Source organism: Tenrec ecaudatus, chromosome 4 (genome assembly GCF_050624435.1).
Source record: "Tenrec ecaudatus isolate mTenEca1 chromosome 4, mTenEca1.hap1, whole genome shotgun sequence".
Taxonomy (NCBI): Eukaryota; Metazoa; Chordata; class Mammalia; order Afrosoricida; family Tenrecidae; genus Tenrec; species Tenrec ecaudatus.
In genome coordinates this window covers 56,908,272-57,052,450 of record NC_134533.1, presented here as the reverse complement: position 1 = coordinate 57,052,450, position 144,179 = coordinate 56,908,272, and the positions used below count along the sequence as shown (strand labels likewise).

The 144,179-nt window shown below is 41.2% G+C and overlaps 1 protein-coding gene, 1 non-coding gene and 3 pseudogenes across 3 annotated transcripts; 4 read left to right on the top strand and 1 right to left on the bottom strand.

Moving 5' to 3' along the window:
• The first annotated feature begins 541 nt into the window (after nucleotides 1-541).
• LOC142446683 (pre-mRNA-splicing factor 18 pseudogene) lies at nucleotides 542-1,558 on the top strand (annotated as a pseudogene).
• Nucleotides 1,559-13,867: 12,309 nt separating this feature from the next.
• On the top strand, nucleotides 13,868-14,878 carry LOC142445825 (mitochondrial fission regulator 1-like pseudogene; annotated as a pseudogene).
• An 18,615-nt stretch (nucleotides 14,879-33,493) lies between these two features.
• Nucleotides 33,494-116,759, top strand: FAR1 (fatty acyl-CoA reductase 1). Of its 2 annotated transcripts, none has more exons than XM_075546023.1 (13): nucleotides 33,494-33,803; nucleotides 39,185-39,287; nucleotides 79,843-80,038; nucleotides 92,050-92,225; nucleotides 97,773-97,952; nucleotides 99,585-99,762; nucleotides 100,770-100,814; nucleotides 100,923-101,041; nucleotides 102,919-102,986; nucleotides 104,315-104,486; nucleotides 111,241-111,370; nucleotides 113,995-114,122; nucleotides 115,822-116,759. In XM_075546023.1, exons 3-13 carry the CDS (start codon nucleotides 79,850-79,852, stop codon nucleotides 115,982-115,984), a joined length of 1,548 nt encoding a protein of 515 aa, XP_075402138.1. In that variant the 5' UTR covers nucleotides 33,494-33,803; nucleotides 39,185-39,287; nucleotides 79,843-79,849; the 3' UTR covers nucleotides 115,985-116,759. The 2 variants fall into 2 exon arrangements, with proteins under 2 accessions (XP_075402138.1, XP_075402139.1); XM_075546024.1 differs by lacking the exon at nucleotides 33,494-33,803 and adding an exon at nucleotides 33,985-34,134.
• LOC142447604 (small nucleolar RNA SNORA57) lies at nucleotides 68,813-68,961 on the bottom strand. Its single transcript, XR_012784275.1, has one exon. It is a non-coding gene; the product is annotated as a small nucleolar RNA SNORA57 (small nucleolar RNA).
• Nucleotides 94,329-94,752, top strand: LOC142446682 (large ribosomal subunit protein eL34-like; annotated as a pseudogene).
• Nucleotides 116,760-144,179: the final 27,420 nt, after the last annotated feature.

Here is a 144,179-nt window from a genome sequence, read left to right as displayed (position 1 = left end):
AAGAAAATTAAGAGAAGCAATAAGACCTTTAGTCTATCCCACCTGCATTTTGAAAGCAGCTCAAGAACAGATTTACTGGATTGAACACTAATGACAGAACCACTGATGAGCTGTGAGAGGACATTTTGCACTTATGAGGACAGAAGCAGGTCACTAAAGAGACAGAAAAGAAAGAAGACAAAGTGGGTGTCAGAAGAGACTCTAAACTTTCTCTTCATCATAGAGTAGCTAAGGCAAATGGAAGAAATGATGAAGTCAAAGAGCTAAACAGAAAATTTCTTTTTTTGTTGTTTGAGTTTAACTTGCTTGTCACTAAAGACTCCATGTCCATTTCAATTTTAATTTTTCTTCTCTTTTGCTTTATTTTAAAGCCACTCAGACCACTACTTAGAGTTGAGGGATAATGAATCTAGAAGGATTTGTTTATTTATTTGATTTTAAGAAGCATACAATATATAGTTACACAGCCCATCTTAAGAAGTAAAATCAGACCCTTGGTGAGCCTTGCCAGTTGCCAAGCATCAGCGGAGGGGAAACTAGGGCTGGGAGATGGACATTCTCAAGTCGGAAATCCTCCGGAAGCAGCAACTGGTGGAGGACAGGAACCTGTTGGCGGAAAAAAAAAAATATTTCAAGCGTAGTGAACTTGCAAAAAAAAGAAGAGGAAGCATATTTGGAAAGATGTGGCTACAAGATCCAGCCCAAAGAGGAGGATCCGAAACCCTAACTGCCTCAAGTCCAGTGTTACAGCTTAAACTGGCAGAGGAAAAATCACCCATGACACTTTCTAGGCAAGAGGTTATCAGGGATTGAGAGAAAGAGGAGAACCAATCAGATTATTTGGAGAAGCAGATGATGCTTTTCAGCGTTTACAAAAGATAGAGATCCTCTCACCAGAAGTGAACAAGGGACTGAGAAATTATCTGAAAGCAGCTTTGGATAAGATTGATCAGCAATACCTCAATGAAGTTGTGGGTGGTCAAGAAGCTGGGGAAGAAGACACACAGAATGATTTGAAGGTTCACGAAGAATACACCACTATTGGGGAGTTAGAGGCCTTGGGAGAATCTTTAGGCAAAGGTGACCATCATAAAGACATGGACATCCTTACCAAATTCCCCCAGTTTCTCCTTGGCGTGTGGGCTAGAGAACTGAATGGCAGAGAAGACTCCGTGAAACGCAGCGTGCAGGGCAAATTGAACAGACGGAGATGTATCTCCGACTGCTGTTCAGAAAGTTAAGGAAAAGGAATCTTCCTGCTGATATTAAGGAATCGATAACAGATATTATTACATTCATGCTGCAGAGAAAATATGTGAAGGCTAATGATGCATATCTGCAGATGGCCATTGGAAACGCCCCTTGGCCTATTGGCGTCACTATGGTTGGTATTCATGCCAGAACTGGTAGGGCAAAGATCTTCTCCAAGCACGTTGCACGTGTTTTAAATGATGAAACACAGTGGAAATATATTCAGGGATTGAAGTGGTTAATGACCATTTGCCAGAAGCACTCTTCTACAGACCCGTCCAAGTGTGTGGAGTACAATACACTGTGAGCCTGTGTGTGGCACAGACAGCCCACGACGGCATGGGACAGCCTGCGGACTTCTGGAATCACCGAAAGGAAGGGAGAAGCAGACAAGCGGACTTGTCAGGCTCTGCTTCCTACCTGATGCAGCCCCTGACCGGTGCCGGCTCTCTCTCACATCTGCCTGTGAACTGAGTTTTTGTGTCTCCCTTTTCATTTTTACCAGTCAAAAAATTAATTTCTGAAGACTGTTGCCCATGCTTCAAAATTGTATTACACTCAGAGGGAAATGTATTACACACAGACCTGGAAATGTGGTTAAATGATTTAAAAAACACATTTTTATAAACAAGTTTTTTATTATACTTTATTGTTTCTGTAAATATGATAATTTGCGCGTTGTACTTTATGTTATGTTTATAGAAAATGTTTTTATAGTTTCAATAAAGGGAATCATGTAATGAAACTTGACAATTAAAAAGAGAAGTAAAATCAACAACAATATCTTATTAAATTCTTGCTTTATGTACTTTGCCCCTCTATCATTTTTCCCTCCCATGCTGAACAATCCATCCCTGCCCTCTCTCTGTTTCTGCCCCCATCCCTGACTTCCTAATTGTCATCAAAGTCTTGTCTATTGGTGTGTAAATCACATTTATTCTTTGTTTTTCCTTGTAACATTATTGATATTAAATATTTATCTTTGTAGGATTGACTAAGCTCCTTCCTGACAGGATCGCTGAAGACAAAATAGGTGCATAAGCAAATGTGGTGATGGTGCCCGGCTATCAAAAGATATAGCATATGGGGTCTTAAAGGTTTGAAGATAAACAAGTGGCCATCTAGCTGAGAAGCAACAAAGCTCACATGGAAGAAGCACACCGGCCTATGTGATCACAAGGTTTTGATGGGATCAGGTATCAGGCATCAAAGACCCAGAACAGAAAAATCATATCAATGTGAACGAGAAGGAGGGCAGAGTGGAGACCCAAAGCTCATCTGTAGACAATTGGACACCCCCTCACAGATGGATCACAAGTAAGAGACGAGCCAGTTGGGGTGCAGTATAGCACTAATGAAACATACAACTTTCCTCTAGTTCTTTAATGCTTCCCCCCACCCCCATCATGACCCCAATTCTACCTTATAAATCCAGCTAGACCAGAGCATGTCCACTGGTACAAATCAGTGCTTGCAACACAGGGAATCCAAGACAGATTAACACCCCAGGACCAATAAATGTGAGTGGAGATGACAGGGGGTTGGGGGGAAGGTGGGGGGAGAAGGGAGGAACCGATCACTATGATAAACATATAACCCCCTCCCAGGGGAATGAACAACAGAAAGGTGGGTGAAGGGAGACAGCAGTCAGTATAAGACATGAAAAAAAATTTATAAATTATCAAGGGTTCATGAGGGAGGGAGGGGGTGGGGAATGAGCTGATGCTAGGGGCTCAAGTGGAAGTAAATTGTTCCGAAGGTGATGATGGCAACAAATGTACAAATGTGCTTGGCACAGTGGATGCATGTGTGGATTGTGATAAGAACTGTAAGAGCCCCCAATAAAATGATTATATTTTTTAAAAAGATAGATTGATCTTCTAAGTATCATGTTCTCTCATTTTGATCAATTCTGTGGTGCTAAGAGTTGTCATTTTTCTTACTGTCGCACAATATTTCATAGTAGGAACGTACCTGTGCTTGTTTTTCATTCCTCTATAATTGGGTTTTTGGGGGTTTCCTGGTTTCTGCTATTATGTTTTTAGAGTGTATAAAAGCAGAGATATTACTTTGAGGACTAAAATGTGCCTGACTCAAGCTCTGATTTTTCAATTGCTCCATATGCATGTGAACATTGGACATTGAATAAGGAAGACTGAGGGGACCAGTCCTGCTGCGACGTCGAAGACAGAGTCGAACGACGCCTGGTCCGGCTTCAAAGAAGCTGGAAGGTTTATGTCTATCACCCTAGTATGAAAATGTTTTAGTTTCAAGATGTACTAATTTTTAGCCAAGAATCATGATGTGATAGATGTAACTTGTTATGGTCTTGTGGCCTGAGAATTTCCCAATGTATGATCTCAGACCATAAGCTTTAAGCCAAGAAAAATAATATATAATTTGAAGCTTTGCATGAATAAAATGGGAACAGTCACTGCAACCTTTGAGTTGTGGGATTTCTGTCTCCCACACGTTGAAGCCTTACCCACCTAGCAGGGGACCTGGACCCGCTGCGGCTGGACTGCGGCAGAAGACTATAGAAAAATCAATGCATCTGAATAGTGTTGCTGGTGAAGACTTTTCAAAGCATGGACCGATAAAAGACCAAACCAATTTGTCTTGGAAGAAGTATCGCCAGAATGGAAACTTAGAGGCAAGGATGACAAGATTCCTTCTCATGGCCTTTGGGCATATTGTCAGGAAAGAGCATTCCCTGTAGAAGGCCACTGTGCTTGTAAAAGTGGAGGCAGCCAGAAAGAGGAAGGCCCTCAACAAGATGGGTTACACAGTGGCTGCAACAATGAGTCAAGGTTAGGAATCCTTGTGAGAATGGTGCAGGACCAGGCAGTGGTTCATTCATCATGCATAGGGTCACTATGAGTTGGAACCGACCTGAATGGCACCAAAGAACACAACAGGATGCTCTTGCTATGTTCGTACAGCTGTCTCTTGATTCATGTGTGAGTCCTGAATGAGACACCAGAATGCTCTGTGATTCCCAGTTTCTCAAGGCTAGCCACAGGAAGTTAGGGTCCACACAGTGGGATGCCCTAGCATAGTCCATGGGTTGGCAAACTTTTGAAACTAAAGAGCCAATCCTATCCCTCACAACAATTAAAAAATTACCTGTAAGCTATAAATATGAGTATATAATTTTTTACAAACAAATGATATCACCATTATCTGAAAATATCATTTAAATGAAATTATGAAAGTATTGTTTTCATTTCCTATTTTATTGCAGAACCGCATGCACATACCACAAGAGCTGCATATTGCTCACAAGTCACAGTTTGCTGAACTCTGGCATAAATGAGTAAAACACAAGCAAACATCTTTCTGGCATTCCTTGCTTTCAGGTAAGATCCATCTGGTATCAGCAATGAGATCGCTTGTCACGTGTTCCCTTCTGAATCCAGCCTGAACCTTTGGCAGCTGCCTGTCAGTGTACTGTTGCTACCGTTGTTGGATGATCCTCAGCAGCATTTTACTTGCATGTTAATGAAATTGTTCTAATACTTGAGCATTCTGTTGGGTCACCTTTCTTTGGAATGAGCACAAATATGGACATCTTCCCATCAGTTGGCCAAGTAGCTGTCTTCCAAGTTTCCTGGCATAGATGAGTAAGTGCTTCCGACGCTTCATCAGTTTACTGAAACATTTCAATTGATGTCCCACAAAATCTTGGAACCTTGTTTTTCGTTAATGCATCCAGTGCAGCTTGAATTTCTTCAGCACCATTGGTTCTTGCTCATAGTGAACCTCTTGAAATGGTTGAAAGTTACCTAAATCTTTTTGATATAATGATTCTGTGTATTCGTTCCATCTATATGTGTGTATGTGCGTGCACATGCATGTGTGCTTACAGAGAAAGTTTTGTTAAGGAGTTTAGTTGAATCAACTCTGACTCTTTGTAATCATATGTACAACAGGCAAAAATGTGTCCCCATCCAGTGTCATTTTCATGGGCATTAATAAATGTGAGCTGATTTTTGTGTTTATGAGTCCTCTGATTAGGATTTCCTTCATTTTCACTGTCTCTACCAAATATGGTGTCCTTTTCTAGCAATTAGTCCTTTATTGTGATAACATGTCTAAAGTACGCAAGTGGAAATCTTACTATTCTCACTTTTAAAATAATAGCTTTATTGACATAAATTCACACATACCCTTTCATAGTTCAATCATATTAAAAAGCATTGTATAATCATCACCACAATCTCTTCTAGAACATTTTTTCCTTCTTGTACTCATTATTAGCTCTGGATTTCTCTCCAACATCCCCTTGCAATAAGCCATTCATCCAGTTACTGTCTCTATGGATTTAATTATGCTGGATTTCATTTACTAAAACATATACCTCCCCAAAGCAAAAACTTTTTAAAGACCATCAACAATAACAAAAATAAATCAAACAAATAACCTCTATCAAGAAATAAAGAAGTATTAAAAACTATAACAAATTTAAAAGTGAGTCAATAGGGAGGTCAAATAATCAGGTATTACATTTTCACCTAGTAATCACATCTGTCATAATCAAGTTTACAATACTCTGATATCAGGGCTATTCACATTGTTTGACCTTGGTTAGAGGGCATTACCAAAGGCTTAATCTCTGTAGGGACCCTGTAAATGGATTTGGGGCCCTCACAGTCATCTATGGCCATCTACAAATCAGCGTTCACAATTTAAGCTCTGTTGCTATTGAGGGATATTGGTCTGTAGTTTTCCATATTTGTGGGTTCTTCACCTGATTTAGGGTAACAGAGTTATGCTGGCTTCATAGAGTGATATTGGGAGCGTGTTGTCCTTTTCCATATTCTGGAATAGTGTGCATAGACTGGTGATGGATCATCTCGGAATACTTGGTAGAATTCCCCTGTGAAGCCTTCTGATCCTGGACTTTTCTTGAGGGGGAGTTTCTTAATGCCGCGCTCTAGTTCTTCTTTTTATTTATTTTTTTTCCTAGTTCTTCTTTAGTTAAGGATCTGTTGAGTTTTTCAACATCTGTCTACATTAATTTAAGTGGCTGATATATTTCTAGGTATTTGTCCATTTCTTCTAGATGAGGGGCCAGCAAAAATTGGAGACAAAAGAGCCAATTTTATCCCTCACAACAATTTGTTATTTGAGAGCCGTAAATATATATTTATAAACAAATGAAATGAGCATTATTGGAATAATATTTTAAAATAAAATGAGTTTTATTTTATTTTCATGTTTAATTTGACTTCAAAGTAACATACATGTAACAAAAGAGCTGCATGAGGCTCAGGAGCTGCAGTTTGCAAACGCCTCTTCTACATCACCAAACTTGTTGGAATATCGTTTTTCAAAGTATGTGTTATGATTCTTTTCATTTTATTTGGATCCATTGTGTTTTTAAAAAACATTTTATTAGGGACTCGTACAACTCATACCACAATCCATACATACATCACTTGTGTAAAGTGCATCTGTACATTCTTTGCTCTCATCATTCTCAAAACATTTGCTTTCTACTTGAGCCCTTGGCATCAGCTTCTCATTTTTCCCCTCCTTCCCCATTCCCCCCTCCCTCATGAGCCCTTGATAATTTATAAATTATTATTTTCTCATATCTTGCCCTGTCCGACGTCTCCCTTCACCCCCTTTTCTGTTGTCCGTCCCCCAGGGAGGAGGTCACATGTAGATCCATGTAATCGGTTCCCTCTTTCTAACCCACTCACTCTCTACCCTCCCAGTATCGCCCCTCACACCCCTGGTCCTGGAGGTATCATCTGCCCTGGATTCCCTATGCCTCCAGCTCCAATCGGCACCAGTGTACATCCTCTGCTCTATCCAGACGTGCAAGGTAGAATTCGGATCATGATAATGGGGAGGAGTGGGGAGAAAGCATTTAGGAACTAGAGGAAAGCTGTATTCTTCATCAGTGCTACATTGCACCCTGACTGAATCATCTCCTCCCCTAGACCCCTCTGCAAGGGGCTCTCCAGGGGCTGACAAATGGGCTTTGGGTCTCCATTCTGCACTTCCCCCTTCATTCATTATGGTAAGGTTTTTTTTTTTCTGATGATGCCTTATACCTGCTCCCTTCGACACCTCGTGATCGCACAGGCTGGTGTGCTTCTTCCATGTGGGCTTTGTTGCTTCTGAGCTGGATGGCCGCTTGTTCACTTTCAAGTCTTTAAGACCCCAGACACTATCTTTTGATAGCCGGCACCATCAGCTTTCTTCACCACATTTGCTTGTTTACACGCTTTGGCTTCAGCGGTTGTATCAGGAGGGTGAGCATCATAGAATGTCAATTTAATAGAAGAAAGTATTCATGCATTGAGGGAGTACTTGAGTAGAGGCGCAAGGTCCTTCCGCCACCTTAATACTACACCTAAAAATATAGGGACATAGATATATTTCCCCATCCTCATATATTTGCATATGTACATGTCTTTGTCTAGACCTCTATAAATGCCCTTTGCCTCCTAGCTCTGTCCTCTATTTCCCTTGGCTTTCCTCCTGTCCCACTATCATGCTCCGTCCCCACCTGGGTTTCAGCTATACCTTGATCATTCCCTACCAAGCCTGTCACATCCACCTCACCACCAATTTGGTTCCCTTGTTGTTCCCTTGTCCCTGGGTTTGTTAACACCACTTCCTTACCCCCCACTTCCCCCTATCCTATGTCCCCCCAGAACTGTCGGTCCCATTGTTTTTCCTCCAGATAATTCATTCAGCCTATACTATTTAGACAGACCTGTGGAGATAACAACATGCACAAAAACAAGACAGAGCAAAACCAACCAACGGTATCCAACAAAACAACAACAACAACAACAACAAAACACTGATGAAGAACAAAACAAAACACATCAAGAAAGGAAAGCTTGTAGTTAGTTCAAGAATTGTTTGTTGGCCTTTAGGAGGGTTTTCCAGTCCAGTCTGTTGGGGCACCACGCCCTGGCCCCAAAGTCCACTTTCAGCATTCCCTGGGGACCTTGCTGCTCCATTCCCTTGCTGTTCCGCTGCACTCCCCCAGTGCTTTGCCTCGGTGTGGTGGGATCAGGTCAGGCACAATTCCTATACTGTGTCTCCGGTGCTGTCCCCTGCAGGGCCATGGGTCAGTGAGGGACGTCATATCTCATAGTGGGGCTGGCCATGTCGACCTCTCTGTGAACTGGCTGCTCTAATTGGGGTCATCATCCTCAGGGCCTATTGGGCCAGGATGTGCTTCACTCTCTCCAGCTCCCCCTTCATCTGCTCCCGTGTGCTCTGATCAGATATGTCTCTCTCCCAGAGCTGCAGATTCAATATTGTCCTTTGAAACAAATTCTTCTGGGGGGAGGGGCAGGTATTGGATCCATTGTGATGGCATCCTTTTCATCTCATATTCTAGGTATTTGAATCTTTCCTTTTGTTAAATTTTCCAGTGGTGTGTCAATTTTGTTAATCCTCTCAAAGAACGAACTTCTTACCGGGTTTTTCCTTTTTATAAATTTGGCTTTCAAGTACATTTATTTCTGCTGCTATCCTTATGATTTATTTTCTTGTGTTGTTGGGGGGTTTATATTGTTGCCCTTGTTCCAATTGTTGAGGTCTTTTGTTAGTGTGTTGATTTTAGATTTCTCCTGTTTTTCATATGTACATTGATTGCTCTAAAATAAATAAACCTCTGATGACTGCTATTAATGTGCCCCAAAAGTTTTGATATATTGTGCTAACGTTCTCATTTGTTTCAAGGAATTTTAAATTTTCATCCCTATTTTGAGTTATTGCCCAGTTGTTTTAAAGTAGTATATAATTCAATCTTCATGTTTTTGTCTCTATATTTCTGTTATATTGTTGATTTCAAGTTTTTAAAAATCATTTTATTGGGTTCTCATACAACTTTTATCACAATCCATACATACATCAATTGTGTCAAGGACATTTTTACATTCATTTCCCTCACCATTCTCAAAATATTTGCTCTCTACTTAAGCCCATGGTATCATCAACTCATTTTCCCCCCTCCCTCCCCGCTCCCTTCTCTCTCATGAACTCTTGATAATTTAGAAATTATTATTATTTTTTCATGTCTTATACTGTCTGACGTCTCCCTTCACCCACTACTCTGTTGTCTGTTCCCCCAGAGAGGATGTTATATGTAAATCCTTATAATCTGTTCCCCTTTTCTACTTCACCTTCACTCTACCCTGCCGGGATCGCTACTCTCACCACTGGTCCCGAGGGGTTCATCTGTCCTGGATTCCCTGTTTCCAGTTCATATCTGTACCAATGTACATCCTCTGGTCTAGCCGGATTTATAAGGTAGATTTGGGATCATGATAGTGGTGGGGAGGAAGCATTTAAGAATGAGAGGAAAGTTGTATGTTTCATTGTTGCTACACTGCACACTGACTGACTCGTCTCCTCCCCATGACCCTTCTGTAAGGGGATGTTCCGTTACCTACAGATGGGCGTTGGATCTCCACTCAGCACCACCCCTCACTCACAATGATATGATTTTTTGTTTTTTGATGCCTGATATCTGATCCCTTCAACATCTCTTGGTCGCACAGGCTGGTGTGCTTCTTCCATGTGGATTTTGTTGCTTCTGAGCTAGATGGCCGCTTGTTCACCTTCAAGTTTTATAGCATTGCTATATGAGAAATCAAGTTTTAGAGTCTGCCTTATTGAAGCTGTTACGGCATGTTTTGTGGCCCAGTGTGTGGTCTATTTTAAAATTTATTTTAAAGGTCACTTTATTTGGGTCTCTTACAGCTCTTACAACAATGCATACATCAATTGTAACAAGTGTCTTTGTACATATGTTGCCATCATTATTTTCTAACACTTATTTTCTATTTGAGTCCTTAATATCAACTCTCCTTTATTTCCACCCTTCCCCTCTCCTTCCCTAGTTACCCTTTGATAAATTATTATTTTCATATCTTACAGCACTGGCTGTCTCCCTTCCCCCCATGGTTCCCGTTGTTTGTCCCTTGGGGTAATGGTGGTGGTGGTCATGTGTCAATCATTGTGGTCAGTCTCCCTTCCTTCCCTCCTCGTCCCAACTTCCTCCTACTCTCCTGGTATCTCTACTCCAATTTCTGTTCCTGAGGGGTTATCTGACCTGGATTCTCTGTGTTGTGAGCACTTATCTATACCTGTGTATATGCTCTAGTTTAGCCAGAACTGAAAAGCAGGCCTGGGGTCATGATAGTAAGGGGTGAGGAAGCCTCAAGGAACCAGAGGAATATTGTGTGTTTCAACAGTGCTGTACTGAACCCTTGTTGACTCCTCCCTTCCTTGTGACCCTTCTGTAAAGGGATGTTCCACTGTCTACAGATGGGTTTTGGGTCTCTGCTCCAACCCCCCTCATTCTCAACAATATGTTTTTTGTTTGTATGTTTTGGCTTTTCTGATGCCTGTTATCTGGTCCCATCAAAACCTCATGATTGCACAGGCTGGTGTACTTCTTTCAGGTTATGCGGTCTATTTTTTTAGAATGTCCTGTGCATTAGAAAAGAACACATACTGTGTTCTTATTGGATAGAATGTTCTGTATATGTGTTGGAGGTCAAGTTAATTGTGTTGTTGAGCAACTTTGTGCATTTATTGCGCTTTTTCCACCTGATGATCTGTCTTTCCTTGAGACTGGGTAATTGAAGTCTCCCATTTTTATGGCCAAGCTGTCTATATCTCTCTTCAATACTGTGATAATTTGATTAATGTATTTAAAGGGTGTTTAATTGGGTGCATATATGTATTTTATGACTATCCTATTAGGCTATTGTTCCTTCATTCACTGTGCAGTGTCCATTCTTTCTCTCATTATTCTATTTGCCATGAAATCTAATTTTTCATAGATTAATTTTGTGATGCTTTCTTTCTTTCTTTCTTTGGCTGCCATTTTCTTGGCATACTTTTGTCCAACCTTCGATTTTTAGTCTTTCTTTTTTTTCTTTTTGGTCTTTGTTTTTATTTCTGAGGTGTGTTTCTTGTAGGCAGCACATTAATGAATTTTGTTTTCTTATCAATTCTGATACTCTCTGTCTTTTTATTGATGCATTTAGTCCATTAACATTCAATAATTCACATATATGGATTTTTTACTGTCATTTTGATTTGTATTTGTATGTGTTTGTATGAGTGTGTGTAGTGATTCATTTCTTTTCTTCTTTATATTTGTGCATTGTTTTGGATGTTACTTTGAGTGTATTTGCTTTTGTGAGGAATTTTCTTGTATGTTGGGGAAAAAAGTAATAGGTAGTCCTATATGGTGTGATATAAGAGAAAATGGGAACATTAAAACATTTTCAAGGATGGTATGAATTTTTCCTTTTAAGAAGAGTAGGAAAAATGATTAAAGAGAAGAAAAAATCAAATAAATAACATGAATTCATGAATAAAACAAGAAAAGGATACATAGATATTTTCAGTTTTCCACCCAAATGCAGAAAAATTCACATTCTTTTCAGGTCCACATGAAACATACTACAACATAGATCACATGCTGGGACAGAAGTCGAACCTGAGTAAATTCAAGCACATAGAGATTATACAGACATCTCTCTCCGACAACTATGCCATAAGGTTGGAAATCAACAATAGGATGATGAAGAAAACAAGGGCAAACAATTGAAGGATGAATAGCTTTCTATTGCAAAAGGTGTGGGTATTGGCCCAGATCGGAGATGAAATCAGGAAGTTTCTAGAAACCAATGAGAATGAAAGTATGACATACCAAAATCTTTGGGACACAGCAAAGGCATTTATCAGAGGAAGGCTGATAGCAATAAATACACACATGAAAAAGGAAGAGAGATTTATGTTTGATATGCCAGCACAAAACTTACACCAATTAGAGCAGAGTCAACAGAACAATCCCACGAATAGTAAAAGGAAAGAAATAAAAATCAGAGCTGAGATACAGGAGAGGGAAAACAAGAAAACTATGGAAAAAATTAATGCAGCTAAAAGTTGGCTCTTTGAAAGGATTAATAGGATTGATATATTGCTGGCAAATCTAACCATAGGAAGGAAGGAACAAATTTCATTCGCAACAATGAAGGATGAAACAGGGCACATTACATCAAGGGTAATGTAACCAAGAGGAATTGCTGAAACCCAGGTGGGAACTGAGCATGATAGTGGTACAGGACGAAAGCCAAGGGAAATAGAGAAAAGAGCTGGGAGGCAAAGGGCATCTATAGAGGTCTAGATAAAGACATGTGCATATGCAAATATATTTATATATGAGGATGGGGAAATATATCTATGCGCATATATTTATAGGTTTAGTATTAAGGTAGTAGAAGGACATTGGGCCTCCACTCAAGTACTCCCTCAATGCAAGAATACTTTCTTCTATTAAACTGGCATTCTATGATGTTCACCTTCCTGACACAACCGCTAAAGATAAAGCGGGTGAATAAGCAAATATGGTGAAGAAAGATTATGGTGCCTGGCTATCAAAAGATATAGTGTCTGGGGTCTTAAAAGCTTGAGGGTAAACAAGCAGTCATCTAGCTCAGAAGCAACAAAGCCCACATGGAAGGAGCACACCAGCCTGTGTGATCACGAGGTGTCGAAGGGATCAGGTATCAGGCATCATCAGAAAAAAAAAAAAGTCTTACCATAGTGAATGAGGGGGCGAGTGCAGAGTGGAGACTCAAAGCCCATTTGTCGGCCACTGGAGATCCTCTTGCAGAGGGGTCTCGGGGAGGAGACGAGCCAGACGGGGTGCAATGTAGCAATGATGAAACATACAACTTTCCTCTAGTTCCTAAATGCTTCCTCCCCACCCACTATCATGATCAGAATTCTACCTTGCAAGTCTGGCTAGATCAGAGGATGTACACTGGTACAGATAGGAACTGGAAACACAGGGAATCCAGGGCAGATGATCCCTTCAGGATCAGTGGTGTGAATGGTGATACTGGAAGGGTAGAGGTAGTGTGGTTTGGAAAGAGGGAACCGATTACAAGGATCTACATGTGACCTCCTCCCTGGGTGATGGACAACAGAAAAGTGGGTGAAGAGACTCATTGGACAGGGCAAGATATGACAAAATATTAATTTATAAATTATCAAGGGCTCATTTGGGAGGAGGAGCAGGGAGGTAGGGGGAAAATGAGGACCTGATGTCAGGGACTTCAGTGGAGAGCAAATGCTTTGAAAATGATGAGGGCAAAGAATGTACAGATGTGCTTTACACAATTGATGTATGTATGGATTGTGGTAAGAGTTGTATGAGCTCCTAATAAAATGATTTAAAAAAAAAAGAAACAGGACACATTACAATGGACCCTAATAAAATCAAAAGGATAATTACACAGTAATATGAAGGCCTATACTCTAATGAATTCAACAACTTCGAAGACATGGACAAATACTTGGGAAAGCAATCCCTCTCTAGCCTATCCCTCATGGACATCAAGAATCTCAACAGACCTGTAGCAATAGAGGAAATAGACAAGCTTATTAAGGGATTACCACTAAAAATTCTCCTGGGCTAGATGGCTTGAGGAGTATTCTACCAAGCATTCAGGTAAGAACTGCACCAATTCTACACATATTCTTCCAGAACATAGAAAAAGACAGGAAACACCCAAACTATTTCTATGAAGCTAGTATAACTCTAATACCGGGGAGCAGGATTGAGGTGAGAAAAGGAAGGAAAGTGTGTTCCTCAAGATGGCCTGATATGAAGGAGCCACGCCTCCTGCCTTGGAGACCCCGGAACTGCCCTTGGCTGCCTTGTCCTTCCAGCACAGGAGCCAGTCACAATGTCGGAGATGGAAGCCAATGTGACCATCCCAATGTGGCAAAACAAGCCTCATGGGGCTGCTTGCAGCGTCGTGCGAAGAATTGGAACTAACCTGCCCCTGAAGCCATGTCCCCAGGCCTCCTTTGAGGCCCTACCCAACATCTCTGGCCTGTGCCTGAGGGACGTGCCCTCAGTGCCAACCCTGGCTGACATCGCCTGGATTGCTGCAGATGAAGAGGAGACCTACGCCCGGGTCAGGAGTGATACGCGTCCCTTGAGGCACACCTGGAAGCCCAGCCCTCTGACTGTCATGCAGCGGAACGCCTCAGTGCCCAACCTGTGTGGGTCTGAGGAGAGGCTCCTGGCCCTGAAGAGGCCAGGCCTGCCAGCCTTAAGCCGCACCACAGAGCTGCAGGATGAGCTTAGCCACCTCCGCAGGCAGATTGCCAAGATTGTGCCGCTGATGCAGCTTCGGTTTCATTAACGCCAGATTTCTTATCTCCAGGAAATTCAAATGTCTCTTCTCCCTTACCTTGTCTTGGATCCTCATTCCACTCTACAGCTTCCTTTGTCCTTAGTGACATCACTGAGGAGACTGAGGTAGAGGTCTCTGAGCTTCCATCAGTCCCCCTGATTTGTTCTGCCAGCCCTGAATGTTGTAAATCAGAAAACAAAGCCACCTGCAGCTCATCTGAAGAGGATGACTGCATCTCTCTGTCCAAGGCCAGCAGCTTTGCAGACAGAATGGGGATCTTGAAAGACTTTCACCGGATAAAACAGAGCCAAGCTGTGAGCAGGAGCTTACTGAAAGAGGAAGACCCTGCTGTCCTCATCTCTGAGACCCTGAGGAGGAAGTTTGCCCTGAAGGAAGAAGACATCACAAGAAAAGGACAGTGACGCTCTGCAGGCTCGATCTGCTCCTGGATTCCCTTCAATAGCTGCCTTCCTCACTGCAGCTGTTTCTGCCTCCGTTAGAAATCTTCTGCAATCTGTCTTGCCATCCAGCAAGAGTGTGGACTTAAAGAAAGGAGCTGGGTGATGTTTCCCACGCTTCAAACCTTAGATGCTATGGCCTGTGTTTTGAGCTAAGACATTTAGTCCAGGTAACTGTATAGATTGGAGTGTCGCTGTTTAAAATGTGAGATAGAAAAAAACAAAACAAAAACAAATAAAAACCAATTCTAATACCTACAGTGGCCAAGGACCCACAAGAATTGAGAACTACAGACCAATATTCCTAGTGGGCATCAATGCAAAAATCCTTAACAATAGAATACAAAAGCATATAAAACAAATAATTCACCATGACCATGTGGGATTTGTGTCAGGGATGCAGGGATGGTTCAACATACGAAAGACTATTAGTATCATTTGCCACATTGGCATGAAAAATGATCAGAACCACATGATACTATCAATAGATGTGGAAAAAGCATTTGACAACATACAACACCAATTCCTGTTTAAGATACTCAGGAAGATAGGAATGGAAGGAACATTCCTCAGTATTTCACAAGCTATATATGAAAACCAACAGCCTACATGATAATCAATGGAGAAAAGACAAAACAATTCCACTAAAAAGGGGCAACAGCTAATGATGCCCCTTGTCCCTACTCCTAGTTAACATCGTTGAGATAGTTAAGGTTGATTGGGCCAACCTGGCCAATAATAAACACATGTGGATCAATTGAAGGGTGGAGAGATAAATGGCTCGGTGGGCCTCACCTTTTGAATTCTCGTGTCTCTTGATTTCTGAGGGTCGTACCAGGGTGCAGCTGCCTTAGCCAGTTCGCTGATTCAGCTGGAAAGGCTCACTTTCTTTGAGACATCCTTGAGGAGAAGTCACATGGGCCTACCCCGATACAGCCCTGGGTGCTGGAGCAGCCATATGGAGGCCCCTACCAGTGCTGAGATGCTTACATGTTCACTGATTCAGCTTTCCTCCTGGAGTCGGCACCATTGGGTGTGTTTTGTGAGACTGAGGAGGACTTTGTAGATCGGTGTTAGACATATGGGCTAATGTTGGACTTATGGGCTTGGACAGCACTGGTTTGGGAAACTTTCTTAATATATACTTACCCTTTGTACAAAACTCTCTCTTATAGATATGAGTTTCTGTGGATTTGTTTTTCTAATGTACCCAGACTAACACAATTGTACTGGAGGTCCTAGATAACAACATAAGACAAAGAAAAGACATCAAAGGTATTAGTTTGGGGAAGGAAGAGGCAAAACTATCATTAGCTGCAGACAATATGATTTTATATATCAAAAATCCCCAAAATTCCACAAGTGGAGTGTTGCAAGCAATAGAGGAACATGACAGAGTGGCAGGATACAAGCTCAACAAACAGAAGTCTATCAGTCTACTATACACATCAGACAAGATTACAGAAGAGGCAATTAAAAAGGTAATATACCCTTTAAAATAGTCAAGAAGAAATTGAAATATCTATGGATATACCTGACTAAAAAAACAAAAGATTTGAACAAGGAAAACTACAGAACACTATTACAAGAAACCATGAGTGACCTCAACAAATGGAAGAGTATTCCATGGGGAGATAGGAACTCTCGTCCACTGCTGGTGGACCTGTAGGTATGTAAAGCCATTATAGAAATTGATTTGGTGATATCTAAAGCAGATGGAAATTGAGTTACCATATGACCCAGCAATCTCCCTACTGGGCATGTACCCAGAAGAGGTAAGAAACAGATCACGGCTGGACATCTGTGCTCCAATGTTCATTGTGGCACAGTTCACAATTGCAAGGAGTTGGAAACAACCTAAATTTCCATCAACCAGGGGAATGGATAAAAAAAAATGGTACATACATACAGTGGAGTACTACGCATCCCTAAAAATCAGCGGTGACCGCATAAAGCACATTGATTGCCACATGGAAAGAACTGGAGGAAATCATATTAAGTGATGTAAGTCAAACATAAAAGGACAAGCACACATGAGTCCACTGTGGTAAGTTAAAAAAAAAAAACAGGGCATAGGGGAAAAGCTACTCTATACATATATCCCTGGGGTGAGGTCCAGCAACTATGGCAGGGGTCAAACCCAACCCAGGAATACATATGGCAGCCAACTAAATAGAGGGGGAAAGAAAGAGGGAAAAACAAGAGAGACACGAGTAATTGGGGAGCAGGGCACTAACCCACCCAGGGGGAGGGTATTGTTTATATCTTCACAGGAGAGGGTGAGAGAGATCAGCCTTCTACTTAATGCGCCAAGACATGAAAAACGTACCAGCATGTACCAGGGAACCAATAGAGAAGTCTGCTGGGCAGGCCCCAAGCCCAACCCCAACTATGTGGACACCCCCGCCTCAGAAGAATGCACTTCAGAGGACCGCACTGGGGCAACAACTTGGGGAGAGGGGCATGTCGGAATAGAGCACACAGGAGAAACGAAAAGGGATGGAGAGGGAGGAGAGGTCATCCTGGCCCAGCAAGCCCTGAGGATGATGTTCCTCCTCGGAGCAGAACACACACGGGAAGGACCTTAGGGCCGACCCCAGAATGGGACATGGTGTCCCTCTCTAAACCATGGCACTGAGGGGGACAGAACTGGAGACACAGTGCAGGAATATGGTCTGCCTCCATCACGCTGGGGCGTGGCACTGAGGGCATGTAGCAGAGCAGCAGAGGAAAGACCTTGAACTGGTTATAGGCTTTTCCATTTTTGTCATTGGCTTTCTTTTAGCTATTGTTATTTTGTTTTGGGTTGTTGTTATTGTTTTGTTGGTTTTGACATCCTTTGTTGTTTTGTTTAGCTTTGCCAGGTTTTTGCACTTATTAATGTATATGAATGTCTATCTAGATAATATAGGTGGGATAAATAATTCAGAGATGGAAAGAATGGGACCAATGATTCCAGGGGAATATGGAAGAAGGGGATGTGGGAGAAAGGAAGGTGGGTGGTAATCAACCCAGGGACAAGGGAACAACAAGTGAACTATAATCAACGGAAGCAAGGTCAAAGGATGCCTAGTGGGGCTTAATCAAGGGCAATGTAGCAGTGAGGAATTACTAAACCTGAATGAAGACTGAACATGATGGTGGGACAAGAGAAAAATAAAAGGAAATAGAGGAAAGAACCATGAGGCAAAGGACATTTATAGAGACCTAGCTACAGGCATGTACATATGTAAATACATATATAATGAGAGAGGAATAGAACTATGTACTCACCAATCTGGCACTCTGTGATGCTCACCTTCCCTATACTATTGCTGAAGACAAAATGGGTGCATAAGCAAAGGTGGTGAAGAAAGCTGATGTTGCCCGGCTATCCAGAGATATAGCATCTGGAGTCCTAAAGACTTGAAGATAAACAAGTGGCCATCTAGTTCAGAAGCAACAAAGCCCACATGGAAGGAGTACACCAGCCCGTGTGATCATGAGGTGTCGATGGGATCAGGTACCAGGTATATAAAACCCAAAACAAAATCATACCCAAGGTGAATTGGGAGGGCGGCGGCATGGAGGGGAGACCCAATGCCCATCTGTAGACAATTGGACATCCCCTCACAGAGGGGTCACAGGGAAGAGAGGAACCAGTCAGGGTGCAGTGTAGCACCGATGAAACACACAACTTTCCTGTAGTTCTTTGGTGCTTCCTTCCCCCACTATCATGACCTCAATTCTACCTTACAAATCGGATTAGACCAGAGCATGCATGCACACTGCTACAGATAAGAGCCTGCAACACAGTGAATCCAGGATAGATAAACTCCTCAGGGCCAACAAGGAGAGTAGAGATACCAGTAGGATTAGGGGAGGATGGGAGGAGAAAGGGGGAATTGATCACAAGGATCTTTCAAGACCACCCCCCCCAGGAAAACAAATCATGGAAAAGTGGGTGAGGGGCGACAGAGGACGATGTAAAATATGGAAACAATAATCTATAGCTTATCAAGGGTTTGGGAGGGAGGGCGGGCAGGGGAAGGAGGGGGAAAAATGGGGAGCTGATATCAGAGGCTAAAATGGGAAGAGAATGCTTTGAAAATGAGGATGGCAGCCTATGTGCAAAGGTGCTTGTCACCCTGGATGGATGTATGGACTGTGATAAAAAATGTAAGAGCCCCAATAAAAGTATTAAGAAAGATTAGATAGGAATCTTAGGGGACAGAGACTTGTGCTAGGGGTGTAAGAACACCTCAGGAAAGGAGAATGAGGCGGTTGCACATTCAAGGGATGTAGTTGAGGACACTCAATTGTACATATAGAAGCAGTTGAATAAGTGCATGTTTTACTATGTTTCGTCTCAACAAGAGCAAGAGCAATACATTTTTTTAGGCTAAAAATGTATGGAATTAAAAGTTTTCTTATTTTTCATTCCACACACACTCTACCTGGAGTGATAGGGACCCACTCTGTAGACTGAGTTCTCTGGAGCAGAAATACATTTCCATTTTACCACAAAGTGAAATTGCTCTTCAAAGAGCAAATTTTGCAAATGTTCTTGGATCAATTTTCTGTTCGTTTACACCGTTCCCTACACTTTGTGTTATTAGATGTTTACCTGTTGTTTTGTGAACTAACCTTTCCCTTGGGGGACTAGATTTCTATTATAATTGGACATTTCATTAGATAGAAACCCATCTCTCATCAGATGATTGCTAGGTGCTATGGAGTTGTTTCTAATGCATAGCTACCCTGTGCGCAACCAAACCAAACCAAACACTGCCTGGCCCTGCGTCTTCCTCACAAGTGTTCCTATGTTTGAGTCTATTATTGAAACCTCTGTATCAACCCATCTTGTTGAGAATCCTGCTTTTGTCTGTTTATTGACCATCTACTTTACCAAGCATGGTGTCCTTCTTCAGGAACTCACTCTTCTTGATAGCATGTCCAAAGTACATGAGATGAAACCTTGCTATCCTCCCTTCTGAGGAGCATTCTGGCTGTACTTTTCCCAAGATAGTTAGTTGTGCTTCTTCTCCTGGAAGTTCATGGCATATTTAATATTCATCACCACCAGAACTCAAATGCAAAAAAGTCTTCTTTAGTCTACCTTGATTGCTATCCAGCCTTTGCATCCTTGTGATGCAATTGAAACGACCATGACTTGAGTCAGGTGCACCTTGACTCACAGTGACATCTTTGCTCAACACTTTAAAGATGTCTTTGCAGCAGATTTGTCCAATACAATGCTTCCTTGGATTTATTGACTACTGCGTCCGTAGTCTATGATTCTGGTCTCAAGTACAGTGAAAAGTTTGACAATGTCAATCTTTTAAAAAATTTTTTCATGACATTGCTTATTTGTCCAGCCATGAGGAAATTTTTTTTAAAAGTCATGTTGTAGTCTAAGCCATGCCGAAGTCAGTGGTCACGGATCTTCATTAGTAAGTACGTAAAGTCCTCTTCATTTTCATCAAGCAAGACTGTATGGTTTACATGATCTCACGTTGTTTATGAGCCTTCCTCCGATCCTGATGCTTTGTTCTTCTCCATATATTCTAGCTTCCCACATTATTTGCTAAGTACCAAGATGAACCTTCAGAAACTCTCAAAAGAGACATGACAAAGCTGTGGAAACTTTATGCAGGGATATTTTGTGATCTCATCTGAGAGCTTTAAAACTATGATTGAGGACCCCAAAAATTAGCTCCTGAAATCAATTTCTATAACTCTTTATATCCAATGAAAGATTAAAGCACCTAATTCATCCTTCTTGGAATTTCAATTAAAAAACGAACCAAATAAACACTGTATTATAATTTGTTTCATGAGTGTGTAAATGACATGGAGACCAATCTGACCTTCTCAGCTTCTGTATGGCCATGAGGCAAATGTCAAACAGGCCTCCACTGTCCATCTTTCTATGCTTATTCTGACACCAACCATTCTGCCCATAACACCCTACTTTTCTGCTGGGTTAGATAATTCATTGTAATAGCCAAACAGACCTTGTAGACAAAACTCGCAATTAAGGGAGTTTATTAGGAAGTTAACAGGTCAGGGCCAGTTAACAGTAACTTGATACCCTGGGAGCTCTTTTTAAGGTGCTGCTGGAACGTCTCTGTGTGTTCCTGCTTCTGAGATACAGAGATACAGGTATTTGTTCTTATGTACAGAGCTTTGATGAATGTATGGTTTTTATCTTTCAGCAGACTGCACACAAAGAAAACAAAGGGTGGTTACATCCTCTACTATAGATCTAATTCTACCTAATCCAGTTGATTTGCATAGCAAAGAAATTCCCCCAAAATGGGATTATACCCACAGGCATAGGGGCTAGAATTATATCACATAAGGAATTTTGACTAAAAGGGCAATGTTAATTTTCTATATATATCATGAACTGTATTAATCTGTGTGAAAAAATTTTAGTTGAATCGATCAGTTCTTACTGATGTAAGTGATGCTTTGTACACATGGATATACTAATTTTTTCCTTGTTGTTAGGCTCTATAGAGTGGGTTCTGATCTATAGTTACCTGTGATAGGTTTATTGTGTCAACTAGGCTTCCATAGGAACACGTGGATGGAGTTTAATCAGGTTGCAGCTTGCTTAGAGGGTGACAAGATAAATGGCTTTCCAAAGCTACCCCTCTTCCCTCTTTCTCCCTGGTGATTGGACCAGCGCTCAGATGCCTCAGAGAGTCCTTTGCCTCAACCGTCTGCTGTGCTGCTGTGGGCTGAGTCAACTCGTGGATCATGTTGCCTTGCCATACATCGCCAGAGCTTGAGGTTCTAGCAAGACCTGCTCCGCCATGTTTCTGCAGAATCTACTGTGCTACTTTGCTATGCTCCCTCACTACTGGCCTCTGCTGTGCTTCAACTTCTCATCTTCCTGCTGTTGTTACCCCACCCTGTTCATCTTGCCTAAGAGCAGATTCCACTGTCTGTTCCTTGACCTTGGACCAGCAGCCTGAGTGAGTTGAAAGACCATCAGTATATTAACTGTTCCTTGAAAGTGAGTTGAACTCAGCCTTCTGTACTTCTGTGTGGACTAATTAGCTATTACATTCCTTCTTGCTATAATATGCGTACACATATACGTAAGTGTCCAGGTTTTGTTTCTCTAGAGAACCCTGCCTAACAACCCTATGAACAACAGAACAAAACACTGCCTGGTCCTGTGCCACCCTCACTATTATTCCTGCGCTTGAGCCCATTGTTGCAGCCACTGTGCCAATCCTTCTTCTTGAGGGCCTTCCTCCTCTTCGCTGTGGGTCTGCTTTACCAAGCATGTCCTTCTCCAGGGACGGGTCTCTCTGGACATCATGTCCAAAGTACACAAGATGAAGTCTCATCATTCTTGCCTTTAAGGAGCATTCTGGTTGTACTTCTTCCGGCTAATTTGTCTGTTCTTTTGGCAGTGCATGGTACTTTCAAGATTCTTTGTCAGTACTATAATTCAAATATATCAATTCTTCTTCAGTTTTCCTTATTTAAAGCCTAACTTTCACCTGCATATGAGACAACTCAAAATACCATGGCTTAGGTCAGGCTCACCTTAGTCCTCAAAGTAACTTCCCTGCTTTTCGTTACTCTAAAGAGGTCTTGAGCAGCCGGAATACCGCGTGAAATGTATCCTTTGATCTCTTGACATCTGCTTCCACGAGCGTTGATTGTGGATCCAAGCAAGATAAATCTTTTCAACTTCAATCTTGACAACTTGAATCTTTTCTCTATTTATCACAATGTTACTTGTTTGTACAGTCGTGAGGATTTTGGTCTTCACATTGAGTTGTAATCCATACTGAAGGCTACAGTCCTTTATCTTCATCAGCAAGTGCTTCAAATCCTCCTCACTGTCAGCAGGCAAGGTTGTATCATCTGCATATCTCAGGTTGTTAATTGCCTTCTTTGAATACTGCATTCTTGTTTATATAATCCATCTCTTATGATTTACTCAGCATACAGATTGAATAAGTATTGTGAAAGCATACATCCCTGAGACACACCTTTTCTGTTTACATAACTGCCCTTTGATCCATGTACAAATTCTGTCTCCCTGAGCACACTGAAGTGTCCTGCAATTTCTATTCTTCTCAAGGCTATCCATAGTTTGTTATGGTCCACATAGTCAAATGCCTTAGCACAGTCAATGAAACACAAGTAAAGATCTTTCTGATATTCTCTGCTCTGAGCCAAGATGCATCTGAAATCAACAATGACATACCTTGTTTCACATCTCTGAATCTGGCCTGAACCTCTAAGTCACCGTATTGATACACTGCTGCAACACTTGTTTTTTGATGCTCTTCAGCAAAATTTTACTTGCATGTGATATTAATGATGTTGTTCTAGGTAGGCATTCTGTTGGGTCACTTATTGTTTTGGAATGGATACAAATATGGGTATCTTCCAGTCAGTTGGCCAAGGAGCTGTCTTCCAAATTTCTTAGCATAGGCACTCATGCTTTCAGTGTTTCATTCATCAGCATGTTGCACCATGTCGATGGGTATTCCATCAATTCCTGGAGTTTTGTTTTTGGCTAATGTTTTTAGTGCAGCTTGAACTTCTTCCATCAGCACCACTGGTTCTTGCTCATGAGCTACCTCCTGAAATGGTGGAAAGTGGACTAGCTCTTTTTGGGACAGTGATACTGTGTACTCTTTCCATTTTCTTTCTTTTTTAAAACAGTTTTAGTGGCACTTCATCTACATTTCATGCAATTCATTAGTTCAATCATGTCTGGAATAATTGTATAATCATTACCACAATCAATCTTAGAACATTCTCTTCTTCCTTGTACTCATTGTTGTTGGTGTAATTATTTAGTTAGTTGTAATTGTGGCAAAGATATACACAACAAAACCTTCTCCACTTCAACAACTTCTACATGTATAATTCAGTGCCATTGATCATACTCTTGGCATTATGCAACCAATATTGATCTCCTTCCATTTTCCTTTGCTACCTCCTACTTCATTCAGTATTTTGCCCATAAAATCTTTCATCATTACAACTTCAGGTTTGAATTTTTAAAAATTCTTTCAGTGGAAGACATGCTGTGTGTGTTCATCCTTTCTGGATTTCTAACTCTAAATCTGAGCAAATTTTCTTATATTTTACTTAGCCTTCTCAAGGTACACTTTGATATTTTCTTTTCAGCTTTTTGATTCCATCATTTCTGACATCCATTTTGATCATTTCTTCCTTTCTTATCTTTTTAATGACCTTTTGCTTTCTTCATGAATGATGTTCTTGATGTTGTACCACGGTTCATCAGGTCTTCTGTCATTGTTCAGCACTTCAAATACGTTCGTGCAACGTTCTTGAAAATCAAGTGGGATATACTCCAGGTTGTAGTTTGGGTCCTAGTGGATTGCTTTTAATGTTCTTTAGCTTCAACCTGAGCAATAGATGGTCTGTCCCACAGTAGGTACCTGGCCTGATTTTAGCTGCGGATATTGAACTTCTACATTGGTTCATCCCACAGGTACGGTCCGTTTGGTTTGGTTATTCCATCTAGAGTGAGTATAGCGTGAGTATAGCGACCGTTTTTATTGTTGCAAGAAGGTACTTTGAATGAAGAAGTCATTAGTCTGGCAAAATTCTCGCACGAGAGCTCCAGCTTCCTTTCCAGCACCAAGATCACGTTTTCAAGTTCTATTACTTTGTTCAATTTTTGCATTCCAATCACCAATAATTATCAATTGGCCTTGACTACATAGTTAGTTGATCAATTTCAGGCTAAAGATATTGGTAGAATTATTCAATGTCATCATCACTAGCTGGTTTGTGCATAAACTTGAATAATAGGTGTATTGATTAGATTTCTTGGAATAAGGATTGCTATAATCCTGTCATGGAAAGCATTGTACTTCAAGATAGACCTTGAAGTTTCCTTCTGATGATGAATATAACACTACTCTTCTTGGTTCCGTCTTTCCCAGTGTATTAAACCATATTGTTTTCTGATTCAAAATGGTCAATACCAGTCCATTTTAGCTCACAGTGCCTAGGATATCATCATCCTTGATGACTTCCAACTCTCCTATAATCTATACATTCGAAGTTTTGATCTTTTACAGCTGTTTCTTTTCACCTTGAGTTTATGATTCCAAAGGCTTTACTTCCACATGCTCTATTCATGTCGACATGCTTGACTCTACTCTGAGAAGGCAGCATCTCCTCAGGCGACTTTTGAGTACTAATGCCAGGGCTCCATCCGCTGACACTGTCTCTGACAATGTTCTGCTTCCATTTACTAGGCATTCAGTATTTGGCAATGTTTCAATTCTCTGTTTAAGGTTTTTAGTGGCTACTTCCTCTGAAGAGGACAGTCAATTCCTTCTTCATAGTTCCTTCTTAGTCTGGAAGCTCAACTGAAATCTATTGGCTTTGGGTGATTCTCTTGGCATGGGAAATACCAATGAAATGACATGGCCTTCAGCATCACAACAACACACAAGCCACAACAGTATGGCAAACCGACAGTCAAGGCGTGGATTTTTTTCCTTATTCTGAATAAATTTTCTGAAATTTAATTTTTACAGACAATGGATTCTTCTACATAACATGTTGATTACTTACTGTGTGAAAGGCCCTGTGGTTAAGAGGTATATATATTTAAAAAGCCAAACCTAGAGTCATTGAGTTGTTTCAGAATCAAGGCAACCCAATGTATTTCTATTCTATGGAATAGAAATAATCCATAAGGTTTTCTTTGTGATAAAATTTACTGAAGTCTCAAGGGTTCATGAGGGAGGAGGGAAGGGGGGAAGAGGGGAAGGGGAAAATGAGAAGCTGATATCAAGGGCTGAAGTAGAAAGAAAATGTTTTGAGAATGAGGATGGAAACAAATGTACAAATGTGTTTGATGCAGTGGATGTATGTATGGATTGTGATAAGAGTTGTCCGAGCCCCAATAAAATGATTTTAAAAAGAAAAAAAATACAGAAGTCATTCTCTCTGCCTTGTTTCTGCAATGCCAGTGAATGGGTTCCAGTCACCAACCTTTAGGTTAGCAGCTGAGAACAAACCATTTATGGTCACAAATAGCCAATGCAGATAATGTTCTTTCTGATCAGCAAATGTGATGCCCTGCAATTGAGGCACTAGTGCTTACGTCATTAGTAAATAGGTCCTCTGGGGAAAGCAGGAAACCTGATGACATAGTGGATTACATATTTGACTGCTAGTCAGAAAGGCAACAGTTTGAATTCACCAGTCACACCAAGGGAGAAGGGTGCGTCTGTCTGGCCTCGTAAGGTTTCGTGAGTCAGAGAGTCACACAGGTCTCGACGAAGCTGAATTAGCTTGAGTACAGTGAGTTTGGTATAGGTTTTGATATACGTGAAACATGAGTAGATGAAATGGCTTTTGATTTAAGTTCTACAACAGTGTGGATGTAAGTCGAATTCCCAGCACTCAGAGGAAAAAAAACAAAAATTATACATACACTTATAGACATACATATTTTTATATAGACATACACATGAGGGGATACCCCCCGAAAAAATCTAGAAGAAAGCAGAGCTTTCGTAGTACAATTTTTTCTGCAACTTGCTCTCAGTTAGTGCATCCAGTGATGTTGCCTGGAAAGGTTTTCTCTGGCCACAGAGAATTTTTTCATAACAGCAGTTTCGCTCGAACCTTGTTTTTTTGTGATGGGCGATTTCAGAGAACAGCGTTCAGCTGTGAACTTTTGTTTCCTGCTCAGGAACCATGCCCCAGAAACGGCTGTGATGTTGAACATAGCTTACCAGGACAACACTGTGGGAAAAGCTCAAGTGTATGAGTGGTTTTCTCATTTCAAAAAAGATTCGAATGTCTATTGATGACAAACCTCATTCGGTTTTGTCCATTCCTGAGTGGACAAAAATGTTGACCAAATTTGTGCACTTGTGTTTGAAGACCGACAACAGACCATTGAAGAGATGGGGAAGTTATCTGGACTATCCTGGAGCTTGGTTCAGCACATTTTAAGAGAAGGTTTGGGAATGAGAAGGGTCGCTGTGAAATTGTGCCTCGGGTTCTGATTCACCCGCAAAAATAGCGTAGAGTGGAAGCATGCTTTGAAAGAACAGCTCCAAAGTGACCCAGACCGCCCCCCCGACCCCGCCCAGGTCATTACTAATGACAAGACATGGTGCTGTTCTCACAACTCCAAACGCAAACATCAATCAAGCCAAAATAAGCTCGTTAAGTGAAATCAAAGATCAGGACGATGCTCAGTTGTTTTTCTGATGTGAGGGGGAGATTTGGAGTTCGTTCACCAGATCAGACTGTTAATCAAGCTTTCTGTTTAGAGGTTCTGAAAAGATTGTGTGACAGTGTGTGACAAAAAAGGCCTGACTTGTGGCAGACGGGGACTGGTTTTGCCACAATGACAATGCCCCGCTCAAGCAGCCGTCTCAGTGCGCCAAAGCAGCATGCCTCCCGTGCACCTGGCTCACCTGACTCACCTGACCTTGTCCAACCTCTTTTTGTTTCTGTCCAAGGAACGTGAAAGGACTGCAATTTGGGTACATAGAAAAGGTGAAGAAAAAAACAAGGGAGGTACTTGTAGCCAGCCATCAAGGAGATGAGTTTGAAACAATTTTCCAAGAATGAAATCGCAGATTTGAGAAATGTATTACATGTAATGCAGAGAGTACTTTGAAGGTGATAAGGTTGTTTTCTAAAAAAAAAAATTAAATACATAGCTTTGAAAAAATATATCTGTTTTGGGGTGGGGTGGAGTGGATATATATTCCTAAGTAGCTATGTGATCTGGTGCAATTCATTTCCCCAATATCTAATCTTTTAATCTGTAACATTAAAAGATAGAAATACAATACCAACCTTGTTGTGAGGTTTAGAAATAATGTCCATAAAGTATCTGGCATAGTAGTAGATTTTCAAACAGAATAGGCTGTATTGTTGGTTCTAGAAAGTCAAATTTCCCCCATTTCTCCTCCTCTTGGGATATAAAAGAGGCTTTCTACTTCCATGAAGTTACTTACTGCCTCTGAAAGTCCCAGGGGGCAGTTCTACCCTGTCCCATAGATTGCTATGAGTCAGCTTTGACTTGATGACAGTGAGTTTGTTTTAGATTTAAGCAATGCTTTAATTCTTATCAGGTCACAGAAGTTTTTCTAACTCCTTTAAAATTTTAACCTGTTCCATCTGCATAGTAGCCCTATGAGGCTATGAGGGAACTACTATTGGCCTTTCCATTTTATTCTTGGGAAACTCAGAGCTGAGAGCTTAACCACCCCGCCACCAGGGCTCCTTGAGATTGCACAGGCAGTAAGTGCAGGGATCCCACACCCAGGAATTCAGCTAGAGTCAGGCCTCTTAACTGGCTTAGTTAAGAATTCCCATAACATAGTGATTGAATGACTTTTCTTATTGGGTAACTGTACTCTTTGCACAGTTCTCCGTTCTGGAAAACAGATTAGGGAGTGAGTAACATATAACCTTTATTTCCTTAAAGAGTCATACCTTTGTATACCCTGACAATCTTTCACACAAGGGTGTGGTTCACTGCCTGAGGTTCTCTCAGAACAGGGCCTTTGCTTGCAAACACATCTGCTGGTAAGCCTCACTCCAGAAGCAAACGGGTGTGCAGGAACTGGCCACAGAGACTTCAAGTCCGTGTCAGGTGACAGAAGCACCACCCAAGGAGCAGCAAGAAGAGCCCTGGTGGCATATTGGGATACACATGGGGGCTGCTGACCCCAAGGTCAGTAGTTCAAAGCTAATTGTTCCAAAGGAGAAAGATGAGACTTACTATTCCCATAAAGAGGTACCGTCTCAGGGCAGGTCTACCCTTTCCTTGACGATTGCTATGGGGTGGGATTGACTCGATAGCAGTGGGGAAGAGCAAGAAAAAGGCATATCAGGATCTGTGACTTACTCCTGGGCTATACTGTGACGTTAGAAGGCAGGGAGCTGACAAGCTAGTGGTTCCATTTCTGGGCATCAGCACAACTATGTTCCGACTCATGAGCAAAATGATAATATTCTATGAAAGGAAGAAGAAAGAAGGAGAGAAGACAAAGAGCAGAATTATTTCCTGGAGTTTAAGTTCTATGCAGTTAGCAATCCCCACAAACGAAGTCTAGAGTCAACACCAGGTTCAAAAGAAAGGCTTACAGTGACCACATAAGTAGAGGTAGAAATAAATCGGCCAGCAAGATAGGTTCTTCTGTATCGCAATAATTGGGGGGAAACAATACACTGATCTCATCTCAGGACGGTTAGAAATACGGTTCCTCTTCTTGCACAACACCGGTGAACTAAGCAACTCCAGGGAACTTTAACAGCATACTGGGCCCAGAGGAGGCAATTGGGACACAGAGTCAATGGTGGGGACACAGAGTGCTTGAGAGGAGCCAGGGAGATGGCACTTGATTGTTGCTCCACTTAGATTAAAACTGCTGAATTCTGAAAGGTTAGATCATTCACCTCCAGCTGAAAACCAAACTCACTTCACAGATCTCTGAAGCACTCAGAACTGGGTTTTAAGTTTCACCCTCTTTTGAGAGACAAGGAAAGAAAGCCACAGGGATTTGTGCATACTTGCCCAGACCGGCAGCTGATGTGTCAGTGGCAATGTCAGAAACCTGACAATATTTTACACTCTCCCGTTAAAGCGTTTTTCTTCAAAAATTTCCCCCTGAACTTGCTTTAAACAGAACAACCCCTCTTGTGTGGTCACCACTTGTCTGTCAGTAAATCTGGGTGTTGTGATGCTGCTGAACCAATTTCAGTTGGCCTTTCAGATCAAGAGGAAGACCTGAAGGTAAATTTCTGAAGATGGTCCAATCCGCAAGTGATATGGGGAAGGGCGCAGGCAGCATTTTGGTCTGCTGTGCATTGGTTGACAAGAGTTGGGGGCCAACTTGAAAGCAGCTCACAACCGGAGGACAAACTACAACGGCTTGATTGGTTTTGTAGGCGGGGCATGCAGCAGCAGGGTCAGCCTCAAGTGAACGTAGATTTCAATTTCCCTTCTGGCACCTAACAGCCGTGTCACTTTGGGCAAGCTGGCTCACTGAGCCTCGATTTCATTTTCTACAAAAGTCAGCTGAACAGGTCGATATTGCCACAGGTGATTGCGAGGATAGAGAGGAGACCCTTGCCAGACTGTGTTTAATAAAATGTCGACAGAAAAAAATATATCTTTTGAGTTAGGAAATGATATACGCACCAAGTAAAGTGTTTCCTCACAGCAAGAAGAGGTAACTGTGGTAACCTTTCTTAATATGGCTTTTCTACTTTCACCTCCACACTGTCTGCCGTCAAGGCAATTCTGACTTCCACCAAATGATCGGGTGGGGCTACACAAATAGGGAAACACTAGTGTAACACTAGTAAAGAGGAATGGTTAGTGTTTGTTGGTGTATTGGTTAAGAGTGGGGCTGTGATCCCTATGGTCAGCAGTTCAAAACACTTTTCCGTGGGGGGAAAAGATTGGGCTTTCAGTCTGACCCAGAGGGTCAGTATGGGTCAGCATTCAGTCGATGGCAGTGAATTTGTTTGTTTGTTGGCTATAAGGGGGCACCATTTTTGAAGCAGAGAAGAGAGAGAAATTCAGGGCCATCTGAAGAGCACGATCCAGATCTCTGAAGTGGCGGAGGCTGAGATTAGAGATTATGGCACAGAGCCCGTGGGACAGAGCAAGAGGAACAGCAGGCGATGGGGCTGTGGGAGACAGGCTTACTTCCTGGTCCAGGAAGGCAGCAGCCATGGAACCATGTGGACAAGAGACTGAGGATTGAAGAGACCTGACACCTGGCTAAGGAGGGGTGCTGTTGTGGACCAATGACAGTATATACCTTACTGTTCACTGATCCTGGCTTGTGGTCACTATTAATGTCCCTAATAACCCCCATACCCCTCACCCCCACCATTGTGAATCTTTTCTGTGAGTTGAGTGGGGCCATTGCAATGAATTATTGAACCCAGGAAAAAAGTCAAGTGTTGTGGGAGGAACAGTTGGTGTCCGAGTAGGTAAAAAAGGAGGAGGGTGGAGGCATGTCTGTCCTTTGCCTTGTGGCAATAAGGAAACCAGAGGGCAGATATGTCCTCTGTGCTGTTTATTGCAGTAGTATTTACACTAAAAGAATTCTTGCTTGACTTCATTTGTTTCATTTTTATGGTAATAAAATTCTGTGGGATTAATAAACAACTCTAAATAAAACATACACATATTTCGTGTTTATTCCTATGGATTTTTCTCAGGAACATGACACCTCCCTTTAGCCCAGGACCTTTTGGCCTGGTATGATTTACCTCCATTTTTTAGCACAGAGCTTCTATAGTATAGCATAGGTCAAAAGGCTTGTTTCTATAAACACCGAAAGAAACCAAACTCACTGCCATCGAGTCAATGCAAACTCACAGCATGTGTCCAAGTGTCAAACAGCGTGCACAGTGCTTAAGTATTAGCTGCTTGCCAGAAAGGGTGCCGAGTTACCAACAATCATTCTTCCAGACAAAGATGGCAACTCCTGTAAAGATTGAGAGCCTTGGGCACCTGTCAGGGCAATTCTACCTCACAGGGTCACCTGGAGTCGGAATCAACTCGGGTTCAAAGGGTTTGGCTTTGGGGTTAGAAGCAAATAAAGGTATCTAATGTTTGAAAAAAAATTCCAATGCAGTCAACCCTCACACATAGCAGCTCAACTTTCATTGTTTTTTGTTGAAGAAAAATGGGAAAAAGCAGTTGAAAAGAATAATTGGAACTGTTTTGGGTGTCTCTACACTTCCTGGATTAGATTTTGTTACAAACTTGATTGCATTCTATGAAGGCCATTACTTACTTTTTACAGGTGTATAAATCGGAATTTAAGAAGGATACTACATCATGGGGTATTCTCGCCATAGGACTTGCTCTAGCCACGAGCTTACATTGGGTTGGAGAGAACCAGTGTTTCATCTTTACTTTTTACATCTGTCTTCAGAAAGCACTCTGCCCATCTGCTAGGGTTCCTTGATGGAGGCACATTACACTCACAATGATAAATCAGGTATGTTTCTGCTCTCAGTTCTGCACCAGACTGTCTACTAGACAGGGTGCTAGGAGTACCCTTCTGGCTCCCTGCGCAGTCATCCCTGAGGGTGCAGCTGCGCTAGCTTTGTCCACTGTGCTCTCCTCCGGGAGTGATAGCACTTGGTGGTGGACTGTGGGTTCTCTGTGAAGAAACCCTGGTACTCACATTAAAGAGCAGAATTCAGGCCTGCTACGTCATAGGTAATTAATTTAGTAAACTTTTTCAGTTGGGTACATCTACGGGTGCTTTTGTGCCACTCAGACGTGTGGCTCAAACTGGCCGGAAATACCCATAGGAACACCACTCTGACCCATCCTGGCCCATCCCACAAGCACTCATCCAGGTGTGCTACATGCCTTGTCTGAGAAAATTACTTTCATCATGAATGCTCACAATCCGTCTTTTACTATACTTTCGGAGCACTGAGCTATACACACAGTGAAGAGAGTCCACACCTCTTCAATGTCCATCTCAATGAGTTTTTGCCGGTGTAGAAACCAAACCAAACTCATGGTAGGGTCCATTCTGACACTTAGGGGCACAACAGAATTCGTTTTTCGGTGCTGGAAAAGTTTATAGAAGCCACGTGCCTTACTTCTCTCTGCCACAGAATGGCTTCTGGATTTGAACGGCCAGCCTTTCGGTTATAAAGGGTTACTTCGTACATGTCTACTCATATACGTATCTATAACTACAACCTTAAAACGTTGATAACAAGAATGTTTCAAGCTCCTTCGAGTTCCTTCTTTTTTTGAGGCAAATCTGTACATTTTACATTGTACACATCACGACCATGTTGACGTGTGCTTTGGGGTCGGTTCGGATGCCGAAACCAAACTCCCTGCACACGGGTCGATTCTGACTCATAGCGACCCAGATACGAGTACCAATCAACGCAATCCTGTAACGATGGCAATCGAAGTGAAGTAGGCATGTGTTTGTGTGAACATATCCATCCATCTCCCCCCAACCAGTGTTTGCACTTCTCTCACAGTGGATTCGTTTGTTAAGAAATTACTTTGCAGGAAGAGGAAGTGGACGGTGGAAAGATTTTGCCACGAGTTGCTTAGGGTTGGGGAAGGCACAGGCTTGGGTTCCTCCCTCCTGGGCTCCAGGCGCTACCGGAGCGACCACTTGTACCGGAGCGAAGCCCATCTGGGAGGCAGTACCCCGGGCGGGTCCCTGACAACTGCGAGTAGCCCGAGGGGCCCCTGAAAAGAACCGCCAGGCCCCACGTAGGCAGTGTCTGAGCGCGACACAATGGCTACCCCCGGCGTCCCGCGCCGCCTCGCTGCAGCCACCCCACCTCGTAAGTGGGCGCCCTTTCCGCGCTACAGGAGTCGGGCGTGGCCGCGGGTGCGACCGGCCCGGCGCCGGGCGGCCAGAGGGGGCGCTGTCGAGCCCAGGATGTAGGGGCTTTCCAATTGGCTGAGCTTTCCCCCTGCGGGCCGGCCGGCCACAGAGCCCACCTCCCGGCGCTCTTCGCGCCCCCTCATTGGCCGTTCGCGACCCCACCGGCTCGAGCTCCCACCCCTCTCCGGCCCAGATGGAAACAGGCTCCGGGAGCGCGGGGAGGCCCGAGCCGGGAGGAGGGTGAGCGGTCCTCCCGGTAAAGGGGCGCGAGGAAGCCAATCGCAACGAGTCGTGGAAAAGAGGCGCCGCGCCAGCCAGTAACATCTCGAGGCTGGGCCGGGGCCGGCTGACGCGAGCGCGCCCCGCAGCCAATGGGCGTGCCGCTGCCCATCCGCTCCTCGGCTGCCGGTCGGGGGCGGTGAGGAGAGTGAGGAGAGCGCGACGGCGCAGGCAGGGCCATCGCTGGACGGCCGGGCGGAGGGCGAGGCCTGAGGCTCTGCGTCGAGGTGAGAGCCCCGGGCGCCGGGCTGCGGGCCGCCTCCGCGCGCCGCCGGGGCAGCGGCTGTGGCTGCGGGAGCCAGTGCGGCAGGCAGGGCCGAGGCGGGGGCGACGACCCAGCGCCCCGCCCCGCCCCCGCCTCCCCCCGCACCCGCACCCGCGTCCGCTCAGTGCGAGGGGCGCGAGCTTCAGCCCGGGGGGTGCTCTTCGCCACTCGGCCTGGCCGCCGCCCTGCGGAGAGCCGGGGCCGCCCGCGGGGCAGCAGGGAAGGGCCTGGTTAGCAGCTGCGGAGCCCGGGGGCGCCTCCCGGGGTGGGGAGGCCGCGGAGAGGTGGCGAAGGTGGGGCGCGGTGGTTAACGGGGAAGCCAGCGCGGGTGCAGGAGGTGGCTGGGAAAGGAGGCCTGCGGTGGAAGGATTCGGGTCTGGGGAGGAAGAAAGTGATGGGCAGAGGGTGATGGCCAGAAAAGGGTGTCTGGGGAGAAAGATGTGGAGCCTGCGAGCGTGGCTAGCCTCTTCCGAATAGAGCTTGATCGGGCTGAGGCGGGGAAATAGGCTGGGAGTAAAAGGAAGGACGGGCTTGGATTTTGAAGGTTACGGACTCTAGGCAAATTAAGACGTGTCTGCGAAGTAACGCACAAAACTCTCTCTCTCTCTCTCTCTCTCTCTCTCTCTCTCTCTCTCTCTCTCTCTCTCTCTCTCTCTCTCTCTCTCTCTCTCTCTCTCTCTCTCTCTGTCTGTCTGTCTGTCTCGCTCTCTCTGAAACCGGAAGATGACTGAGAGAAGGGCTTAGGTGCGTGTGGATGGACGCTGTTGGACGAGGAGGCGTTAGTTGACTAGTTAGAAAGTTTACAGAAGTAAAAGGTAGATTTGCGTGTGGGCAACCGAAGGATGTGGATCTTTTATGAGTAGATGAGCTGGAGCCACTAATTGGCTTTGATAGATGCAGAGACAGAAGAGCCTGATGCCTTCAAGACTAGCACTGAGCCTTGTGAACCCTGGCTGCTGAGTCGATCACCCTCCCCCATCACAGCCCATCTAATTGCTTCAGCAGCAAACAAATCCACCCTTTCAGGGTAATGACATACACATTGTTTGATTTTTGCAGGGCATTTTTAAAACCTAGAATTTATTAAAGATAGCATCAGAAGGTTCTTTGTGAGGAAAATTTGCTCTTAGGTGGTTTCTCAACGATCTTACTGGGTGTGCATAATATGTAATGCATATAAATGATACAGGGTCTCTTACAGCAACACAAGTCAGAATTACCATGTATGTACTGCCCCACTGCCATTGAGATTCTGACTCTTAGTGACCCTATGAGACAGAGTAGAGTGGTACCATGGGGTTTCCAAAGCTGTAAGCCGACAGCCATATTGTCCTCCCACGGAGTGGCACTCCTGGGTTCAACCCTTTCACTGACAGCTTTCACTGACAGCTTAGTGCCATCACACCAGGGCTCCTGCCAGCGTGTAGGATCAACTCTATGTAGTGGAATTTGAATATGGATCTTGGCATTGTTGGGAAGTTCGTCACAGTCCTAGAAATAGTTTTGTGGCTAAACCAGTTCAGAGTTCTGTGTGTGTGTGTGTGTGTGTATGTATGTATCACTATTATGTGGCTAAACCAGTTCAGAGTTCTGTGTGTGTGTGTGTGTGTGTGTGTGTGTATGTATGTATCAGTATTATGTGGCTAAACCAGTTCAGAGTTCTGTGTGTGTGTGTGTGTGTATGTATGTATCAGTATTATGTGGCTAAACCAGTTCAGAGTTCTGTGTGTGTGTGTGTGTGTGTATGTATGTATCACTATTATGTGGCTAAACCAGTTCAGAGTTCTGTGTGTGTGTATGTATCACTATTATGTGGCTAAACCAGTTCAGAGTTCTGTGTGTGTGTATATCACTATTATGTGGCTAAACCAGTCCAGAGTTCTGTGTGTGTGTATGTATCACTATTATGTGGCTAAACCAGTTCAGAGTTCTGTGTGTGTGTGTGTATCACTATTATGTGGCTAAACCAGTTCAGAGTTCTGTGTGTGTGTGTGTGTGTGTATCACTATTATGTGGCTAAACCAGTCCAGAGTTCTGTGTGTGTGTGTGTATCACTATTATGTGGCTAAACCAGTCCAGAGTTCTGTGTGTGTGTATGTATCACTATTATGTGGCTAAACCAGTTCAGAGTTCTGTGTGTGTGTGTGTGTGTGTATGTATGTATCACTATTATGTGGCTAAACCAGTTCAGAGTTCTCTGTGTGTGTGTGTGTGTATGTATGTATCACTATTATGTGGCTAAACCAGTTCAGAGTTCTGTGTGTGTGTGTGTGTATGTATGTATCACTATTATGTGGCTAAACCAGTTCAGAGTTCTGTGTGTGTGTGTGTGTATGTATGTATCACTATTATGTGGCTAAACCAGTTCAGAGTTCTGTGTGTGTGTGTGTATGTATGTATCACTATTATGTGGCTAAACCAGTTCAGAGTTCTGTGTGTGTGTGTGTGTGTGTGTGTATTTATGTATCACTATTATGTGGCTAAACCAGTTCAGAGTTCTGTGTGTGTGTGTGTGTATGTATCACTATTATGTGGCTAAACCAGTTCAGAGTTCTGTGTGTGTGTGTGTGTATGTATCACTATTATGTGGCTAAACCAGTTCAGAGATCTGTGTGTGTGTGTGTGTGTGTATGTATGTATCACTATTATGTGGCTAAACCAGTTCAGAGTTCTGTGTGTGTGTGTGTGTATGTATGTATCACTATTATGTGGCTAAACCAGTCCAGAGTTCTGTGTGTGTGTATGTATCACTATTATGTGGCTAAACCAGTTCAGAATTCTGTGTGTGTGTGTATGTATGTACCACTATTATGTGGCTAAACCAGTTCAGAGTTCTGTGTGTGTGTGTGTGTGTGTGTGTGTATGTATGTATGTATCACTATTGTGTGGCTAAACCAGTTCAGAGTTCTGTGTGTGTGTGTGTGTGTGTGTATGTATGTATCACTATTATGTGGCTAAACCAGTTCAGAGTTTTGTGTGTGTGTGTGTGTGTATGTATCACTATTATGTGGCTAAACCAGTTCAGAGTTTTGTGTGTGTGTGTGTGTATATGTATCACTATTATGTGGCTAAACCAGTTCAGAGTTCTGTGTGTGTGTGTGTATGTATGTATGTATCACTATTATGTGGCTAAACCAGTTCAGAGTTCTGTGTGTGTGTGTGTGTGTATGTATCACTATTATGTGGCTAAACCAGTTCAGAGTTCTGTGTGTGTGTGTGTGTATGTATGTATGTATCACTATTATGTGGCTAAACCAGTTCAGAGTTCTGTGTGTGTGTGTGTGTGTATGTATCACTATTATGTGGCTAAACCAGTTCAGAGTTCTGTGTGTGTGTGTGTATGTGTGTATGTATCACTATTATGTGGCTAAACCAGTTCAGAGTTCTGTGTGTGTGTGTGTGTGTATGTATCACTATTATGTGGCTAAACCAGTTCAGAGTTCTGTGTGTGTGTGTGTGTGTGTGTGTATTTATGTATCACTATTATGTGGCTAAACCAGTTCAGAGTTCTGTGTGTGTGTGTGTGTATGTATCACTATTATGTGGCTAACCCAGTCCAGAGTTCTGTGTGTGTGTATGTATCACTATTATGTGGCTAAACCAGTTCAGAGTTCTGTGTGTGTGTATGTATCACTATTATGTGGCTAAACCAGTTCAGAGTTCTGTGTGTGTGTATGTATCACTATTATGTGGCTAAACCAGTTCAGAGTTCTGTGTGTGTGTATGTATCACTATTATGTGGCTAAACCAGTCCAGAGTTCTGTGTGTGTGTGTGTATGTATTTATGTATCACTATTATGTGGCTAAACCAGTCCAGAGTTCTGTGTGTGTGTGTGTATGTATTTATGTATCACTATTATGTGGCTAAACCAGTCCAGAGTTCTGTGTGTGTGTGTGTATGTATTTATGTATCACTATTATGTGGCTAAACCAGTTCAGAGTTCTGTGTGTGTGTGTGTGTGTATGTATCACTATTATGTGGCTAAACCAGTTCAGAGTTCTGTGTGTGTGTGTATGTATTTATGTATCACTATTATGTGGCTAAACCAGTCCAGAGTTCTGTGTGTGTGTGTGTGTGTATTTATGTATCACTATTATGTGGCTAAACCAGTCCAGAGTTCTGTGTGTGTGTGTGTGTGTATTTATGTATCACTATTATGTGGCTAAACCAGTTCAGAGTTCTGTGTGTGTGTGTATGTATGTACCACTATTGTGTGGCTAAACCAGTCCAGAGTTCTGTGTGTGTGTGTGTGTGTGTGTGTGTGTGTATGTATGTATCACTATTATGTGGCTAAACCAGTTCAGAGTTCTGTGTGTGTGTGTGTGTGTATGTATCACTATTATGTGGCTAAACCAGTTCAGAGTTCTGTGTGTGTGTGTGTGTGTGTATGTATCACTATTATGTGGCTAAACCAGTCCAGAGTTCTGTGTGTGTATCACTGTTAAGCTTTTCTCTTTTAAGCTTTGGAATTTTTATTTCTGGGTTGTGGGTCGAGGACAGGGCAGTGAGGAAATAGTAGGGAAGAAGGTGACCCATTGTCAGAGTTCAGTAGATTTAAATGGGAAGAGATGATAAGCACTGAAGTATGATTTTTGTTTACCGCTGAAAATATACCAGGGGGTACCACCCCCAAAGAAATGGATTTTTATTAAAGCTATATATTTAACAAAATAACCTTATCACCTTCAAAGTACTCTCCATTACACTTAATTCATTTGTCAAATCTGCGATTCCATTCTTGGAAACATTTTCAAACTCATCTGTTTGGATGGCTGACAGCACCTCCCTCTTTTTTCCCTTCACCTCTTCTATGCCATCAAATTGCTGCCCTTTCTTGTCCCTCTTCATTCTCTAAAACAAAACGTTGCACAGAGTGAGGTCGGGTGAGTCAGGTGCATGGGGCACGGGAGGCATGCTGCTTTTTTGCCAAAAACTGGCATACTGAGACGGCTGCTTGAGCAGGTGCATTGTCATTGTGGCAAAACCAGTACCCCGTCTGCCACAAATCAGGCCTTTTTTGGTCACAAACTGTCACACAATCTTTTCAGAACCTCTAAATAGAAAGCTTGATTAACAGTCTGACGTGGTGGAATGAACTCTAAATACCCGCCTCACATCAGAAAAACAAATGAACATCGGTTTTTCAGGGGCATGGGTGGGTACCACCTCGTAGTTAAACACCTATTGACAAATGTAAATTACCCTAGTGTCAAGGACAGAAGCCGCAGTGGCCATTTTTTGTTTAGGGTGTTCCCAGGGGACTTTCCTTTAGAATGTCGAAATAATTTTTGTGAAATAATTTGTGGGTAACACTATTAACTGAGGTCACATTTTACCTTTAGTATAAACAGCATACCTAAGTGGTGAGGTGCTGAGGCAACTTGGAGCAGAGAAGTAATCCATCTGAGTGGTGTGAAGTCAATCAGGACGAGTACCCAGAAGGAGGTGAGTTTTAATTTATCCTTTGGTCAACCATACATACATACAAACCAGAAACATTTTTTAGCTTTTTACTGAATTATGTTAATAATTCTGCCAAAATTTGTTGAATGCTACTATGTTGGACAATACTCTAAGTTTTTTCAACAGCATCTCATTTTATTGATCCTTATTTTATAGGCAAGGCCCCTGAGTGTTAGAGAAATTTAGCTTGCCCCAGTGTCATGCAGCTAGTAAATGGCAGGGCTGAGATTGACACAGTCGATAAGTAAGTGGTATATTGAGTTTCTTTTAGAAGCCAAGGACTGTGATAAGTAATAGGGATTCAAATTGACAAAATCCTAAAGTGAGACCTGAGCCATTTTAAAAAAATCATTTTATTAGGGGCTCATACAACTCTTTTTACAATCCGTACATACATCATTTATGTCTAGCACATTTGTACATATGTTGCCATCATCCTTCTCAAAACACCCACTCTCCACCTGAGCCCCTGGCATCAGCTCCTCATTTTCTCCACCCTCCCTGCTCCCCCCTCCCTCCGAACCCTTGATAATTTATAAATTATTATTTTATCATACCTTACACCATCCAATGTCTTCCTCACCCAGTTCTCCGCTGTCCATCCTCCAGGGAGGAGGTTACATGTAGACCTTGTCATCTGTTTCCCGTTTCTCCCTCACTCTCCCTCCACTTTCCCGGTATCACCACTCTCACCACTGTTCATGAGGGGCTCATCTGTCCTGGATTCCCCGTATTTCCAGTTCCTATCCATGCCAGTGTACATCTCCCGGTCCAGCCAGTTATGTAAGGTAGATTTGGGATCATGATAGTGGGGGGGAGGAAGCATTCAAGAACCAGAGGAAAATTGTATGTTTCATCATTGCTACACTACACTCTGACTGGTTCGTCACCTCCCCACAGCCCTTCTGCAAGGGGATGTCCAATTTCCCCCAGATGGGCCCTGGCTCCTCACTCTGTACTCCCCCTCATTCACAATGCTATGATTTTTTTTTTTGTCTTTGATTCCTGATACTTGATCCCTTCGATGCCTTGTCATCTCACAGGCTGATGTGCATTTTCCATGTGGGCTTTGTTGTTTTTCAGTTAGATGGCCTCTTGTTTATCTTCCAACCTATGGAACCCCTGATTCTATATATTTTGACAACTGGGCACCATCAGCTTTTTTCACCGCACTTGCCCTTGCACCCACTTTGTCTTCAGCGTTCGTTTCGGGGTAGGCTGGTGTGCTTCTTCTTTGTGAGCTTTGTTGTTTCTTAGTTAGATGGCCACCTGATTGCCTTCAAGCCTTTAAGACCCCTGATGCTATATCATTTGATAGCCGGGTACCATACCATCAGCTTTGTTTGTAACTTTTGCTTATGCACCCACTTTGTGCTCAGCGATCTAGTTGGGACAGTCCAGTGTGCTTCTTTCATGTGGGTTTTGTTATCTCTCAACTAGATGGCTGCTTGTTTATCTTCAGGTCTTTAAGACTTCAGGTGCTATGTCTTTTGGTAGCTGGGCACTACCAGCTTTCTTCACCACATATGCTTGTGCACCCATTGTCTTCAGCGACTTCAGGTGCTATATCTTTTGGTAGCTGGGCACCATCAGCTTTCTTCACCACATTTGTCTGTGTACCCATTGTCATCAGCGATTGTGCCAGGTAGGTGAACATCTCAGACTGCCGAATTGTTAGAACAAACTGCTCTTGTGTTGAGGGAGTACTTGAGCAGGGGCCCACTGTTTATCTATTTCCTTAATACTAACCTATAAATATATGTACATAGATCTATTCCCCCCTCATCGTATATAAATACATTTACATCTTTGTATGTCTGTATTTAAATCTCTATGACTACTCTTTGCCTCCTAGTTCTTTCCTCTGTTTCTTTGTACCTTCCTCTTGTCCCACTATCATGTTCTGCCTTCATTAGGGTTTTAGGAATCGCTCTCGGTTACATTGCCCTTGATCCAGCCCTGCCAGACCGCCCACACCCTCCTTGAGACTGATGTTGGATCACTTGGTATTCCATTGTCCTTGAGCTTGTTAACATCCTCTTCTTTTCCCCCGCCACCCCTACCCCATGTCCCCCCGGAACTGTCATCCCACTGTTCTCTCTTCTGGCATGCTTACTCTGTCTGTCCCTTCCAGGTAGACATGCTGTGTACCATCACAAGATTGAGTACCACGAAGCACCAACAGAAAGTAAAACGGTAGCTACAACAACACCACCACCACCAACACACACACACACACACACACACACTCATAAATACTTACACGTATGAATAGTTCAGGGTCTGTTTGTTGTCCTTCACAGGTGCTTTCCAGTCAAGTCGCATGGGGTGCCATGGCCTGGCACTGCCTCTATCCCTGGGGACTTCATTGCTCTGCTCCCCCCGCTGCTCTGCTGCATGCCCTCAGGGGCTGGCTTCGGCGTTGTGAGCTCATGGTGGGCACCATTCCCACAGTGTGTCTCTAGTGTTGTCCCCAATGGTGCTATGGGTCAATGAGGAACGCTGTGCCCCATGGTCGGGTCGGCCCTGTGGTCATCTCTGTGCATTGCTGTTCTGAGCAGGAACATTGTCCTCAGGGCTTGGTGAGGCAGGATGTGCGTCACTCTTTTCTCCCCCGCCCCCTCGGGTCCCCTCATTGGCTCCTGTGTGCTCTGACCAGACCAGTCCCTCTTCCCCTTTTCTTGAACTGTAGCGACAGTGCTGTCCTCTGAAGCAAATTCTTCTTGGGGGGAGGGTAGTGCTGTCCACTTAGCTGGTAATGTGGCCAGCCCCTCAGGCCTCTCTCGTTGGTTCCCTGCTTCATGTCAGTGTGTTGCGTTCTTGTCTTGAACTAAGCCATTTTTAAGAGATGAGCAGATTTAACAAAAGAGTTCATAAAGGAGAAAAAGATGAGTCGGAGAGATTTTTGCAGACACCGAGGAATATGAGGTTAAAGTTTTAAGAACGTAATCAACAGCAAACTGTAGTTGAGAAATTCAAGATCAAAGTTTAAGGTCATGTATTTGAAGTAAGTAAAAAAAGTAATGAAAATTTAGGCTGAAGAAACATTTAGTAGAAAGTATCCTATACAAAATGAAATATTAGATAAAATAATTATGGCTAAATTCATAGGAAAGATGTTTAGTTTTTTGTGGTGGATGAGAACTGGGTGATTTAAAAGTGTTTGCATTTTTCATATTTGCCAGACTATCTAAAATGAGCATATTTTATGTTAATGGGAGAAGGGCATTACACTGAAACGAGATGATGATGAGAGATTATGAGAAGTCTCTAGGTTACAAAGGTACTCTTGTGTATCAACTCTCGTAAAGCCTGCTATATTACAATTTTGAGGTATACAAAATGGCTTTTGATAACACGTGCACAATTTTGCTACTTTTGACATAAAAAAAATCACTGTATATTTTAGCGTACCTGGAACTGTTTCTTTAATGTTTCTTATGCATAGAAAACTTTCAAACTAACTGCCATCGAGTCAGTTCTAACTCATAGTGACCCTATATGACAGAGTAGAACTGCCCCAGGGGGTTTCTAAAACTAATATGTCGTGGGACTAGACAGCCTCATCTTTTCTCCCAAAGAGCACCTGAAGGTTTTGAACTGCTGGCCTTGCAGTTAGCAGCCCAATTTGTAATCCACTATACCACCAGGGCCACCTTTATATTAAACACTAAGACAAACATATGACTGACTGCATCTAAGCAAACATAACTGTTCGGACCTGGCTGCCATTCAGTTTGCAGGTCGAGGAGCAGAAGTCCCTTGCAACTTCGCTCTGCCTGTAGGAGAAGGGGCTCGTCTGAAGTGTGTGTCGGATAGCGAAAAGATGATTTTCTCCATGTCTGTCCATACCGGCTACTTGGATGGGCACGTTCCCCTCTTGTAATGACTGGGTTATAAACATCCGCAAACTCTGAAATTGTACATGTGAAAGATAGCATTTGCTTCATCTAAGGGATGAAATTGGTGAAGCACTTCAAATCATTGCGAGATGGTCTTGACTTTCTTGGACATTTGTTTTCTTAGACTGTAATACAGGAATGTAAGGCTAACACACACACACACACACACTCATGCAGTTGAGTCACGTTAACTGTTGCTTTTGCTCTCATACCCTCCTCCTTCCTCCACGTTGGCTCTGTAGTTCCTCTCTGCAGGGTTTGCCATAGGTGTTTTGATAGCTTTTCAGACACTATGAAAGGATTGAATTTGCATATAACTGGAATAAATGCTTATGTGCCAGTTTCCTGTCCCCTTTTGAAAGGGGAAAAAAGGCAAGTTTCAGGAAAATAAGCTTTTTTATTGAAGAATTATCCTTAAACTCAAATGAATTTGCCGTAGGATCTGTATAGAAAGTTACTCAGATTTCTACAGTGGAGAAAGAATCTTGTAAGTCAGAAATAAGACTTCACTTATATAAAAATAATCCATAAGGATATGGAACGAAACTTAAAGGAATTCTTATTTCAGTAGGATCTGTGCTATGTTTCCTTAATTTATTATCAGTTAATTTTTCAAAATCTCATAAGTTGAGTATCCATTTAATTGGTGAAGAGAATGAGCCAGAGAAGCCGGTACCTTTGAGAACTGCGTGACAGAACTGGCTTTCACAGCTTTCTTTTTCTCACCCCAAATTTCATGCTTAAGAGACAAGTAGCAAGAAAGACTTGCTTGTATTATTACCTACAATTGTTGTAAAAAGATGTTTAAATAAAGCTTTAGGTATTTAATAACTATTTGTAACCTTAGAACATGGGACTCATTTCTCTGTGTGGACTTGATGTGACCTGGGACACCAGCTCTAAAGAGGCGTTGATTTTTGTTGTCTAACTGGGTGCACTATTTCAGTTTCTTGGTTTAGAAGTTCTGGCTTTCAAATCTTAGCATATTTTTGGAAATGAAGATAAGTTCTACAGTGCCTTATTTCTAAATGGACATGCAATGGATACTGTGTCTTAACGTTAAAAGTGTCTCAGAATTGAGGAAGTATGGTATATGCACATAGACTTCATACATTGCTATCTTACCAGTTTGTTGTGTGCAATTTCTTCCAAGCCCAGCCTGTTCCTCTTTCTTTTGCTTACCAATAACTGCTTTCTTCTTTCGTATGGCATAATGGAATCAAATAGATATTAATACTCTAAAACAGTTCATTCTTTTTAATGATTATTATGGTGTAGAAAACTTATTATGTTGTAGACAGTCTGTATTGAGCTGTGAATCATTAGATTGGAGTTTTTTCTTTTGTTAGAAGCTTGATGTGTAATTTAAGGCAAGGCACTTCCTTTTTCAGGGCTTTAGTTTCCTCCTCTGTAAAAAGAGAGAGGGAGGGGAACTCTCAATTCTTTCCAACTTGAACAAGCAGTATGCTTTTCTCACTAAAAAGTAGGTACCTCAGATGGGAACTGGAAGCACAGGGAAGCCGGGACGGATGGTCCCTTAGGACCAGTGGAGTGAGTGGCGCTACTGGGAGGGAATAGGGAGGGTGGGTTGGAAAGGGGGTACCTACTTCAAGGACCAGCATTTGACCTCCTCCCTGGGGGACATACAACAGAAAAGTGGGGGAAGGGAGACATGGGACAGAGCCAGATATGACAAAATAACAATTTATAAATTATCAGGGGTTCATGAGGTGGGGAGTAGGGAGGGAGGTGAAAAAATGAGGACCCGATGCCCGGGGCTTAGGTGGAGAGCAAAAGTTTTGTGAATGATGAGGGCAATGAATGTACAAATTTGCTTTACACAATTGATGTATGGATCGAGATGGGTGGTGTATGAGTCCCTAATAAAATGATTTTTTTAAAAAGTAGGTACCTTAGATTCTTCTCTTACAAACCATATTTATTGTTTCTTCTAATTCTTTCTTTCACTTCATCTCCCTTTCCCCCCTTGTCCTTTTTTGTGGTAGACTCTTAAGGATTCTGCCAGTCTTAATTTATTAGAATTAATTTTTTACGTACTGCCATGATTGGTAGTAATATAAATATTAAATAGTTACTATGTTAGGCATTTATAGAAAATGCCCCATCAATAGTGAATGAATGTGTTATCTGGGTTAATAAAAACTTACTTAATGTGCCACCAAAAAGCTCAAGACTCAATGAAAGATAATTCTGTTGAAAGAATAAAGTGTTAATAAATTAGAGTAAATACATAAAAGAAAGCTCTGGACCTAAAATTCTTTAGGAAACTACCCATTCTTATGAGGGAGGCAAACGTCTTTATATTTTTTACCATGGAAGGTTGCCAACAAGCAAAAACACAGTAGTATGAGGAGGCTTCAAATATTTTGTGGGAACATAGAGTGTCAGGGGAAGCCAGCCCCTAACACATCATTACGGGTCCGGTAGGCGCAATTGTACAGCGATAATAAGTAAAGATCATAGTAAAGTCATAGAGAGCATGAGAGATAGAAGTGAAGTATAGAAATAAATGGGAGTCAGACACATTTCAAGGTAGCATGCTCACCTCAGCTCCACTTGATGGTCCACGTGGAGGGACAGAGTTTAATGGTAGCCCAGGCCCCTTTTATATTCTCTGGGGACATGCAAGCCCCCTAATTACAGGTGAGGACATACATCACAGGAAGGGGCTGTACTATAGGTAATACAGTAATGGGAAGGGGTGGTCTAGGGAAATACATGCAATAGGAAGAGGGATTGGTGGTAGACATGTGACAAGATGGGCGGACCCTAGATTCAAGATGGCGGCCTAACCTTGATCATCCTTGGACAGGTTTGACCTCTCAGGTCTCCTCCAAGGAAACAGACAACTACTCTCCTTATCAGAAGGGAGTGGGCCCTATTTGTTGTGGGATAAACAGTGGTAACTACTTGCTCTAGATGGTTGATAGCTCTCAGGGAGAATAACCCCTGACCTACTTCTGATGACCTCCAAGTATAGTCCTTCCCAAGCAGCTGTCTGGCATATATTTGGAGGAGACAGCTTGGGAGAAACCCTTCTTTATCCCACAATAGAGTAAATAGAAAATGTAATTTCTCTCAGAACTTTTTAAAGTTCCCTCATATACACCTCAATAACTTTTAAACCATCACTAACTTGTGGACAATCTTGCTTCATTTCTACCTCCATCTGCTCTCCTCTTTATTTTAAAGCAAATCCCAGACATTCTTACCATACAGCAAAATAAGAATAAGACGAGGTGTGTTAATGTAAATGAAGCAGAAATGTGTTTTGTATATTTTAGCCCTTTGTGCATTATATTGTGTTAGGCAAGCAAAGTTAGGGAGTATGGTGAAGGGTAAAGCAGAGACTTAGAAAACTGTATTTTGGCTCCAAAGAGTAATTTCCAGTTCTGTCTAGACTCCTGTTGTTAGATGCCATCAAGTTGGTTCTGACTCATAGTGACCCTGTGCACAACAGAATGAGCCACTGCCTAGTCCTGTACCATCCCCACCATTGTTCTTAGTTTGATCCCATCGCTGCAGCCATTGTCTGTTCATCTAGTTGAGGGCCCTCAACTTTCTCAATGCTCCTCTACTGTAGCAAGCGTGATGATCCTTCTACAGGAACTGTTCTCTCTGGAAAGCATGTCCAAAGTACATGAGATACTGTCTCACTGTTCTTGCCTCTCAGGAACACTGGGGTTGTCTTTCGGGACAGATTTCTTTGTTCTGTTGGCAGTACTTCGAAGATTCTTCACCAGCAATACAATTCAAATGCGTGATTCCTGTATTCTTCCATCTTCTTTATTCAGTGTTCACCTTTCACAGTTATATGAGGCCATTGAAAATACTATGGCTTGGGTTAGGCACACTTTAATCCTCAAGTAACATCCGCACCTTTCAACTCTGTAAAGAGGGCAGCAGAGTTATCCAATGCGTTATGTCATTTGATCTCTTTACTGCTGCTTCCATGAGCATTGATTGAAAATATAAGCAAGTTGAAATCTTTGATAACTTCAGTCTTTCTTCCATTTATCACAGTGTTACAATTGACTATTGCTCCATTTGTGAGGATTTTGGACTTCTTTTTTTAATCATTTTATTGGGGGCTCATACAACTCATCACAATCCATCCATCCATCCATTGTGTCAAGCACTTTTGTATATTTGTTCCCCTCATCATTCTCAACACATTTGCTTTCTACTTGAGCCCTTAGTATCAGCTCCTCATTTTCTCCCCTCCCTCCCCGCTCCCCCCTTCCCCATGAACCCTTGATAATTTATAAATTATTATTATTTTGTCATATCTTACATCATCCAATGTTGCTCTTCACCCACTTCTCCGCTGTGATTTTGGACTTCTTGACCTTGAGTTGTAATCCATACTGAAGGCTGCAGTCTTTGATCTTCATCAGCAAGTGCTTCAAGTCCTCCTCACAGCAAGCAAGGTTGTGTCATCTGCACAGGTTGTTAATAAACCTTCCTCTAATCCTGATGCTGCATTCTTCTTCATAAGCTCCAGCTTCTCCAATGATTCGCTCAGCATATAGATTGAATGAATATGGTGAGAGGATACAACGCTGACACACATCTTTTGTGATTTTAAACCATGCGGTATTTTGTTGCTCTAATCATATAACCGTGTCTTGATCAGGTACATGTTCTGCATGAGCACAGTGAAGTGTTCTGGAATTCCCATTCTTCTCAAGACTATCCACAGTTTGTCATGATGCATACAGTGAAATGCCTTTGCATAGACAATAAAACAATAAAGATAAAACCCTAGCAGATATTATTGACATAGGAGATCTTCTCTTGCATTGGTGCTTGGAAAAAGTTATTTGCTGTAGTGCAAATTAGGACACACTTTTTGTATTACTTGGCTTATTCAGTTAAAAAGCCTTCTAAATACCTTAGGACCACAGGTATTAGTGAACCCATTTAGTCTAGAATATGTACATGCATTTCATTTAAATAGAAGTACTTGACAGTTGTAAGATTACCTTGAACAGTCTAGTTTAGATCATTTGTGCTTTTGTACAATCCTTAGCAGAAACATTGATATATAAGAACTCCTTAGCATCATTGTATCTTATTACTTGGAAGTATTCTACAAATAAAATCTGAAAGTGTGTTCCTTAATGTAGAGGTTCTTAGCCAAAGGCCATAAGCCTCTCTGCGCATATGATCAGAGTTGTGCTCTGGCCTCAGCAAAATATGCATACAGAATTATTTCTTAAAAAGTTTCATGGGATCATTAAGACACTCAGAACCTATCAAATATCCTTGGGGCATGGATACGGTGGGACGTCCTATGGATCCTGATCCTGGTATAATAACCCATTGTGTAATGTGTAGGCACAATGTATAATGATAAAATATAACTGAATCAGGTTTTTGTGTGTACTTTTCATGAGTGTTTTTAATTATCAGGAGTGATAAAATCATAAAGCAGATTATAACAAATGCATAATTAAAAAAATAGGCTAATTTTAAAATACATTCCTAGGGAAAAATAAGCTGTAATCACCTTTTAAAAGATGCTGGAATGAAAGTATTGCTGAAGAGTTTGGAGTAGATATGGGAATCTGAACATGTGTAATTGCTGTCACGAATTAACAGGAAGTAGAGTATACGAGGTTAGAATAAAGAAAGCCATACATACATATTTTCTCCTGCCTACAGTGAAAACACTTCTCTGACCTACCGACCCCTATGGCTCATATCTGTGCTGAAATCACTCCTAGAAATAATGCAGGGCCTTAGACAAGTGCATTTTCTAACAAAGAATTCATTCTTAGTGGGACCCTAAAATCATTTGCACTCTTCATCTACTAAGTTTGATGGAGATGATCTCAAATGTATATTTCAGAAATAGTGGCATTTAAAACGTGTGGGTTACACTTTAAATGTAACCATAGTGATGGTTAGCCTAAGTAGAAGCCTCAGACGAAGTAGGTGGTAACGGGGCACTTGGCTGTGTGGGGCAGTGCGTGGACACTAGGGAATAGCAGTTGTATTGCCCAACGGTGATAACCCTTTGACCTGTTGGAGTTAATAATTCTCTTTGTATCTAATGTATTACTAGGAAATGACTTACTCCAGTAGATAATGGTTGAAATATAGATTTTGAGAGTCTGATAAGGTTCAGATTCCTCTTTAATAAAATTAATGAATGATTACAGAGGTTGATTGATTGACTAGAGGCCAGTCAGTAATGGTTATCCCAGGGTGACTTTTTTTTGCCCTTACTTTCCCTGAGTTTTAGTAGTTCTGTTGTACTTAATTATTTTGGTCCTTTTTTCCTTCTATGACTGATTTTCAATTGATAAATTCACTAAGAACCCCCTGAATTTGCTAGTGCTTTTAATTTGCCTTTCATTCTTACTTCAGTCTTATTTTGGGTAGCTTCTCAAGAGCCTAAATCAATTTCATAGCTGAGAAATAGAGAATCCAAAAAGTCATCAATAACTTCCATTTCTTATAATTTCATTAATTTATAAGAATGCAGATTGCTCTTGCTTCGGTGGTGGGCTGTAAAGAAGGTGTACCCTGCCAAGGACTTCATAGAGTTCCCTCTCTTGTGCCGCCCTCATAGCCCCCACCCCCCACTACACCCCCACCCCTCTGGTCTGATCCCTGCCTGGTAGCATTAGTTGTAAGCATATCTGTGAACCTGGAAAAATTATAAAGGTAAAACAGGAAGAGACTTTAAAGACAGAAATTTGTTAATTGGATTGATTCATTTGAAAACATTCCCAGTAGAGACTGAGGAACCATTGATATCTAAGTTGGAAAAGTTGCTAATACTAATCTCCCTTTGTCAGCTGGGGTGGAGGTAGATGGGGAGTCATAATACAAGATATGTACTAAGGCCCAATGGGTACCTATCCTATATGTAGACACAACCTATATATACAACATAAGTTTAAACTGCCCGGCTTGATTTTTGAACAACATAAATTTGACCTTTATGGGGAAACGTATTTTAAGATATTGTGATGCTTTTCATCTCTGCCAGTTGTCTCTTGTAAATTTTGTACCACAGTAAAGAATGCTCTTTTGTGGTTCTTGCATATTTTTCATCATGTTTAATATAAAACTGAACCGTGAATACCATAGAACCCATACAAAGTACTAATGATAATGCAAGAAGTGCTCTCAAGAAGCAAAGAAAAGCCATGACATAATAAGAAAATACTGAATTGCTTGATATCTATTACAGATTGAGATCTGTGGCTGGGGTTGGCCCACCATTTCAAAATAAATGAATATACTGTGTGTTAGTCCAGGTTGACTAAAGAAACAAATCCTGAGACCTCATATATATGTAAGATAGAGTTTTATATCAAAGAGTAATTATATATTAAGAAAACATCCTAGCACAGTCCAGATGAAGTCCATAAGTCCGATATTAGGCCATTATGCCCGATACTAGTCTATAAATTCTTCATACTCAACACAACACATGCAATGATGCCGAATACAGGAAGATTCTAGGCCTGTGGGTGGAAAGGAAAGTGGATCCAGTGGCAATGGAAGGATCTGGAAGCCAGGGGTCTGGCTGCCATCAGCATTGCAGACAGAGAGTGTGTGTGTCCGCCTCCAGGGAAGAAGACTGGGAGTTTCCAGAATCCTCAGAAGGCCATGCCCACACAGCGGCATCATTTCTTAATACCTGATTGACAGGCCCCTTCACTCAAGTTGACAAGAGATTATGTAACTACCACATACTGTAAGGACTTTACAACTGGAACAATAGGTAATATCATAAGTGAAGAAAAGCTTGAATTTGTCAAGGATTTTATCTTGCTTGGTTTCACAATCAATGCTCATGGAAGCAGTAGTGAAGAGATCTATCGATGCATTGCATTGAGTAAATTTGCTGCACACGATTTCATTAAAGTGCTGGAAAGCAAGGATGATACTTTGAGGACTAAGGTGTGCCTACCAAGCCATGCTATTTTCAATTGCTTCATATGAATGTGAAAGTTTAACATTGAATAAGGAAGCCCAAAGAAGAATGGATGCACTAGAATTATTGTGCTGGTGATGAATCTTGAAAATACTGCCAAAAGAACAAACATATCTGTCTTGAAAGGAGTATAGCCAGAATGCCCCTGAGAGTCGAGAATAATGCGATTTCATCTCCTGGGTTTTGGACATACTGTCAGGAGAGACTAGTCCCTCGAGAAAGGCATCATGCTTGAAAAAGAAACAGAGGAAGATACTTAAAACAATGAGTTGACATCAGTGCCTGCAGCATTGGGCTCAAAAGAACAGTTGTAAGGTTGGGTCAGGACTGGGCAGTGTTTCCTTTTCTCAAGCATAGGATGGCTAGGAGCTTTTAATACCATTATTTTCCCTGTAGTGCTGTGAAATCTGTGAAGGGCTACCCTTAAGTAGAGGTCACAGGTTTCCTTTTCCTCATTTTTAAGCCTTTGACATGCTAATACCTTTGTTAATCTCCTGCTCCTGAATAGAGAGGTATACAGTGTCCTAGCCCATTTACTACCAGGATTTGGAAAATGTTGCAGGGGCACTAAGAGCCTGCTATTAAATCCAGTTTTGTAAACAGATGCAGCACAGGGAAGTGGCATCAGATAAGGAGCTGTTAGGGTTTTACAGCTACTGGGGACAGCATACTTGGGCATCATGGGGCGGTGAAAACGAAAGCGACCTTTGAAAAGATGGATGGCATAGTGACTGCGATGCTGGCCTTGAGCATAAGAACAATTGTGAGGACCGCACAGGACAGGCCGTGTTTTGTTCTGTTGTACATGTGGTCACTATGAGTCTGAACCTCCTCAAAGACAGCATCACCACCAAGGGACAGCACATGCTGTAGCATCAGACTTAGTCTTAACTGCTTCTATTGTTGTTAGGGGCCTTTGAATCAGTTCCAACTCAGCCACCCTCAGACAAAAGCAGGATTCTCTGTGGCTATCTTCGTAGTCATTGTGTCAGTGTATCTCCTGGAGGATCTTCCTCTATTGCAGTGGTTCTCAACCTTTGGGTTGTGACCCCTTTGGGGGTCAAACAACCCTTTAACAGAGGTCGCCCAAGACCATTGGAAAACACAAGTATTTCACAATATATAATTACATATTGTTTTGTGATTAATCACTATGCTTTAATTATTTTTAATTATCTTCAATTTGTAACCATGAAAATACATCCTGCATATCAGATATTTACATTGTGATTCATAACAGCAAAGTTACAGTTAGGAAGTAGCAATAATTGCACAAATGTGCTTGACATAATGTATGTATGTATGTATGTAATGTGATAAGAGTTGTATGAGCCCCCAAAAAAGGATTAAAAAAAAAAGAACAACTTAAAAAAAAAGAAAAGAATGTTATGGTTGGGGGTCACCACAACAAGAGGAACTGTATTAAAAGGTTACGGCATTAGGAAGGCTGAGAACCGCTGCTCTAGTGGTTACTTGTTGGGCAGCAATCTGCACGGTCTGCAGTTCAAAACCACCAGCTGCTCAAAGGGAGAAGGACTTGGCTTTCTAATCCCCTAAAGTTACAATCTGGGAAACCCACAGGGGGTCTCTGTGAGTCAGTATCGACTAGATGGCTGTGAGTTTAAGACTGAATTAATTGACTGCTTCTATAACTGGTAAAATACCCCCAATTGTTTTGATTTTACCAAATTGTTCTGAAGGATTTTTTTTTCTCTGAAGGATATTCTTGTTTACGAATACAAGATTTATGATCCAGGTTTTGGATACACCTGTATGAAATGTAATTATAGTGAGTTTTACCCAGTATGTTAGACAGGGTTCTCTAGAGAGATAAAACCAGATTGCTAATTATTTTATATATATATTTATAAAGATAGATAACACAGGAAATGAACAGTTAAATTATATACAGATAGATATATAATACAAGAAATGAACAGTTAAATTATAAAACGGTACAAATGGCTCAGTGCAACTCACTCCCGGGAGAGAGTTGTGAGACACTGGCACTCCTTTAAGTCTTGAGGCCCTCCAGGTAGTCCTCTGTAGAGAGGACAGGCAGCAAACAGCAAGGCAGGTCACCATCCATCAGCCAGGTCACCAATAGTCAGTCCCCAGCTCAAGAGATGTAAATTCCAATTGTGTGGTGAAGCAGGTCTTAAAGGGTCCTCAAATTACAGCGACACAGTCCACAGGTTAGATGTCCCACAGGTAGTGTAGCTTGCAAATTGAGGCACAGAACAAGCAAGGCAGCTGCACACTGGTCCGATGATCAAAGAGTGAGAGATAAGAAAGGCTAGGCTTGCTGAGCCATTTATCTCTCGGCCCTTCAATTAATCCCACATGTGTTTATTGGCCAGGCTGGCACAATAAACTATATCAATCCACCCCTTGCCAACCTGGCACTTGTACACAATTCTTTAGCTACTTATATAATTTCCAGACATTGATGAAATAACACTTATACTTATCATCAATCATCTATCATGCATATAAATGAAAACACACTGAGTCTAATTGTATCTGATATATCATACCTGAACAAAGGAAAGATATCCAATAAGCACACATAAAGAAAATACACTGACAATGACAAACCTCGATTTTGCAGTTGATCATGTGGTCGTAACTGATAGGTAGAACTACCTTCTATTACTACCCATTCTGTATTACCTTTGCCCTCAGCAAGTACCTCAGCTGGCTGTGGTTTTTTGCCTGGTGGGGTGACCTAGGTCTTCATTCCTGGGTCATTGTAAGTCCTTTCAGGATTGAGTTACTGTAATTTACCATTTACTTTAATCACAGGGCATGGTAGCACTAAGAGTCGGCCTATGGGATCTCCTGGATTCCAGACATATTCTTTATGTAACACCTATCCAATTTCCCCTTGATAATCAGGATCAATCACACCACTTAGTACAGTGACATCCTTCCTGATCTGTTGATCCAAAGGCATGAGAAGCCCAAAGTGACCAGGGGGCATTCTCAGCTGCCAGTTCAGTGGAATCCGTGCTGTGTTTCCAGGTGGGAGAGTTCTTTCCTTCGGGACCAGGACCTCCAGGCTTGAAGAACACAGGGTTGCTGGGACAGGAAGCAAAAATGCTGCAAGTAGATCATTAGGAATAATAGTGAGTGATGCCAATCCAGCTTCCACCCCTTGGTTCCTGGACCCATAACTTCTGACTATTGGAGAGAGCACCATATATTGGCCACTGATTGAGAGCATATACAGCTTCCTGAAGAACATTGCCCCAGTCCCGCAAGTTGTTGCCACCTAGTTGGCACTGTAATTGTGTCTTTAGGAGCCAATTCTGATGAGAAACATGATACGACCAGTGGATTCTGTGGGAATGGGCCCATTGCCACACTGCATTTGCTGTGAAGTGAGTTCCTTGATCTGAAGCAATGCTATGTGGGATGCCATGGCTGTGGATGAGGCATTCTGTAAGTCCATAAATAGTAGTTTTGGCAGAAGCATCAGGTGCAGGGAAGGCAAATCCATATCCAGAGTAGGTGTCTATTCCAGTAAGAACAAAACACTGTCCCCTCCATGATGGAACTGGTCCTATGTAATCAACCTGCCACCAAGTTGCTGGTTGATCTCCCCGAGGAATGGTCCCATATCTTGGACTTAATGTTAGTTTCTGCTGCTGGCAAATGGGGCACTCAGCAGTGGCAGTGGCCAAGTCAGCCTTGGTGACTGGAAGTCCATGTTGCTGTGCCCATGCATAACCTCCATTCCTGCCACCATGTCCACGTTGTTCATGTGCCCATTGGGCAATAACAGGAGTGGCAGGGGAAAGAGGAGGACTAGTCTCTACAGTGCGTGCCATCTTATCCACTTGATTGTTAAAGTCCTCCTCTTCAGAGGTAATTCTTTGGTGAGCGTTCACATGAGATACAATTACCTTTACTTTCTTGGCCCATTCCGAGAGGTCTATCCACATACTTCTTCCTCACACCTCCTTGTCACCAATTTTCCAATCGTGGTCCTTCCAATTCCCTGACCATGCAGCCAAGCCATTAGCCACAGCCCCTGAATCAGTATACAGTCTCACATCTGGCCATTTTTCCTTATATGCAAACTGAATGGCCAGGTGCACTGCTCGAATTTCTGCCCATTGGGAAGATTTCCCTTCACCACTGATCTTTAGGGAGATCCCAGAAAGGGGCTGTAGTGCTGCTGCTGTCCACTTACGAGTGGCACCTGCATATCGTGCAAAACCATCAGTAAACCAAGCATGACTTTTGGTCTTCACTTAAAGTATGGTAAGGAACTCCCCAGGAGGCCGTAGGTGCAGACTGGGAGAAAGAAGGTAATGTGACAGAAGTGGAGACCATGGGCATTTGGGCCACTTCTTCATGCAGCTTACTTGTCCCTTCAGGTCCTGCTTTGGCCCGATCTCATATATACCACTTCCATTTAACAGTGGAGTGTTGCTGCGCATGTCCAACTTTATGATTCCGTGGGTCAGACAATACCCACTTCACAATAGGTAGTTCAGGCCTCATGGTGACTTGGTGGCCCATGGTGAGGCGTTCAGTCTCCACCAAGGCCCAGTAACAGGCCAACAGCTGTTTTACAAAGGGGGAGTAGTTGTCTGCAGAGGATGACAGGACTTTACTCCAAAATCCCAACGGTCTATGCTGTGATCCACCAATAGGCGTCTGCCAAAGACTCCACACTGCATCTTTATCTACAACTGACACCTCTAGCACCATTGGGTCAGCTGGATCATATGGTCCCAGTGGCAAAGCAGCTTGCACGGCAGCCTGAACCTGTTGAAGAGCCTTTTCTTGTTCTGGGCCCCACTCAAAATTGTAGACTTTTCGTGTCACTTGATAAATAGGTCAAAGTATAACACCCAAGTGAAGGATATGTTGCCTCCAAAATCCGAAGAGGCCCACTAGCCGTTGTGCCTCTTTTTCAGTCATTGGGGGTGCCAAATACAATAGCTTATCCTTCACTTGAGTAGGAATATCTTGACATGCCCCACACCACTGGACCCCTAGAAATTTTACTGATGTGGAAGGTCCCTGAATCTTTGCTGGGTTAGTTTCCCAACTGCTTGTACCCAGATATTTTACCAATGAATCTAGTCTTTGGTACATCCTCCTTAGTGGGTCCAATCAGCATAATGTCATCAATATAATGGACCAGTGTGACATTTTGTGGAATAGACAGGTGATCAAGGTCCCATCAGACTAAATTATGGCATAGGACAGAAGAGTTGATGTACCCCTGGGGGAAAGTTGTGAAAGTATATTGTTGCCCCTGCCAGGTGAAAGCAAACTTCTTCTGGTGGTCCTTTGAGACTGGTATTGAGAAGAAGGCATTAGCCAGATCAATAGCTGCATACCAAGTACCAGGAGAAGTGTTAATTTGCTCAAGAAATGAAATCACATCTGGAATGGCAGCTACAATTGGAGTCACCATCTGGTTAAGTTTACGATAATCCATTGTCATTCTCCAGGATCCATTTGTCTTCTTTACAGGCCAAATAGGTGAGTTAAATAGGGATGTAGTAGGAATCAGCACCCCTGCATCTTTCAAGTCTTTGATGGTGCCATTGATCTCTGCAATCCCTCCAGGAATGTGGTAGTGTTTTTGGTTTACTATTTTCCACTTGACCTTTCCTACCATGATAACCCTTATTCCACATTTCAGCGATTCAATATGGGGGTTCTGCCAGTTACTAAGTATGTCTATTCCAATGATGTATTCTGGAACTGGGGAAATAACCACAGCAACTTAAAATATTAAAAAATTAAGTCTTAGGCACATTTTGGAAGCAAATGTACAACTTCATGAATTTTGAAACAAAAGAATTTTACATTTTCCTGCTGGGTAGGAAGAAATTGAGACTCCTATTGTTGGTCAAACCCCAAAACCCATTGAATGACAAGTTGGTTATGGTTCCTAGCAGCCCAATGAAACAGAATAGGACAAATATCCTTAACTGCACAGTTTTTTATACCATGTTATTTGAGGCGCATACAACTCTTATTACAATCCATACATCCATCCATTGTGTCAAACACATTTATACATTTGGTGCCATCATCATTTTCAAGCCATTTGCTTTCTACTTGAGCCCTTTGTATCTGCTCATTTCCCCTTCCCTCTCCCTTCTTGCTTTCCCCCCCCCCTCCTTCACAAACCCTTGATAATTTATAAATTAATATTATTTTTTCTTGTCTTGCACTGACCGATGTCTCCCTTCATCCACTTTTTGTTGTCTGTTCCCCTGGGAGGGGGTAATATATAGAGCCTGTGATCAGTTCCCCCTTCCCTCCGACCTTCTCTTTACTCTCCTGGTATCGCTACTCTCAGTATTGGTCCCAAGAGGTTTACCTGTCCTGGATTCCTTGTGTTTCCAGCTCTTATCTGTACCCATGTACATGCTCTGGTCTAGCTGGATTTGTAAGGTAGAATTGGGGTCATGATAGTGGGGAGGAGAAAGCATTAAAGAACTAGAAGAAAGTTGTATGTTTCATCAGTGCTGTACTGTACCCCGACTGGCTCATCTCTACCTTGTGACCCTTCTGTAAAGGAATGTCCAGTTGTTTATAGATGGGCTTTGTGTCTCCACTCTGTACTTCCCCTCATACACATTGATAGGATTTTTTGTTCTGGGTCTTTGATGCCTGATACCTGATCCCATCGACACCTCATGATCACACAGGCTGGTGTGCTTCTTCCATGTGGACTTTGTTGCTTCTGAGCTAGATGGCTGCTTGTTTATCTTCGAGCCTTTAAGACCTCAGATGCGTTATCTTCTGATAGCTAGGAACCACCAGCTTTCTTCACCACATTTGCTATGCACCCATTTTGTCTTCAGTGACCATGTCGGGAAGGTGAGCATCACAGAATGCCAGGTTATTAGAACAAAGTGTTCTTGCATTGAGGGAGTACTTGAGTAGAGGCCCAATGTCCATCTGCTTGATACTTGACATATAAATATATGTACATAGATCTATTTCCCTATCATTCTATATAAATATGTTTAAACATGTACATGCCTGTATTTAAACCTCTATAAATGCATGGCTCCACATTTTATGGGTGCAGACTGCCATGTCTTCCTCCAGAGGAGCTACGGGGTGGATGTGAGTTGCTGACCTGGGTTAGTAGCCCAGTGCTTAACCATGGTGCCACCTGGGTGCTTCATTGTTGGCAGTGCCCTCAAAAAGATCAGGGTGTGTTTAAACAGTACAAGGCTGTGTTTCCCTGTGCTGAGGCTGAAAGTGTTTCCGTTTCATCTCTTAAGATGATAACATTTTAAAATGTTTTATTAAGAAAAGACTACGTACAGCACATTGTCTGTTTTAAAAACTCATAGGTGACTTAGGAAATTAATTTTTCATATTATTTTCCTCATGAATGGAATAGAATACAAGCTTTTTCAAGCATTCAAACTGATGGTTTTTGTTAGTTAATTAATTGCTAAATATGTTTGAATTTTGTTACTTGGGATGTCTCCTCCTGTTTTGCTTATTTTTCATTATTACTAAACTATGTGTTAAGAAGAATAAAGGCTGATAAACAGTGTTTCTACCATAGCCTTAATACAGACAAGTGACCCTGCTGATACAGTCTGTGAGGTCAGAGAAAGAAAAATAAGAAACTCAGTATTACTGAAGGAAAAAAGATTTCTTGCAGGAGATAATTTTAATGCTGTAGAATTACATTTTCTTTTTATTGGTGAAGTAGAATTAAACTTTTTAAGTAACACATCTTTGTATTCGACTCTTGCATCATGCAAGGGAATTCTGTATCTGATTTTCCCCATTGTCCAACATTTTCCAAGACTAAGAAAGATCTTAGAGGCATTTTAACTCTTGCCAAATAAACACCATGCACAGGGCAACAGCACTGTACAAATTAGTTGTGTAGCAGCATAAGAGCTAATGAACCTATGTTGATGTCTTAGCAATGAGAAGTACCGTAGAAAGTAGGACACAGAGAGTTAAATATTGGTATATCCGTGCCTGTGCAGCCAGAGTGGCCATTAGATCTCTTTCAGGGGGTACTTACAACAGACTGGACGCTAGCATATTTTATAGAAAATGTTACTCAAGATGCTTGAGTTGGTCTGTTGTTTGTGGGGGGAAATGTCTGATGAGCCTTAATTTTTTAAAAAACAAAACAAAAAGAGGTACCTTACTATTGTGTTCTCTTTTTTTGGTGTGGGGGAGGCAAAATAACTCACTGGGAGGCTGGCGGCTCAGAACTTCTGAAACTGCTTCTTGGTGCCCATAGCCTCTTGCACAGGGGCTGGCACTTGCCCACAGTTATGATGTCACCGATCTGGTTGTCCCTGAAGCAGGGGAACAGGTGCACAGACATGTGCTTGTGGCGCTTCTCCAAGCGGTTGTACTTGCGGATGTAGTGCAGGTAGCCTCGTCGGATGACAGTGGTCCTCTGCATCTTCATCTTGGTCACCACGCCGACAGAATCCACCCTCAGATAGAGACGTTGCTGGTGAAGGGACATTTCTTGTCAATGTAGGTACCCTCAATAGCCTCCTTAGGCTTCTTGAAGCCCAGGACAATGTTCCTGTGATCACGGGGGAGCTTCTCCAACCCAGTTTCCCCCAACAGGACCCTCTTGTTTTGGAAGATGGTAGGCTGCTTTTGGTAGGCACGCCCAGTCTTAATGTCCGCCATCTTCCTGGCTGCCTGGAAAAAAGAGGGGTGTGGAGGTGTCCAGGTTTCCATATCACCATACTATTCTTATCAACTAACCTATAATTAATAGTTTGTGCACATCGAATTTGCATTTTGGTTCTTTATTTTTTATTTAGTTTAGAGTTTTCAGAGATGGTTTTAAAAAAATTTTTTATGTCGACTCTTAAAATGTAACAAATTAAATTTCTGAAATTACGGTATACAGTAGAAAAAACACTTGACGTGTGATTTCCAGACGGGAGGCTGCCTGCAAATTTAAAAGAAAGTTGTGGTACTGTGGCTTTATAATATGCCCTTTTTAGCCATATTATTCCCACCTACTGATTGGGTAGAGCTATGTAGATAAGGTGCTCACCAAAGGGATTGGACAGGTTGCTAACAATGGTGCATGGAACAAAGGTACATGGGATGCTTTTGGGGGTGGGTATATGGAATGCTAACAAAAGGATTTGTCACTTTTGCCATTCTGTTGTTGCATTATGCCCTCAAGCTGGTTCTGACCTACATATGCAACAGAATGAAACTGCCGAAGTTTGAGCCAGGCTTACAGTTGTGCCCATGTTTAAGCCCATTGTTGCAGCCATTTAAATCCATCTTGCTAAGAGTCTTCTTTTTTCCTCTCTACTAAGTATTATGTCCTTCTCCAGGGACTAAGTACCTCAGATGAAGTCTTGCTATTCTCTCTTCTAAGGAAAATTCGACTGTATTACTTCCAAGACAAATTTGTTCTTTCTTCCGGCAGCCCCAGGAATATTTAACATTCTTCACTAATATATAATTCAAAGTCATCAGTTCTTCAGTCTTCCTTATTCATTGTCCAATTCTAGCATTCATATAAGGCCATTGGTAATACTGTGGCTTGGTCAGGCATACCTTAGTCTTCAAAGTGGTGTACTTTTGCTTTTTTTGCCCAATGACGGGTCATTTAATTTCTGCATTATTTCTTTCTGGGTGTTGATTGTAGATCCAAGTAAAATTAAATCCTCAACAACTTCAATGTTCTTTCTGTTTAGCACAATGATGTTTATATAAGTTCAGATGAGAGGATTTAAATTTTCTTTATGAATGTAGTCTTTGATCTTTTTCAGTAAGTGCTTCAAGCCCTTTTCCCTTTCAACAAGCAAGGTGTGTCATCTGCCTATTTCCATATTTGGCATCTAGCTGGTCTTAAAATAAGTCATCAGAAAGACTGGAAGAGGAACCTTACTACCATTAAGAAAGAAGATCCAAGTTTTGAGATGTCCTTTGGACCTAGGGTACCTGCATGGAGATCACCTAGACCCAGGAGGCAAAGAGGATTCCGTAACACTGAGGATTCTGTGAGACAGTGAGAGGCAGTGCAAAGAAATAGTAAGCAGAACTAGGAGATTAACATTGGGTGGCACAGTGAATTTTGCTTGGTCTGTCAAGTGAGGAGGCTACAATGGATGTGCTAACTCAAGGGGCAAGAGAACTGAGTGTCTTTGAGCTGGAGGCTTGCCGATTGAATAGAGTGCCTTGGGGCACCTATTAACTAAACTAATAAACTTTGTGAAACTTACCTGAGCAAAGTCTGGCCTGGGGGCTGAAAGAGAAAGAGACAGTGAAAAACCATTTTGAGTCATTCCTGATCTTAAATTTGTGACTTTGTACTTCATCAGAAAGCCCGTGATTATGAGTACTATTGAGAGTTCTGTGTGGGTGTTGCATGAATTCTTGGACCTAGTAGAGGAGGAAATGGTGCCATGGGAGCAATGACTGGTTTCAGAATTAAGAAGTTGGAGAGTAGAGGTATGCTGCCATTTCATAGTTTGGGCTGATGTTGATGGGATTCTCTCCCCACTCAAGAAGTTGAGAGGCCCTTTGAAGCCATTGACCTTTTTATAAAACTTTCTCAATAGCAATGGGTTTTGGGTTTTTTTTTTTTACCATATCCACAAAAGTGATATGCCTTCATAGTCTGAACTAAAAATGAATTGGTTTGCTTTGGGTTAGAATTAGGTCACCTTCAAGTGGTAACCTATTGCTTAGAAGTTCACAGGTAATAGAACATGGGAAAATGAAATTGTTATTTAGTAAATCATGATGATGGGTAAACAAAGTATTTCAAAGTACGAGGGGGTTCCCCCCAAAACCCGGATTTTTCCCCAAAGTTATGTAGTTACTTTTTTATTTTTTTACAAAACCACCCTATCACCTTCAAAGTACTCTTTATTACACTTACTACATTTGTCAAATCTGTGATTCCATTCTTGGAAGCCTTTTTCAAACTCACCTGTTTTGATGGCTGACAAGCACCTCCCTCGTCTTTTGCTCCATCTCTTCTACGTCATCAAATTCCTGTTTTTTCATGCCCCTCTGCATTCGAGGAAACAAAAAGAAGTCTCATGGAGCGAGGTCAGGTGTGTCAGTTGCATGGGGCAAGAGAAGCATGCTGTATTTTGCCACAACCTCGTGCAGTGAGATGGCTCTGGGAGCAGGTGCATTGTTGTGGTGGCAAAACCAGTCCCCCTTCTGCCACAAATCAGGCTTTTTTTGTCGCACGCTGTTAAACAATCTTTTCAGAACCTCTAAACAGAAAGCTTGATTGACAGTCTGACCTGGTGGAACGAACTCCAAATCTACTAGGAGTCGACATTTTTATCCATTCGGGAAGTTGATGGACATCCAGAATCAGATTTGTCATCAGTTGACATTTCACTTCTTTTGAAAGAGAAAACCACTCCTACACTAAAGTCTTTCCTTGTAAGTTGTGCTCAGCATCACAACAGTTTCTGCAGCTTTTATCTCCTGAGCAGGAGACAAAATTCCACAGCAGCATACTGTTCTCTTAAATCAGCCATCACAAAAATATGATGTTTGAGCAAAATTATATGAAAAAAATTCACTGTGATCCGAAAGAACCTTCCCAGGCGATGTCACTGGATGCACTAACTCAGAGACAGTTGTTGGGTGCTCCCTAGAGAGTAAAATGCGTACTAGGAAAACTCCACTCCTCCCAGTGCAATTCTGGTTTTTGGGGGGTGGGGTGGGATGGGGGGAGTACTCCCTCGTATGTCTGTAGGAACTTTCTGAAAAATATCATTTTATTGGGGGCTCCTATAACTCTTGTTACAAACCATACATCAATTGTATCTGACATATGCGTACATATATTCCATCATTCTTTTCTAGACATTTACTTTCCATTGAGCACTTGGGATCAGCTCTTTTTTCCCTTTCTCCTGCTCCCCCCCCAGCCCTCGTGGCCCCTTGATAAGGTTATAGATTGTTAATTATTTTCAAATCTCACACTGACCGCTGTCTCCCTTCCCCTCTGGTTTCTGTTGTTCTTCCCCCGGATGGGGGTGTGTGTGGTTATGGGCCATTTACTGCAATTGGTGCTCCCCTCCCTACCCCCTACCCTTTTGGTATCTCTATTCCCATTCCTGTTCCTGGGTTCCATGTGTTGTGAGTTTTATCTCTTGCCTATCCCTATGTACATGTTCTTGTCGTCTAGGTTGGGAAGCGGCACTGGGGTCTGTAGGGAGATTTTAGAAGGAGCTGTGAGTGGTTAAAAATATGTAATAAGGAACAATTCATTACTTGCTCTTTAGTAGGAGCTCTGGTGACTTAATGGGATATGTATTTGGCATAACTGCAAGGTCAGCAGTTCAGACCCACCAGCACTCCACAGGAGAAAGATCAGACTTTCTGCTCTCATAAAGATTTATAGCCTCAGAAACCCACAGGGGCAGTTCTACTTTGTCCTATAGGGTCACTGTGAGTCAAGGTTGATTTGGTGGCAGTTAGTGAGTCACATGAAATATGTCTTTTCTTAGACTATTGTTTGATAATCTCAAGTGTATTGAACATTTACTTCACTTGCTGCTGTAGTCCCTTGGTGTACAAATGGTTCACTCACTCGTCTGCTGCTAATAAGGCAAGTCCACTCAGAGGTACCTTCGAAGAAAGGCCTGGTGATGTACTTCCTAAAACCCCCAGCATTGAAACCGCTATGTAGCACAATTGTACTCTCACACATATGGGCCACTATGGGTTGGAATCAAGTTGATAATAACTGGGTCACTGGTACTACTACTGGTGGTACACTGTGTTTTTAAAGGTAGCTCCAACAATATCTCCCATCCCACTTCTCTCACTGTGACCTTGATACTTCTCCCAACTTGCCATTGACTAGTTGCTGATGACTCCGTTGTGTCTCCTGACAACCCTATATGCTCCATTGGTTTTCAAGGCTGTGCCTGGAAGCAGATGACCAGGACTGCCTTCTAAAGTGCCTCTGGGTAGACTTCAGCTATCAGTGTTTTGACTGGTAGTTGTTTGCTTACCAATCTGTGCTATTCATGGACTCCCGTGCAATCAGAGGCTGTAGATTTTTAGACGTAACTGGTTCCATTGACACATGCCTTTCATATATATATATATATATATATATGTGTGTGTGTGTGTGTATATATTTATTATTTTTTCATAATATTTGTAGAATATTTGAAATTATTATTTAGACTAGGGATCAGCAAACTGGCCTGCTAGTTGTTTTTTTAAAGAACCTAAAAAATTCTTTTCTTAATTACTCAGTCGCATGGATACCAGGAGAACTTAACACAACAAACACATAGCTTAAGTTTTTGTTTGCTGTTTGAATGTCTTTCTGCCAAGAGATCATCCTGGTGAGACTTTTGGTTGTGCAGAAGAATGAGATAAGAATTGGAAAATTAATAACAAAAGTTTTGACTGTGGCTATGTTAAACACAGGAATTGTACCAAATTAGGAATGAAGTTGCTCTTCCACTGTTTCCAACGTTAATAGATTTTGACTTTGAGCTTATTTGCTAAACCGGAAGTTTATCAGGTATTTAATAGAAAGGGAATTAAGTAAACTCTTCTTTCAGGTGTATCTGTAGATGTAAAAATTTATTATTAGTTGTATTTAATTCAAATGAGCCTTTGATATTGGGTGCTTAGTTTCCCTAAATCTGATTGTAGGAATTGAAACATGGAGCCTTCGTCAGTTACTGGATCAGGTCAGTAAATATTGGTGTAGACAGGTATATACAGGTAGAGCTAGTTTACCATCCTTACTTGGCAGTCATGTGCATTTCACTGCTGTTGACTGTGTTTTGTGACATGGTGGATCTCAAACGATAGAAGAGTAGGGCAATCTGTGTTAGTCTGGGTAGACTAGAGAAACAAAGCCATGGACACACATATGTATAAGAAATTTGTATACAAGAGCAATTGAACACTGAGAAAACATCCCAGCTGAGTCCAGATCAAGTCTATAAGTCCGATATTAGCCCATTTTTCAGATATCAATCTATAAAGTCCTCTTCAGACTCATGAAACACATGCAATGAAGCCAAATGCAGGATGATCACAAGCCAATGGGTAGAAAGTCTTTGGGTCCAGTGGTGGTGCGTGGCTTTTCCGGTTTCCAAGGTCTGGTTGAGTCCATGTGGCTGTCTTCTGCAATGTCTCCCAGAAAGTGGCAGAGAGAGCGAGGTATCTTCCACCTCCAAGAAGGAAGTACCAGATTTCCCAGAATTCTCAGGCGAAGGCCATGCCCACAGAGGTCTCATTGGCTATCTCCAGATTGACAGCCTAGACTCCACCCCTACACTCTTAATCCTTAAATTGACACCAGATTAGGTGACTACCACAGGTAACCATACTCAAGATCAGCCTTTTCCTAAAGAAGTACAAGATTTTTCACATTCTTTCAGGAAATAATAGCCCGCTAGATTCCTTTTCACTAATAATCTTAAAGCTACGTAGTCATCTACTTTACTCTATAGGTTTTCCATCTAGTAAAGAAATAACATGAAAATTTAAGTAATCAAGATTTAATAGAAGACAGTTAATGTTCTTCTCAACACAATGCTTGTCTTTTATTTTCACTTAAAATTTTTGCCATACTTTTTTTCTGGAGACACATGAAAATGTGTGTGTAATGGTTAGAAGACAAAGAATAGTGGTAGCAGACTGAGGGGAAGGGTGCATTTTAGAGGCTTCTGATTTTTCTATTTAAAAAGCATTCTATTTTATTTAAAGTAGATAATGCATGCACCTAGTGCGTAATTCAAAAAGGCGTATAAAGAAAGAGATCCCATGAAAAGCAATTGTCCTTTACTTCTGTTTCCCAGCTGTTGAGTTATCCTCCTTCCTAGAGGTAGCCATTGTTACCAATTTCTTGATTATTTGGCCAGTAATGATCTATGTATGTATACGCATATATGTGGATTCCCCCCCCCTTGCATTTTTCACTTCTGTCCTCAAACCCATTGTCATTGAGTAGATCCCACTCGTAGGGTGTCGAGGCTGTCATCTTTAGGGAAGTAGCCTCATCTGCCTGCTGAGCTGCTAGTGTCCTCACAGCTCTGACACTGGCTGACTGCCTTGCGCTTCCAGCTAGTGTGCCGCCAGGGCTTCTCAGAAGAAGCAAACTTTACCATCTCATATGCCCTTTCATTTGTCCAATCCCCTATTGGTAGATGTTTTACATCTTTGGGTATCAATGCTACAATTCATAAATCGTTTCATACATTCAAAATGCTAGCAACAGAAAACAATTTTAGAAATAGAATGACAGGATCAAAGGTAACGACATTTTAAATGTTGTTAAATTTGTCAGTTATTTTACTTATTTGTTTGTTAGTTGCCATCCAGCCAGTTCCCACTGTCCGCAATCTTCTTTACAACAGAGTGAAATACTGCCGAGTCCTGTGCCAGCTTCGCCATTGTCATACGTGAACCCATTTTTGTAGCATTGTGTCAGTCCATCTTGTTGCAGGCCTTCCTCTTTTCTGCTGCCCCTCTACTTTACCAAGCATGGCAGGTTGTACTAATTTACGGCACAGTGAGCAATATACGAGTTCCTGTTCTACAGATGGAAGAGTCCTGGTGTGGGTTACAAGTTGGGTTGTGAATAAATGTCACGGAGGGAGCCATATCTGACCTCCTCTGGCTTCCTTATTGCCATGAGTAAGGGTCAGACATGGCTCCACCTTTCAGCCTTCTTAACCTGTTCTGACACCAACCGTTCCAATGGCACTCTACTTCTCTGTTGGGCTCAGTAACTCATTTCATTGCTCACACAGAACTCACATTAAGGGTGGTTTATTAGGGAAGTTAAACAACCCCACAGCTATCAAGTCCATTCTGCCTCATTGTGACCCTGTAGAACAGGATAGACTGCCCTGTGGTTTCCCAGACCGTAACCTTGTACTGGATTAGAAAACCTTGTCTTTTCCCCAGGTTTAGAACTTTCGTGGTTAGCAGCCCAAGAGTAACCACTACACCACCACTTGTAATTCAGGTTCAGAAAAGGCGTTGGAATAAAGGATATCATTGCTGATGTGAGATGGATCTTGGCCTAGAGCAGAGAATACCAGAAAGGTGTTTACCTGTGTTTTATTGACTATACAAAGGCATTTCAACTGTGGATCATAACAAACCATGGATAGCCTTGAGAAGAATGGGAATTCCGAACACTTATTTGTGCTCATGTAGAACCTGTACATGATCAAGAGGCAGTTGTGGGTATTGATCAAGGGCATACTGCATGGCTTAAAATTAGGAAAGATGTGTGTCAGGTTTGTATCCTCTCGCCGTACTTAGTGTATATGCCGAGCAAATAATTTGAGAAGCTGGATTATTTGAAGAAGAATGTTGTATCTATATTAGAAGAAGGTTTCTTTTTTTAAACAACCTGCAAGATGCAGATGATTTAGCCTTGCTTGCTGAAAGCAAAGAGGACTTGAAGATCCAGGATTGCAGGCTTTAGTGTAGATTACAACTCATTGTAAAGAAGGCCCAAATCCTCCTCTATTGGACCAATAAATGGAGATATATTGGTAAATGGAGATAAATGGAGAAATGAAGTTGTCAAGGATTTCTTTTTGCTGGGATCCACATGTCAGTGCTCGTGGAAACAAGGCAAGAGATCAAATGACACCCTGCATTTGGTCAATCTACTGCACAGAACTTCACTAAAATGTTGTAAAGCAAGTATGTTACTTTGATGACTAAGGTGTCTTTGACCCAAACCTTGGTATTTTTAATGGCCTCATATGCATATGTTATTGGGCATTGAATAAGGAAGACTGAAGAAGAATCAATGTGTTTGAATTATGGTGTTGTCAAAGAATCTTGAAAGTACCATCAACTTTCCAAAGAACAAACAAATCTTTCTTGGAAGTAATACAGCCAGAATGCTCTTTAGACACAAAGGATGTGAGACTTTGTCTTACATACTTTGGATATGTCAGGAGAGACCAGTCCCTAAAGAAGGACATCATGTTCAGTACAGTAGAGGGGCAGTGAAAAAGAGGAAGGCCTTTGATAAGATGGATCGACAGTGACTTCAACAAGGGACTCAAACAAAAGAATAATTGTGAGGATGCTTCAGGACCAGCAGTGTTTTTGTGTGTTTTTTTTTTCTGTTGGGCATAGGGTCATTATGAGTCAGAACTGACTCAGTGGCACCTAACAACAACAATAGTAATTAGGGAAGCTACCATGCCCTCACAAATCAGAATCAGTAAACAGTAAGGATACAGTCATTGGTGGTCCTCAGCTTCTCAGCCACCATTGGCTTCTGCTTTTTGGGCCCAGAAACCTTCCTGTTCCTTGGCCTCACAGCTCCATGGTCTCAGTGCTACTACTCTTCTGTCTCATGGTTTCCTAGGGTGACCTTTGGTCTTGGCCTGGCTCCTTTGCTCTATCCCATGGTCCCTGTGCCATAGCCCCCGGTACCCTGGGAGCAGTTTCAGCCTATCCTATAGGCTTGCTATGAGGTGGAATCTGATCCCTTGCAGTTGGATTTTTGGATTGGTTCCATATATACTCACTGAGTATCAATTTTGTTTCTTAAAATCTAAGTGAAAAATAGATCTTAGAACTCCAATTAGCATTTTCCTGAATAAAGTTGAACAGTTTTGCAGATGATTTTTTTTCTTTGTCCCGACGTTTGAGGATACATCCAGCGGACGGGTAACCACTGGCACCAAATACATGACGCCGAGGGGACTGGAGCCTGCTCCCTCTGCCTCTGTACTTAACGGGGACTGAGACTCCATGCCTGGCCCCCGCCAAGAAAAGGAGGGTTCACATGATTTCTTAAGAACCATTTGCATTTTGTATTTACTTATACTTCCTTTTCTTACTGGGAGAGAATTCCAATTGTAGCATTTTATATCAGAAACTACAATGTGTATGTAGCAGTATGTGTGTGTGTGTGTGTGTATGAGGAAATACTCTTTACGTTGTCTTTGTTTCTTTTTATTTGCCTCAAGTAAACTGATTTTTACAGATTATTATATAGTTTTGAGATGCTGGAAAATTGGCTCTTAGTGGTGAGCTAGCAGAGGGCATAATAGAGCTTTACTATTCAAGATTGTGGTTTCTAGCATCACTAGGGAGCTTTTAGAAATGAAGACGTTTAGGCCAATCTCAGAACCTTGAGTCAGATTTAATTAATTGGATTTTAATCATATCTCCAGGTCATTTGGAGATTAAATTAAATTACATATTGAAGTTTGGAAAGTACCAGTAGAGAGACTCTTTTTGTCTCAGTGGCTGTAGTCTCCCAAGGAGGATATACAAATTAACTTCTATGGATTTGTTGAGGGTGGGGTGTTTATCATGAACCTGGGTTCTAAATTGGACTGGTAAGAAGATCTGAGGTGTAGACTTCATTCATGGAGAAATCGGAGCCAAGGGTCTTCTGATAGAACTTTATTTATCACTTTTAGAGGGGGCTTTATGCATTGAAATAGAATTTCTATTTAGAAGCTGTAGAGTTTAGGGACATATTCTGCTGCAAGAACTAGTGACATCTTGGCAGATTCTGAAGAATTAAGCCAGGTGGAATAGAATTTGAATCAGTGTTTAGGACCCCAGTAGAGTATCAAGAGTACAATCTAGGTACTAGGACAGAAACTCAGGATCCTGAGTTGGTCAAGTGTTTGTACACCTTTTCTGTAAAGGATTAGGTCAGATAATACACATTGTACACCATCAATTGGACCTTACAGTTTCTATCATGACCACTCAGTTGTGCTGTTGCACAAATGCAGGTTTAGGCAGTTTATGAGGTTCTATCCCAATAAAAATTTCACAAAAAAAACCCCCAGATATGTGGAATTTGGCTCCCAAGTTTTTTTAATTTCCTATACTGTGAACATAAGTGTCAAATACTGCTAGTAGGGTTCTGGTTCCTATATGTAGAAGTTTATTCCAAACAACATGTGCTTACGCATGCCTCTGCACTCCGGAGGGCTACAGACAAGTTCGCTCAATAATGCACCTGTGTTAGTCTTGTTAGAGTACCTTTAAAAAATGGATACTCTTTGTGCCATGGGAAAAAACTATTTCGAAGTCAGGACTAATACAAAGTTTTAACAAAATTCAAATGGATATTTTCTGAAATCATTGACACTCCTAAAATTTTTTTAGGAATACTGCCTCCCACAAAACAACAGTTTTAGAAGGTTTATAAGGGTTGGGAAAACCTTGAAGATGAACCAAGTGCAGGAAGGCTATTAACCTCGACAAATGAAGAACTTGTGGCTGAAGTCCTGACATTAGTGGAAGACAACCATTGAGGATCACTGATGCAATAGTGCCTGGAATTGGGATCTCAAATGGTTCAGTATTTTCAATTTTAAGTGAACATCTTGATCTCAGCAAGCTCTGTGGCTGGCTTCATAGGTTAGGTAAAGATCAGCTAGCTTCTAGGGCTAATCTTTCTATCAGTCTTTTTTAAAGCAAGATTGAAGTGGAGATAAGGTAGTTTTATGGAATGAAAGAAAGATGGGAAGGGCTCTTGGATTTACCAAAATAATTCAAAGAGCTCGGGCTTCCACAGGGGATCTAGGTGGGCTAGTTAAATTCAGGCAGAAAGATCATCTCCAAAGGTGACAGTGACCTTTAAAAATTTTCTTTCTTTTTAATGGTGGGGGTGGGATTTGATAGGGATAACCAGGATAGAGTTTCTCAAAGGGTACAGGATGGTGTCAGAAGAGAGGCTTACGATCTAGTGTCAGACTTAGGGACTTGAGTTGGACCGGGCTGGGATGTTCTCTTGCTGTACAGTTGCTTCTTGATATGAAGCTCTTTGTTACACATACATGAGTGTCACTGGATTTGTTTCTCTAGTCAGCCCGGCCTACCACACTGTGAGACAGAGGCGAGGGGACTTATTATCTGTATTTTAAAGATGGGGAAACTTCAGAACGAAATGAATTAAGTTCATACAAGTTAATTAGGTAAGCTTGTATTCCATCCAACTCTGGCCTGCTAGACTTAGAGCCTAAGTGTTTGTGGCTGCATCATAGCATTGGGTTACAGGAGACCCTTGCTTTCGCAAAGGGGTCCACCATATTGAGCAGGTAGAACTTTATAGGGGAGCCTGAGTTCATGGAGTACTGAAAATAGGCTTCACTAGAAATTTAGCTTTCTAATAGCTCACTATGTTTTTCAAAGGTACTTCAGGCCAATTACTTTTCTCAGAGGTATTAAGTTCAATATGGTGTATCATATGGGCAGTATTCCTTCATCATGGCAATCATTAAATCCACCTGGATGGTTTTGTGAGTCAGGTTTTAAGTTTGACAGTAGGTCCCTTGTCTTTGTTCCTTTATTGGTGCCTGAGGAAATAGTCTACAGGACATTCCGGACAGATAGTATAGTCTAATTCATTGCTTTTGAGTTTTAACTGTCTCAACAAGTTAACAAATTTCTGTTTTCTATTGTTACTTTAGGAGCCATGGTGGCATATTGACTAGGAATTGAGCTATGATTCATAAAGTCAATATTTTAAAACTCCTAGCTGTATTTTGGCAGCAATATGGGCTTTCTACTCCCATAAGAGGTTATAGTCTCGGGAACGTAAAGGAGCAATTGTATCCTTCTCTTTAAGTCAAAATCGACTTCACGTTTGGTTTGGATTGCTGTTTTGGCTCCGCAACTTTCATTGTAAAATAACAGAGAATTTTAAGGATTTTTCCGTTAGAATTCACTGTATTTCGTAATTAACAATTTCTGTGAAGCAGATTTTTGCCCTTTTATGCAATTGTCAAAGCCAAAAAGACCTTTTGATAAATGCTGGGTTGTTTTTTTTTTTTCTATATGGAATCATTGCACTTTAGAACTGGAAAAGAGGACCTTTCTAATCATCTGCTGAAACCCCTGAACTTCTCTGAACTTCTCTTTAAGTGCTATGTACTTGTATCTGAGTTGATGGCCTTTACCACATTGATGACAAGTTGAAACATTTTGTGCCCTTTATAAATATGAAATTTAGTTGAGAATATTGGTTCAAACTTAGCACTCCCACATACTTGGTCTTAGTGACATTGAGCAGAAAAATTACTAAGGCAACTTTTGGGAAATTGCATCTGAAAGCATGAGAAATAATATTGGTTCTTGGCCCATGGAATTACCATTCATTCCTTTCTCCTCATTTCTTACTTCTCATATACAGTTCACATTTATTTTTATAATAAGCAAATGTCTGCAATAAGCTGCTTAAATTATTTTAAGTTTTAATTTTTTTCAGTTCTAATACAAAGTAACTCCTTTATCTGAAAACTACTTTATCTAAAAACTGTCCTTTTTAATGCTAGAATTTTGTGTCTTTCTAGTTATTGGAATCTCTCACTTGCATTGTCTACTTAAATAGATTTTTAGAAGTTGAAAAATGGAAAAGGTGGCTCTTGCCTGTAATCATTTATTTGAACTAAGTTTATAAAAGTTAATGAGTCACCTTACTAGCCGTACACTAGTGATATTGGTTCTCACTCATAACAGTCCTGTGTACAACAGAATGAAACACTGCCTTATCCTGTCATCTTTGAAATCTTTCCTGTACTTGAGCCTGTTATTGCAGCCAATGTGTTCATCCATCTGTCTAAGAATCTTCCATTTTCCAATGACCCTCTCCTTGACCACACATGATGATGTCTTTCGGCAGGGATTGAACCTTCCTGATAACATGTCCTGAGTACCTGAGGTGAAGACTTTGCTATCTTTGTTTCTAAGGAGCCTTCAGGCTGTTAATTCTTGCAGGATTTTTACACCTGTGCTTGGGCCTATTTCAAAGGAGTTTGACCCAGTAGAGTAGTTGATGCTGTACATCCACAAGGAAATGCTAGAAATTCAAGCTGAAATCAGAGTGGGATATGGAACTAGGGATACCATTCTTGGTAGCAAATGGTACTTGACTGTGAAACACACAGCTTTCCACTGGTTCTTTAATGATTCCTTCCCCCCCTCCCCCCCAATACCATGACCCTGATTCTACCGTACACATCTGGCTAGACCAGAGCCATGTACATGAGTACAGATAAGAGCGTCACACAAAGGGAATAAAGGACATGCCATGTACATGAGTACAGATAAGAGCTGAACACACAGGGAATAAAGGACAGATAAACTCCTCGGGACCAACATTGAGAGTAGCTATACCAGGAGGGTAAGGGGAAGGTGGGGGAAGAAAGGGAGAATGGATCACAATGACCTACCTATAACACCCTCCCAGGGGGATGGACAACAGACAAGGGGGTAAAGGGAAACATCGGACAGTGCAAGACATGAAAAAATAATATTAATTTATAAATTATCAAGGGTTTGTGAAGGAGGGTGGGAGGGAGAAAGGGAAGAAGGGAGAGGGAGGGGGGAAATAAGGAGCTGATACCAGGGCTTAAGTAGAAAGAAAATGCTTTGAAAACGATGATGGCTTACAAATGGGCTTTGGGTCTCCACTCCACACTCCCCCACTCATTCACTATGGTAAGGTTTTTGTTCTGATGATGCCTGATACCTGATCCCTTGACACCTTGTGATCACACAGGTTGGTGTGCTTTTTCCATGTGGGCTTTGTTGTTTCTGAGCTAGATGGCCACTTGTTTACCTTCAAGCCTTTAAGACCCCAGATGCTATATCTTTTGATAGCGGGTCACCATTAGCTTTCTTCACCACATTTGCTTATGCACCCATTTGTCTTCAACGGTTGTGTCGGGAAGGTGAGCATCATAGAATGCCAATTTAATAGAAGAAAGTATTATTACATTGAGGGAGTACTTGAGTGGAGGCCCATGTCCTTCTGCTACCTTAATTCGAACCCTATAAATATATGTTCATAGATCTATTTCCCGATCCTCATGTGTAAATATATTTGCATATGTACATGTCTTTATCTAGACCTCTATAAATGCCCTTGGCCTCCCAGGTATTTCCTTTGACTTCCCTCCTCTACCACTGTCATGCTCAGTCGCCACTAGGGTTTCAGCAATTCCTCTTTGTTACATTACCCTTGATCATGCCCAACCAGGCGTCCCACACCCTCCACCACTGATTTGGATCACTTGTTGTTCCCCTGTCCCTGCGTTTATTAACACCACTACCTTTCTCCCCACCTCCTCTCCCATGTCCCCACGGAACAATCAGTTCGTTGTTTTCTCCTCCAGTTGTTCATCCAGCCTACCTTATTTAGACCTGCGGAGATAACAACATGCACAAAAACAAAACAGAGCATAACCAAGCAACAATATACAACAAAACAACAACAAACCAATGACAAAAACAAAACACAACAAGAAAGAAAAACTTGTAGTTAGTTCAAGGATTGTTTGTTGGCTTTTAGGAGTGTTTTCCAGTCCAGTCTGTTGGGGCACCACGCTCTGACCCCAAAGTACACCTTTAGCATTCCCTGGGGACCTCGCTGCTCCATTCCCTTGCTATTCTGTTGCACTACCTTGGTGTGGGGGGATCCGATTGGGTACAATTCCCACATTGTGTCTCTGGTGTTGTCCCCTGTAGGGCTATGGGTCAGTGAGGGGCATCATGTCTCATAGTGGGGCCGGCCATGTAGTCCTCTCTATCGACTGACTGCTCTAATTGGGAAAATTGACCTCACGACCTGGTGGGCCATGATGTGCTCCACTCTCTCCTCCTCCGCTTTCATCTGCTCCCGTGTGCTCCAATCAGATATGTCCCTCTCCTAGAGCTGCAATTCAGTGCCGTCCTTTGAAATAAATTCTTCTGAGGGGAGGGGCAGGTGTCCACTTAGTAGTTGGTGTTGGGGCCGGCCCCCCAGACCTCTCCACTGGTTCCCTACTCCGTGCCGGCATGTTGCATTCACATCTTGGAGCACTGGGTTGAAGTCTGGTCCCTCTTTCCCTGTAGAGACACAAACAATACCCTCCCTTTGGGCGAGTTAGTGCCCTGTGACCCCCGCTACCCTTTTCTTTTTCATCATTATTTTTTTTTCCCTTTCTCCACCTCCTTTTTAGTTGTCTACAGGACATCCCCTTACAGAAGGGTCTTGGGGAGGAGACGAGACAGTCAGGGTGCGATGTAGCAACGATGAAAAATACAACTTTTCTCTAGTTCTTAAATGCTTCTTCCCACTCCCCCCTCCCCCCACTGTCATGATCCGAATCCTACCTTGCATGCCTGACTAGACTAGAGGATGTACACTGGTACAGATGGGAACTGGAAACACTGGGAATCCAGGGCGAATGGTCCCCTCAGGACCAGTGGTGTGAGTGGCGATCCTGGGAGAGCATAGGGAGGGTGGGTTGGAAAGGGGGAACCTTTTTCAAGGGTTTACATGTGACCGCCTCCCTGGGGAATATACAACAGAAAAGTGGGTGAAGGGAGACTTGGGACAGAGCAAGATATGACAAAATAATAATTTATAAATTATCAAGGGTTCATGAAGGAGAGGGAAGCTGTGAGGGAGGGGAAAAAGTGAGGACCTGATGCCAGGGGCTTGGGTGGAAAGCAAATAGTTTGAGAATGATGAGGGCAACGAATGTACAGATGTACTTTATGCAATTGATATATGTATGGATTGTGATAGGAGTTGTATGAGCCCCTAATAAAATGATTTTAAAAAAAAGAAAATGATGATGGTAACATATGTACAAATGTGCTTGAGGCAATAGATGTATGTATGGATTGTGATAAGAGTTGTATGAGCTCCCAATAAAATGATTTTTAAAAAATGGTACTTGGCTGAAAGCAGAGAGCACCAAAAACATGTTCATGTGTTTTTTGTTTGCTATAAAGGACATTTAATTATGTGTATCATAACAAACAATAGGTAATAATATAAGAAATGGTAGTTCCAGAAGACTCAATTATGCTCACGTGGCACTACACATAGACCAAGAAGCAGTTATTGAACAAAACCTAGAGAGTAAGTACTGCATTGTTTAAGGCAAGCAAAGGTAGATGTCAGGAGTTTCCCGCCACCATATTTACTCAACCTGTATGCTGAGCTCATCATCTGAGAAGCTAGAATATACGGGGGGATCATAAGCGTGGGTGGAAGGCTCAGTAACAATCTGCGATAAGCAGATGATAGAACCTTGCTTGCTGAAAGTGAAGAGGACTTGAAATACAACCTTCAGTATACCCACACATGTAAAGAAAATAGAAGTCCTCATTATGGACTCAGATTGGTTCTTTTGGACCAATAAATAGCATCATGACAAACAGAGAAAAGATTGTAGTTTTCATAGATTTCATTTTACTGGAGTTGACAATCAGTGCCTGTGGATTCAGGAAATCCACGACATACTGCAAAAGTCCTCTTGAAAATGTTAAACAAAGATGCCACTTGAAGACTAAGGTGTTCCTGATCCAAGCCAGGGGATTTTTAATCACCTCATGTGCACATAAAATTTGAGTAAGGAATGCATAATTCATATTGATGCATTTTAATTATGGTATTGGCAAAGAATATTAAATATACCAGGATTTGACAGAAGAATGAACACATTGGTTTTAGGCGTACATTCAGAATATATCTTAAAGGGGAAGATGGCATGTCAAATTAGGTAAACGTCATGCCTAGTAAAAAAGATGGTCATGGAAAAAGAAATTCTCAACGAGATGAATTGACAGTGGATACAACAATGGACTCAAACCTAACAAAGATTATGGGGATGGCATAGGACCAGGCAGTGCTTTGTTCTGTTGTACCAGGAGGTATTAGAAAGTTTGTGGGAAATTTGAGTTAAAAGATCATGGATTTTTTCCAAGGACTATTTGAAGCCCTTTTATGTGAATCCCTATGAGCTAGAATTGATTCCATAGCATCCACTGCTACTGCCCCACGTTTCGTAAGTATTGTACCAGTCTGTACTTCTTCCGGCAGTAAATAAGAATGCCAGTTGCTGTGTATCCTTACCAGTATTGTATATTGTTTGTTTGTTTATTTAAACCATTTTATTAGGGGCTCATACAACTCTTACCACAATCCATACATATATCAATTGTGTAAAGCACATTTGTACATTCGTTGCCCTCATCATTCTCAAAACTTTTGGTCTCCACTTAAGCCCCTGACATCAGGTCCTCATTTTTTCCCCTCCTTCACCACTCCCCTTCCCTCATGAACCCTTGATAATTTATAAATTATTATTTTGTCATATCTTGCCCTGTCCGACATCTCCCTTCACCCACTTTTCTACTGTATGTCCCCCAGGGAGAAGGTCACATGTAGAACCTTGTAATCGGTTCCCCATTTCCACCCCACCCTCCCTCTGCGCTCCCAGGATCGCCACTCACACCACTGGTCCTGAAGGGATCATCTGCCCTGGATTCCCTGCATTTCCAGTTCCTATCTGTACCAGTGTCCATCCTCTGGTCTAGCCAGACTTGCAAGGCAGAATTGGGATCATGATAGTGGTGGGCAGAGGAAGCATTTAAGAACTAGAGGAAAGTTGTGTTTTTCATTGTTGCTACATTCCACCCTACGCTGTCTGGCTCATCTCCTCTCCGAGACTCTTCTGCAAGGGGATCTCCAGTAGCCTACAAATGGGCTTTGGATCTCCACTCCGCACTCTCCCCCCTCATTCACTATAGTAAAATGTTTTGTTCTGATGATGCCTGATATCTGATCCCTTGGACACCTCGTGATCACACAGACTGGTGTGTTTCTTCCATGTGGGCTTTGTTGCTTCTGAGCTAGATGGCCTCTTGTTTACCTTCAAGCCTTTAAGACCCCAGATGCTATATCTTTTGATAGCCGAGCACCATGGGCTTTCTTTTCCACATTTGCTTAGCTGTGCTGGAGTGGGAAATTGATACAGTGGCATTGACCATTGTGATTTTCATGTTATTGGCCATTTTATTTTCATGCTTATTGGCCATTTGGATACCTTCTTTTGTAATATGTCTGTTGAATCTTTGCTTTTTTCCCCCTATTAACTTGTCTGTCCATTTACTGATTTTTTAACATATTGTGAATATTTTTTGTTGTTATTATTAAAGAAAAGGAACTGATGAACCCAATGCTGCCAGTTGATTCTGACTGACTCATAGCGACCCTGTAGAACAGTCTAGAACTGCCACACGGAGTTTCCAAGACTTATAAATCTTTATGGAAGCAGACTGTAATATATTTGTCCTGCAGAGAGGGTGTGGTTCTTTTTTTTCTTTGTCTTTATTCCTCCCCCGAATTTGTGCGTGTTGAGAGCGATCTTAGTTAGGCTCAGCCCTGCTTCTCTTTTGTCCCTAGCACCATCTGGATGCTTTTCTCAAGCAAATCTGCATACTAAGCCTGATATAGGAAGTAAGACTAACATGAGTGGCTGTGTTGTTCTGTGAGCTTTTCTTTAATTACCTTGATTTTCCTATGTTTTAATTTAGCTTCTTGCTCCTGAGCTTGGCCTTTTCTCAGACCAAGTTCTGTTTATGGGAGAGGACAGGTAAGGACATTTCCTTGCCTCCTTATAGCCCTTTCTCATGCTTGTTTTGCTTGGTTTGCTGTTTCTTCTGCTATAGCACCTATTATCAATTTGGTCTCATCTGTTTTAGAAATGGTAAATATTCTTGTTCTTTTTAAATTTTGCTTATTAATGGTACTGTTTATTGTTTGTAGGTTATGATATTTTTCCTTTTTTCACAGATTTATTGGCACATATCCATATATCATACAGTTAAGTTCACTCTTATCAAGAATAATTGTACAATCTTTACCAGTCAATTTTCAAACTCTTTCTTCTCCCCCACCCTCCATAATTAAATTGCCTTCAAAGTGAGTTGTATCATATTCAGTTCTAGTGCTCTGTTCCTCTCTGCTGATTTTTTTTCTTTTTGAAGCTGTGACAAATTAGGATACAAGTGTATGTATTTACTCCCTAACTTAAATGAAACATATGGATACAGTGAAGCTCCTTTTCTTCTCTGGTTGCATTTTACTCTTTATCATATGTGTGTGTTTCTAAGCAATCCATAACACTGTTGTGACTGTTTAAGCTTGATGTAGTGACATAGCATGAACCTTCTGCGTAGTATTTTTCATTCATCGTGGTCCTTTTGTTATTTCATTGTCTTACTGGATCTTTTCTGCTGTTTCAGTGGTATCGGAGTAAGGAAGTTAGGTCAGATCATATATTTTTTATATAAATCTTTTTAAAAGGGAGATTTAAGCACCCTTTGGATGTATTGTCATTAACAGACATGTTGGAAGAAGGACTTGGTATTACCTCTTCTTGTTGCATCGGGTGATGATAGGTGAATATGATACCTGGCCATGTTATACAAGCTAGGCAATTGAGTCTTACTCTTGCTGCTGACCTCTATTCAATGTTATAAATCCCTTTAGAGGCAGAGAAACATTACCCAGTCCTGTTTAGAGTTTAACTGAGGTTTAAATGAAAAGTTGGACTCTTCTTGCTGGAAGGGATTTTTTAGAGCCTGTTTAGTATAAACTGAACTAAAGAAACTCAGTGCAGAGAAAGTGAGTGACTTGTCAGAAGTGATCCAGGGGTAAAGCACAGGATTAGAAGTTACTGTTGCAGTTCCTTTTTCTTTCTGCTTTTCTCCAGTGAACCAGAGGTTAGCATTCGGGTTCATCTTTAATTTTTGCCTGTCCTTTAAGATACTTAGCTTTCCAAGAGACATTTGGTAATTAAGTATGAACACAAAACTTGGAACTAATGCCTCTTTGTTGTCTTGCTTTTCTTAGGATCAGAATGGCTTCAATACCCGAATACTATGAGGGCAAAAATGTCCTCCTCACTGGGGCCACTGGCTTCCTAGGAAAGGTGCTTTTGGAGAAGTTGTTGAGGTCTTGTCCTAAGGTGAATTCAGTATATGTTCTTGTGAGGCACAAAGCTGGACAAACACCCCAGGAGCGAGTAGAAGAAATCATTAGCGGCAAGGTAAGTGTGTGTGGAAAATGATCATTTGGAGGGGAGAAAGAACTCTGTATTTTTGTGTTTAATTATTGTACTCATCAACAGCTTGTTCTATTTATCCAGAGTTCTGGAGAGGTAAAAGGTAAGCTGGGGTTCTTATAGGCTGCCAATAAACTGGCTATGACTTGTGATCAATAGGAGAAATTAGCTTTCCTTTCTGGTGGGCAAAAATGTATAGGGAGGTTTAAATTATCTTTATGATGTACTTTAGGAAAGGCATGTTTTTAGAGTATTTGAGGAAGATTATTTGTAACTAGTCTTCAGTTTAATATTAAGAAGTATTACTTATTATACTATGAGACATTAAAATCTGTGAGCAGTTGGTTCCCCACAACAGTAAGGAAGTAGATATAGCTATATTCTAATTATATGGAAATGAACATGATGACAGAAGGGTATACAATACTACTATGAAAACAGATTATATTATTTCATAACCATGAGCTTTGAAATTCAGTATAAATGAATGTATCATCGATTATAAGGTTAGTAGAGTGTAGGTACTTAGTTTTTCAATGAAGATTAAACTACCTTTTAGCAGTGAAAAATTGATGAAAAATCTCAAAGGTTACGATGACTAAAAATAACTGTCAAGTTAGTAAATGAATAAACAATTGAAGAGACATGAACAGTGACTTTTACATGTTCTAGTCTGTTTCGAGCTTCCATTGGAATCTATCATATTGTTAATTATGACTAACACTTACTGAGAATTTGCCTTGTGCAAGGTTCAGTGAGTGCAAAAGTGCATTATATGCATTTAATCATCTCAATAAACCTTTCAAAGAAGTGCTAGTAGTTTTTCCATTACAAGCTCATGTATAGTATGTATTAGAGCCAATGTTTATTACCCCTGGTAGTCTAACCCAGGGCTTCCTTTCTATAGATGTTGACATAATCCCGTTTTACATATATGCTCAGTAAATTTTAGAGCTTGCAATTTTGCTTGCAGTTATCTAGCTGATAAATGTTAGTGATAACATAAATAACCTAACAACCAATTCCTGTGTAAATAGGAAATGGGATGAAAAAAGGAGAGGGGGGAGTTTTTTGGGGTATAGTGGGAACAGTAGTCTATAGATGTGAATAGTTTAATTACTTGTAGAAATTTAAGTTTGGACACATTGATTTAAACAATAGCTTTCTATCCTAAAGGTATTGTCAGATGACAAATCAGGGAAACTCACTGGGGGGAAGGGGAAACATTAGAAGATGATAACCAGAAACAGGTGGCTGAAAGCTTGAGAACAACAGAGTAGAGGTTAACAAGCAAGTAGGAAAGAGTGAGTTAAAGGTTAGGATGGATAAATAAACTAAGAATGATTAAAGAACAGACAAGATCTCTACAGCAATATAGGGGTGTTTTAACATAAATTTTAATTTCTTAACACCACAATCTTACCAAAGGGAATAGCTGGTATTCACTACAATGACTTATGATAAATAAAGAAAAATTAAACTAGTTAGAATGTTTTTTTAACCAAGTATTGTCTCATGTGAAAATGATTTCCATTCAAAAAGAGCTTTTGTTCAATAAGAAAGAAAATGTTCTAAAATTGATTGTGAGGACTACAACTATTCTTGATGTGATTGGACTATTGAATTTATGATATGTGAATTATATGCCAATAAAACGGTTTTAAAACAAAATAAATATAACTTTTGTTTAGAAGGAAAGCTTTATGTATATATTTGACGTATTTTACGAGTTAGTAGGAGTCCTGGTGGCACAGTGTGTCAATCATTGGGTTTTTAAAACTAGAAAGTTGGTGGTTGAGATCCAACAATTGCTTTATGGGGAAAACTAAGGTATTTTGCCTTTATAACTATTTAGAGTTTAAGAAATTCTACGGAACAATTTTATCCTGACCTATTGGTTATGCGTTAGCCTACGAACTGCAAGATCAGCAGTTCAAAATCACCAGCTGCTCCATGGGAGAAAAATGGGGCTTTCTATTGCTGTAAAGAATTGCAGTCTCAGAAACTCACAGTGGTAGTTCTGCCCTGTCCAGTAGGATCACAGTGAGTTGGCATCCACACATTGACAGTGAGTGAGAATAAGGTTGCTATGAGTTGGACTCACCAAAGTGGCAGGTGAGTATAAAGAGGCGACCTTAGACCGCAGAGTTTTAAGAATGAATCATAAATTAGTAGATTTTCCCTTTAAAATGGAATCATTTGATAATATTCAAGGGGATTTAAAGAATAGAAATATTTCCCTTTCTATGAAATTATTAATTTGCATTATGTACTTTCTTAATTCACTCAATTCCCATGTGAGACTAAAGAATTTTTACTTAAACAGGGAAAGCAGCTTTCCTCTGAATTATGTTTTGATTTCAAAGTATATTTCTTTGAGAGCTAATGAGTGACTGTATAAGGAACATGATGCTTACTAAACAGGAATTATATGCTCACTATTTCTCAAACTGGAAGAATTGGAGGAAAATTCAAGGCTTGAATTATAGTACTGAAGAATTCTATGGACAAACAAAGAAGATGCATCAAAACCCAAAAGAAGATAGGGGAATACATAGAATCACTGAATCAAAAAGAATTGGTAGTTTTTAACCATTTCAGGAGGTTTCATGTGATCTAGAACTGATGATTCTAAAGGAAGTAATTGAATCTGCACTGAAGGCATTATAGAAAAACAGAAATTCCAGGGATTTAGGAATATCAATTTAGAAGTTTTGAGAAACTGCTGTAATTATGGAGGTGCTCATTAGTTTAAAAAGATATTTGGAAGACAAGTTACCTGACCATTTGACTGAAAGGAATCCATATTTTTCCCATTGTAAAGAAAGGTGAACCAACAAAAGTTAGAAATTATTGAACATTATCAAATGCAAATAAAATTTTGCTGAAGATAATTAAATGGTTATAGCATTACATTGACAGGGAACTGCCAGAAATTCAAGCTGGATTCAGAAGAGGATATAGACTATGCAATATCATTGATGATGTCAGGTGAATCTTGGCTGAAGGCAGAAAATACCCAAAAGATGTTTACCTGTATTTTCTTTGCTAGGCAAAGGCATTTATTTATGTGAATCATAATAAATTACATATGTATATATGGATATATATATATATATGGATAGGTGTATACAGCACGAAGAAATATAACAGCTAATTAGTCCACACATCAGTACAGAGGGCTCAGTTCAACTCACTTCCTTGGAACAGTTAATATACTTGAAGTCTTTCAACTCATGAGGGCTGCCCAGTCCAAGGTCAAAGAAACAGCTTCGTCTTCCCTCGGGCAATGCAGGCAGGTCCGGCCTACAGGTAGCAAACAGCAGGGCGGGTCCCTAACATTCTGGAGCTCAGGAGCTTAGGGAAGCAGGCCCTGATGGAATATTGAACTCAAGCCGTTCAAGACGACAGGATCCACCAGCCTCAAGCTCAAGTGATGTAAACACCAGCAGTGTGGCAAAGAGATCTCAAAGGAGCCTCAAGTTCTAGCAACATGATCCGTGGGTTGGCTTGTCCCACAGTTAGTGTAGTCCACAAGTTGAGGCAGAGAACTAGCTAATAAACAGTCCACACTGCTCTGATCACCAGCGAGCAAGAGAGAGGAGTGGGGCTTGCCAAGCTATTTATCTCTTTGCCCTCCAATCAAACTGACCTGATTAATCCCACATGTTCCTGTTGGCCAGATTGGCACAATAAACTTACCTATCATAAATAAGGAAGATTGAAGAGAAATGGATACCTTTCAATTATGGTGTTGGCGAATATTTAAAATACCACAAACTACCAACAGAACAAACAAATCTGTCTTGGAAGAAATATATTTAAAATAATGTTCCTTAGAAGCAAAGATGGCAAGACTTATCTCACAGACTGTGGACATATTATCAGGACCTTATCAGCCCCTGAAAAAGGGTAAATGGCTTGGAAAACAAAGTCAACAAAAAGGAGACTCTCAGTGAGATGGATTGACACCGTGGCTATAGCAAAGGGCTCAAATGTGGGAACAATTGTGAGCGTGGTGCAGGCCCTGCCAGTGCTGGTTCCTCATAGAGAGGGTCATTGATGAGTCAGACTTGACTTGATGTCTTACAACAACAGTGTTCTTCCCTTTGCCCCTGCTAATGATCTTTTCACTCCCATAGAGGGTTGTCTTTTGAAATACATGGGAACTGTTAGCATTTTTAAAATGTACACTCGTTTGACTTGAAGAGGGCTTCAGACTAAAAACTATTCATAATTGCATATCAGAAGAGTGTAGCTAGTGCAATCTCTAAACTCCTAAGGATTTTTATATGAACTTTCTTGCTAGTAATTTTTAAAAGTTAGATGTGAGTTAATATTTCAGTACATTAACCAAATAGCTACACAGTAACTATTCTCTAAGAATTTGTCATATTTGAGTGGTAAGTATAAAGTTCATTTTTCTCTGGAACTGAGGAAATGGACATGGCTGTATTCCATATTTTTTTAAAACAAAATTATTTGATAGACTAAAAATATATAATTAGAACTATTTTCTAGGTCACTTTTAATTATAATTGTTAAGCAGATTACTTCAAATAATAGATTGACTACAATCTATTGGCCAAAGGATATTATCTATGTCTATGGAAATATTTCCCAAAGTCGGCAATACTGACCCCTGGGGGTGGGGGCCTGCAGTGATGAGGGGCAGGCGCTTCCAAAACAGATACCTACATTTTATCCTGCATTATGGGCTGTATAGTACAAGCCTTATAATTGCCAGGGGATGCCTGGTGATTTTTTTTTCCCTAAAAGGGGGTCAGTAGGTCAAATAAGTCTGGGGAACCTATGTTTTATACTTTCTTGTATCTGCAAAATAGGTTGGAGGATTCTATTTAAGGCAGTGATTTTCAAACTTTTGGCTTCTGCACCCCATTACAATCTAACATTTATCAAGGGTTTCAAAAAGTTGTTGTTAGAGGCAATATATTGTTGATATTTACCATTTTTTAAAAACTGAAAGTGAGGAATATTTATTGTCTAAGAATTTTAAACACACATTCCACTGAGGATAGAACTGTGATGTTAAAATGGAATGTATGTTGTTAGGTGCCTCTGAGTCAGTTCTGACTCATAGTGATCCTGTGTACAACACAAAAAAACAATTCTTTCTTGTTCAGCCTCATATTTGTTCTTATGCTTGAGCACACTGTTGCAGCTCCTTTGTCAGTGCATCTTATTGAGGGCCTTCCTCTTGTTTGCTGCCCTCTACTTTGCTCAGCATGATCTCTTTTTCCAGGGATCGGTCTCTCCTGATACCATGTCCAAAGTATGTGAGAGGAAGTCTCATCACCCTTGCTTCTAAGGAGGACTCTGGCTGTACTTCTAACAGATTTGTTCTTTTGCTGGTCCATGATACTTTCAATGTTCTTTGCCAGAACTATATTTAAAGGCATGACACACCTCAGTCATCAAATAATGTTTTTGCTTTCCAACATTTTAAAGAGGTCTTGTGCTGCAGATATACCCAATGCAATGTGCAGTGTGTTTGATGTCTTGGTTGCTGCTTCCACGAGCCTTGAAGCAAGATAAAATCCTGAACAACGTCAATCTTTTTTCTATTTATTGTCTATTGACCTAGTAGTGAGGAGCTTTGTTTTCTTTAAAATGAGTTGTAATCCTCCTGAAGGCTGTGGTCCTTGATCTTCATCAGCAAGTGCTTTGAATTCTTATTTTCAGCAAGCAAGGTTGTGTCATCTGCATATTGCAGGTTTTAGCCGGTTCTTAATAAATCTTCCTCCAGTTCTGAAGCCACTTCATCACATAGGATAGCTTCTCTGATTATTGGCTCGACATACAGATGAATGAGTGTGGTGAGAGGATACAACCCTGACTCACACCTTTCATGATTTTAAACTATGTAGTATTCCCATATTCTGTACACACAACTGCCTCTTGATCTATGGATAGGTTCTGCAGGAACACAATGAAGTGTTCTGGAATTGTCCTTCTCAGTACTATCCTTAGTGTGTTAAGATCCCCACAATTGAATGCCTTTGCAGCGTCAAATAAAATACAAGTAAATATTGTTCTGGTATGCTCTACTTTCAGCCAAGATCCAGCTGACATCACCAATGATATCCCATGTTCCATGTCCTTTCTTGAATATGGCTTTAATTTCTGGCAGTTCCCTATTAATGATCTTCAGCAAAATTTTACTTACATATGATATTAATGATATTGTTCTATCGTTTGCACATAATATTTGGTCACCTTTGTATGTATATGATTTTGGATTTCTTTCAGTCAATGTCTCCCACATTTCTTTGTCAGTTCCTATGGCCTTAGTTTTTGCTAATGCATTCAGTGAAAGTTGGACTTCTTGGTCATATACTACCTCTTGAAATGGTTGAATATCGACTAGTTCTTTTGGATCCAGTAACTCACTGTATCCCTTCTGTTATCTTTTGATGCTTTTTACACCATTCAAAAATGTAAAGCTTCTGGAAAACCAAGAGAATGAAAATGTAAGTAATGTCTGATATTTTGAAAATACAAGGGGATTTCAGAAAATTTCAAGAAAAATACCCTTATTTTTTAATTACATTTTCTATTTAAAGCCTGAATTTCATTGATTTTTCACCTAAACATGGCCATTATTTTCAGAATAAAAATGCTTTTTTCCCAAATATTTTATTAAGATTGATTACTCATAAAATTATGTCATTTTATCTTATATCTTGTGGCTTTAATTCTGTCCTGGCACATACTCAGGACCACTTATTTCCCATTATGGATAGCATTGCTGATGAATCTGTAGAAATTAGGGTTTTTTTTTCTGTATCAAACAGCAGTGAGCTTGCACTTGAAGTGAACAAGGAATGTCTAGGCTAAGACATACTATAATTTTGAAACAGGAAAAAAGAGAATAGACAAGAAGGATTTACTATGGTGGAGTACTGACTTATAGCAGAGTTTCTGAATTTTAGCCCTATTGACATTTTGGGCTGGATAATAAATTCTTTGTTATGGAAAGATGACTTATGCATTGTAGATTTAGCAGGACTCCTGGCTGTTAGTATCTTTCCTTTCACCATCTCGGTTTTTGCCCCAACGTCTGCACACATTGCCAAGTGATCTCTGGGGGACAGAATGGTCCCTAGTTGAGAACCCTCACCCATGGGAATGTCTCAGGAGATAAACTCCATTGGATAGTGAATAGTGAGGGTTAAATTAAAATAGTTCATATCATGAAATAATTTTCTGGAATGGGAATAAAGTATGAGATTAAGTTGAGTATTGCTACTGTTGTTGCAGTTCATTCATACTTAAATTAATTTCAAACAAAAAGTTTATAAACAATGCACCTACCTGCTCATTCTTCACGGGGCAGTGTGAGAATTTTGTTGGGAAACCTTAGTCCATTCAACTTAAAGCCCCGATCGTACTCTTAAAATTCTCTTGTTCCCAAAATATAAAGGACATTGAAAAGGAATGTGGACTTAGCCCTTCAAGAATGACAAAACTGTTCTTACTTGGCGTTAGATCGAAGAATGTGTAATTTTTTAGAGAGGTGTTAAAGAGATGGAATCATACCTTCAGCAGTGTATAAACCTAGATGGAGGATGTGCTGAGAAACAATAGCTTCAGCTTTTGAAATTTTTGTTTAAAAGTTATTTTTATGAGTTTGATAGCAATCTGTTTTGAGTTATTCTTGTATGTTATAGTAGGTGCTAATTCATTTAGTAAACCTGGATGGGTTGAATGATTATGGTACCAGTGGGTTAAAAATCTGGAAAAGATATTAAATAGAGAAATTGTGCTCATAGAAAACAAGAGGATCAGGTTTGAAGCAATACAGTCATGTTGAGGATGTCTTATTTTTTGGAAATAGCTTTGTTGGCATATAATTCACATATCATGCAATTCAATAGTTCAAGCATATTGAGAAGAGCTATACAAATCATCACCACAAACAATTTCAGGACAATTATATTCTCCTCATACTCATTGTTTTTATTTGCTCTCCACTTAAGCCCCTGGCATCAGCTCCTCATTTTCCCCCTCCCTCTCCACTCCCCCCTCCTTCATTAACACTTGATAATTTGTTAATTATTATTTTGTTATATCTTACACTGTCTGATGTCTCCCTTCACCCACTTTTCTGTTGTATGTCCCCCAGGGAGGAGGCCATATGTAGAGATCCCTGTAATCGGTTCCCCCTCTCTACCCCACCCCCCATCCACCCTCCCAGTATTGCCACTCTCACCACTGGTCCTGGAGGTATCATCTGTCCTGGATTCCCTGTGTTTCCACTTGCTATCTGTACCAGTGTACATACTCTGGTCTAGCCTGATTTTTAAGGTAGAATTGGGATAATGATAGTGGGCGGTGGGGGGGGGGGGAACGAAGCATTTGGAACTAGAGGAAAGTTGTATGTTTCATCGTTGCTACACTGCTACCTGACTGGCTCATCTCTTCCCCTCAACTCTTCCCGTTGCCTTCAGATGGGCTTTGGGTCCCCACTCCACATTCCCCTTCATTTATGATTTTTTGTTCTTTGATGCCTGATACACTTGAGTCCTTTGACACCTCGTTATTGCACAGGCTGGTGTGCTTCTTCCATGTGAACTTTGTTGCTTCTCAGCTAGATGGCCGTTTATTTACCTTCAAGCCTTTAAGACCCAGACGCTCTATCTTTTGATAGCTGGGCACCATTAGCTTTCTTCACCATATTTGCTTATTTACCCACTTGTCTTCAATCATAATGGGGAGGAGAGCACACAATGATACAATTTTTTGTTCTTTAATGCCTGATAGCTGATCCAAAGATATCTTACATGAAAGAAAACGGTCATCAGCAAATATGAATTCTTGAAACTGTTTCTCAGGTCACTTTATATTTGCTTATTCTTTAAATACTGATACTCTTCAAGGTTCTATTGTAGGGCTCGATTTCATTTAGCTAGTTTAGAAGGTTACTTAGAAGGTGCTTTCTGTATGGTGCATGATGAGTGGTTGTATTTAAATAGTTTGGGATGAAAAAAGTCTTAACAGACCTTGAGCTCATATCACTGCAATTACATGTACTCGTGTGATCTCGTTTATGCTGAGGGCTTCAAGTACAGCTCATGTATGGTTAGAAGAATCTGTCTGTCAGTAGTCTAGCTCTTTTCCCTGAGTCCCAGGTTCATAGCGTCCTGTACTGGACTTGGTGTCTGGGGTATCAAATACTCACTCAAGCTCACTGCCATCGAGTTGAATCCTAATCGTAGTAACCCTACAGAATAGGTTAGAACTGCCCCCTGTGGATAGAGACTGTTAACTCTTCACAGGAGTTGAAAGCTTCATCTTCTTCCTCAGAGAAGCTGGTGGTTTCGAACTGCTAACCTTTTTGTTAGCGACCCAACGAATAACTACTATGCTACCAGGGCTCCTTGGGGTATCATATAGGCACTTTACATTCAACCTTCACGATACTGAACTTGCTTCTCCCAAACTATACTTCTTTCTCTCCCAATAACTTCATTCTAACGAGTTTATTTACTTAGTGAATAGTTTCCACAGCTACATCTTGCCAGGCACTATGCTAATAAGGATGTGTATATACTGAGCTTAATAGATGGTAGTATTTCCCCTTGTGGAGCTTACTTTCTCTATCCCTCAAATCCAGTCACTGACCAAGTCCTATTGACCTACTCTTCAGTATCACTCTCAATTGTATTATCTTAATTTTTATTATGCTTCTTCATGTGCGTTTAGGATACAAAACATCCTAAGACTCATTGAAACTAGACCTTTTCTAATAATTAAAACAATATGTGCATCCCTTCCCTACTTAATATTTATCAGATAAGGGGTTAGACAAATCAATCTAATTGCCTAAGTCAGAAAAATGTTAGAATCTGTAACTTGCATTGATTGAAAAATGCAGCAATGAGGTGGTAAACTTTCTAATGATTTGGCATGGAAATAAGCTAAAATCAACCATGAAAAAGAATTAAAAGGTACTTAGATGTATACCATGTGAGTCTATAATCTTAGAGAAAGCACGGATTATCCAAATGTTTGTCCCCTTGACCATTATTGACATTTGGACTGAATATTCCTCACTGTGTGTGACTTATGCATTGTAGAGTACTTAGCAGCATCTAAAGTAGGTACCAGCGGCATCTTCCCAGGGGTGACAAACAAAAATGCCTCCTGACATTTCCGAATGCTTCCTGAGGGACAAAATTGCCCTTGGGTGAGAACCGCTGGTTAAACTCTATGAAATGTCAGGCAAAAGAGAAAAGAAAAAGAAAATCAATGTTAATTATTAAGTAAGATCAAAATTGCATGGACATTTTCATCAGTATTTTATCTAATGAGAACTTTAGAACAAATTTATTTGTTGGAAAACAAGTTCTGTACTACTACTTGGTTCTTTGAAACAAACCATTATTTATAAAGTCTAAGGAGAGAGTATAAAACGCTGTGATGGATTCTAACAACAAGTGTGCTAAGGCTTCAAGTTCTCCCAAAATAAAGCGAATAATAATGCCACTGAATTGCATATGCAGAAACTTACATTGCTCTATGTTGTGTATGCACTCTGTAACCACAATACAATTTTTAAAGGGATAATTAATGGGAAAAGTCCCCACCAGAAGAGGGTGAAATCTATTTATCGCGAGACTTACAAGATACAATGATCTTTCATATGTGCCTCCCTCTGTAGAGCTGTACCTACTTTTCCAACTTTCTATTCTAAGTTGCAGGGCTACTGAACCTAGGTATAATTCCCCAAACCTATTATGCCCTCCTATTGCTCTGCAGTTACACATAATGCATTCTCTGCTGCAACACTTTCCTGCTTTCTCCTTTCAGGCCCTTTCTACCACCAACACACACACATGCACCCTCTGTCATTAACTTTCATTGTAAATGTAATTTACTTGGATAAGCCAAAGCTAGCTGTTCTAACCGGGGGAGTTATTTCTCTATGTCCTCTGCTGTTATGTACTCTATGCTTCTTCTATTTTATTACTTCGAGTAGTACATTTTAATACTGTATCTGCTAGGATTGTTTTTCCCGTTAGACTCTAAACAATCTAAGGGCAAAGACCATTTCTTTGTTTGCTCAGGGCCTAGAAGGCTCTTGGCCGATGTGAGATGCTTCGTAAGTATAGTGTGAAATAGTCAAAGAACACATCAGTCTTGGAGGCGCTAGCTGATAGTTGTGTATGGAAAGACTGTTCCATGCCAACTCATCTAGGAAGGTGAAAGTAGGCACTGGATTATGTTATGTATACTTTTTTCCCAGCTTAAAAAAATACATGGTTTAAATACAAAGTCATCAACATGAACTGAAATGGAAAGTTAAAGTATGAGTATTCCCCTATAAAACCTAAGATAGAAAATGTTCAGTTTGACTCACAGTTGAGTGTGCCTTCACATATAACCGTCTTGTGACTCCCTGATCCTTTAGCCAAATTTGTTTCTTTAGATATGCTTATGGAATATTGACTCTTCAACTTAGAATCATAGCTTGTCTAGTGTCTAATCTGTATATTTGTTTATCAGTGTTTTTTCCTCGTTAGCGTTCTTTTAAAAATATATAATATTTTAATTAGGATGTGAATTATAGTAGTTAATCTACTACAATAAAAGCAAAATAAAATTAAGGTTTGTATGTTTACAATCTGAGTATCATTTTAAATACTGTCCTGATGTTTGTATTGCTTAAGTCTATTCTATAAGAGGTAATATAATCTAATCAACAAGGTATGGACAGTTCAAATTTACCCCCACAAATTACTAAATCTGTGTCTTTTCAACTCCCTAATCTCTGTGTCTCAGATTCCTCATCTATAAAATGAGGTTTGTAGTGTGGGCCTCAAGAATTTTCTATGTAAAATAATCAAAATTAAGAATAGCAGATTTGAGAATTACATAGTTTATAGCTTTAAAATGGTGGACAGAGTAGTGATAATTGCTTTAGGAAGTTTAAAACTACTACCCTAAAATACATATTTTTCCCCGTTTGATAGCTCTTTGACAGATTGCGAAACGAAAACCCAGAATTTAGAGAAAAAATTATAGCAGTTGACAGCGAACTAACCCAACCTAAACTGGCTCTTAATGCAGAAGATATAGAGGCCATCCTAGATTCTACCAATATCATATTTCACTGTGCAGCAACCATAAGATTTAATGAAAATTTAAGGTAAGTACAGACACAATATTGGATTTGAACAGGTAACTTTAAACAATTAAACATCTGATTTTAATTCTACTTTTTAATCAAGTTATTTTAAAAATGATTTGGGTATGTAATGGCTTCAGCCATGTCTTATATAAAATATTTATGCCTGTTCTAAAGACAGTGATTTGAAACTGTTTGCCATGTGAGAAGTGTGGTTTTCAATGACCTATACAGGATGTTCCTCCTGTTCTTTATTAGCTATAAAGACAGAGATTAGCTAGCATATCTTTACTGAAAAAAATTGTCATGAATTTAAATGTGTGACAGGGAAGGAGGAGGTAACAAGTATGGGACTGAAAACGTAAAGTTCGCTTTGAGTGGGAGTATGGCTCTCCTTCTTTCTTAAGCATCTGCAAATATCATGTTCAAAGTACTGCTAGTAGGATTCCACTTAGCTTAGAGTGTCTTAAAAAGAAATAGCCAATCAAAACCATGGCTTCTTAGGGAATCTGCTGGGTCAGTTCAATTCAAGGTAGCTCAGACAATTTGGGGACTTTGAAGAGGTAATCTGGATAGATAAAGGAAACAAGACAATTGTGAAGATTTTTTTTTAAGTCATTTTATTGGGGACTGTGCCAGGTCTTAAAACATTCCATACATCAATTGTATCAAGCATATTTGTATATAAGTTGCCATCGTTTTCTAAACATTTACTTTCTATTTGAATTCTTGGTATCAGCTCTCTTTTCCCTCCCTCCCTCCTGCCTCCCACCCTTGTGACCCCTTGATAAATTTTAAATTATTTTTATTATCATATTTTACACCCGTTCGTTGTCTCCCTTCACCCATGTTTCTGTTGTTTGTCCCCGTGGGTGGGGGTTGTAAGTCGATCATTGCAAACAATTGCCCCTTTCTCCCTCCATCCCCACCTTCCCCCTACCCTCCTGGTATTGCTACTCCCATTTCTGTTCCTGAGGGGCTTATCTGACCTGGATTCCGTGTCCCCTGAACTATATCAGTGTACATGCTCTGGTCTTGCTAGAACTGAAATGCAGGACTGGGGTCATAATTGTGGGGGGTGGGGAAGCCTGAAAGAACCAGAGGAATATTATGTGTTTCATCATTGCTATAGTGTGCCCATTATTATTTATTAGTGAGCTTAGGCCAGCTATGATGCTCTTTTGAGTCTAATTCATAGTAAAAGAGATCAGAGATGTAGCAATTGTGGGTGAGATAAGGCTCAGGGTATGAGTATGATCATGATAAAAGTAATGATGAGTATTTAAAAAGATCAAAAAACTAAAATATGAGAACACTGACTCACTAATCTCCCTCGTTAGACCTGTCTATTGTGTTGCTGAAAATTGAGCCAAGGCAGTGAGTTCACTTCCAGACCTAAATGGAACTAAGGGTGACCAAGAGACTTACAGGGGGATTCAGAGTTAGTGGGAAAATTGATTTATCTTATAATTCCATTTCCCCATAAACTTTTTGAAACCTTTTTGTAATCTGGGGGTTTCACCAGGCTCTATTGGACCAATGCGGCTGGTCTTGTGTATGATTTTCAGTTTTGTTCCACATTTTTCTGCACTCTATCGAGGGCTTAATGAGCTGTAAGACTCCAGTTACCAAAGCAGGATGTGGAACTGTTGTGGACTGTTTTATGCCAATGGACCTTTTTGTCTCCTGAATCTATGATCCTGAGCCCCAGGCTCAGCAACTCACTCTCTGCTTTTCTCTTAGAGGTTCTCCGAACTCTGCCCTGTATACCCCACGACATTCACTGACATATATGCAGCAAGGGTAAACACGCATAAAGAAGTATTTTCAATCGACCTACATTTATTTGTGGCTATCGTCCCATTCTCTCTCCCATATATCCATTTATTCTTTGTCTTTGCATATATATGCTTAGGTCTCCATTATTGCAAGGTTATGCATGTAATAATATTTTTCTTGTTGCCTGTAATTCTTGCCCTCCTCATAGTATTTGCCCTTCCTTCTGGAACCCACACTTTCAACAAGGTGGACCATAGTAACAAAGCTTGGTCAATTTTGAACCCCTACTTGTGGTCCTTGGGTTGCCCAGTTTGCACTTGGTTACCAACTACAAGCTGGAAGGTTGGACCTACCCAGAGGTACTGTGAAAGAAAGGTCTGGCTCTTCCGGAGACGCTGTGGGTAGACATTCAGAATGGTTCAGCGTCTGACCTACCGGCGTAGGCTGCCCTACAACACAGCCTCTAACAAAACTAGGCTGTCCCGAACCCCTGCTAACAGAATTGTTTACCTGCATACAAAGAAGGTTGGGAAAGCGCCAAAATCTGCATGTGGCGTGTGCCCGGGCCGACTTCGAGGGGTCCGTGCTGTGAGACCCAAAGTTCTCATGAGGTTGTCCAAAACCAAAAAACACGCCAGCAGGGCTTATTGGTGGGTCCATGTGCGCTAAATGTGTCCGAGACAGGATCAAGCGCGCTTTCCTTTCTGAGGAGCAGAAAATCCTGGTGAAAGTGTTGAAGGCACAAGCACAGAGTCAAAGGGCTAAATAAATACAAATGAAGCTTGTTTGAGTAATAAATGACTTGTTCTGTTAAAAAAAAGAAAGAAAGGTCTGGAAGTTTTTTTAAAAATAATGATTACAGCCAAGAACACCCTTAGAGCTCAGTTCTACCTTGTAGCACAGAGTCGCCATGAGTTGGAATCAACTCCATTCACAAAGTATTCCTTCCATTCCCCAAGCCAGTCTTATTTAAGCTATATTTATGCTCTGTATAACCAACACATTATAAGATCACAACTTATGTTTAGTATATGCTTTCTGCATTGAAATTGGATTGAGGTAAAAGAGGTTAATCAGCCTACAGAAGGACTGAAAGTTACCTTTCTGGGCACAAAGTAGCTTCAGGTTTGAGCTTTTGGGTACAAGTGGGAGGAGTGGTGGTGGTGGTGAGCAAGACGTGGGGATGCTTCAAATTATTCCTTATTTTCATTGACCTAGAAACTTTGTCACCATCTTCAGGGACCTGTAACAGATAGATCCTTTGCGTGATTCTCCCAAAAGACTGCCCTTTCCTACCCTATTCTTTTGCAAATGTAAAAGAGTATCACATTCTCTTACAATCTAGTGGACAGTATCCTCTCTGAAATGTCTTGCTGGATCTTCATTCGAACAGATTCCCCTCCCCCTTTAATTGAAATAAGGTAGAAAAAAAGTATACATGAACACATGCTTATATGTCCCTAACATAATTATTTCATTAAATTTTTTTCTTCTAGTTGTTCACAGACTAGTACAATGAAAGATCAAGGCACATTTTTTTTTCCTCCTAAGTTATTTCTTGTTCCTGGTGACCCAGAACTAAATGTCCTATCCTCAGGGACCTGCAACAGAATAGTCTTGATACACCTCTCTCTGAACAGTACCTTGCTTATTGCCTTTGCTTTTCAAACGTGATAGACATCGAAGCACTACTTTACAATCAAGTAGACAGGATGCCTGTGAAATATCCTGGCCTTTTTAAAGGCTGAGTCCGGTTACTGTTGAGACAATTCAAAGTGGACTAGCGCTGCATAGGGTTTTCAAAGAGGTGACCTATTTTGAAGAAGATCACTGAGCCTTTCTTCTGGGGCACTCTTGGTGGGTTCGAAACTCCAGCTTTGGGTTAGGTAGCAGTGCTTAACCATTTGTGTCACCAACCCACCCACTGCCAGTCAGTTCCAACTCAGACTCCTGTATAGGATTTCTGAGTCTCTGAGCCTTTATGGGGAAGGATAGGTTCATCTTTTCCTCCCATGGAATGGCTGGTGGGGATTTGATCCACCAACTTCTCAATTCGCAGTCCAGTGTCACCAAAAATAGTTGAATATTTTCCTTTTAAATAATTAAAATGTTTGAAATGTATTCATTACTTTCAGTAAATACAGTTTTTGATCCATTTTGAGCTTGTGTTGTTTTACATGATCATGAACATAAAACAATTTTCTTTTTATTTATTTATTTATAATTTTCTTGTATCTTTCTTCCCCTCCCCCCACAGTTAAATAATTTTAATGATTTGATTGTATTCCATCATGCTACCATGATATACTTACGTACTATTTAAGTTAGCCAATTTAGGAAATTTTCATTTTATTCTGTTGAGAATTAAGGGTTAGAATAAGTTTTCTCCTCAGCTTCTGTAGGTTAACTATATTATTTCTAAAATTCCTAGAACTCTGCCTTAATGCATATTAGATTGTGCTAGTTAAAAAGAGTCACAAGCAGTGTATTATTTTACCAACTCTCTGCCACAGTGTTGCTAGTATTGAATATTTCAGTCTCTTAAGAAATTTTCATAAAAACAGAGTCTTATAGAGAGCAAAACCTACCCACCATTTCATTACTTTAGTATTTATTTTGTGTCTGCTTTTGAATTCAGAAGTCAGGCTAAATACTTGCAAACTGTTTTAATTTATACAGTTTATAGTAATTAGATTCCATGCTATTTCTTTTTATAGGTGAGGAAATGGGGTCTGAGTGTTTAAGTCACTTTACCAAGGACCCCCAGTCTTAGCTAATAGATAGGCCAAGGCATATTTGAACCTAGGTCTGTCAGACTTGAGAACCTTGTTGTTAAAACTATGTCATGTGTGTATTATTTAGCAATGTTCATATAGATGTTACATATCTTTTTGGTCTTTGTGTAACAATTTTAAAGGCTGTGTTCATTATGATATGATGCCTATTTTATTAAACCATTCCATGTACAGTGACTATTGTGGCTCTGGAAGCTTTTGCTATTACATGATGCTTCACTGATTTTATTGGCGTTCATTTTTGCATACTTATTTTTGCTTTTATATAATTATTAGTTTGACTAAATTTTAAGACAGCAATGTATAAATTTGTGTGGGATCTTACATATAACAAATGTACTAGTTTTTCATTAATATTCTAGTGGCTGAAAACATATATAACAAAGTATATGCCAGGTACTACTTTTGTTACAATAGCCCTTTAAATTTTATAAAAAGGGGTGTTTCATGGATTGACTTGCTACAAATATTCTTATTTGATTGTATGTTAATATAATTTATTATTTCTAGTTTATTATGATTTCATTCTTTTCACTGATCTTCCTTGGCACTTTAATATCTTCTCTTTGTGGCGCATATTATGAAAGGTTGTACAAATTAAGATGCATAAAAATAAAGTCTGGAATGATTTCAAGATGTCTGCATAAAAGCTGTAAACTAAAACCCATCACCACTGAATGAATTCCAACTCATCTAAATGATCTATGTTTTCTCGGGAAGTTGTATTTATCTATTTATTTTAAGCGTTACTTTTATTTTTGAAGTTGACGAGTAAAGTCTGTTTGATGAACAGGTTTCTTTATAAGCACAGCTGCCAGAGGGGCTTTCCTTACTTCAGACTGAAATAAAATCAGAGATAAGGGATCCGTTGTAAAGAACTAAAAATCTGTGGATGTCTCTACCTCTCTAATGGCAATAGGACTTCTTTAAAAATAGGATTTTAAAAAAAATGGCACAGCCTCCTAACTTTTCATTGTCACTGTTTCTCTTACAGAAATGCTGTTCAGTTAAATGTGATTGCCACAAGACAGCTTCTTCTCCTGGCACATCAAATGAAGAATCTGGATGTGTTTGTGCATGTATCAACCGCATACGCATACTGCAATAGAAAGCATATCGATGAAATCATCTATCCACCACCTGTTGATCCCAAGAAGCTGATCGATTCTTTAGAGTATGCTTTTTTTTTTTAATGTACTTATATCTGCTTGGATCCCCAAACTAGGTTTTTTAATTTATATGTGTTGTTTGGTGTACTTCTGTTTTCCTCTTTCTCACTCCATTTATAAATACTTGAAAATGTACAGGCGTGTCAGAAAGCATTGCCACTGGGGTTCCATTTCATCCATAGATGCGTTTATTTCAAACAAGATGTGTTTCAAACACGTCTGCCATCAGTGGATGAGTGCAGATAAGTTCTTTCTGGAATATTTTTGTCTTGTGGCAGAATTGCTTTTTTACAAAAAAGATTGCATCAAAATCATGGCTCATGCGAGAACTACTGGGCCAGTGAAAGGTAAGGCAGAGAGAGTGGTTACCTCCGAAGGTTATGGAGTCTGAGGTTTGGGATGCCAGAGAGGTCGTCTTGGTAGATTTTCTTGTAAAACACAGACCAGCCGTGGAGCTTATTAGTAGAAAACTACATTGGTGAGAGAAAGGCCAGGAGACTTGCACTGAGGAGTTTTTTTTCCTGTGCAGCAATGTGCAAGGACTGTCCTATTAACCCATTTACTCTACAACACTAGTCTTGCCTCTTCAGACTTCTCATTGCTTGCAAAACACAATATTTAAAAGGAATACAATTTGAGTCCCTGTGTGCCCCCAAAACTGCCACTGGAAGTTGTGTACACTGTATGTTGAAGCGCACAAAATTCTTTGGGAAAGTGAGAGAGCGATGGGAACACTGCTTTCAGAGGGACAGACCTAGATGAAGGATATGCTGAGAGAAATTTCTGTTCATAATAAAGGTTTATAAGATTTTGTAGCAATACTTTTGATATCTCTTCCTACATGTTGAAGCAGTTTTATCTTGACATGATCTGTTTTGTTCTTCCTTAAGTGTAGGTATCATTAGACTATCACAGTCTATTGAATGTGCTTGTATGCATAGCCTTATAGACGAAAGGAAAGGTCCAGTATCTGAGAACAGGCACATAACACATTGGAATTAGAAAACGGAGAGTGGAAAATGCTAGAGCGACCACCTAGTATATCCCTCTTTTTGCAAAGGAGCAGAGTAAATAATGTCCTTAGAGACAACGAGGGCCCGTCAGAGCTTTGTCATAAATTGTGAACTTCTGCAGCACAGTTCACTTGATTATTGTTTACTGTAGTACTGGATAATTTCGCTAGTAAGAGCACACAATGTTCAGTGCTTGACCTTAAACATTGAGGTTACTGAACCTCTTATATTCGCTGTAAATGTATGTTTATGTGTTATAAATGTGAGGTAGTTTCAGCAATACCTGAGGTGGCATCCCTGATCAAACTTTGAAATGTATGCATACTTAAGTGGTATAATAAAGACCATTAATTGATTCAGGTCAGGTTTTGCTACCTACCATGTTGTTTATAAAAAAATTCATAATTTTCAGAGTTTGTGGAAATAGAAATTACAGATAGAATTACAGATAGAAATAAGGGATTGTAGATCTCTAGTTGATGCTTAATGAAAACAACACCAACTTCTATATTTTCATAAAAGTTGTCACCAAATCATTTGAATTAGAGCAGCAGATATATGTGTAGAGTGCAATGAAATGTTTTTTTAAATTTTGTATTTCATAATACTTTCTTCCATTACTAGGTGGATGGATGATGGCCTAATAAATGATATCACCCCCAAATTGATAGGAGACAGACCTAATACCTACATATACACGAAAGCCTTGGCAGAATATGTTGTGCAGCAAGAAGGAGCCAAGCTAAATGTGGCCATTGTGAGGCCATCCATTGTTGGCGCCAGCTGGAAGGAACCTTTTCCAGTAAGCTGCTCAGAAGTTCTTTGTAAATAAGTTGTCTTCAAATTTTAAGTTATAAATCTGTATAAAAAGTTGGCAGTTGCTTAATACAAATATATTTACTGGACATGGCACACTGGCAGAACAAGTTTCTACTCATAGGAAAAGGCGATAATGGTTCTAATGTGATGGTGACTGTGCAGAAATGAAGATCAACATTTACAAAAATTCTAATTGAAAACTAAAATAAAAGTTACACAGGTTTATTGTCAGGAGACCACCATGCCTTATGAGTTCTGTGATTGTCAAGAGACTGGACGAACACATCAGCATTTGTTGATCTGTTCCCCTTACAAATACGAAGAGAATAGAGATACGCTTATTCAGAATCTTGTTCTATTTCATTTGCTAAAGCTCGAAATCTGGCAGCCCCTCCTAGAAGCAGACTGTCCTGTGTAGATCCATAATGAAGAAAGCTAGAAGATGGCTATGATAGCTTGATAAAAAAAATAGGACATAGGCTAGTGTTGAACCCCTGGAAGTAGCTGATTAATTTGTTGATTATCCAGTACGTAATTCAATTTAGCAAACACCCAGGTTTCTATAATAACCATACTTGTAGCCTCTCTAGTTTCTTTGCCAATTCTTCTGTTTTCCACTGTTTTAGGCAGTAGTTTTGAGGAGAATTTACCATTTCCCTTAATCTCAGAATGCGACATCAGTAAGTAGCTAACTTGAACTAGTTTCACTTAGCAAAATAATTTTACCGATATGAACTTTATTTATATTCCCTTTGCTGAGAGTTAGTAGTTAATCCCTTGAAACTGTTTCTGTACAGTTATTTGGGATCCCAGAAGACTGCACCTATTTTAGACTAGGAGAAATTATTTGATCTGAATTTTAGTAGCTTAACTTTTAGAAAAAGAACTACCAAGTATGTATTTGGGGTTATAGATTTCAAATAAGAAGTTTTTTGTTTTGTAATATTTCTAAGTTCCTCCCTCTCCCCCCCTTTTTAATTTTGGTATTAGGGATGGATCGATAACTTTAATGGACCAAGTGGTCTCTTTATTGCGGTAAGTAGACAGTTCTGTGTATTTAATGTTGATATATTTTTCTGTGTGTACTATATAAAGTTAACTCTGGCTTATGTATCTTAAGGTGTTGTTTTAATTTTAACAAAGGCAGGGAAAGGAATCCTTCGAACAATGCGTGCCTCCAACAATGCCCTCGCCGATCTTGTTCCAGTGGATATAGTTGTCAACATGAGTCTTGCAGCAGCGTGGTACTCCGGAGTTAATAGGTATGAGTCAACAGTATCACTTGTTACATCTACAGTAACTGAAAGGGGAAGGCAGACTACTGGCTGATGGTAATCTTTCAGTCCTGATATTACTATACATATCTATGCAGATAATGTATATATGTGTGTATGCATATCCATATGCAGTATCACTTCCAGCTGCAAGTGTTGGTATATCATAGGTGATAGTAAGTGGTCTCTTTCATAATAGTCAGGAATTAATATTGATTCTCTTGTACCACCTAAAGAATGGCTAAATTTACTATTGATTAAAAATTAGGATGGGCTCTGATTGAACATGCAGAGAAGGCGGGGGGAGACATCGGACAGTGTAATATATGACAAAATAATAGTGATTTATGAATTATAAAGGGTTCATGAGGTAGGGAGTGATGGGGAGGGAGGGGAAAATGAGCAGCAGATATTAAGTGCTCAAGTAGAAGGCAAATGTTTTGAGAATGATGGTGGCAACAAATGTGCATAGGTTCGTGACACAGTGGATGTATGTATGGATTGGGATAAGAATTGTATGAGTCCCCAATAAAATGATTAAAAAAAAAAAAGAAAGGGGGAACTGATCACAAGGATCTACCTATAACCTCCTCTCTGGGTGATGGGCAACAGAAAGGTGGGTGAAGGGAGACGCCAGGCAGTGTAAGATAAGATAAAATAATAATTTATAAGTTATTAAGGGTTCATGAGGGAGGGCGAGAGAGGGAAAAAAGGAAAATGAGGAGCAGATTCCAGGAACCCAAGCAGAAAGTGAACTTTGAGAATGATGAGGGCAATGAATGTATAAGTGTGCTTTATACAATTGATGTATGTATGGATTGTGATAGAGTAGCATGAGCCCTAATAAAATGATTTAAAAATATATGTATATTAAAAATAAATAAATAAAAAGGCAGCAAAAAACAAAACAATCCCTTCACAAACAAAACTGTTTTTCTCTTGTTTAAATTAAGAAAATAAAAATTTTAAATTTAGTAACATAGAAATTGAATAATGTATTAAAGTATTGCTAACATAATTGGTGTTTATTATAAACTAGCTATGCTTTGAGGCTTCAAAAGGTTTGTGGGAGAATGGAATTAAAGGATAATTAAAGGAAAAAAATTAGGATGGGAAAATAGTGTTTTTATCTATCCTTTAAAATTTGGTGTAACGTTAAAGAACTAAAATTCACAGAGCAGGGTTTACCTATATCAAATATGACATTGTAGAGTAGTTTTAGCTATGGATATCTTTCTTTTAAAAGAGTAGTGGGATTATTGATATATAATTTCCAACTTCCCAACAACTTTTCTTTCTTATAGAACTGTACTTTTTCATGTTAATGCTTTAGCCTTAAAAAAAAAGGAGATACGATTATAAAAGTAAATGGAGATGCTAAAAAAATTCTTGCAAAAAATCCATGATTTTTTAATTCAATTTTTGCATGAGCTTTTTTTGCAGCTCCCTTGTATTATTTCTGGCAAAAAGGAACACAGCTCATAATTTAAAATTTTTTTAATAACTTAGAACCTCTGAAAATAGAAAGCATGTAGGGAGATCTGAAGTTATTCATTGTATTGTTGTTTTCTTTCCATTTCTTTCCATTTACAACTAGGCATTCCTGCTAATGCAAATATAAGGGAGAAAACAGAAGGAATGGAGGTGTGTGTGTGTGTGTGTGTGTGTGTGTGTGTGTGAAAAAGTTTTTTAGTAGAGGATGGAAAAAGGAGTTCTAAAAAGCAAATCTACCATAAAAAGCCCTTAAAGATTATTTTAACAGTAAATATATAGAAAAAATACTCGTCATCCTAACTTTTTTTAACTGAAATATCACCTAAGATAAAGGAAGGGTACCTCTGACCTCTTTCTGTGTTTCTTTGCAGACCCAGGAGCATGATGGTGTATAATTGTACCACAGGCAGCACTAATCCTTTCCACTGGGGGGAAGTTGGTATGATTTAATTTGTGTTTTTGAATGTTAGAATAAAACTTGAAGAATTTAAATGTCCACCCAGTTTCAATGTTAGAATAACCCACAAGGCATTCAGGTTGTGGAGTTACCAATGTGTTATTTTAACAGCTATTTTAGAAGTAATATCTATCAATATACCTATGGGTCATAGTAGGGCTTCACAAATTTTTAATATTCTGCTGTATATTTCTACCCCATCCCTTTTTGACCCTTGCCTTATTTTTACTGGTCTCTATACTAATATTTGTCAATATCTATGAAATAAAAGGAATGCTTTCTAACCCTCCCTTCTGTGCTCCCTCAGCCCTGATGTTGTCTGCTGGGCAATATCCTTTTCACCTGCATGGTTAGTGTATCAGGGGAGAGCAAGTAGCTCAGAAGTAGGATGCATTATGCAAGAAAATTTTCTACTTTATTAACCTTACGTTTAGTCACAAATTCAGTGTGCTATAATATACTACTAATTCTAAAATAGGACTAGGCTAACTGAAAGCCCGTTGGAATTAAATTTTTGAGTTGGTGTGTCATTCTGCCCTACAGCTTTCCTGCAGCATTTCAATTTAAAGATTGACCTTTAGAGCATAGAGCAAAAATTAAAATTTAGAATGACTTAATGGTTATGATAATTTCTTAAAATAATATTCTTTAAAAAGAAAATATTTGAATCACTTTAAAGAAGTTAGGCTGGCTTTAATGTTCTGTAAAGTTGAATAAAAACCAAGTTGAACATATTTTTAGTGACTAATTCAATATACTTCTCTATTGTAGTATTAATGTGGATATTAGACATGATTAACTGTTGGCATTGTATAACCTAAGCAAGTTACAGCAGAAGTTCATCTTGGGTTGTTTTAAGCTTGGTTGGTATATTTTAATTTGAGCAACTTAATCATTCCTAAGCAAAGGAGGATGATTTTCCTTTTCTTTTTAAAGTAAGTACAGTAATAAGTCTCTGGAAAGAGGAACAGAAAGAAAGAAGCTGTTGTGAGAGGTGAAATGTAGAAAGTGACATTATAAACTGGCATAGGTAAAATATCAAAAAGAATTTAACAGTAAATTTTAGCAAAAAAACATCAAGTGCTCGGGACATTTCTAATTAAAATTCACAAATGGCAGTTCTAAAACCACTTGAGTTCAGTCTACTATTCATATTCTTCTAGCTACTTTCGAGAATAGAAAAGTTTTTTTTAATGAGAGAACTCTGACATCTTTGATAAATATTTTGCGTTGTAAAACATGACTTTTTTTTCCCCAAAACTTCATTACATGGTTATTATCAAAGCTGTTACACAACTTTTCTTCCTCAGAATACCATGTAATTTCCACTTTCAAGAGGAATCCTCTCGAACAGGCCTTCAGACGGCCCTATGTAAATCTAACCTCCAATCACCTTTTATATCATTACTGGATTGCTGTAAGCCATAAGGCCCCAGCATTCCTGTATGATATCTACCTCAGGATGACGGGACGAAGCCCAAGGTAATGGTGACTAGCTCTGTCTTTTCTGTTCCTCTGACTTTTAAACAACCCGTGCTTACACTGAAATGTACATTAACTTTGTATTTGTTTATGTTTATGATAAGGCTTAATGGCCTTTTATGAATGCGAAGACTCTTGAATTTAAGACTTTGTCAGAAAGAAAAGGTAGTCTTGTAAGTCACTCTAATTTGTTCTAAAGTTTGGATGATAAATTGTTCATTTGTCTTCACTTCTAAGTCTAATTTTAATTTTTCTTTGCCTGCATAACAAATAATACTCAAAATACTTTGATGCTTTATTTTTTGTACAGGATCTTATATAAATCATTCCTTCAAGATGAATCCTTTAAACCAAGTAATAAGACGCCCCAGTTGTAGGCTCCATTCCAACGGTCTGTGGGTGCTGTATTGCAAGGGTGTCGAACATACAGTACCTGCGTTAGTGCTCGATCTTGCTCTCAGGTTAACAGGTCAGAAGCCGTGGTAAGAAGAATAGCAGTAAATATACTCTGTATTGGTAAGGTGGTGGAAGCTTGCGGGAGAGGCTAAAAGTTGTTAGCATAAGCTTTACCTTTCGAATTACTAACCTAATTATCACAATCAGGGTGTCAGGACATTTCTAATAATTGGAGGTATTTGAAGAGACTTTGTATCACATTTTATCTGGCTGTTGATATTCTCGAATCCCCTGATATGGAAATGCCTAACACCCAGGTTGTCATTGTTATTATAAGGTGAAATTGAACCTCCTTCCTCTCCCCCTTTAAAAACTAGGAGTCAGTTTTATAGCGGATTATGGGTAAAATGTTTTTGCTTTAAGCAGATGGTGTAATTTTATGAAAAAACAAGGATGCTTCTAGAAAATTAAATATCAAAATAATGCCAGCTGCCTGTTCAGCTTATAATATGGTAATCACAATTTTGACTAATTTTACAAGTTGGAAATTGTTTAATTTAAAAAGACAAATGTAAAACTTTCTATTTTCTTATATTTTAGCCTTTGTTTCTTTCTTTAAAACTTTTATGGAGCCCTACAAATTGAAATAATCTTCTCTTGGTGTCCTTACCACATGGGCACAATGAAATGTCAGAGCATTTTTAAAACTGCATTGGAATTTTAGTGGAGAGTTCAGGGTTTGGGTATATATAAAGAAAATGTTGAACTTCTATCAGCTTCTCAAAAATAAAAGTGAAGTATCTATCACCTATAGTGTGTATCAGAAACTGTTACATGTAAGGATTTTTCTATATATTTAGTTGACTGTGATGTTCTTAGCACTATATGTTGAAAACTGACTGAAATATGTGAGAAATGTTGAATGAAAACTTCTTGGAACAGGTAAAGAAATACTTTCTGGGGGAAAAGCCAGCATACATCAAAATTATCTTAATTTTTCCTGGAGTGATCTGTAAAATGCAATCTTCATCATTGATTTTTTTTATTACTAGAAAACAGATAAAAATTTATGAATAATGACAGTGCATGCTTTTAAGAATAAAAGTGTGGCTAGAAAAGTATAAATTGGTCCATAATTGAAACACCTTAAATTTATTGCAGTTCCTTACATAAAGAGGGGTTAGTAAATGTAGAAAATGAACAATAGCCAAAGTTCACCAATTAACTCAGAATAGATGTTGTTATATAAATTATCTCAAATTTAGTGACTTTAAACATGGTATAAAACAGCAACAGTCATTTTGTAGAAATGGTTCATTTTTATTATATTCTCAGAATTAGGAATTGAGGCTGGGCTTAATTAAGCAGTGGAGTTCTAACTTGCACTGTGGTTGTGGTCAAGTGGACGTTAGTGGTGAAAGAGTTGGGGGAAGTAGAGAGGTGAGGCAGCTGCGAGGATGGTTGGCCAAGTGTCAGTGCTACTGCGTGTAGTCTCAGATCTCCCCCTAGAGTCTTTTGGCCTAGGTGACTGACGATGACTTGGAGGGGGAAGTGTTCTAGCAAGCAGCGAGGAGACTACGTTATCTTGTTTGCCCTAGGTGTGGTAGTCATGCGGTATCATGGCCACTTCATTCTTTTACTTACAAACTAGTGATAAGCCTTGTCATATTGTAGAAAAGGAGACATATGCCCCCATCTCTTGATGAGACAACTGAGATCATGTTATAAATAAGGAGGTGAGAAGGAAGATCCTGTTTTAAACCATTTTGGGAAAGTGCAGTTTGGTACAGCCAGCCCTCCTGCCTGAATAATTGATACCAGGATTGTTTTTAAATCATGCCTAATTGCAACTCTGGAGGAGTGTGATTTTGTGAGTATAGCTACTCAAGTATTACTTTGAAAACTCATGAATTAAAGGGAAAAGTTTTATTCTAGCCCCTTATACCCAACATAGGAGGCAAGCATACGGGAATATCTTTGGACAGGAAAAGGCAAAACGAGAGAAACACAGCTGTCATTGATCCATAATAGTTCTTAAATCCACCCGGCCTCATCCTGCCGGTTTCTTAATCAGGGCTCTCAGTCTTATGCCTTGGACGTTCGCCGAGACTCTTGACTGTGATCTCTGAACCCTTGTTTCTGCCATCTAAGTCGCCCTTCCTTTTGTATATGGAATGGGTTGTGTCTGCACTGAGTGACCCTACCCACAAAAGTTGGGAGCATACAGGAGAGGTCAGACAACTTCTTTTTTTAAAAGGCCATAGAGTAAATATTTTTGTTTATATGGATTGTTTGGTCTCTCTTCATTTATGTTGCTGTAGTGTGAAAGAAGCCAGAGACCATCTAACATGGTTACAACCATGTTACAAAAGCAGAGTAGTGGACTGAACTCTGATCCAGAGGCCTTTTAGCATTTTGTACTGTCAACGAATCTTTAATTGCAAACATATAATTCTTTAAAAAAATTATAAAACCTTTTACTCCATTAGACCAAAGTCATACCTTCAGATTGCTGAGAAAATGCCCTCTCTTTCTTGATTCCCATATGAGGTTACTGTGGAACAACCTCCCTCATACTGTTGACACTCTTAGCTCCGGTCTTTAAACAGTAAGGTCTCTGTGAGAATGTGTTCTTCTGTTCAGGAGAGAGCTTTTTGTCAGAAAGATGCTATGAAGCACTACCTTAGTGTTCTCTGAAGCTTTTCTAAGGTAATTAAAGCCTCACCCAGGATTCGATGTATGCTGAAAAGCCATTTCTTAAAAGAATTCCTTTATGCTTCTTTCAAGTAGTGGGATTTTAGGATCATCTCTCCTGTTTACTGTGATTGCCAGATAGCACCTTCAATACTGGCACAAAATCTGATAGCAAGTTTATTATGTCTGTTATACATAATAAGCAGGTAACAGTTTTATTAAATTTTGTCAAACTAATGGTCTTTTTTTAAAATAAAAAACAACAACAACGACTATCTCCCTCATTTTCTTGTAGACTTCTGCTGATAACCTTTCTGGTAGCCCTTTTGATTTTACTAGACGTCTCCCTGATGACCCCATTCTGTCCCCTACTTGATACTGAAGTCATTGCCATGCCTTTTGGTTTGTATTGTAGCACTCGCACCAGTGCTAAGATCCGCTCCTGTTACATTGTTGCATAACATCCCATAGTTCGTGGTGTAATCCAATTCCCCTGTGTTTATCTCTGATGCTTTCTGTGGCCAGGCATTTTCTAAGGGCTTGGCTAGATGGTTCTGGCAAGTGCAAGTGTGGAGGGAAGTAGACTGAAGAGGTGCAGAGCAGCTGGGGTGGCCAGGCATCTTTCTCTCTGCCTGTAGCCTCAGCCTCTCCATGTGGTCTGTCCACGTGGAACAGTTTGGGCTTCCTCACCACATGGCAACCTCAGGGGGAGCTGGACAGCAGGCGTGGCACCAGAAGGCTTCAAGGGTGAGTATCCATCCCAGTGAGCAAGGCAGGAAGCGCCATCACTTTTACTAATATAACCTTGGAAGTTACGGTGTTAACTTCCGTTTCATTTTATTGGTTACAAGTGACCTTCAGTTTTGATGGGGAGGGCGTTTGAGGTGAAATTGTAAATGTAGGACAGTGGGTAGTATTGCAGCCATCTTTGGAAATGAAAACTGCTACAAATGGGAAATAGCAAGTAAAGAATGCTCTTCCTTCAGTGAGATCTATCCTTTGTGAGGGCAGATTTCTAAATATCAAAGCAGGCATGATTCTTGACCCTGGGAGCTTATCATCTAAAACCAACATGGGACATAAGGTGTTTTATTTGGGCAATTTTATGTTATTTACAAAAGTTAAAATGTACCCTTTAAAGTTTTGTATAGATGACTGTTGAGCAAGGCACTAGTCGTCATGCTGTTTATTAGGGGACTTAAGATGGTACTTTTATATTAACATCAAACATTCATAGTATCCACTTTACTCTTAAGAATTTAGAGCCGAACCGAGCTACATATCTTGACAAAATTATAAAAAGTTACAACTAAGACGTACCTCATAATAATCCTTGGGGCTAGAAAGCCTGGGATTGTTACTTGTAGAAACAGGGTACAGTATTCCTTTCAGCACTTCACATATAGTGGCCATTGCTACACTGTTCAAAACACATCTCCAAAAACAGAAGCTCCATGGTCTTGTGCTTTGATTATTTAGCTTAACTTCTCTGAACCTGGTGTTTTTCATCTGTGCTTCTCAGCTAGGAGCCCTGGTAGTGCAGATAGTTAAGGTGCTCTGCTGCTGACTAAAAGGTTGGTGGTTTGAACCCACCCGCTGCTCCACAGAAGCAAGATGTGATAGTCTGCTTCCTTCTATAAAGATTTACAGCCTGGGGTTTACAGTTCTGCTCTGTGCTGAGGGGTGTTAAGGGTTGGAATTGACTCAACAGCAGTGGGTGAATTTTGGTTCTCAACTAGGGACAGTTTTACTCCCTGGGAGCTGTTGACAATAAATGGAGATAGATTTAATTAGTGAAACCTGGGGAGAGGGCTACTGGCATCTAATGATAAGCCAGGGATGTGACCAGTATCTTAGAGACCACAGCAAAGGATTATCTGGCCCCAAGTGTCTGATGCCGAGAGTGAGAGTCAGAGGCTCTCAACTTAATGCTCATTAAGATTTCCCCTTTCTCTAAAGGATTGTCATGACTGTTTGAATTTTGCCATAATAAGGAAAGAACTACTTGGAGCACAGATGGCCAGACTATCCCAGCACGTGCTCTTGTGGCATGACATTCCTGACCAAAGACTGATTGATGGGGCAGCCTTTTGCTTTTGTCCTCCTCCAGAGCCTTCAGTGCAGTACTCTTCTTGGTGCCCGATCATCTCTACATTTTCAATATGTAGATGGCCTTTGAAATGTATTTCCCCCCATTGTTATGACAATCCTGTTTTTAATGACTGAGTCAATGATTGCTTTTAGGGTAATGCTGTCACTTAAATGAATCTCTAGATGAGAATGTTCAGTGAAAAATAATTCCTGATCTATGTAGGAAAGCCATGTTAATCAAGTGTGTGTCATTTGAATGCATATTGGTTGTGATCATGTATATTGTTTTAGTTGCAAATCTTTTATATCTCTTTGTTGGTTGTTAGACAAAAATGATCTGATTTCTTCCTTTCTAGAAGAAGCATGTGTCTCTCTCCCCTGCGTGTTTCCAATCTTTATAAACCATTCATAACCAAATAGACTTTTGATGCTTAGTAATTCTTTTCATGTTTAGTGGAGATTTTATTTTAGAATCACTTTATTACATCAACTGTAGTTTTTTTTTCTTTTCATGGTTCCTATTGTCTCATTTTCTCACAGTATTCTGGATTCAGATATTTTTCCCCAAGTGTATTAAATGCGTCATCAGAATTGCTTAGCTAATGTTACTTTTTTTCCCCTCTCCAGTTCTTAAGTTCATTCTTAAAATTGGGGCTTTCTAAACTATATATAATAACAGTTTTATTGTTGGCATTATGGACATATTTTAAAATATTTTTCAAAAAATATTTTATCTGAAATTGGATCTTTTGGGTGTTTCAAAAAATTATTTTTTTCCATACTTATCAGAGCTAATTATTATATTGTAGTCATTACTGATTGGATTAGTGTAATGATATCAATGACTTTCAGTAGCATGTGTAAACTGGTCGATTTCAATATTAATGTTTCTGCCCTATTAAAATGAAGCAGATTAAAAAAACTAGTGAACGCCCTTATTTCTATTGGGGGTTTAAAGGGGAGATGCAATGTTGGAATCTCTTTTTCAGGAAATTTCATCAGGAGTCATTGAAATCATGGCATATTTAGATGATAAAGCGTGGCACCAATCATTGTGAAAGGGAATGTTGTTATTATTATTTTTAAATAGCATTGGAAAACAAATATTTCTGTATACTTTGCTTTCTGAGATTTGGAATTGTAAAGTTATACACAGCACTGTGAATTTCCAAGAAAATCTTATGCATTATAAATTTACAGATAAATAAAACTGAGGTAAAATGTAGTTTAAATACAAAAACAAAGGAATATTAATTTAATTCACTTATTTGTCTGGTATCTTACTTAAAATTTTATCTTGTAAAGTTTGCAAATTCATTTTATGTATTAGAACAACTCTATGTAGAGTGTATTGAATGAACTTAATTGCTACAGAAATTTTCTTTCACATTTAAAAATGTTATCCTAAGATACAGAAATATTTGTAATCCCTGCTGGTTTGATAATCTTATTGAATTATGCATTGTATTTTAATGTTAATAGTTATATTGGTGGGTGCTAGTATTTTGGGGAGTGGTAGAATTTTCCCTAATCTATGCAAAATATGAACTTGTCCATTTTTCTTATAATACAGGATGATGAAAGCAATAACTCGCCTTCATAAAGCAATGATGCTTCTTGAATATTTCACAAGTAATTCGTGGGTTTGGAATACTGACAATGTTAATATGTTAATGAACCAGCTAAACCCTGAAGATAAAAAGGCTAGTATTTCATCTTTTATATTAGAAAATGCTCAGCATACTAATTAGAGAGCCATTAGCAACATGAGAAATAATTGGATTTTTCCCATAAGCATTATACATCAAGAAAGTCTATCTATTTATATTTCTCATTAAAGCTTCAGTTAATTGTTGGTGGTAAATTAAAGTTACATTTATCTTAGTATTTATAGTATAAGTTTGACCAAACTTTTACTTTATGCTGGGTTAAAAGAAACATTTGACTTTCGTATGCTTTTTTTCTCCAAACACCTTTGTCTCAGAAAATATTTTTATACTGTTTTTATTATCAATCAGTATTTCCATATATCCCCTCTTAGTATGGAAATTCAATAAATGATTAGCATGCTCAGCTGTTAACCCAAAGGATAGCACATCAAGAGAAAGACCTAACGATAAACTTCTGAAAAATTAGCTGGTCAGAGCCCTTTAGAACGCAGTTGTACTCTGACATAACCTGGCTTTCCTTGAGTGGGAATCAGTTCTATAACGCAAAAGCTAAACTCACTATCATGGAGTCACTTCTGACCCATAGTGATCCCACAGGACAGTGTGGAACTGCCCTGTGGAATCAACCCCAGGGCTGCTGCTACAAAGGTTCACACACCCCACCCTGACACTTTCTTTCTGAATTTTGAGGAAACTTTCCCTCAGAAAATAATTTTTGCATATTCTTCATTCTATGTTTTTCTATGCTAATTTTGAATTTAAGTTCCTGTGTGTGTGTGTGTGTGTGTGTGTGTGTGTTTGAAGTTATGTTGTTTTAGCATCCATACCAGACAACAGATTGAGCAATTTCTGTAGCCTTCTTTGTAGTGATATTTAAGGCTGTACAATGTTAAAGTTGTGCTCCCTAGCCTCACCAAATTCTCTGATTATTCATTACTTTGGTTCTTTATTTAAACTCCATAATTAGGCATTATTATTTTACTTGTTAGATTTTATTGCTTTATATGTATCAGTTTTTATTTGGGTTCAGTTCTATATTTACCAGTGTCTTTGCTCACCAAATACAGTGTATTTTGTCTGAAATACAGTCTTTAGAACATGATCTGTGCTAAACCTCACAAGCAGATATTAAAAGTCTATGCAGTCAGTATTCTTTTAGATTGACCAACATATTTACAATTTTATTATTTATTATTGCTTCCTCCATCTCTGGACTTCATCTGGAATCACTTTTTTTGTATCTGGGAATATCCTTATGTAGGGATCATCTGGTATCAGTTGTTTCAATTTTTATTTTATGGAAACTTCTTTATTTCATCATTATTTTCCAAGATATTTTTACTAGTACAGCATCCTGGGTTAGATATTTTATTTCAGCACTCGTAAGGCATGTTTTCATTGTCTTGTTGGCTTCCATTGCTTCTATTCAGAAGTCCGCTGTTGTTCTAGACACTGTCCCTTCAGAGGCAATCTGCATGGCCTTTTTCTTTAATGTTTGCCTTTTGCTTTGGGCAGTTTTATTGTTATATTCCTAGATTCCACCCTCCCTCCCAAGAACCCTTATTATTATGTTATTATTATTTGCTATATCTTTTTATTATTATTTGCTGTATCTTACTCCATCCATTGTATATATTCACCTGCAATTCTGTTAGTCGTTCCCCTTGAGTGGGGTTGGTTATACAGTCGTCATTGCTATCAGCGCCCATTCCCCCCTCCCGCCTCCTCTCTGCCCGTACCCCCTTACTGTTTCTGAAGGGTTATCTAGCTTGGCTTTCATGCTTCAAATGGTTTTAATTATATGTGAACATACACACGTCTATGTATGTATGTTTTGAATTTGAAGCTTGATATATCTTGATTTTTGTATTGCTTCTATCCTGTTCTTTTTCACCTTTCCTCTTGAAATCCAATTACTCAGATATGTAAATATCTCATAATATTGCCTATTTTACTTAAAATCTCCGGAGCCTCCAGTTTGTGGGGTGTTATTGTATTTTCATGATTCACTTACAGTAGCAGTTTTTGTTTGTTTAGAATTGGCTATTACCAGTTATTTAATCGTCTAAAGTGAATAATCTCTTTGTCACTCAAAAAAAAAAAAATTCATCTGCCTGAGGACTAAGGAGCACCCAGTGGCATATGGCTTCTGTTTGCCATCAGGAAGCATTTCTGTAAGGCTCTTTCTGGATATGTACTCTTTTCATCTAATAGTCTACTCTCTGTTACCTAAACTAAGTGAGTTTTCATAACACATTCTTTCTCTTGATGTCAACAGTATTCTCAGAAAAATTCATCTGTGCGGTATGCAGTATGTATCGAAGAAAAGGCAGATTGCAAATAGAAAGGAACGAGAAATGCATAAAGTAGTAAGGAGTACACAAGTTTAAACAATAGGATTATTTTAAAATAAAATAATTCACATTTATTTCTCTTCATTTTTAATACACAGATTATCTTCCAAATCTTTATTTGTTTAAAAGAAGATATGAAATAGAGATAAAAACATTCTTGTGACTAGCAATAAGATTTTACAAGTTTATTCGTTAAACATTTTATAATTGTATTTTTAAGATTGGCTCATGAAAAATAGGAATTTTTGACTAGTTGTGATAACAGTTACTCATGAAAGTGATCAATATTTTTCATTAATGTAGACATTTAATATTGATGTACGGCAGTTGCATTGGGCAGAATATATAGAAAACTACTGCATGGGAACTAAGAAATATGTCCTGAATGAAGAAATGTCTGGTCTTCCTGCAGCTAGAAAACATCTGAACAAGTAAGTTTTTCATGGATTTAATTTCTTGTCTTGCTGTGAAATAATCAATCTCTTTATAAGTTGTCATGGTTTAATTAAAGATACTGTATTGCACTTAGGAAACAAATTTACCTTTGAACTAGAATGTAGCAGTAGTAATTTTAACCTAATATTGTTAAGACTTACTGCCTTTAAAAATTGGTATTAATCATTTTATTGAGAGCTCTTAAAGATATTACAACCGTCCACAATTCAGTTAGATCAAATGTAATTTTAAAATTGCTACCATCATCACTTTCAAGACATTTTATTTCTTCTTGAACTCTTTGATATCAGCCCTCCTTTATTTCCTCCCTCACCCACCCTACCTCCCAGGAACCCTTATTATTATGTTATTATTATTTGCTATATCTTTTTATTATTATTTGCTATATCTTACTCCATCCATTGTATATATTCACCTGCAATTCTGTTAGTCGTTCCCCTTGAGTGGGGTTGGTTATACAGTCGTCATTGCTATCAGCGCCCCTTCCCCCCTCACGCCTCCTCTCTGCCCGTACCCCCTTACTGTTTCTGAAGGGTTATCTAGCTTGGCTTTCATGCTTCAAATGGTTTTAATTACATGTGAACATACACACGTCTAGCAAGGTTAGTGAGGTAAAACAAAGACCATACTAGTAAGGGGAGGAAATATTGAAGAACTAGAGGATAGTTACGTTCTTTTTTAGTTTAAAATAGGTTTTAAACTGAAGGTAATTGAAGTTTTGTTGGCTTTTTTTAACCCTATTCAAATACATTTTTCGAAAAGGAGAAGAGATACAAACACTATCACTCAGCACTAGAATTCTTTGTGTCTAAAGGTGGTATTCTATTCTTTTATGAAAGATTATACATTCTGATTATAAAAAATAAATCACTAAATCCATTAGCGTGGCAGATAAATTAAATAGTAGTAGCCTTTTATTTGTGTAGTGCTCTTTAATCAGTTATTAGAACAGTTTTCCAGACTTTCACATTGTTATCTTTTTCATGTTACACAATGCCTTAAGGACTTACAGGGCAGCCAAGGTTACAGAAGAGGAAACTGAGGCTTAAGAATGTTGATTTTCTTTAGGTCTTATCATACTAAGTGTCAAAGCAAGTGAGAATCCTGATGTTTGCTTACTGATTTAAAGATCTCCTTTCCATATCTGTTGTTTCTACGGAATTTATGTAACCGAATTGAGATCTTGAAGATTTGGAGGCCTTTCAAACACCGTCCAAAGTGTGTTGAAACGTGAACAAAGTCTCCTGTAGTGTTCTTTAGCAATGGAAGGTACTCCTTTTATAGAACCACTGCCATGTTTCAAGCCTCCATGAGGATTTGTGAGCAAAGGGAAAACGGGCCAATCCTCATCCACAATCTCAAGGGACATCTGTTTGACTTATAATATATACGATGTATTGATTGAATTAATTTGTATACCAAATAAACCATTCTCAGTGACTGAATTCCTTCTTAATATAGATGATGCATCGTAGATTTGTCTGGCTTAAGTTGACAGAAGTCAACTTTATAACTTAAGAAATTTAGTTTAACTTCCATGTAAGGTTCAAATTAAAGCAGATTTCCACTGTGAGTGGAAATTATATGTGTCATAAACTGAGTCGCATAGCTGCTGAACAACAATAAAGTATTTGGAATGGAACCGCCTGACACGTCCCTTCGTTTGCTTTCCAGGTTGAGGAACATACGCTATGGTTTCAACACTATCCTTGTGATCCTAATCTGGCGCATTTTTATTGCAAGATCACAAATGGCAAGAAATGTGTGGTACTTTGTGGTTAGTCTGTGCTATAAGTTTCTGTCGTACTTCAGAGCCTCCAGCACGATGAGATACTGAAGACAAGAGTTTAGCATTAGAACATCTATGCATATGGTGGTCTGAATGCACAAAATGTAAAATTTACTTAAGTCATCTCATCTTTTGTCAAGACATTAAACCATCTTAAAGCAAATGTGGAGTAAATTATGGTACATTTTATGTAACATTTTAATGTTTATGCTCATGAAATCCTTGTGAACACACTGCGGTGTGCCAGTTCAAATATGTAATAACCACCCATCCCATAATTTTTAACATTTTGATCCCTGGGGACGGGTGGGGTGAGGGTAGAAGTGGGAAAATAGGAACACTGACCAGTATAACTGTGCAATTCTGGAACAATTCATTGCAATATGCCTTAAACTCATAGTGAATTTCTGATTCTAATATTCAGTGCAATGGAAAGGGTCTTTGGACAGGAATACTTTCTAAGTTGCTACCATTGATTCACCAGTGTTTCATTTTTATTGTAAGTTGAAGTGAGTTTTAATTTTGTTAAAGTTACAGCTAAACGATTTTCACACCATCCTGTTACTAAGTGGTCTCAGATAGGGAAGACATGTTGTGTTTTTGTGTTTGTTTCTTGTTAAAGGTCTGGTGTAGATCATTTTTCTATAAACAATCTATTGCTTTCATAATCAGAAGGCTATTCTAAAGCTCATACTGAATCTAATGTGTTTGACCCAAATCAGCATAAATTGGATTTTTTGAAGGAATGTGACAATAAATTTACTGTTAGTATTAAAAATAATAGAAATAAAATGTTCTTCTCCACATTATGGTGAAATGAAAATCCTGTGAGATTTTGTCTGTTTTGAAGCAGGAGGATTTCTTGAGCCTTCAGTTGAGGAGCAGGAAGGGATTTACCGGACATTTGTTTACTGTCCTTTATAAACTTTATTCATACAATTTTAAAAAGACTTGTACTGTCCTTCCAATGAAAACTCAAAGTGCATTATTATGGGAGAATGCATTTTCAGGTAGTAATAACATAATAAAATGTTCTCATATGTGTAAACACATTAATTTTTTATCTTAAAAGCAGAATACCTTCACAAAGAAAAAAATTAATGCGTGTAAAATCAAATAAAGGATTTTATTTACATACCACATGAAGTAACAAGCTGTTGAATGAGTTTGAAGATAACATATATTTTTTTCTGCATGTGGCTTTAGCTGTAGAAAGGAATGCATTATAGAAACGAGAAATAGCAAGAAAATTGGTGTCTGTTTTAATGATACATTATAATTCCCTTTAAATTATAACAGTTAATTCTATTTACTGTTTTAACATACATTTGATTTAACAGATTATTCAACCTAATATTACTGTTCTAATTAAACTGATCAAGTTGTGCTATATTTAAATCATCAGCAGTATATCTTGAATAAAATTAAGGAGATCAGTCCACAATACAAAAAATTACTTAGAACTTTACATCTAAATTTTTTTGGCCAATTTAAGTAAATGAAGTCAGTGTATAAAAAGTGTATTTTGTTAATGTGATAAAACTAAATGTAAAGGAAATCACCTTCTTGCCAGGTGTATGATCTTGGAAAGCAAAAATGCTTCCATGTTGAAGCCAGATTTTCTGTAGTAAAACTTTTAAACATTTATTTTAAACGAAATGTGTATATAAATTAAAAATAAATACATATATATTCTTTAAAATGATACTAAAGTCTAGGTGCATACCTCGTGTAAGGTGTGTGAGACATGAAAATGTTTAACGGTCAACCAGGGATGATGCCTCTGATGTTAGGAAGCCCGCACAGTTAGCTGCAGACTCTCTGTCCATTGGTTACTGCTTGTCCAAATAGGGTTCCATAATGTGCTGAAACTATGGTAACATTTGTATGATTTTTATGCTTCCGCCAAATATACTTTGAATCAATTGAGTTGTTTTTGTATGTTGCAACAGGATCAAGTACAATGTTGGCAGGGTTGTGAAGTATTTAGAGATGTAGGTCTTTTGAACAGTTGTATTTTTAACTGCTGTTTTCTTACGTTTCTCTAAAATGTAACCTTTGGAGAAATATCAAGTGGGAAAGTGCTGAGGCCACTACATTGATTTGTTTATTTAGACCAGGGGTCCTCAAACTACGGCTCGCCATGGTGTTTTTGCCGCCGCTGCCTGTCCTGCTTAGCAGCCGACTCGTCCAGTGTGCATAGGAATTTGTTCATAGTTTTTTTAAAACTATTGTCCGGCCCTCCAGTGGTCTGCAGGCCAGTGAACTGGCCCTGTTTAAAAAGTCTGAGGACCCCTGGTTTAGACTGTTGTCAAAAGAAAGCTGATGAATAAGTTAAATAACTACTCTGGAACTTAAAGTTCTAAAACTACTAGAAAGAATGGAGACTTGATGATCCACATCAAATAGACTTTAAGTTTAAATCAGCATTTTAAGGTTTGGAAATCCCTTCATTTAGAGCTTTTAGTTTTGCATTTGATTACACCTTCACAGACTTTAATGATAGCTTATTACGCAAATAAGTTGAGTATTTGAACTCATTTGTTAAAGATATATTCTAAAAACAATAACCCCCCACACCAACACATTTTGAACACTTAAAATCATTGTGATTACATTTAAGTTTGATTTGATACCATTAACGTGTCTTAAAACTCAACAAGAAGGATGGCAGTATGTTCTTTGACTTAAGGGTTATATAAGATAATATTTTAATATGTGTAAGAAGGCTTGAAAGCAGGGAGCAAAAAGTCTTATTTCTCCCCTTTTTGTATGTTCATTTTCAGGCGCTGGTTGGGGATTTTTTTATTTTGCTTTAAATGTAAATTAATAGTCTTCTATAAAAATTAAATAGACGTAGTATTGGGTGCCTATGTTTGTAAACCAAAAAGGAATAAATGAATCCCTACATTTCCATTATAGTATTTATTGTATTTTTACATTCTGTAAGTTATCTTTGAGATAATGTAGTTAAGATTCTAGGAAGCAGTCTTCACTTCTTGGGTTTGTTTTTTTTTAAGTGGATTCATTAATTTAGTGCCCTAACTTTATTTAATTCAGAATCTCTTAAACAGCATTTTAATGTAAGCAGGATGAATGCTTTTTGTGAAAGTCTGATTTTTTACATATTAGCTGGAATGAGGTAGGTTTTCTATAGCCTAGAAACAGCACCAGGCAACTGCCAGGTGCGCTATTAGGCCCCAGCTGTTTTCCACGTTGAATGGTGGTACATAAATTTGTAGGTACATTTACAATAATTTATTTACCTAGTGGGTCAGGTCCATTAGGGTAAAGTGCATTGGGTAAGGTACATTCATTAGTAATAGAGATGGCCTGAATCATTTTTTAAAAAAAGTATTAGGCGAGGATGCCAGTGAATGTTAGTTAATGGCTGGTGCGCATGCTCTTCTGCTCTTCTAGGCTGACTTGAAGCCCTGACTTGAAACCATTAGAACTGAGTTGGACTGTGGTAAAAGAGTCTTGCTCTATTTTGTGAAAACTGTCAAACCTTTGTATGAGAAACTAGAAAAAGGAATATTTTTGTACATTGCATAATTTAATGTGGAAATGAGTGAATTAAATGAATAGCCTCTGAAGAAATATGAAATGTTTTCTTACTGAATTAATAGTTTTGGCTAGTGATTAAAAATATATGGGGGAGGAGCTTCAAAAATTTGTAGAACAATGGAATTGAAATAGAATTTTTCCACAAACTTTTAAGGCTCAATTATATGTGCTTTTTAAAAAATCATTTTAGTAGGGACTCATACAAATCTTATCACAATCCATACATACATCAATTGTGTAAAGCACATTTGTACATTCATTGCTCTCGTCATTCTCAAAACCTTTGCTCTCCACTTAAGCCCCTGGCATCAGCTCCTCATTTTTCCCCCTCCCTCCCTGCTCCCTCATGAACCCTTGATAATTTATAAGTTATCATTCTGTCATATCTTACACTGTCCGATGTCTCCCTTCACCCACTTTTCTGTTGTCTATCCCCCAGGGAGGAGGTCACATGTAGATCTTTGCAATCGGTTCCCTCTTTCCAACCCACCCTTCCTCTACTCTACCCTCCTAGTATCACCACTCACACCACTGGTCCTGAAGGGATCATCTGCCCTGGATTCCCCACGTTTCTGGTTCCTGTCTGTACCAGTGTCCATCCTCTGGTCTAGCCAGACTTGCAAGGTAAAATTGGGATCATGATAGTGGGTGGGGAGGAAGCATTAAGGAACTAGAGGAAAGTCGTATGTTTAATCGTTGCTACATCACACCCTGACTGGCTCGTCTCCTCCCTGAGACCCCTCTGCAAGGGGATCTCCAGTGGCTTACAAATGGGCTTTGGGTCTCCACTCCACACTCTTCCCCCTCATTCACTATGGTAAGATTTTTTGTTCTGATGATGCCTGATAGCTGATCCCTTCGACACCTCGTGATCACACAGACTGGTGTGTTTCTTCCATGTGGGCTTTGTTGCTTCTGAGCTAGATGGCCGCTTGTTTACCTTCAAGTCCCTTTTTTATGGTGGTATTTTCTTGGCATGTTTCTCTGCATCCTTGGTTTCTTTTCTAAGGAAAAATTTGAGTACCATTAAGTACCATTAATGTGGCACATTACAAGTTAATGGCTCTAAAATACTTTTAATATTTTAAAGAAATGCCTAAAGTTTATTGTCTTTACTGTGAGCCTCGCCTCAGAACTGTAAGACATATATGTCCATTTTGGGGAGGTAGGTGTGGGGTAGAAGGGACTGATAGTGTAGATAATGCCTATAATGCCTCTACTTTCACACAGGGGAAGAAAGGCAATCAAGATTTTACAATGTTTATCAAACTGTTAAAACAGTCTTAGTTATTAATTATTTTGAGTCTCTTCTAGGTACCTTAATTTAGATTTTCTCTTACAACTGCCTAAAGTTGAATTTGGTATCTTTTAAAGAATTCCTTAACTTTCTGCCCTTAAACAGAAAACCTAATGATCTGTCTCAGGGGTGTACATGTGAGACACACGGAAACACGCACTTTCTCACACGCATACCCTGGGGTGAGTGTGTGTTTATTTTTCTAGGTGCCATCTAGTCAGTTTGGGCTCGTGGTGATCCCTTGTACAACAGAATGAAACACTGCCTGGTCCTGGGCCATCCTCACACTCATTGTCATGTTTAAGTCCATTATTGCGTGTAGGGCCTTCCTCTCGGTCACTGACTTTCTACCAAGCATGATGCGTCCCTCCCAGAGGCTGGACCCTTCCGATACATGTGCAGTGGGTGTGAGATAAAGCCTCACACTCTTTGCCAATGCTGTATTCAGGCTATATTTCTTCCGAGACAGATTTGTTCTTCTGGCCACTCATGGTACATTCAGATTCCTTTGCCAGCACGATAATTGAAATTCATCAGTTCTGCTTCAGTCTTTTACTCATTCCCCAGATTTTACATGCCTGTGAAGCAGTTGAAAACACCATGGCTTGGGTCATCCAATTTCAACTGCCTTATCCAGGCTGATAGTGAGGGGAAAGCCCAAAGGGAGGAGCCTTGACTGGCTGTTTTCTCAGCATCTCCGGCATTGTGGTAGCAGTCCGGGCCCCATGGAGGAGGCTCTAAATAGAGCTCAGCGTTACAGGGTCAGCAATAACCATCTCAGTCTACCAAAATGGGAGCTATCTCTGGGAGCTTGGTCTCTATAAACTCATACATGATTTATAAACGAGTATGCCAGTGTACCATTACACTGGGAGTTAAATGGGAAACAATACTAGAGGACTGGGATTACTTCATAGTGGACATAGGGCAAGCACTTCAGGTGGTAGACACACCAGAGAAACTGGTAGTCACAGAAATACATTTACCAAATAAGCCCAAAGCTTAACAAAAGAACAATTTCAAGTACTGTAGCAGTCTTTAGATTGTTCTCCGCTCATAAGAGAAAAATTCTGTCTCAATATCTGGAACTAAAAACTGAGAATTCATGGACTCTGAATTCATGGACTGGAAGAAAGATACATTTTTGCCTTTGGTATTTGGGCTGCCAATTGCCAGGTTAGTGGCTCAAATTCCCGCCACTCTGTGGGAAAACGATGAGGCTGAATGCTACCATAAACATTTACAGCCCCAGAAAGCCTAGATGGGGTTTCTATGACTTGACAATGGGTTTTTGGTTCTGGGAGTTATTTTAAAACAAACTCTTTGGTTAAAAAAATCCACAGGTTCACTGCAGAAAACATGAAATATGAAAGAAAAAGGTGTAAAAAGCTAGATCATATTAACGCTAGCCACTATTAAAAAAACAAGATCTATTCCATTAGATTAAACGTGCTTGTTTACTTTATCCTCCATTAGATTGTAAACTTCCATAGGAGGCAGGACATACATATTTCTTAAGGTATTTGGCATATACAAGCAACTCAAATGTTTCCATTCATTTGAGAGAATGGAGTTCAGCCATCCCATTATCAATCATACACTGAACTCTTAGGCTTTCTATTATATATACATTTTGCCTTTTATAATCAAGACAAAGTTGCCAAAAGGACCATTTACGTTTACACATTGTCTTAGTTATGTAGTGCTATGATAACAGATGCCACAAACATAAGTCTGTTCTGCCACAGTTGGGGCTGAAAGTGAACTCAGAGCACTGACCCCAGGGGCAGCCCCTCCTCTCATTGGCTCTCGGGGAAGGTCCTTGTGTCTCAGTGACTTTGGGTCCAATGTTCTCTAGAGCTATCTATGTTTCTTGACATCAATCCTTCCTTGGGTTCAGGAGGTTCTCAGCCCAGGGGACACCCCAGGTCCAAGCTCCTCCCTTGATGGCACTAAGGTCCCTTTTACTGCTGGTACTTCTCCCAACTTTTATTTCTTGTAAGGTAGAGGTGAGGCAGGCCACCCGTCACTGGAACTCCCTTTACATGGGGTCATTGCTATGACCGGAGTAAGGGTGCTGCATCCCACCTTCCTCCCCTTGTAACTGACAACTGGTCCAATGTAGACGGCATCATGTGAGGCGACTACATCGTTACATCATTGTCAAACCACTGAATGGACCCAGCCACGTTACACATTATTTTGAGGATTCCTGAGAGTGTTAAATCAGCACAGAAGTCCAAATTCCACCCTGATTCTGAAAATTCCTCTTCAGCTGTGAACCTGTAAACTAGAATACAAGTTATCTGCTTCCTAAGTACTATGGTGAGAAAGGCACAAAGTAGCATTTACATTACAAATGGAAGGCATCCGAGGGCATGATGGCACCAAGTAAATGATAATGAAACAACAGACACTTTGCAGTAGCTCTCATGACTTGGAAAATGTCCTCTTCTCTGAGGCCATATGGCCTGCTCTCCCAACTGAATGTTGGCCATGATATCTGATCTGCATGGAGGACCCTCTGCTTTGGGCATCTCTATCCTAGTCCAACTGAGGGGGACTCCTCCACCCTTTTACTCCCCCTTGTCCCTATCTGTTCCTTGGGCATGGCAGCCCCGCCCCCTCAGCTTTGCATAGCAGATTCTGCCCCACTTTGTACTGGCACTCCTGAGCAACAGCCCCAGACTGGAATGGAGTTGGGAAATATCTGACACCTAGAAGGCTGTAGCTCCGCCCTGTTAGATGCCAGCAGTCAATGGTCCTGTGCTTTGAGACCCCAGAGGTCTTAGTACTACCCCGGAGACAGGCAGCTCTGCTCCTTGTCTGCAGCTGTCGCCTAAGCCTCTCAGACCAGCTGGGCCCCGGCCTTGCTCAGACAAGTGCCCTCACCCTGTCTTGACTTGAATTTCCAGGAAGATTCACATCACTGTTGTAGGAGTGCGTTGATTTAATTGTAAACTTTGCTGAAAACTAGTCTTTGATCTTTATTAGTAAGAGCTTCAAGGTGGTGTCATCTATCACAGGTGATTGTGCCTTGCCTAATCTGATGCCATGACTGTCACGTAGTCCTGCTTCTTGGGGTGTTTGCTTGGTATCCAGATTGAATTAAGTATGGTGAAAGGATACAGTCTTCACACCCCCTTGATATTAAAGCATGCAGTATCCCCAGGTTTTGCTTGAATGAGCCCTTTGTGGTCTGTGTGCAGGTACCCCCTGAGCACACTTTAGTGTCTGGCTTTCCCATTCTTTGCAGTCTTGTCCATAATTAGAATCCACACAGCCAAATGCCTTTACATAGCCAACAAAACACAACAGAACCTCTTTCTGGGGCCTTCTGCTTTCAGCCCCAACCCTCTGATATTATCCTCTCCTGAGCCTAGCTTGAATTTTGGGAGCGCCCTCTGGATATCCTAGAGGAAGCACAACCAAAATGCTTTTGAGAAGTGAGGATGGTGAGACGTCTCACCTACTTTTAGACGTCTTGTCAGAAGCTAACAGCTCCTCGAAAGGACACCATTCTCAGTAGAGTGGAGGGTCAGAGAAAGAAGAGCCTCAGTGAAATGGCTGGACACCGCTGGCCTACTACAAATAGGGTTGCTATGAGTTGGGACATTGCTGCAACTCATTGCTATATTGCTGTTGGTATATTGCTGCAACCATGTTTTAATGATGTTAAGCAAAATTTTCCGCGTGTGATATTATTGCTACTGCTTGCTTATTTCTGCATGCTGCTGAGTGACTTTTCTTCGGAATGGGCACAGACGCGGATCCCTTCAAGTTGGTTGCCAGGTGGTCACTTCCAATTGCTGGGCGTAATCTAGTGAATACTTCCAGCATTGCGTCCGTTTCTGAAATATTTCAAATTTTTTTTCTTCAGTTCCTGGAGCCTTCTTTGACACTAGTGTCTTCAGTGCAGCTCGGGCCTCCTCCTTCAATTCCAGCTATTCTTAGTGCCTCGGTTTGGTGTTGACTGTTCAACTTGCTCGGTGCTGCTGCTTTACATGGCTAAAGGCCAACGTTCTCTTTGGTACAGTGACTGTGTGTATTCCATTTTCTTTTCATCCTTCTGGAGTCAATGATTTGACCATCGAATCTTTCAACATTGCAAACCGAGGCTTGATTCTCTTCGTTTTATTTTAGTTCCTGTAGCATGCGATCTGCTGGGCATGTTCTTTCCTTTCTAACTCCGGGTATTTGAAAATTCATTGCGAGGCACAAGTTTACCTTGTCTTCTCTATCTACTCTTTGAAAGGATCTGCTTAGCTCTTTCACACCACTATTTTTTCCACGTGTTTTAGCCATGTTCAAGCACAAGGTTCCTTATTTCATTTGACATCCCCTTTGGTTTCTTCTTTCATCGCTATCTTTTTAATGACTTTTTAAAGCTTCATATATTATGGTCTTGATGTCATCTCAACTCATCTGTACATTTCCTGGGAGAAGATGGCCTCCTCTTTCTCTCGCAAAGTGACTGGTGGGTTTGAATGGCCAGCCTTGTGGCTAGCGGTCAGTCCCACACTTACAGGACAGCACCACGAGGGTTACTTTTGGTACCATAGTAACTAGAAGTGACCAGAAACGTCGGTTCTTCGGTTACTGTGACATTTGCCGTCATTTATTTACGGAACCATTCGTGTCAGTTCTGAAATGGCAGTGGACTCTGCTGGACATGCTGTAGATTTACAGTGCTGCATAGTCCTGTGCAGTGAACCTTGGTGTCTTATTTTGGAGTGTGTTTTCAAGTCTTTGGAGTATATGAGGTTAAATAAAAAAGAATTGCTACAAAATCATAGGGCCAGAAAGTAGGACTAAAAAAAAGCATCAAATGCATTGCCATCAAGTCAATTCTGACTCATGGCAACCCTGTAGGGCAGAGTAGAAGTGCCCCTGGGTATCTGAGACTGTCACTACAATTTATGAGACTAGAAAGCCTCATTTCCCTTGAAACACCACCTGTGGTTTCAAACTGCTGACCTCTCAGTAGCCCAACATATAACCACTATGCCACCAGGGCTCCTTAGGAAATAGAACAGAAGCAGTAAACATGTGAATCCATGAACTTAAACTTCCAAACCAAAGAAGCAAATCCCATGAGGTATTTGGTTATATATAGCAGACTCAGCAGCCACCTTAAAAAAATCTTTGTTATAAATATATCTGTCTCACAACTTCTGCCAATTTAACACTCCAAATTTACAGCTTATTTTCAGCAATTGGCTGGGAAACCATACCCTCAATAGCATCACTGTCGTGCTAGTGCCCCTCCTTTCCGGCCCTTAAAATCACTACTAACCTTTTTCTTACCTTTGTATGTAAATGAAACCATGTAACGCTTTCCCTTTGTGATTGACTTCGCTCAACAATGGTTTCAGGGTCTATCAAGATTTCCTTTCTCCTCCTGCCTCAGTCGTACTCCATTTGTAGCACCTTTTGGTGATGGACTTTAACATTCCCGCCTTTTTCTGACTACAGAGAGCATCAGTGTCTCTCTCTGAGTCTGTTTTCCGGTCTGTAGTACATGAGGCTAAGTCAAATATATGGCTACAAAGTCATAGAACCCTGTATAAACCAAAAATGTTAAAACATGATGCTGTTGTTTCTGACATACTCCCATCTAGGACTATAAACTTTTTTTTTCTTACAGTTTTTTGGGTACTTCATCCACATGTCTTATACTTCAATAATTCAGTCATTTCAAGAAAAGCTAGTTGTACCATCATTGCCACATCAATTCTAGAACACTTTCTTCCTTGTACTCATTGTTCATGTAATTAATTTTTTGTGTGTGGCAAAAACATACTAAAAAAAAGAACCATTCTCCTGGACTGGACACTTTCGAAGGTAATGTTTCCATCTCTCTCATCCTTTCCCCAAAGAATTCTGTACTCCTCTGTGCACACTGCTTTAGAATGGCGGTTTGGTAAGACTTAAGGAATTCAGTCATGTTCCTGTCAAATGTTGTTGTTTTTGTTTGAGGGTAGATAGGGTACGGGTTTTTCAATCAAATTCTGGTTGCTCAATCCTTGCTATCCTTGGTTATTCCTTTTAAGCTCTGGTTTGGCAATCATTACAGTCCTTTAGCAAATGCCACTGTTGCTCTCGTGTACCTTTCTCATTGTTCCAGTGTATCTCCCTCGGCCTTGCAGTGCTTCCCCTTTGTATACTGCACACACTTTTGCAGCTAGTTCCCATCTTGAACTCATTACTTTCTGAATATGCTGCCCGTTCCTGTCTGGATTTGGATCCATGATCTCACCTGCATCCAGGATTCTCTTCTACCAGTAGAGATTAGGACTCCAAATGTGGTGTAATGAAGTCTTATCAGTCTTGGGGGGAAAAAGTTACTGCCCTTTTCTATTTTTAAAGTTAGCTACTTCTTCCCTTGTTAGTGTCTGATGTGGAGACAACATTGGACGCATTCCCATTCTTTCACATATATCACTACACGGCAGGCTGCTATGGGCATCCAGAAATCCAATTCCTCAGTTATAACACCAACAAAACCAAATTTCCATGATTTCTCCCAGCTGATTTTCCTCTGTCTTTATATCCCTCACAGGAGTCCTGGTGCTGTAATGCTTGCCATTTGGGCTGTGATCCTCCAGGGCAGCAGTGCTAAACCACGAGGCTGCACCACTGGAGAAAGATGAGGTTTTCTACTCCCTTAGTGAGTTGCAGCCTTGGAAGCCCACAGGAGCAGTTCTCCCTGTCCTACAGGGTCACTCTGGGTCAGCGTGCACACAGCTCGGGTGTTTAGTTGTATGCCTCCCTCAAAGATATATCCTCTTGTACAATAGACAGATTCAAGGGAGCTGGACGGCATCCTGGTTCAGTGCTCTGCCGCGACCTGCAAGGTCAGTGGTTTGAACCCAGCCGGCCCTCCTCGGGGAAAGGACGGTATCCTCTGCTTTCGTATAGATTACAGTCCCGCTAGTCCAGCAGGGCAGTCCCACTCTGTCCTACTGGGACACAGTGAGTTCAAATTTACTATGACAATGGCTTTGGGTTGGTTAATGATCAACTCAGGTCTGGGAGAGATTTGTACAAACAAGGCTCCAGCTAAACCCACCCAGAGTCATCCTCTTGGATTGTTTCCATGAGCTCGTGTTCATGAAGGTATTCTGGAAGTAAAGCATTCTACGTAGGATTGGGAAACTGGAAGACAGGAAAGAGGAAAGCACTTGAGTGGACCCATTGGAGGTGTATTTTTTTTCCCCCAAAACTCCTTGCAATGGTTTTGAGTCTTGGTGGAGAGGTGAGTGCAAGCCCTGTGAAACCTGGGTTCAAGCAGCACTTCCTCAGGTGCCCAGGTGGCAAACCTGATCCCAGTCGGTGAAGAGAATGTATCTCTTATTCTTGGCATGGACCCTAGTATCCCTCTGGCACCGAGGACTGGCACTGAGGAGGAGCATCCTCGGCACCCAGTCCCACCATGCATCCTTGTGCGTGAGCTGGGGCTGAGGGGTGAGAACGGCCCAAATGGACCTGAAGAGCGAAGGGGCTCCTGCTGTGCTGCAGAGCGCTATCCGTGCGGTTGCAGTCTTGTTGGTTCAGCCTTGGATTTTTTCATGAAAGCCAGTGTCATTTCTGGGCAAAGAGAGGGTTCCTCGGGCAGTTGTGAGAACAGAGAACATTGGGGAGGGAGACCAGGGAAAGGTGGAATTGGAGTAAAAGGTTTGATAAAAATCCAGTGATCGTACACACTTTGGGGACTTCATAAAACAAACGTTTGAGGGCACTTTGCAGGGAGTTAAAGATGGAATGAGCGCTGCTCATTCCCAGCCTGCTCCCCCAGCTCTACCTTAAAAAAGTGATTTTTATCTCCCCTAGCATCTGCCACTCTCCATCAAACAGCAGAATTTGTGTTTTGTCTTCTGCCACTAGGTCAACACCGAAAGGATGAGGATATTTTTCTGCTTTGTTCACTACGTATCCCAAGTCCTTAGGGGAGCGCCTCACACAAAGTAGATGCTCCATATATATTTGTTGACTGAATGCATGAGAGAAATTAAACAGGTGACCTGCCTGGGCCATGTGTAGCACACATGGGAGTGGAGCCCAGGCCTGCAGGCTCCCATGCAAAGCGCTTCCCGAGCCCCCAGTGAGTGGCCGAGGTCTTCAGGGGCAGAAGGAAGCCACACACAGAAGGACTGGGCTGAGTCTTGTGGGGTGCTGGGTCCTATCTGCCGGCCATCTGTGACGGTTCCTCTGACTCAGGTCCAGAGACCCAGGAGGAGAAGGGGTACAGGGGAGGGCCAGAGAGACCCTCCAACTGCCTGGCTAACCTGGGGTCAACCCCCAGGAGCGCACTCTTCTGAGGTCTGGAAAATATGGGCCCTATATTTTACCAGTTTCCCCACCACTGGACCCTTAGCTCTGAGGTTAGGTGCAATCTCGCTCAGCTTTGCTCTCCAGGACTCAGCACAATGCCTAGACACAGCGGATGATAAATGGATGGATGAATGAATTTTAAAAAAAGACTGTCCTGTTGTTTCTTTGCCTGGGTCCAGGGAATTTTGGGAAACCACAGCAGCCCTGCTCAGACGAGCAACAATTAGTCCCTCTTGTTTTTGCTCGCAGGCTAATGGGCCTCGAGCAGTGAGAAACTTGGCCCTTGCCCAGGAACATGCGAAGAAAAACAAGCACTGGTGGATTCCACGTGTGCAGTGGCTCCGGTGGCTGTGAGTCATGGGCTTGCTGGCGCCTTGGGGAGCGAGGGGTGACTCTTAAGAGACACGGCCTCCACAGGTAGAAGCTCCTCTTCCCCCAGGAAAAGGCCCCCAAGTGAATACGCTCTTGTCCGATCAAGTCTGCGGATGAAGGTGAGGGGCTGGCCGAGGCAGCTGTGGGCTTCTCTGGGTGATAACGCCTTTCTGTTTCCGATCGAAGTCCTTCCTGAGTATCTTCCTGAAATTAAGGGTTAGGAGGATCATGGGCTTGGGAGCCCTTAGCACCAGCTCACAGTGCACGCTCTGCCACTTGCCTGCAGGCCACATCCATCCAAAGGAGCTGGGAAAAGACACTTGTCTTCGTGGCCCTGTACTCCCCTTTTCATCCTCTGGAAGCCATTTCCCGATGACTGAAAGGGACAACCATGTTGTAGGTGAAAGAGCAAAGTCCTTGGACTTAAACCCGGTGCAGGTTCGAGACTTGGCCCTGCCACTTGGGCGCTTCTGGCGGGCAACTTATTTATGAACCTTCCTGAGCCTCATCAGCTTTCCCATCTGTAAAACCGAGTGAAGGTGAAAGTGAAATGTGATTATGTATGTGGAGTACCTGGTTCCAAGCATCTGCCTCGTAACTGCTAGACCATGTCATTATCAACAAGCTGAGCCAGTTCTTTGGCCCCTGACAAACCCAGAGCAAAGATTCTGACAATTCAATGGCGCTGCCTTTACTCAAGCTGATTCTACAGCAGCAAGGTGCAGTGGGGACTTGCTTTTCCGAACTGGTGGGCGAGGTCTTTGATGTGAATTCAGTTGGGTAGCTGTGTTTACGTGCCTGTTTGTGAGCATTGAAGTCCACATTTAGTCTGGAGTTTCATAGGGAGAATGGCATCATTCCAGGGCCAGAACAGGACAGCTGGGAATTCAAGCAGAGCCCAGGGAAAGAGAAAGGGGTAAGCCTTGGAGAGGAGAGCTGGGCACTGTGTGAACACATCCACCTCATGGGACTCCCTCTCTGGCCCTTCGGGGAAGATTGCTGGCCGCTAGAGAAGGGAGCCATTTCCCTGCAGCGAGCAATTAATTCGGCACTGTTGTGTCCACCTGTTAAGAGCACCTAGAGCCAGACCCTTCGCAGCCTGACTGGTTTCCCTGTCCTCTTACATCACTTCCCCTTCTCCAGCCTATCGGCTTCCCAAAACGGAGCTGCCACTGGCAGGCCATTTCTTTGTACAGAACCATCCTGCACATTTGTGGGCACTGAACTTCACTGGCCTCCATGGCATAAATGCCAGTTGCCCCTACCTCTACCATGTATAAGCAGGGCATGGGGTGGCTGGTGTCTGACTTCCTCCAACAAGGGAGAGAAGAATCCAGACCAGCCACTTAATTGGTGAGGCAGACGTCAGATATGCCTCCACCCTAAACCTTTTTTACTAAGTATAGTACCCACTGTCCCTCCCCATGGCATGCTGTACTTCTCTGCTGGGTATGATAATTCATTACAGTGGACACACAGAACTCATAGACAACACTCATGATTATGGGCTTTATTAGGGAGCTATCATGTTGTAACTCAGGATCAGAAACAGCCAGGTTATAGGTGTAAGATAAGAGGCCTGTAGGTAGGCCTCTTTCTAGCCGTTGGCCCCTCAAACCCATGACCTGGACTCTGTCCTACTTGGGCAAGTATTTAAAGGCTATTTAATATCTTCCAGTTAAGGGTCTGGAAGCTCCCCACTCAGCCATTAAGCGCTGAGTACTGGCTTCCTGGGTTCACAAATCTGGCTTCCCAAAAGGTACTTGGAGGCGTCCAGGACTCCACCAGTAAGCCTCCTCCAGGAAGGCACTCGATTTCCTTGCAATAGAGGCCAGCAAGCTCACCAGTTCATCTTGTGTTGGCCTCTTGTTTCTGCTCTCTGTTTCCATTGTTTCTCTGCTGCTATTTGTCACGGGCTCTCAGCCGCTCTGGTGCCACAGTTTCCTCTCTCCTCCATCAGCCCTGGGATCACAGGTGTAAAGGGTGAGCCTCGTGAGAGACCCCTCTTTCCGTCTCTGAGATGGTTCATTTTAAGCCTCATGGGGTAGCAAAACTGACCGATCCCCTTGTGAAGATTCCATCCACTTTATTCACATGGTCACCACCCCACAGGAGTTGGGTGTTGTAGTATTAGTAGGCCAGTCAAGCCCCTTGGAGGGTCAAAAGCACCTCACTTTTATTTGCTTCATGGTACCCACCCCTTTGGTGGGAGGTGGCAAAGATTATAGCTAGAAGTCCCACATTTAGTAATCCACTGCTCGGCGTCAGTCATTGCCCAAAGGCACTGGACTGCGCCCCTTTTGAGAGCCCTTACACTTCCTTGTCCCTCTACATTGGCTGTCCCTGCGCCTCTTCCCCATAAAAGAAAGCCTCAATCCTGAAAAGTCAGCTCTGATGTCCTACCTCTGGAAGCTGCTCCGGATCCCTCATCAGTCATGTTCACAGGGATGGCACATAAGTCCTGGTATCTTAATGGAATGTATTAGGGAAGTATCAGGTTACAATTCCGGATCAGACACCAGGATGTTGATCTTAGATATAGGAACAGCCTCTTAGATGTGCCTGGTTTTCATGAGGTGCCATCGAGTCACTTCTGACCCAGAGTAACCCCACTATGCACGATAGAATGAAGCCCTGCCCGATCCTGAGCCCACTGTCAAGCCATCTCCTGGAGGGCCTCTCCATGTTCCGCTGCCCCTCCACTTTCCCAAGCATGATGTTCTTCTCCAGGAACTGGTCTCTCTTGACAACACTCCCAGAGTATGCAAGGCAGAATCTTACCATCCTCGCCTATGTGCTTCTCCCAAGACAGACTGGTTTGTTCTTTTAGCAGCGCAGGCTACTTTCAGTATCCTTCTCCGGCACCACAATTAAATGCATCAGTGCTGCTCTGGTCTTCCTTAGTCCATGTCCAAATTTTCATAAGCATAGGCAACTGAAATACCATGACCTGGATTATGCACGCCTTAGTCCCAGTCAGCGATATCCATGCTTTTTGATACTCTAAGGAGATGTGTTTGGCAGATTGACCTAATGCTGCTTTCTGAGTAGTCATTGTGGATCCAAGCAAGACAAAATCCCGGACAACCGTTTCTCCATTTATCATGTTACCTGTTGGTCCGGTTGTGAGGATTTGGGCTTTCTTTACCTTGAGTCATAATCCATACGGGAAGGCTGCAATCCTGGATCTTCATCAGTAAGTACTTCAAATCCTCACTTTTGCCAAGCCAGTTGTGTCATCTGCATATCAAAGGTTATTAATAAGCTTATTGCTACTAAACCTAATAAGTTATTAATAATCCTGATGCTACATTCCTCCTCATCTAGTCCAGATCTCTGTTTATTTACTCAGCATACAGATTAAACAGCTCTGGTGAGAGATCTAACCCCAGTCCATACCTTTTCTGATTTTAAGTCATGAAGTAAATCCTGTTCTGCTTGTACAACTCTCAAATTCTTAGGAATGTTTATTATCAGTTTTAAATGTTGAGCATGTATTCCCAAAACTAATATAATCCAAGAAACGTTGTGAATTGCGTTGGATGGCATATTATATGAACACAAACACCCTGGTTGTGTAAAATATACCTACATTGAGTTACATTATCAGTTCAACCTTGTTACTGAATTTTCTTTTCCTTTAATTACCACGCTGTTCACACACACACACGCACTTATTGCTGTGAGTTCACAAATACTATCACACTATTGTAGCTAAACCAATTGGATCAACCCAGGGCTCAGAAACTGGCTGCACGGAACACGATCGCGTGCCTGTAAAATCCAGGAGGAAAGTCCAAACCCAACTCAGAATCAAGCCTTTTGTCCGGCAGGTAGATTGATACACGTCAACTGGGCTTTCGAAAACCGTTTTTATTGCTTGAGCGAACCACGAGGACACTTTTTATTAAAAAACTAACAACCGGCGGAGACACCGCACAGGAACCCCGTGGACAGTCATTTTTGCGTCGCCCCTTCTGACCACAGTGCGCCACGGGCCCTGGGACCCCGCGGCAGCCCCGCCCCCCGGCTGAGCAAGGGCCGCCCCCATTGGATGGGCTGCGGCGGGGCGGTCCGGCGGGCGCGCCCCAAGAACCACAGCCGGGGCGGGCGGCCACCTGGCGCCGACGCGGAGCCCCGGGCTGGGCTGCAGAGCCCGGAGCGGTTGGGTCGCCGCCCGCCCGTGCGGCGGCTCGCGGCTAACGAGGCTGCTTGCCGCGCCTCCCCGGGCAGGAGGCGGCATGTCCCAGCGCCGTCAGAGCGATCCCTTTCCCACCCAGGCGGCGCCGGGGCCTTGGGAAGCCAGCTGCCCCAGTGCAGCATCCCCCGGCGCCGACGGATCGAGTACACCACGGAGGAGAGGGGCTGGGGTTTGCTTTCTTGCACATTCCAGCCAAGAAAGCCTGCGGGCGGGGCCGGGAGTTACACCCTGTCGCCTAGGGTCACCGCGAGTGGAAATGGAACCCCAGCACCTAGCAACCTCCACAACAAGGGTAAATAGAGGCGAATAAAATCAGGAACAACACGCTTCGTCTTCCCTCCCTCGCCAGTCGCTCATGCTGGTCAGGGACGCGTAATCTGGCTCCGGGCAGAGGCCTACAGGATTCTAGCAGTCATGGTACCGAGGATTGAATGGACTATTTCCTAAGAGTTTGGGTCCCGACCGAGACCCGTGTGCCCCTCCCTTCTCAAGCAGCACCGTTCAACAGAAATGTAATATGATGCAAGTCACACATGTAATAGAAATGTGTCTAACAGCTACATCAGCAGGAAGAAAAGTGAAATCCATGTCAGTGAGCTATTTTATTAACCCGATATAGCAGTGTATTAAAAATATTATTCTAACACGTGTGAACAAACGGCGCGTAGGCCCCCTCTGCGCTGCTCGGGCTATGCAAGGGAGGAGGCGAATCCACTCGCACCCCAGCCCAAGGCTGAGTGCCACGGGGCAGCGTCAGACGCCGCCACCGCTGTCTTTGCCTTTCTCAGACCCCACCCCTTCCTCCCACGACACGACACTTTTCTGCTGGGCTCCGTCATTGGTTGCAAGGGCCCCGTGCAGCTCACAGACAATACTTACAATCACGAGGGGTTGTTGGGGAAATAAAGTGGGTTCCGCATTGGGATGCTAACCGCTTGGTCAGGAGATCCAAACTGCCAGCCGTTTTACGGTCCCAGGATGGGACTAACTATGCCTGTCAAGAGTCACTCTTGGAACCCACAGAAGCAGTTCTACCCTGTCCTGTAGGGTCCAACGAGTCCGAATTGGCGCGATGGCAATCATTTTGGTTTTTCAGTTAGGGAAATTTGCAGGTGACCCCAAGCCGGATCAGTGAACAGTAAGGATACACTCATTGAGCCTCAGCATGGCAGCCAGCAGGCAAGTCTCTCTCTGGGGCCCTCAGCCTCTGGGCCACACGGTCCCTCTGCCTCTGCAGCCATGGGCTAGGAAGCCCGGCCTCACACTCTCAGGCTCGGCACTGCTGCTCTGCCCTGCCTCGTGGCTTCCTTGCTTTGTCCTCTTCTCTCTGAGTGGCGTGGCCTCTGCTGCTGGAGGGATCTCAAACATGCTCCGCGGGTGGGGTGGCTCTTTTTCCTCATTTGGTCCTGGAAATTCATCCCTTTTGCTTCTGCAATGCCTCCTTCTAGCCAGGGGAAGGAAAAAACTCTACCCCCAGGGAGAGAGTCCTCTACACCTTATTCGTATGGTCTTAATCATTTGAACTCATTGCCATAGAGGTTATTCTGACTTATAATGTCCCGACAGGACCAAGTAGAACTGCCCTGTTGGGGTTTTTGAGACTTGAAATCTTTATTAGGGCAGACAGACTCATTTTTCTTCCATGAAATTGACTCGTGGGTTCGAACTACTGACGTTGCGGCAAGTAGCTCAATGCCATAGAGATGCAGACAGAAGAGAGAAGACCCATAAGTAATTTTACTTGATGACAGCATATATAATTTTTCTATATCAATATTTTCAGTCTCTCCAAAAGCCTCCCTGGTTGTCTAATGAGCCAGAAGAAGCTGGCCTTCTACCGAGTCCTTTCCTGCCATCCTTTTAGCACTTAGTCGGAATAGCCTAGGTATTAGCCTGTGGTAACCTTGACCTCCAAAACCCAGGGACTGACAGCGAGAGCAGGCTGATTTTTCATCCCTGCCATGCATTCATTATGGGTTTGCAGGGGGCTGTGCTCACGGGGACCCCAGGGACCCCAAATGATGGAGCTACCACAATTGAAATGTGCTGGAGGGGAAGGAGCTCTCAGGAGGGTCTTGCATGAACAATTAACAGTGGGTCTAGAAGTGACACGGACCTTGTCCCAGAGGCCCACCCTTTCCACAGGAGGACCAGGCAGATCCGTTCTGGGAGATGGAGCCCAGGAAATGTGTGCCTGGAGATTATTAGAGAAGCTTCCTAGCCCTTTGGGGAAAGTGCAGCTATTTCCACCATCTATATTGCTCTTATCTTGCCAGCCAGGCCAGAGGCTCTATGGAGGCTCATGGTTAGAATTTTTCTTAAGTTGGTCGCACTCCTGGCTGCACCTTGCAAAACCTAGCACACATCTAGGTGGATCCAGACGCTGCTCAGGCAAAGTGGATGGTGTGTGAACGCAGGGGCGGTGTGGGTATCATGAGGCAGAGTCAGCAGTGACTGGGTGGTTTTGGCTTCTTAATGTCCATGGTCAATCCTATTTCTCTCAATAGTCAAACTTCACATGAAGGCCACAGATAGAATAGAAAAGACAAGAGTATCTCAGAGATGCATCACTTCTGTTGTGGGGTTTATTTTTAAATACATGCATGATTTGTTTGGAATTGGCACAATGCCTGGCACATACTAAACCAAAAAGCGCTTCCTATGGAGTTAATGCTGACTCAGCGACTCCACATGTGTCAACTCGGAACATAAGGTTTTCAACGACTAATAGAAGTACAGCACCAGGCCTTCCTTCTAGCACTTGTGGCTCTTGCGTCTATACTGACTTATAAAGACTCTGCAGGGCAGAGTAGACCTGCCTCTTTAGGTTCCTGAGACTTTAAATGTTTACAGAAGTAGACAGCCTTATCTTTCTCCTGCTGGTGGATTTGAACCATTGACCTTGTGCTTGGCAGCTCAATGTATCTTCCACTATGCCACCAGGGTTCCTTCTGGTGCATACTAGTCACTAGATCATATTGGTAGCGTGAATGCATGAATATAATTTCTGATTATTCTCTTAGCTTCATATGTTAGCCTCTTCTCCTATTGCCAGGCAACAGAATTTATGTTCCCTTTACACCTAGAAGCTGGGCTATGTACAAAATGAGACCGACAGGTGAAATATTGAGGTAGAATTTGGACCTGAGGACCTTTTATTATAAAGAGGGCAAAGGAGTGAGGAGGGACCACATAGACCCTAATGGTCACTGTTGACCTCAACTCTGTAGCTCCAAACTCTCTTGGCGTTACCAGCCTGAGAGTAGACATGTGGTTGAATGAACACTGAATCTCACATTTTAAGAGCTGTGAATCCCACCTGCTCACCAAGGTGGTCCAGGTAATCTCAAAGCCCCCCTTAGGGAATTCTGCTTGCGTCAGCTTGGTTCACGTTCTTCAGTACTTCTCTGCCAGCCAGGGCCTGCACACCGTGCTGGGGAGGTTGACAAAGGCCTGGGTTCAGTATGCTGCTCTGCTGGTGTGCCTGTCCCTCACTGGTGAGCACCTCAGCCCTCCTCAGTGGAGGGTGGGTGGGTGTGGGGTAAATGTCCCCCCCTCTCCAACTAAGAGTCATTGAGGCTCCGGAGGCAGCACAGGGGTCTTCTTGGCCACAGTTGCTTCAACTCTTGACCTTAGTCCCTGCCCTCATTGGAAGGGCTCAAATCTGGTGTCTCCAACTGGGTTATTGACCTGGCAGCATTTCTTGCTCCACAACTCAATCCTTGTCCTTCCCTTTGTCCCATCTCAAACCCCTCTAGACCCCTCTCATCTCTTCTCAGGATTGCAGACGCCAACAAGACACCTGACAAGAAATGCTGTTTGCTTTTCATATTCTCTTTAACTCCGAAAGTTAAATGGGCATTAGGCAAAGAGGTCACTAAGTTTGCCCAATATCAAACAAGTATTGGTAACAATGATTGGTAAAGCCAGAATTTAAATCCTTGCATGTGATGCCCTGTGGAAAAACTTCATCACCTTGTGAAGATAAGATTAAAATGCAGACACCAGTTGTTTCAAAATAAGATTCTCTCCCTCCCCCGCCTCCCCTGCTTCCTCGGAATTGTTCTGCAGCATTCCTTGTGTCTGAGACTGATTCATTCCATCCCTCACTTGGCTGCCTCCAGGGCACAAGCTGAGAAGCATTGTCTTGCCCTCCCTCGCCCTCCTCAGCCAACCGCTTAGCAAGTCCTATCAAGTCCCCCTTTTTTTTTTTTAAATAGAGGTCTGAATATTGACCCTTTATTCTTTTTAAAAAAATGTTTTATTAGGGACTCATACAACTCTTATCACAATCCATACATACATCAATTGTGCAAAGCACATCTGTACATTCTTTGCCCTCATCATTTTCAAAGCATTTGCTTTCCATTTAAGTCCTTTGCATCAGGTCCTCTTTTTTCCCCCTCCTTCCCCGCTCCCCCCTCCCTCATGAGCCCTTGATAATTTATAAATTATTATTTTGTCATATCTTGCCCTGTCTGACGTCTCCCTTCACCCCCTTTTCTGTTGACCGTCCCCCAGGGAGGAGGTCACATGTAGATCCATGTAATCAGTTCCCTCTTTCCAACCCACTAACCCTCTACCCTCCCAGTATCGCCTGTCACACCCCTGGTCCTGAAGGTATCATCCACCCTGGATTCCCTGTGCCTCCAGCTCCTATCTGCACCAGTGTACATCCTCTGCTCTATCCAGACTTGTAAGGTAGAATTCAGATCATGGTAGTTGGGAGGGAGGAAGCATTTAGGAACTGGAGGAAAGCTGTATTCTTCGTCGGTGCTACATCGCACCTGTTAGGTAGCTTAACCTAGGGAATTAGGAAGTCCATTTACGCATGCCCAGGACAGCCAGCAAAGGACAAAGCTGGATTTTCCCGCCAGTGGGTGGAGATGGGCGTTACACCTGGAGCAGCCAACATGGGCCAGGTTACTGCAATTCAGCCAATGGGATCGACCTGGGGTCGTTCACCACACCTCCCCCGGGAACCCTTGAAAAGGCAGGGACCGGAAGGGAGAGGGGCTCTTGGTCTCTTGGTCTTGTCTTGCTTGGGTGGTCTGGTCGTCTTCGTGGGAGGGGAGAGATCCTTGCGTGTCCTGGAGCAGTCTCTGCCAGGCCGCATGGTCAAAGGAATCCTATGGGTGCCGCGTAAAACCTGATGCTTCTTTGAACTTTCATTAAATTCACTTGGATCACGAGCCCGGCTTCAGCATGAAATCTTTCTCGTGTGGAGCCAAGGACCGAGGCTGAAATCTAGTCCCGGAGAGAGAGACCTTACACACCCTGACTGACTCATCTACTCCCCGAGACCCCTCTGCAAGGGGATCTCCAGTGGCTAACAAATGGGCTTTGGGTCTCCACTCTGCACTCTCCCCCTCATTCACTATGGTAAGATTTTTTTGTTGTTGTTCTGATGATGCCTTATACCTGATCCCTTTGACACCTCGTGATCGTACAGGCTGGTGTGCTTCTTCCATGTGGGCTTGCTTTCTTCTGAGCTAGATGACCGCTTGTTCACCTTCAAGCCTTTAAGACCCCAGACGCTCTCTTTAAGACAGCTCAAATCCTCTCAGGGCACCTCATTGCCACTGCCACCACCCGGGCCCAGCAATTGCTGTCCTTCTTCTGGGCTAAGGTGAATGAAATCCTACCTGACCTGCTTCCGGAACCTCCAGTTGAATCAATTCTGTCTGACAGCCACCCATTGGGTCAGAGGGACACCGGCTCATGCATCACAAAGGAATTTATGTCAGTTTAAATGGGACAGTTCCTCCTTGTATCACCCCTCAGGCCCATGTTTGGATCTGATGGGCAAGGAATCTGGAGGGTGTTTTAGGGCTGAGACCCTTCTCTCTCTTAACTTTTTTTTTCATTTTGTTGTTATTTTTCCCCCTTTTATTTGTGGAATATAACACACACACAAACAAAAATATATTCTGAGTCTAAGCAGTTATGAAGCCCGTCGCGTCAAAGCAGTGTTGGTCTCGCTGCGTGTCCCCGTGCACGTGGTTTCCTCTTCTTTTCTTCCTGCCCCACCTGCCCTCCCTGCTTAGCCCTCCTCCCCCTCCCCCTCCCCCTCTTCATCCTCTCCCTTCTCTTCCTCCTCAGTCTCTTCAGAGGCTTCAAGGTCTTTTCCTTTGATGTGAAAGTCATTTCCCCCTCTTTTTTTTCTCTATCACATCGATGTCATGAAATAGTTACCTTTATCAGATTGACTAACTTTGCTAACCATTATGTCCTCCCATCTGTCCGTGTCATGAGGTGTTTGATAGACGTATCCTTTGTGGGATAAAGGATTTCAACCAAGCTGTCTCCCCCAAATATATGCCATACACTTGGAGGTCGTCAGAAGTAGGTCAGGGATTATTCTCCCTAAGAGCTATCAGCCATCTAGAGCAAGCAGACACCACTGTTTATCCCACAACAAGTAGGGCACACTCCCTTCTGATAAGGATAATAGTTGTCTGTTTTCTTGTAGGAGACCCCAGAGAGGTCAACCCCCCCGCAAGGATGACTAGGCTGCCATCTTGAATCTAGGGTCCGCTCATCTTGTCACATGTATACCCCCAATCCCTCTTCTTTCTATTGCGTGTATGTCCCTAGATCACCCCCTCTCATTACTGTACTACCTATAGCACAGCCCCTTCCTGTGACTTATGTCTTCACCTGTAATGAGGGGGCTTGCATGTCCCCAGAGAAGATAAAAGCCTGGGTTAGCATTAAATAATCTCTCCATCCATGTGGACCATCAGGCGGGGCTGAGGTGAGCATGCTACCATGAATTGTGTCTGACTCCATTTATTTCAATATTTCTCTTCTATCTCTCATGCTCTCTATAACCTTACTATGATCTTTACTTATTAACGCTGTACAATTGCGCCGACTGGACCCGTAATGATGTGTTAGGGGGCTGGCTTCCCCTGACAATCCTTGGTTTTTAAGATGCATAATAATCTGTTGTGTCAGATATAAAAGATATAGCACCTGAAGTTTTAAAGACCTGAAGATAAACAAGCAGCCATCTAGCTGAGAGACAACAAAACCCACGTGAAGGAAGTACACCAGCCTGTCCCGACTCGATTGCTGAGGACAAAGTGGGTGCATAAGCAAAAGTGGTGAAGAAAGCTGATGGTGCCCGGCTATCAAATGATATAGCATCAGGGGTCTTAAAGGCTTGAAGCAGTCAGGTGGCCATCTAGCTAAGAAACAACAAAGCCCACATGGAAGAAGCACACCAACCTACCCCAACACGAACGCTAAAGTCTAAGTGGGTGCATAGGCAAATGTGGTGAAGAAAGCTGATGATGCCCAGCTGTCAAAATATATAGAATCTGGGGTCCCATAGGCTGGAAGATAAACAAGGGGCCATCTAACTGAGAAACAACAAAGTCCATAAGGAAGAACCACACCAGCCTGTGAGATAACAAGGTGTTGAAGGGATCAGGTATCAGGCATCAAAGACAAAAAAAAAAAAAATCATAGCATTGTGAATGTGGGTGAATGCAGAGTGGGAACCCAGACCCCATCTGGGGAAATTGGACATCCCCTTGCAGAAAGGCTGCGGGGAGGAGACGAGCTAGTCAGAGTGCAGTGTAGCAATGATGAAATAGACAATTTTCCTCTAGTTCTTGAATACTTCCTCCCTGCCCCCCCGCCATCATGATCCCAATTCTACCTTACATATCTGGCTGGACCGGAGGATGTACACTGGTGCAGATGGGAGCTGGAAATACAGGGAATCCAGGACAGATGAGCCCCTCAGGACCAGTGGTGAGAGTGGCGATATCAGGAGGGTGGAGGGAAGGTGAGGGGAAAGGGGGAACAGATGACCAGGCCTACATATAACCTCCTCCCTGGGGTCAGCCAGCGGAGAAGTGGGTGAGGGAGACGTCGGATGGTGTAAGATATGATAATAATTTATAAATTATCAAGGGTTCAAGGGAGAAGAGGGGAGGGGGATGGAGGGGGAAAATGAGGAGTTGATGCCAAGGGCTGAAGTAGAAAGCAGGTGTTTTGAGAATGATGATGGCAACATGTGCACAAATGTACTGGACACAATTGTGTCTGTATGGATTGTGAGAAGAGTTGTATGAGCCCCTAATAAAATGATTTTAAAAAATGAATGAGGAAAATGTTCTAAAACTGATTGTAATGATGGCTGAACAATTCTCCTTGCTGTGGGTGGATTATTGAATTATATATGTAAACTATATGCCAATAAAACATTTAAAAAATAATCTGTTGTGTCAAAGTACCAGAGTTTGCTTGACCCATTCCTCGTGGACGGGGTTTTTGATGGTTTCCGTGTTGTTGCTATTATGGAAATTGCCGTGATCAACATGGATGTGTATATATCGGTTTGTGTTTGGGCTTTATTTCTTTATAGAGTAGAGAGATCGCAGGATTCTGAGGCACTTGTATTTGCATTTGTTTAAGGAAGTGCCAGACTGGTTTCTGCAGTGTTTTGACCAGTCCGCCACTCCACAAGCAATGCATTAGAATTCTGACCTCTCCACATCTTCGCCAACATTTCCTATGTTCTTTTTGGAATTCGGGTCCGTGTGTGAGGTGGTATCTCATCATTGTCTCCATTTGTGTTTCTCTTGCAGCTAATGAACGTGAGCATTTCTTTGTCTGTTCATGTTCTCTTGCCCTTTTTTGATGGTTTTGTTCGTGGCGCATTTTTGGAATTAGATCACCAGGCCTTTCAAGGCACCCCTGGGTGGACTTAAACCTTTAACCTTTGGATTGGCAGCTGAGCATGTTAACCATTCGGGGACCCCCCTCTCTGAGTCCAAAAACCCACGCTCACAGCTGGCTCCTAGCGCACCCATGGGACCGAGTAGAGCTGCCCCTGTGAGTTTCTGAGACTAACTTTAGAAAACAAACAAACATGAGAGTAGAAAGCCTCTTCTTTCTCCTGCAGAGAAGCTGGTGGTTTTAAACTACTGACCTTGTAGATTACAGCCCAACTCGTAACCACGAGACCACCAGCGCTCCATCCCTCTGATTAGGTCTCCACAGGACAAGTCCACTATTGAGTTTCGAAAGCTATGCTGGCCTCTCCCTCAAGCACTGGGTGCACATTGTTTTTAATGTAGCCCCATGAATCCTATTTCAAAATAGTCATGAACACATTTCTCCCTACCACCCTCAGTGCTAACTGATTTCCCTGCTAGGACCGAAGGGCCCCTTCCCTGCCCCCGTCTGAAGAGCTAGTTCGAAGGCCCCCACTGTGGAACTAGAAACAAAAGCCTGCAGAGATTCACTGCAAGCAAAGAAGAAAATGTTGCTGGTCTAAGCACAAGGCTGAAATAGTCCAGCGCAGACTTGCAGAGTGAGGCCTTTGTTCCTGTCCTTTCCAGGAGACTAGTGAAAAGAGGCCAAGGGCTGCTCCAGGGGGAGAGAAAAGGAGCCGGAAGTCGAAGAAACCATTGTTCCTGTGCACAAGCTACCTGCCTAAGGCCCAGCATGCTTAGCAAGCCCCCAGAGCATAAGGGTGTGGAGGCATCTTTGTGTCTCTAAGGATCTCCTCTCTTAAGAAAGAGCTGGATGGGACCAATCTAATTACCACCGAGCAGTAAACAAGCGGCCATCTAGCTGAGAAGCAACAAAGCCCACATGGAAGAAGCACACCAGCCTATGTGATCACGAGGTGTCCAAGGGAGCAGGTATCAGGCATCAAAGAACCAAAAATCATATTGTGAATGAGGGGGAGTGCAGATTGGGGACCCAAAGCCCATCTGTAGGCAACTGGACATCCCCTTACAGGAGGGTCGTGGGGAGGAGACAGCCAGTCAGAGTGCAGTAACGCATTGATGAAACATACAACTTTCCTCTAGTTTTAAATGCTTCCTCACCCCACCCACTCACCTACCCACTATCATGACCCCAATTCTACCTTTCAAATCCAGCTAGACCAGAGGATGCACACTGGTACAGATAGGAACTGGAAGCACAGGGAATCCAGGACAGATGATCTTTTCAGGACCAGTGGTGAGAGTGGCGGTACCAGGAGGGTGGAGGGAGGTGGGGTAGAAAGAGGGAACTGATTACAGGGATCTACATATAACCTCCTCCCTGGGGGACGGACAACAGAAAAGTGGGTGAAGGGAGACAGTGTAAGACATGATAAAATAATTTATAAATTATCAAGGGTTCATAAGGGAATGGGTGGTGGGGAAGGGAAAAATGAACTGATACCAAGTATAAAGCAAATGTTTTGAGAGTGATGAGGGCAACAAATGTACAAATGTGCTTGACACAATGGATGAATGTATGGATTGTGATAAGAGTTGTAGAAGCCCACAATAAAATGATTAAAAAATATTACCACTGAGCAGGAGCAGCAGGGAAACCCAGGCCCACTGTGCCTGTGAGTTTATTTGATTTTTGTCTGTCACCCTAAGTAGACTTCCGCTCTGTGAGGACAGCACTGTGCTTTGGCTGGTTGTGAGACTCAGTGACAGACACACAGT

Coding starts and splice junctions, on each gene's coding strand:
- FAR1 (XM_075546023.1), top strand. CDS start 79,850: ATGGCTTCAATACCCGAATACTATGAGGGCAAAAATGTCCTCCTCACT. Junction 97,953..99,584: donor AAGCTGATCGATTCTTTAGA/GTATGCTTTTTT, acceptor TTCCATTACTAG/GTGGATGGATGATGGCCTAA. Junction 104,487..111,240: donor ATGACGGGACGAAGCCCAAG/GTAATGGTGACT, acceptor CTTATAATACAG/GATGATGAAAGCAATAACTC.